General features: G+C 41.0%; 2 protein-coding genes and 1 long non-coding RNA gene across 5 annotated transcripts; 2 read left to right on the forward strand and 1 right to left on the reverse strand.

Moving 5' to 3' along the window:
* Positions 1-13417: 13417 nt before the first annotated feature.
* On the reverse strand, positions 13418-55265 carry c14h12orf43 (chromosome 14 C12orf43 homolog). 3 transcript variants are annotated; one of them, XM_073065432.1, is made up of 7 exons: positions 55144-55261; positions 52876-52890; positions 43646-43697; positions 42312-42410; positions 38650-38714; positions 34181-34271; positions 13418-14800 (listed from the first exon to the last, which is right to left on the reverse strand). In XM_073065432.1, the coding sequence occupies exons 1-7, from the start codon at positions 55241-55243 to the stop codon at positions 14380-14382; spliced, it is 843 nt and encodes a 280-aa protein (XP_072921533.1). In that variant the 5' UTR covers positions 55244-55261; the 3' UTR covers positions 13418-14379. The 3 variants fall into 3 exon arrangements, with proteins under 3 accessions (XP_072921533.1, XP_072921532.1, XP_072921534.1); XM_073065431.1 differs by having other exon boundaries at positions 34181-34283; XM_073065433.1 differs by lacking the exon at positions 52876-52890 and having other exon boundaries at positions 34181-34283; positions 55144-55265.
* Positions 55266-63643: 8378 nt separating this feature from the next.
* LOC140738270 (uncharacterized) lies at positions 63644-65943 on the forward strand. The gene is made up of 2 exons (XR_012101342.1): positions 63644-63744; positions 65523-65943. It is a non-coding gene; the product is annotated as an uncharacterized lncRNA (long non-coding RNA).
* Positions 65944-74732: 8789 nt separating this feature from the next.
* On the forward strand, positions 74733-84481 carry slc35e4 (solute carrier family 35 member E4). The gene is made up of 2 exons (XM_073065435.1): positions 74733-75882; positions 83803-84481. Exons 1-2 carry the CDS (start codon positions 75285-75287, stop codon positions 84237-84239), a joined length of 1035 nt encoding a protein of 344 aa, XP_072921536.1. The 5' UTR covers positions 74733-75284; the 3' UTR covers positions 84240-84481.
* The last annotated feature ends 20336 nt before the right edge of the window (positions 84482-104817 follow it).

Below are 104817 nucleotides of genomic sequence, written 5' to 3' on the forward strand. Positions count from 1 at the left end.
CAATGAATACTCCTGATTAGGTTCTTCCATCTTCCCTCATAAATAAGTGCTTCCCCATGTTGAAAAATCACAGGGAGAGGAAAAAAGTACAAAGTGGACTCGGTGTTCAAAGATCGGCTTAGAAGCACCATCAATGGAAGAGGTGTCCTTGAGATCAAAGCTGCCAACACAGGCAGTGAGTGAACCACTACTACCGTGTCCTCGGCGGTCTACGTACAGCAGAACTGACCACAGCAATCTTCAAAGAGGCAAAAATCCCGTGTTCATGCCAAGAACATCCTCCATATGTGAATGACACTAGAATGGTTAAACGAGAGAAACTTACAACAGATTTGGATGCAAAAAACTGGGCATTCACGAGGCACTGTGAAGAATCAGCAGCAGTAAAATACCCGGCTGCCATCTGTGATTTTATAGCCTTATCAGTTACTATCAAGACAGGGGAAGAATGCAAAACAGATGTTAGAAGTTGTGGGGGATGTATGGAAGAAATGCCTTTCCAGCCTGGTGAGGCTGCAGCACAAAAGGACTCAATTGCTAAACAACAAAATCAGCATGCAACAGAGCTGAGCAATCCTGCAACCAATTGAACAGATCAAACCTCAGACATCCTCTCGCCTCCAGTCCAAAAGGGAGGAGACGACTGTACAGCTGGTGGGAGGGGTCTGAACAAATTATGGCAGGGGCCTGTAGAAAGAACAGGCTGAAGCATTCCCGACCGCATTCAACCCAGACATCCCAAGTGGACGATCCATCGACTCCCTGCTAAGGCTCTAACATCCCAGAAGATATGCTTCAACCAATTCCATGATAAAGAATGGCTACAAGTACTGGATGTAGCTAAGTGCATGAAACCAGCTTGGATATTGTAGTGGAGACATTCACTCTAGCCAAGCTTATGAAATGCAATTACAACACTCACATCTAACCAACAACAGGGAAAATTGCCCACATACATACACCTTCACCAAAAAACAAGAAAATTCAGTCTGGTGGCTATCACCCCAGTTGAATGAATACAAATTATTAACAATAAGATGAGGTCATTAACTATAATCTGCTCAGTAATGAATAGTCTGGGTTTAGTCAGGACCACTCGGCTCCACCTCCCATTATAGCCCTAGTCCACGCCAAGCAAAAAGCTGAATGTCGGGAGTGAAGCCCTGGTAAAACTGAAGACAATAGCCATCAAGTGGAAGACACATCAACACAGGTGCACCGCAGGACTGTGTACTGAGCCCCCAGCTCTATTCACTTTGTACCTATGACTGAGAGGCGAAGTACTTCTCCTATGCCATATTTCAGTTTGCTGATGATACTACTGTTGTTGGCTGAATCCAAGGCGGTGACAAATTGGCATAAAGGAGGGAGATTGAAAGTCTGGTTGAATGGTACCACAACAACTTATCAGTCAATGCCAGTAAGGCCAAAGATTTAATTATTGACTGCAGGAGGAAGGAACCGGAGGACCATGAGCCAGTCCTCACTAGGAAATCAGAGGTGGAGAGGGTCAGTAACTTAAACTTCCTTAGCATTATCATTTCAGAGGATTTGTCCTGGGTGAAGAAAGTAAGAGCCATTACAAAGAAGGCACAACAAGGCCTCTACTTTCTTAGATGTTTCCGTAGATTCAGCATGTCATCTAAAACTCTGATAAGCACCTATAGGTGTGTAGTGGAGAGTACCCTGACTGGTTGCATCACAGCCTGGTATGGAAACACTAATGCCCAAGAATGTAATGGATACAGCACAGTCCATCACAGTCAATACCCTCCCACCACTGGGCAGACCTACAAGGAGCTACGCCACAAGAAAGCATCATCCATCATCAAGGACCCCCAATATTCAGGCTACGCTCCAGTCTTGCTGCTGCCATTGGGAAGGAGGTACAGGAGCCTTAAGTACACCACCACTAGGTTCAGGGACAGTTAGTACCCGATAACCATCAGGCTCCTGAACCAGTGTTCACTCACTTCAATGCCGAACTGATTCCACAAACCTATAGATTCACTTTCAAGGACTCTACAACTCATGTTCTCAGCATTATTTATTTACTTACCATTATTTTATATTTGCACAGATTGTCTTCTTTTGTGGATTGGTTGTTTGTCAGTCTTTGTGTGTGGTTCCTCATTAATTTTATTGTATTCCTTTGTTGTACTGTGAATACCTAGAAGAAAATGAATCTCAAGGTAATATATGGTGACATAAACACAGTTTGATAAAAGAAATCACCTTGAACTTTGACTAGTGTGACATCACACACAATGGTGAGCATCAGGTAGCTTACTCTGCTCCAATGAAATTAGTTTTAGTGTTTCTCAGGATTTGAGATTGCTTAGTCATTCTTCAGGACACCAATGTAGAGAAGAACAAAATGACCTAGATCCAATGCAGCAAAATAAAAAGCACAGTAAGCATAAAGAACACAATAAAACACAATAATTATAAATACATAAGATTATCTTCTATACATCAATATATTATATGTACATGAAGTGATGCTAGGTAGAGGAATATCTGTACCTAAGGTGATTCTGACAGGAAAAGATATAGTAGTAGTGGTGGGGTGGGTTATTGGATGGAGGCGTTGATCATCTTAGGGGAACTAACTTTTTTTTGAGTCTGATAGCCCTGGTGTAGTCTCCTCCCTGATGGGAATGGGACAAACAGCCCATGAACAGAGTGGATGGGATCCTTCATGTTATTGCTGTCCTTCTTCCGGCATCTTTCTGTGTATATGCCCTTGATGGTGGCTAGATTAGTGCTGGTAATACACTGGGCAGTTTTAACTCTCCATTGTAAAGCCCTCCTGCCTGCTGCAGTGTAGTTTCCATACCACACAATAATGTAGCAAGTTAGGATGCCCTCAACTGCACATCTGTCTGCATAGTGCAGCTCCTTTCAGCCTCCTCACAAAGTAGAGACATTAGTGAGCTTTCCTAACTGTGGAGGATGTGTTCTTGGACCATGAGAGGTTGTGCAAGATGCACACTCCCAGATGTTTGAAACTGCTCGCAGTTTCCACTGCTGTGCCGCCGATGTGAAGCAGTGTGTGAGTTGTCCTGAAGTCAGGGCAGTATCTAGGGCTCCAAACATTAGCTGCTTCATCAATAACTTTCTTTCCAACTCGTTCGTATTTGAGAATACTAATAGATGGATTTACACTTCCCTGCAGAACAAACAGCATTCCACATATTTAAAAATGAGAAAGCAAACTTGGCAAATTTATCCAAATGATTTGTTAAACTTCATCTGCAGAGGAAGGCAAAAATACACCAGTGTAGAAGTATCCATCAAGTGTTAAAGGACAGTGAATCTGCCCCGTCACCCACAGCAGCAGAGGGATCTTAAAAAAATGAATTAAATTAGTTCAGACAGCTACAATATATTTCCCCTGAGGAAATTTGTACAGAAGATAAAAGGAATGGGGGAAGGGGTCCTTCAAGCATGCTGTCAGAACTCTGTATCTAATTCATGCCACATGCGACCTTGGAACGTTTGATTTCCCAGTAGATGCCACTAAATGAAAATTTAGGAATACTATTTGTCACATCAGTACACAAACACACCAATACAAGCATTTCCAGATAGCTTTGAAACACAGTACAAGGTAATGCACAAGTCCTGATGATTTCAGCAAAATACTTTCAACATCAAGATGGAAATAAGTGGTTGTAATAAAACCACAGACAAGATCCATCAAACTGACGAACACCGGATCCTGGGTCAAGCTGCCGGTTACATATTGAAGTTTCTGATTTTAAGCGTTACTTATAAGGCTCTCACTTAAATAAGCATTTCAACATTTGTCTGCTCAGAAACAGACAACCACTCGAATTCACAAGAAGCTGCAGGTCCCAAAGCATTTTACATCCAGCCATATTTCAATGCCTTACTGTTGCAATCTAAAGTACATGGTCTAGAAAGAGTGGCAATTGTCAGATTTATTAGCTTTTCAGAATTTGGCTGAAAACTAAATATCAGAGAAAAAAAAAGCACTGGGGTGTTTGATAGTAAAATTACATGTATTCCTTGATCTACAAATATTTAACTTTGCACCATAATGCCACTGACTCTTTGGGATATAGGTCTACAGGTTACAAATAATTCCTTTGCTATAGTGACTAACGTGCCATTCTCCATCCATCAGAATATATTGTACTTAAATAACAATGCATTATGCCCAAACCTTTCAGTTTATAGAATTTTACATAAAAGATTTTCATGGAACAGACACCTTTTATAGATTGTAAGAGCGTAAAAGGAACATGGAACCTTTCAATTCAACTTAATGGCTGGAACTTTGAGTTTCAGGTCATAAACATGGCACATCCTTCAGCGTTTGGGCTGCTCTCCCAGGAGAGCAGTGGAAATGGAATCAGTACCAAAAAGGGCCATTGCAGCATTAAAGTTCAAAGTACATTTATTATCAAAGCATGTATTCATTATAGAACCTTGAGATTTGTCTCCTTACAGGCAGCCACAAAACAAAGGAACTCCAAAAGAATCCATTAAAAAAAGTCAAACACGCGATGCACAGAGAAAAAATATCATGCAAACAGCATTCTGACCTGAAGTGTTACGAAAGCCGCGAAGCCAGGCATCACTAGCTGCAGCAGGCCACAGCCTCAGTTCAACACATAACTGAGTAAATGTCACAGAGCACAAGCAGAACCAGTCCGTCCCTCATCTCTGGTCCCAAAACCCTCACTTTTCCAATCTGACCCAGTACTGTAATCATCCAAACATCGGGTTGTTCCTCGCTCTCGGACAGCTGTGGGGCCTAGACCTCGGCACCATGATTCACCCGTTCCCGACCTTTCCATCTAGGCCTGGCATTTAACTAAATCAGACATTTCCTCGCTCCCGCCTAGCCTCGCCTCTGCACACCTCTCCATTGTTAGCGGTGATCGTTATTAATATAGTGTTATTAATAAGGTGTTTAGTAGTTTTCTTTGCTTTGTATTTTGCCGCCGATAGTCGCTAGGCATCTCCAGCGCCATCTTAAACTGGAAGACTTGCTACTGACAGCTCTGCTGTGCAGAGAAACTAATGTAATTCCTTGCCCACTCGATTGCTGTATCAAGAACCTGCCACATATCCCTGTCCTCAGCTGGCTCTCCCTTTGCAACGAAACATCTACAGCTTGGCACGGAGAGGCCAGTTCGGGCAGGAGCTGTGGCTGCTCGGTGCTGGGAACTGGCAGCACCTGCCACATGTTTACATGGGAACTACAGTCTCTCACATCACTTCCTTTTGAACTTGATGGAAGCTACCACCTACATGGCTTTGGCTGCACCATTCCTCAATGGTAACAAGCTTTGGGCTTTATTTTTTACTGTGGTAACAAGCAGGTGCTACTCCTGGCCCAAGGGTGGCCTAATGGCTAGGAGGAAAGGAGCTCCTTACACCTCCTTTGGTAGAGACATGTCTCCACACTGCCACCCATTTCCTTTAGTAGAATCCCCAATCCCCATTGATCATCACCTTGAATGAATACAACTGAACTTTCATAGCAAAGTCTTCTTGACAGAATCATTTTCTTATCTGCCCAAGAAAAGGCCTTTATTCTAAAACTACACCCCAAGGTCTTAAGACTCCTCAACCTGGGGAATAAGTTCTCCACATCTAGTCTGATCTCATTCTTTTAACAAGAGAAAATCTGCAGATGCTGTAAATCTAAGCCACACACACAAAGTGCTGGAGGAACTCAGCAGGCCAGGCAGCATCCATAGAAAGGAGTAAACAATCAAAGTTTCAGGCCGAGACCCTTCATCAGGACTTGTTCTTTTAAACTCCTGAGAATATGGGCCATGCATTCTCAGTATGTAGAGTACTCCATTCCTGAAACCAGCTTAACGAATTACCGAACTTCCTCTGTGGCAAGTACATCTTTTCTTAGGTAATGTGACCCAAATCATACACAATACTCCAGATGCAGCCTCACTTGGGCCACATAGAAGTGATCATTTTATTCTATGGTTCAAATCTGCTCACAACAATGGGCATCATATTGCCTGCTGCACTTACTCATTGGCCTCCATAAAATGAGTGCAACACAGCATGGGTAGAGGCCCTTCTGCCCAATGAGCCTATACTGACCACTGTACCCACCCAGCTAAATGTAACATCCTGTGGTTTGGCCCATATACCTCTAAGCTCTGCCACTCCATGTACCCAAATACCTGCCTCAACCACTTCCTCTGGCAGCTCATAGCATATTCTCACTAACCTTTGCACAAAAAAAGTTGTCCGAGGTACCTTTTTTCTCAATGCTGAAATGGCTAACACAAGGGACATAGTTTAAGGTGCTTGGAAGTAGATACAAGGGGGATATCAGAGGTAAGTTTTTCACACAGAGAGTGGTGGGTGCATGGAATGCACTGCCAGCAATGGTGATAGAGGTGGATACAATAGGGTCTTTTAAGAGACTCTTAGATAGGTACAAGGAGCTTAGAGAAATAGAGGGCTATGTGGTACTGAAATTCTAGACTATTTCTAGAGTAGATCCTACTCTACATTGTGCTGTAGATTTCTATGACTACAGTCTCGCCTCATTTATTCAGATTTTGACCTTTTCTGCCATTTGATAATAGGCAAGAGTCTTAGCACCAGGCAGCTACGAGAGCTGGATGTTAGCAACACTAAATACTGGGACCACACCACTTCAAACCATATTTTTAACATGAATAATTTAATATGATTAAAATTCAAGGAACAGTTGTAACAAATGAGTAGTATTATTTGACAAGAATATAGCTACCAAAAATTGTCAGTATTTAACGGGGTTATATGTCAAATTGCTCTTCCAGAAGGCAAAAAAATTATCCCCAAGCCCCTGGACATGCTGAGTATTTTGACAATATAATGACACTTTCACTTCTGTTTTACTGTATTATATTCAAGTCCCAGCAAGCTCTTTATCACTTACGGTAGAAGAATGAAATGTGGATGGCAGCTGTCACTTGCGGAATCACAGCAAGAGCTTGTGTCTTCAGAAAAAGAGCACAGGTAAATTCAACGTCCTGGTTTAGTCACCATATCAACAAAGGCGATACACTGCTACATCAGAAGCTTGAACAGGTCCCTCAACTGGGTAAACCCACAAAAAAAATTACAGAAACCATTCTATCCAGGCAAAGGATAAATAAAGGATATTTCAAGCCAAACTATAAGGGGGGGGGGGGGGGTGTTGGAATGTACGTTTCAACACAAAGAAAATACTGGAGACACTCAGCAGGTCAGGCAGCATCGATGGAAATGAATAAACAGTCAACATTGCAGGTAGAGCCCCTTCACCAGCACTGGAAAGGAAGGGGGAAGAAGCCAGAATAAGGTGGGGGAGGGGAAGGAGTACCAACTAGAGGTGAGAGGTGAATCCAGGTGGATGGGGGAAGGGATAAAATAAGAAGCTGGGATATGAAAGGTGTAAAAGGTAAGTGCTGGAGAAAAAGGAACCTGGTAGGACAGGGGACCATAGAAAAGGAAGAAGGGACACCATGGGGAGGTGTTAGGTGAGGAGAAGTAGTAAGAGGGTGGCCAGAGTGAAGAAAAGAAGAAGTGGGAAGGGGAAAAGAGAAAAATTAGCGAAAGTTGGGGAAACCCATGTTGATGGAAAATGAGGTGTTCCTCCTCCAACCTCATCGTAGTGGCAGAGGAGGCATATAAGAATGGGAGTGCGGACTGGAATTAAAAAGGCTGGCCACTGGAAAATCCAGTACTTTGTGGATGGAGCATAGGTGCTCGACAAAGAGGTCCCCCAGTCTACACCAGGTCTCATCAGTCTAGAGGAAGTTGTATCAGGAGCAGTAGACAACCCCGACAGATGTGCACGTGAAGTATTGCCTCACCTGGAAGTACTGTTTGTGGCCCTGAATAGAGGTGAATATACAGCTGTAGCATTTCTTCTGCTTGCAGGGATAAGTGCTGGGGGGAGATTAGTGGGGAGGGTTGAATGGATAAGGGAAGCTCAAAGGGAGGGATCCCTGTGGAAAGTAGTGAGGTTGGTGGGGGGGAGAGGTAAAGATACTTTTGGTGGAAGGGTCCTGTTGGGCATGGCGGAAGTTGTGGAGAATAAGTGCTGGATATGGAGGGTCATGGTGTGGTATGTGAGGATGAGAGGAATTTTAAGGCAGTGGGAAGATGGGCTGAGGACACATTTGGGAAATGGAGGAGATACAGTTAAGGTAGCATCAATGGTGGAGGAAGGAAAACCATGTTCTTTGAAGGGCATCTCTGATGTCCTGGAAAGGAAAGCCTCATCCTTGGAACAGATGTGGCGAAGACAAAGGATCTGAGAAAAGGAAACAGCATTTTTTACAAGGTGCGTAGAGGTTAAGATAGCCAAAGGAGTCTGTAGGTTCATGAAAGTTATTGGTAGTAAATCAGTTTGACTCCAGAATTGGAGACGGAGATTGAGAAAGGGAAGAGAGGTGTCAGAAATGGACCATGCAACAGTGAGTTTAGGGATAGAGTGAGGGGGAGGATAAATGCATGGCTGAGGGATTGGAGCAGGGGGCAGGGTTTCAGATTTTTGGATCATTGGTACCTCTTTTGGGACAAGCGTGACCTGTACAAAAGGACATGTTGCACTTGAATCCAAGGGGGACCAATATCCTGGCAGGGAGGTTTGCTAAGGCTATAGGGGAGAGTTTAAACTAGAAATGCTGGGGTGTGCGAACGGAACTGAAGAGACGAAGGAAGCGGTAGTTAGCTCACAAATGTAGAAAGTTTGTGAGAGGGAGGATAGAGAAGGGATGCACTCAGACTGATGGTTTGAGATGTGTCTATTTTAATGCAAGAAGCATTATGAATAAAGCGGATGAGCTTAGAGCGTGGATTAGTACTTGGAGCTATGAAACTGTCCCCATTACAGAGACTTGGATGGCTCAGGGGCAGGAATGGATACTTAGACTGCCAAGTTTTAGATGTTTCAGAAAAGACAGGGAGGGAGGCAAAAGAGGTGGGGCATGGCACTGTTAATCAGAGGTAGTGTCACGGTTGCAGAAAAGGAGCAAGTCATGGAGGGATTGTCTACTGAGTTTCTGTGGGGGGAAGTTAGAAACAGGGAGGGGTCAATAACTCAACTGGGCGTTTTTTATAGACCACCCAATAGTAACAGGGACATCCAGGAGCAGATAGGGAGACAGATTCTGGAACAGCACAGTAATAACAGGGTTGTTGTGATGGGGGATTTTAATTTCCCTAATACTGATGGGCATCTCCCTAGAGCGAGGGGTTTAGATGGGGTGGAGTTTATTAAGTGTGTTCAGGAAGGTTTCCTGACACATAATGTAGATAAGCCTACATAGGAGGAGAGGCTGTACTTGATCTGGTACTGGGAAATGAACCTGGTCAGGTGTCAGGTCTCTCAGTAGGACAGCATTTTGGAGATAGTGATCACAATTATATCTCTTTTTACTATAACATTGGAGAGGGATACAACACACAAATTAGGAAAGTGTTTAATTGGAGTAAGGGGAAATATGAAGCTATCTGGCTGGAACTTGGAAGCATAAATTGAGAACAGATGTTCTCCGGGAAATGTACGGCAGAAATGTGGCAAATGTTCAGGGGATATTTGTGTGGTGTTCTGCCCAGGTACATTCCAATGAGACAGGGAAAGGATGGTAGAGTACAGGAACTGTAGTGTACAAAGGCAGTTGAAAAAAGAGTCAAGAAGAAAAGCTTACGAAGAGTTCAAAAAACTAGGTAATGAAAGAGATCTAGAAAATTATAAGGCTAGCAGGAAAGAGCTTAAGAATGAAATTAGGAGAGCCAGAAAGGGCTATGAAAAGGCCTTGGCAAGCAGGATTAAGGAAATCCCCAAGGCATTCTACAAGTATGTGAAGAGCAAGAGCATATGATGTGAGAGAATAGGATCAATCAAGTGTGCAGTGGAAAAGGGTATAAGGAACCACAGAAGGTACTTAATGAATACTTTGCTTCAGTATTCACTATAGAAAAGGACCTTGGTGATTGTTGGGATGACTTACAGCGAACTGAAAAACTTGAGCATGTAGATATTAAGAAAGAGGATGTGCTGGAACTTTTGGAAAGCATCAACTTGGATAAGTCACTGGGACTAGACAAGATATACCCCAGGCTACTGAGTCTTACTTCAGTGGTTGGTAAGCTGATAGAGAAGATCCTGAGTGGCAGGAGTCATGAACATTTGGAGAAGCATAACATGATTAGGAATAGTCAGCATGGCTATGTGAAAGGCAGGTCGTGCCTTATGAGCCTGATTGAAGTTTTTGAGGATGTGACTGAACATCTTGATGAATGTAGAGCAGTAGATGTAGTGTATATGGATTTCAACAAGGCATTTGATAAGGTATCTCATGCAAGGCTTATTGAGAAAGTAAGGAAGCATGGGATTCAAGGGGATATTGCTTTGTGGATCCAGAACTGGCTTGCACATAGAAGGCAAGGAGTGGTTGTAGAAGGGTCATATTCTGCACGGAGGAAGGTGACCAGTGATGTACCTCAGGGATCTGCTCTGGGACCCCTTCTTTTCGTCAGTTTTATAAATGATCTGGATGAGGAAGTCGGGGGTAGATAGTAAATTTACTGATGACACAAAGGTTGGGGGTGTTGTGGATAGTGTGGAGGGCTGCCAGACGTTACGGCAGGACATCAATAGGATGCAAATCTGGGCTGAGAAGTGGCACATGGAGTTCAACCCAGATAAGTGTGAGGTGGTTCATTGTGGTAGGTCAAATATAATGGCAGAGTAATGGTATGACTCTTGGCAGTGTAGAGGGATCTTGGGGTCTGAGTCCATAGGACACTCAAAGCTGCTGCGCAGGTTGACTGTGGTTAAGAAGGCATATGGTGTATTGGCCTTCATCAACCATGGGATTGAGTTCAAGAGCAGAGAGGCAATGAACCCTGGTCATACCCCACTTGGAATACTGTGCTCATTTCTGGTCACCTCTCTACAGGAAGGATGTGGAAACTATAGAAAGGATGTGGAAGAGATTTACAAGGATGTTGCCTGGATTGGCAAGCATGCAGTATGAGAATAGGTTGAGTGAACTTGGCCTTTTCTTCTTCGAGTGACAGAGGATGAGAGGTAACCTGATAGAGGTGTATAAGATGAGAGGCATTGATCGTATGGATAGTCAGAGGCTTTTTCCCAGGCCTGAAATGGCTAACACAAGAGGACAGAGTTTTAAGGTGCTTAGAAGTACGTACAGAAGGTATTGGGTGCATGGAATAGGTGGTGGAAGCGAATACAATAGGCTCTTTCAAGAGACACATGGATAGGTACATTGTGCTTAGAAAAATAGAGGGCTATGGATAACCCAGGTAATTTCTAAAGTAAATATGTTTGGAACAGCATTGTGGGCTGAAGGGTCTGTATTGTGCTGTAGTTTTTCCTATGGATTTAAGGATAGGGTGGAAGTTTGAGGCAAAGTTGATTAAATTGACGAGCTCAGCAATGGGTGCACGAAGCAGCACCAATGCAATCTCAATATAGCGCAGGAAGGGTTGGGGAGCATTACCAGCAGGTTTGGAACATGTACAGTTCTGTGTAGCCAACAAAAAGGAGGCATAGCTGGGCTCAATGTGGATGCCCAGAGTTACATCTGGAGTAATTGTTAAGTGCAAGGACTAGTTCCAGCAAACAGAGGGTGGTGGTGGTGGCGGTGGTGGGGACTGTTCAGGTTTGTTTTTGAGAGAAAAGAAAAGTTTTAAGGCCTTCTTGATGGGAGATAGAAGTGTATAGGGACTGGACAGCCATGGTGAAAATGAGATAATCAGAGTCAGGGAATTGAAAGTGGTTAAGGAGATCGTAAGCATGTGAAGTATCACTGATTTAGATGGGAAGGACTGAACCAAGTGGAATAGAGTCAAGGCATGTGGAAACAAGTTCAGCAAGGCAGGAGCAGGCAGAAACCAAGAGCCTACCCAGACAGTCAGGTTTGTATATCTTGGGTAGGTAGTAGAAACAAGCAGTGTGGATATAAGGGAAAAGAGAGGTTGGTGGCCGTGGAAGGAAGATCTCCAAAGTTGATGAGGCTCGTGGATGGTGTTGGAGATAATATCCTGAAGATCCCAAGTAGGGTCCTTTTCACGGAGAAAGAGTCTGAGAGTTGTCACCTGATGTCAGTAAGCTAGAGGTCAGTCCGCCATTTGTCTGAGGGTTTGGTGTGAGGATGGGAATGCAGGTTGCAATTAACTAAACTACATTCCAGTATGTTCAACCAAGACAAAAGTTATTTTCAATGGAACAAAAATATAGAGTTAATTTTACTTCGTGAGGTTACAAAAGTTTACAACTGACAGTATATATCCTCTTAAAGCTGTTCACATACCTCAAAGTTTTTTTTTTATAACCCCTACATGGCAACATTGATAAATATCTGTACAGGGAAGATCAGATGCAGGGAATGGGGTAAGATGGATCAGGTACAGGCAGAAAATATTTAGTTTTAATTTGACATCATGTTTGGTGCAGGCATGATGGATCGAAGTGCCTGTACAGTTCTATCAGACATAAATAATGAAATTTCTGTCACTACCCTTTGACAAAGATTTTCTCTCAATGAAAATAATTAATAGCTTCACTAAAATAGACCAAGTAAAATGATTTGAATGTCTTTAACCTAATTTTATCCCTAGAGAAATTTATGTACCAGGAATTTATCCAGGGGCTTTTTAATCTGAATTGCCAGAGAAATCCCAGCTCTAAACAAATGAATGTGTTAATGTCCTACTGTAATGGAAAGCATGATCAGCTAATTACACACACCAAAAACTCTAGCTGGTCTGGACAAGGGACCAGTTTGCCTTTTACTTCTTAAAAGAAAACATTTCTTAAGGTAGAAAGCAAAACAGCAAGTAATTTTGACACATCTCATGTTATGGCATAACAGGAAATAATCATCCAGTTAAGAACCTGCCTACTACAGTAGCTTCAGATAATTTGTCAACAATTAGATATTAAAAACCTACTATTTTATTAGCTGTAAACACTTGCAAGTTGGAAGCACCTATAAGGAGAGAAAAATGAAACATGAGGTCAGCCATCACTTTATTGAATGGCAAGACCTGACCAATAGCCTAATCTAGCTCTTATGCAAGTTCCTCTCATGTGCAGCTCATTCTTCACATTGGTATGTTCCATACAAGCCTCCTTCTGTCCCTCTGTATCACCAAACCTCCAAAGAGCAGGTCATTAGACAATACGAGGACTGAACTCTAATTTCTCTATTCCAAGGATTCATTTAGTTGTGAGAATGCAGAATACATATATTATCAGATGTTACTTTGTTGCTTGGTATATTACGTGTTCTGCCGTGCATGATGGTGCAGGAATGTATGGTGACATTTATGGGCTACCCAGCATGTCCATGGCTGTGTTGCTTCTTAACACAAATAACATATTTCACTGTACATTTAATAAATAAATCTAAATACATTTTATTTATTAAAATAAACAAAGGGGAAGCATCCACTTCTGACTGCTATCTACTGCACTTGGCTGAAATGGACTATCACTCAAGTTTAGCACGTACATAATTAGATACACATTTTATGTGGTTGCTGAACCTCATTCTCTGTCCTCACATGAAGATTTAAAGCCTGGCCAGAGCACTGGAAAGGAGAGGCGTCGAAAGCACAAATGTGACGAATGGCAGAGACTGTAGCATACTGATTCAAGCTATTTTTCATACAGCAACTTATCTTGGGAATCAGAGCAGTTGGGCAAAGCAGTTGAAGTTTTGTTTTTGCAATTTCCATGCTATCTGCACCACCTGATGTGTTGCTGCAAAGAAATTGATTTTTTTTTTAAAATAAATGCATTGTTTTATACCCATGATATATTGAGAAAGAAACCAGAACACTGGTAAAGTGGTGGTAAACAAACTAATTAAGAATTAACAGCAAGACAACAAAATTAAAATAGACAAAGTTTCTTTGAGTCAGTATTTAAATCACAAGTGTCAAAATAATTAAAAATGAAAGCAAAAAACTCGAGATTCAAAAATAAACCAAAATAGCTGCAGTTCAAATTTCAAACATAGATCAGACCAATTTGACACAGCAATGAATAAAGGAACCATTATCTTTTCAGGCAGATAATGGGAGATACATGGAACAACGAGCTCCAGAGTCACAGTTCTTTCAAGTGACATTTCATTATACACAATTCAATTGAATCAGTCCAAAAGATCTGCAATGAAAGACCTTTTCCCTAGGGCTAGATGGCAGGATGCAAAAAAGAAAAATCTTTGCTTTCTTTTCTCATTTGGAGATTCATATTATTTCAAAGTAATTAACCAAATAGTAGTTTCAAAAATATCACCTAGAGTGAGCACTGTCCTTTGAAATAAGTGAAGTCCCCTCAATGAACATGGAAAGCTGTCATAGCTGATCTGCCACCACAACTCTTTCTTTCTTATGAATTTTGGGTACAGGTTTGTCATTCTTTGGTTTCTTTCTTTTCTTCTTTCTTCTTTCAACATCAGCATCTTCTGCTTTTAAGTGGTGTCCTTGCCCCTTAAGAGTTTCATCAGGAAATTCAGTTTGTTTGTGTCCATTTTCTAGAATTTGCCACTTCTGTTTTGATTTTCTTTTTAAAACTTCTACCTCATCCCCTTTCCAATCGTTCCGACCTTCAACAGCCAGCTTTTTCTTTTTCTTTTTCTTTTCTTTGTGTTTGTCCCGAGTGGGGCCTTCATCACAATTTGTCTCTGGCTGATTACCAATGATGGAACTCTGCTGAAGCAAGTCGTTGCCCGAAACCACTGCTTCCTTCAGTCGCTCCAATTCACTGTCGGAGTCACTGCAATATTAACCAGACCATGATTAAATGACATCCTGTACACACTTAGTTGCAAGAGAAAGAAGATGAACACAGAAAATGTAAATGCCACGGGGGGGGGGGGGGGGAGGGGAACACATCAGGTCATGAGTTCTTCCTGGGGGGGGGGGGGGGGTGGCGGGCAAGGGGAAGGAGGATCAGGAACTTGTGGGGAATGGTATAATGGGTCTCTGAGACAAGAGAGGTCAGAGAATTCTCCGCTAAGGATTAGGGAGTTTAGTGGGCAGGTACAGACTAAAGCCTGTTAAGTCTTTGGCCAAATGGTTACAGAGAATATGGGATGCAGAGGTTATCCTATTTAACAAAGAGATGGATGCATTAAGAAGCCTACCATCCCAATATGCAATTAATAATGCCGAGAATACTGCTTGCTTCCTGAGCATATTTCATCATGAGTCGAGTAACAGCTACAGTTAAACTTGGGCATCCCACTCTTACTAAATGGAATTTAAAACCCCAACTGGAATAGAGCATAATAGAAGGGGGCATTAAAGTTCTAAGCCAATGAGCTCTTATCAGAGAATTATACTATAATAGTGGTAGCCCACCAGAGGACATTGAATTAACTTCTGGAATGATAGGACACATGGATATGTGTATATGGATTTTAGCAAGGCATTTGATAAGGTACCCCATGCAAGGCTTATTGAGAAAAGTAAGGAGGCTTGGGATCCAAGGAGACATTGCTTTGTGGATCCAGAACTGGCTTGTCCACAGAAGACAAACAGTCATTGTAGATGGGTCATATTCTGCATGGAGGTTGGTGACCAGTGGTGTGCCTCAGGAATCTGTTCTGGGACCCTTACTCTTCGTGATTTTTATAAATGACCTGGATGAGGAAGTAGAAGGATGGGTTAGTAAATTTGCTGATGACACCAAGGTTGGGGGTGTTGTGGATAGTGTGGAGGGCTGTCAGAGGTTACAACAGGATATTGATAGGATGCAAAACTGGACTGAGAAGTAGCAGATGGAGTTCAACCCAGAGAAGTGTGAAGTGGTTCATTTTGGTAGGTCAAATATGATGGTAGAATACAGTATTAATGGTAAGATTCTTGGCAGTGTGGAGGATCAGAGGGATCTTGAGGTCCAAGTCCATAGGACACTCAAAGCTGCTACACAGGTTGACTCTGTGGTTGAGAAGGCATACGGTGCATTGCCCTTCATCAACTGTGGGATTAAGTTTAAGAGCCTAGAGGTAACGTTGCAGCTATATAGGACCTTGGTCAGACCCTACTTGGGAGTACTATGCTTAATTCCGGTCACTTCACTATAGGAAGGATGTGGACACCACAGAAAGGGTGCAGAGATTTACAATGATGTTGCCTGGATAGGGGAGCATGCCTTATGAGAATAGATTGAGTGAACTCAGCCTTTTCTCCTTGGAGCGACGAAGGATGAGAGGTGACTTGATAGAGATATACAAGATAATGAAAGGCATTGATCGCGTGGATAGTCAGAGGCTTTTCCCCAGGGCTGAAATGGCTAGCACAAGAGGGTGTAGTTTTAAGGTGCTTGGAAGCAGGTACAGAGGATATGTCAGGGGTAATAAAAAAAAAATGCAGAGAGTGGTGAATGCGTGGAATGGGCTGCTGGCGGCAGTGGAGGCGGAAACAATAGGGTCTTTTAAGAGACTCCTGGATGGCTACATGGAACTTAGAAAAATAGAGGGCTATGGGTAAAGCCCAGGTAGTTGTAAGTGTAGTTGTTGTATTGTTCATGTAGCACCATGGTCCTGAAAAAGTGTCTCGTTTTTACTGTGTACTGTACCAGCAATTATGGTCAAAATGACAATAAAAAGTGACTTGACAGGGATATGTTCAGCATAGCTTTATGGGACAAAGGGCCCGTATTGTGCTGTATGCTTTCTAAATTTCTATGGTTACAGCAGCAGTTTTTCCAAATAAAAAAGGTAGTGCTGTCTTTAATAGCACCAGCTGCTGGTCATCCTACAAGTAGTGATTCAATTATTACAAGGTTTAGAGCAGTAATTCCCAACAGGAACAGTTATGTGTCCTAAGGGGGCATGAGGGGAATGGAAATTGAAGTCTTCAGGTGGAGGTGGGGTGGTAAGCAGCATGACACTAGACCGATCATTGAAGAAGTGCCTGCTCTACCAAAAAAAAAAGAATGAGGCACTGGAACACAGGAATAAACACAGCTCTCTAGATGGTGAGCCCTCATTGTCACAACACATCCGAAACTCAGCAATGTCAGCCAGCCTTCGCAATCAAACAGACATTAATTGGGGATGCATAAATTAGAAACTAGAGTGTTCAACAATTCCCCTTGACTCATGGCACGGAGCAAATTCATGCAATTTAACATTTGGGAACGCAAGTACACCGCTCTCAACTTTCTCCACAGATCTACGGAAAACAGGTTGTGCAACAATACAGTGCTGGCCAGAACCAAATGGTGAAATAAAGCCAGTGAACCTGCTGACCAAGGATTCCTCCTGAGGTGTTCAAAGCGACCGCAGCTTCATGCGTGTGGTCAAGAGACATCTTTGGGGATTATGAAACCTAACGTAATTGGTGAATTGCACTAACTGGAATAGCATAAAGGTAGCTTGTCGAACACCAGCTTTATCCTAACATTCAGATTCCTATCTGAATCCTTGTCATCATAATTTTGCTATTGTGATCGTCTTCATCTTCACCTCGCAATTCCTTTGCGTGTTATCTGCATTCGATCCGCGTCAACTAGTTGCCGTCATCGACATCCGATTAGCATTCCCAGTTCGTATTAATTTTTAAATTTAGCCCCATTAATGATGGATAAATATATACGGCATGATCTCTGTGAGCCTGAAGGTGGTGAAGCCTTACATTCTAATCCTGCTAAGAAAAAGAAACTATGAAAGTGTGTCAACACAATTTTACATAACTGAAGCATTGCTTTATTCCGTTCCCATCAGATCAGCGATGCCACGCATCTTATTTGTAATACCGTACTGTCTAATGAAGCCATGAAACCATTGAGATTGCAGTATCCTGAAAAGGCTACTTAGGATATTATTCAGTTCCAGAAAATAAAGCATTTGAAAAAACACTCGAGTCGTTTGCCTAGAAAGCTAAAAATTACCTTGACAGGGGTTCATTGCTTCTTATAACATTTCCAAAACGATAGCGAAGTGTGGAAAATCTCATAACTGGTGAAAGATTAATAATGTCTACTGTATCAGAAGTGCTCACCATTGTTCTTAAAATGGATACCAGTACTTTACAATCAATTCCTCTGAGTAGAAACTCTGTAGCTGGTCATATTGACAAAATGAGTGAAGGCACTGAGCTATGCAGTGACAAAAAAAATGTTTGGATACAACTGGATGAGTCAACTGTGCAAGACAACAAGGCATTGCTAACGGCACTTGTACGGTTTTCAAAAATGGAAAAGTTTAAGAGATTCTCTTTTGTAAAAAGAGAAAAACAATAATCAGAGAATCAATCTATGGCAAGCCCAAAATGTATATTGAGGATAAAAATATTGTGATTTGGAACATTGTTTCTGTGCAACAGATGGTGCTCCATCTGAAGGGCTGAATTTTTGCTTGGGAAGCAATATTGAACTTCTACGTGGAGACTGAACTTCTACCTAGCCAATCTGTATGACAAAATGAACATTCTAAATATGAAATTGCAGGGTGAGAATTTCAATTTAATCCAGGCAAAAAGTACAATGTCCATTTTTAATAGGAAAATAGCAAGTATACAAGCAAAACATAGGGTGAAGAATGTTCTCAAAGCTTCCCTGCATGGAAAGTATGGAACTCTCTCACTGACAGTGGTTTGCAAGAGTACTGCTTACACCTGCAGTCACTAAAAAAGAACTTTCAGAATCGATTCAAGGATTTGATTGATCTGGAAATTCCAGACTGGGTAATTAACCCATTTCTTTGCAAGATGGAAGAACAGGAAGAGAGCTTGGAAGAAATCCTGAACAATGAAGCAAAAAAAAAGCTTTTCAAAAAAATGTCAGCTTTTGTGTTATGTGGCTACACTGTCATACAAAGTTTCCTGGTCTTTGGGGAAGAGCCAAACTGCTCTTCATTGCATTTTCATCCTCCTACCTTGTTGAAAGAGGCTTCAGTGCAGTGAACCACATACTCAAAAACAAATGCTTGGACATTATTATGCATGGGTACTCAAGGTGTTTACTGTCACAACTTGAACCAGATATTTCAACTCTAACTAAAAACCATCAAGCTCAAGGATCACATTGTTCAGCGTACAGGTACTGCATAAGCCATGTTTAACAACAAAAAAAAATTTAAACAAGACCATTTCTCTTACGTTAGCATATGGTAGACATGTTTTTTTTTATTGTGGGAAGTGGGGATATTCAACTTATTCTGTTAAGAAATATTTTTAACATTACTCAAAGCTGGAATCTTGGTGGAGCAGGTGAATGGGGCTCCCACCACCACCCTCTATGCAATGTGTTGGAAGTACTGGCCAGGGAAGCAAGAGAAAGTCTAATGCTCAACAGAATCAGGGCGAGGGAGCTGGCTAGTACATTCATACCTCATTGTTGTAGGGAGAAGGTCATTCAATCTGCATTTCCTGTAGAGTGTGAATGAATTGAATGTGGAGAAATTGGAGGTATGGTCACATCCGCATGTACACATTTACTTAGCCTTTAAGAGACTCTGTATATGCTGGGCTTCTTTCTGCTCAGTTGTTCTCTGATAACAGTTAATCTCCCACAAACAAACAGCATGCTAAATTGTTGCCACTCCATACAAAGTTAAGAAAAGGAGTACAGCCTGGGCTTGGCATTTTATGTTCTAATCCAGGCATGGGCAAACTACAGCCCGGGGGCCATATGCGGCCCGTTAAGCTTTTTAATCCGGCCTGCAGAACTTGATGAAATTATATTAATAAACCTTGTTAACGTTTTTTTCCCCACAATTCTGGCATTTTCCCAATAGATGACGCACTCTATATACATTGACCTTTGTTGAGGTGCAGCGTATTATTCCACATTTGCGCTTTACTCTTTGACCTCTCACCCCTTCTGTAAAGATGAGTGGAGCTAAGAAAAGAAAAGTGGATAGAGAATGTTGGGTGTTTAATAAGGAGTGGACAACTAAATATCTTTTTACCGAACACCGATCAACTGCTGTATGCCTGATATGCCAAGAGACTGTGGCGGTTTTTAAAGAATATAATATCAGCCGTCACTTTGCCACAAAACATGCCAACTATGCTAGCAACCAGTCAACGAAAGAACGGGAAGCTAATGCTCAGAGGTTGGCAGCTAATTTACAGGCTCAACTAAATTTTTTTCACCGTCAAACTGCCATTCATGAGTCAAGTACCAAGGCGAGTTTTATGCTGACATTCAAATTAGCAAAGGCCAGCAAGCCTCTGTCTGAAGGCGAGTTTTTAAAAGAATGTATGGTGGAGACAGCAGGTGTATTGTGTCCGGAGAGCAAAGACAAATTTGAAAAAATCAGTTTATCACACAGGACAGTGACTCGCCGTGTGGAACTGATAGATGAAGATATAACCAGCGACTTAAATAAAAAGGCAGAGTCGTTCACGTTATATTCATTAGCACTGGATGAAAGCAACGATGTAAAAGACACTGCTCAGCTCCTCATTTTTATCCAAGGAATTAACAATACTTTTGAAATAATGGAGGAGTTTTTGACAATGGAGTCTCTGAAAGGAAAAACACGGGGAGAGGACTTGTATGACCGGGTGTCTGCTATCATCGAAAATATGAAGCTTCCTTGGAGTAAACTTATCAACGTCACCACAGATGGATCTCCTAATTTGACAGGGAAAAATGTCGGCCTGCTGAGGAGAATACAGAATAAAGTGAAAGATGAAAATCCTGACCAGGATGTTATTTTCCTTCACTGCATCATCCACCAGGAATCTCTATGTAAATCGGTATTACAGCTGAATCATGTTGTGAATCCTGTCATAAAACTTGTCAACTTTATACGTGCAAGGGGACTTCAGCACCGTCAGTTCACCACGTTCCTGGAGGAAACCGATGCGGATCACCAGGACCTACTTTATCACTCCCGTGTCCGCTGGTTAAGTTTGGGCAAAGTGTTTCAACGAGTATGGGAGCTCAAAGAGGAGATCGGTGCATTTTTGGAGTTACTGAGGAAGGCCGGCAAATTTCCTGAGCTGAGCAACAAGAGCTGGCTTTGTGACTTTGCGTTTGCTGTGGATATATTTTCACACATGAATGAACTGAACGTGAAGCTACAGGGGAAGGATCAGTTTGTGCTTGACATGTACACAAACGTGAAAGCCTTTAAATCCAAGCTGGCTTTTTTCTCCAGGCAAATTTTGAATAAGTTATTCACTCATTTTCCCACACTAGCCACGCTGGAAGAGGCCGGCGCAAATGTGAAAAAATACAGCGAGTCACTGGATGCGCTGCACAGAGAATTCTGCCGTCGCTTTTCTGATTTTGAAAAAATTGACAAGTCACTTCAGTTGGTGGCCTGTCCCGTCACAAGATCCTGAAACAGCACCAGAGGAGCTACAGCTGGAACTGATCGACCTTCAGTCTGACCCCGTCTTAAAAGAGAAGTTCAACTCTCTTAAACTGAATGACTTTTATGCTTCACTTGGTAAAGAGGTGTTTCCAAACCTCCGGAGGACGGCACAGAAGATGCTGGCGTTGTTTGGCTCGACCTATTTGTGTGAACAGGCGTTCAGCGTCATGAACATCAACAAAGCCAGCCACAGATCCAAGTTAACTGACCAACACCTCAGATCCATCCTGAGAATCGCCACAACAAAACTAAATCCAGACTTTGATGCGCTGGCTAAAAAGGGAGACCAACACCACTGTTCCCACTGAAATTAAAAATAAGTTTCTTCGTTGTGTTATGTAAAAAAATGCATTTGAAAATATTTTTTTCAATAAGCCTTACATGTTACATGTCATTTCTGTTAAGTGATGGACATGAGTAGTGCGCAGGTGCACGTACGTTCTCAAAATAAAAAATGCGCTCCAGATCAAATAACGCGCTCCGCATACTGGCGCGCTGTCACTGTTCTGTCCTTGTGCTGGTCGTTGTTGAGTTTTGGCACAGGGGACAATTGAATAAGAAGGAGCAGGACAAGTAGACCTGCATCTCCTACCGTTTTTGAAATAAAGACAGTCAGGAGGAGAGTGATGATGATAATATCTTGAAGGATAACAGAATTTTCAGTGCTTTAAAATAATAACTGTTACTATTAAAAAAAGCTGTATTTTATTCATTTAATTTTCAGTGTTTTAAAAGTCATTTCAATAAATAGCTAAATACCATGGGACTTCAAAGACAGATATTTTGTTGTAATGCATTTGTTCATTTTCAATTGAAATTAAAGCACATGTTTTCTACATATCCCATGATATTTTATTTTCTCTTATGAGGTTTATTACCAAAACACTCCGTCCATCTGCTCCTGGTCCGGTCCCCCTGTCAAATTTTAGAACCCTTTGTGGCCCACAAGTCAAAAAGTTTGCCCACCCCTGTTCTAATCAGTTACTTTATTTCTTGTGATTGTTTAGTCTGTGATATGTTTATTGTGTCTTAATCTGCTATTTTGTTACTTGTTTCCCCATGCAATTCGTTTTAGGGATAACTCACTTTTCATTCTGGCCATATGAAATTTGAGTTGATGGGGTAGAAATTTGGGCAACTTTATTCCGGATATGAAATGCCCACATTTCAGAGGGAATAAGTTTTTGGGGAGCAATTCTAGTAGTACTACTTTTGTGTTTTCTAAATATCCAGTAATTAATCAGAAGTAAGTGCATTTGTATCACCCTATATACAGAACAGTAAAGTGGTGAATGCTAACTTGTGGCGAGAGATACAGTCCTGGGGATGGCGTTTGAAGTTGTACACTGGACCACGGTTCAGATGGTTGAATTTGTATGAGTACTTCTTACCACATCACGGAAGGGATGCCACAGATATCAATCCTTTTGATAACGAAAAGACTGTTGGGGGAAATTAGCTGGTTTCTCATAATTCGGTATTCTATTTTGGGGAGCTGGGAGAGGATAGTCTATTCGAGCCTACCTCAACCCAGAGTAAGGTAACAGCCTTAAGGGGCTTAAAGCACTTGCTCCACTGAGGTTATTAAGGGCTGGTAATCCCCCCCCCCCCCCCCAGTACCGTTTGTTGAAATGGAAGGTACTGATTCTTAAAGTGATTTCCTCACCGAAGAGCATTAGTGCAAGTGGCATGTTGAGTACCAGTACTAGGTGAAAGGTGAATGGCAACTGTGAGCAGGAACAGTATCCTGGTGTCTATGCCAAATGGCATTGTGAAGCTGAGAACTTGTTAGATGCTGAATAGCACTTACTGGATATGAAATTTGTAAGCCTACCCATGTTTCCAGAATGGTGTAGTTGATAGGTGGTGCTGTACATATAACACCTCTATGCCTGCATGCTCACATTGCCATGCTGGTCACTAACAGCGCTATTACAAAAGGAAAGAAGGCTTTGAGTGATAGCCTTTCTCAGCATGATGCAGGCAGACTGTCCCGAGAACTGACTTCAATGACCTTAGATTACTTGCTCACAAAGGAAGGTGTCATTTATACCGTTATTGTTCAAGAACGCTGCACCTACATTCCTGACGGGTCAGGTAAAAAAAACACTCACCTGTTTGCTCACATCTCAGAGTTAGTGTAGCAGATTAAGTGGGGGGGGGGGGGAAAGAGGGAAGAGAAGCAGCTCATTGGCCATTATAGCCTTGGGTGGGGCTGGTGGCCTTTGGGGCACAAGGAGAAAGGTGGACTCGGGGTGACTGTTGGGATATACCTGATTACTTTATTGTCGCCAAACAATTGATACTAGAGTGTACAATCATCACAGCGATATTTAATTCTGTGCTTCGTGCTCCCTGTACAAATCAATAGTAAATATAATAAAAATGTAAATTATAAATCATAAATAAACAGAAAAGGGAAAGTAAGGTAGTGCAAGTCAGGTCCGGATATTTAGAAGGTACGATCCAGATCCGGGTCAGGATCTGTTCAGCAGTCTTATCACAGTTGGAAAGAAGCTGTTCCCAAATCTGGCTGTATAAGTCTTCTTTATAGTACTGGGTATTTTACTTTTTGCTTTATATGTAGCTTACTTGGGAGTTCATGAAAGTCATACTAGTCTGAAGGTTGGCTCAACACATTTGCAGCTTTCAAGGGGTGGAATGTCCTGTGGGGGGGGGGGGGGGGCATAGATTACTCCGATTGTCAAAAGTCGCTTCCATCGTGATTGGTTAGTTTAGAAACTGCAGGTGCTTTCCCCACTGAATAGCTGCCTGGTGTACAGTTTCAAATATTCTGGGTATATAGAGAGCACATGTGGAAGGTTCTATCTGACTGACAGTGAGCAATCCTGAGTTGTTGTGGAGGAGATGGGGAGAGACCGTTGCCACCTGGTAGAAGATGTCTGCAGTACTCCAGTAATTCACAGACCCATCCTGCTGGTCTTCCAATAGTCCGCTAGACCCTTAAAAATACCACCTGCAAATCTATTCTCACACAGAACTCCAAACCACCAACACAGCTGCTCTAGCCACTCATTCCCACTGAGGAAATTCCCATTCATACTGCCTCTGTAGCAGAGAGCTGCACAATTGACAGACAAATCACCCAATTCCCCTCACGCTCATTTCTGAAATTCTGCTACAAGGTTTGGGAAGATTAGCCCACTTCAAAAATCACTTAAAAACTCAAGTTATTTATTTTTGTAAAGTTGAAACCTCATGAGTGAGCTTGTTTGTAAGTAGGGCAATCCATAAGTTAGGCTTTGTAACCAGGAGGGGGCCTGTATATTTGCTTTAAGCAGAATCAATTCAAAAACTATTCACTCTAAGCACAATATAGTGTACAACAGCTACACAAGTGCACGCAATTAATGCCCTAAATAAACAAAGAATCCCAGTTATTTTCTCAATTACTTTTTGTTCTTTAAGAGTTGTCCCAAATAAGCAGTTGTTCTGATTAACCAATGGCCTATTTAACCAGAATCCACTGTATTTCAGAAAGCCACTTCCTTCTGCTTCTTCAAAACAGCATTGTTCAATTAGTGCGGTTACTTCAGCTGAGAAGCAACAGGAAGACTTTGTTTTGATCTGCACACATCAGCAGTTTAATGTACTATATCATTATTTCGATTGCAAGCACTATGCACAAAGACCCAGATAAATTTCAATCACGGTGCTATCACAAACACTCACACCTGGTTTGAATCTGTGATTTACTGTATCAGACTGGAAGCCATCATGCCACTGCCCTCAATGTAATTACATCATTAACATAGTTCTTACTCTGAAAACCTATACAGCATTTTCACTGTGAAAGCAAACATTGGTCAGAAACTAGAAATGGCAATGGTTGCAACTGCAGTGAATATTGCCACCTATGTGTGACGAACTCCCAATGCAGCTAGTTTCAGCGGATGCACAAAAAGCTTCTATGTCACTTCTAAAGCAGGAAACAAAAAGCCCCAAGCCACTTTATTGAAGCATTAATAAACAAAATGTACACCAAGACACAAATAGAAACTCTAGGACAATTGGAAAAAGCTAAAGGCAGCCCTGCTGAAGGATCTCGGCCCAAAACATCGACTGTACTCTTTTCCATAGATGCTGCCCAGACTGACAACAGGAACTGCAATTAAAATGTTTGGCCACCAGGAAGTTCCACTTCTGGCAGATTGAGCGGAAGTGTTTGATGAAGCAGCCCCCACCCCCAACTCAAAATGTATCTCAACAATGTAGAGGCCTCCACACTGGGTGCACCAGACTCAATAGACTATCTCAGCAGATTAGCAAAGTTTAGCAGGTGAAGTGTTGTCACACTTGGAAGAACTGTTTGGGTCTCTGAATTGAGGCGAGGGAGGAGCTTAAGTGCCAGGAGGGATATTAGTGGGGGAGGTACGAATGGACAAGATAATCACAGAAAGAGTGGTCACTGCTGAAAGCAGTGTTGTGGGGGGGGGGGGGAAAGAAGGGAAAAGTAAACACTTTAGTGGTAGGATACCTTTGGAAGTTGCGGAGGAAGATGTATTGGATGTGGAGGTTCATGGGGTGGGAGGAAAGTACAAGAGGAACTCCATCATTGTTAAGGCAGTGGGAAGATGGGTTGAGCATGGATGTTTGGCAAAGAGAGAGCAGCATCATAGTGGAGGAAGGGAAACCCCATTCTTTAAAACATCTGATGTCCTGGAAAGGAAAGACACATCCTGGGAGTAGATGCAGCTGAGGCAAAGAAACTGAGAAAAGGGAATGGTAGTTTTACAGGAGACAGGGCAGGAAGAGATAGAGTCAAGATAATCATTACAATCAGTAGATTTATCAAGGATGTTGGTTGACAGCATCTCCAGAGATAGAGACAGAGTGATTGAGAAAGTGGAGGGAAGTATTTGAAATAGACCAGGTGAATCTAAAGGCAGGGTGGAGGTTAGAGGCAAAGCTGATGAAACTGATGAACTCAGTATGGGTGCATAAAGCAGCAACAATGCAATCCACAACGTTACAGTGGAAGAGTTGGGAAGCATTACTGGGAAAGGCTTGGAACAGGAACTGTTCTATGCAGTCAGTGAGGTAGCCATGGGGACCTGCATAGCCAGGACCCATGTGGGTGCCCATGGCTACCTCTAGAGTCTGAAGAAAGTAGGAGCCAAAGTAAAAACTGTTAAGGTTCTATTACTGATGCTTCTGTAGCAAAGCAACATCTGTTTTAATTGCTATTGCTACCACTCAGTTCTTCGTTTCAAAACATTAAGCAAAACTGGGCACCAAACAGAATAACAGAACTTGATGTGCACAGTAAGGAGACATCACCTTACAGTGACAGATAAAACGTTCCAATTTTATTCCTTCTATCTGAACCTTCAGATTTACTGCCGTCTTTCATTCATCTACTGCCAAAACATTACATTGTTCATAGAATACTTATTAGGAATCTTTAGCGAAGCATATGGTAATGAAAATCCAACAGCAAATTAAAAAACTGATCAATTTTATAAATAGATATTTTGAATGAACTTAAAGTTACTGTTGACAAAAATAACATTATTTACATTTCCAGGAGCCTGTGGAGAACGCACAAGTCTAATTATTAGTAAGATCAACTCAAACAAGGAGATTATTCATGAGGCCACTCACTATTTGTTTTAATGAAAATGAAAATTTTTTTTTAGGATTTGGGAGTTATTCTTAAGGCCAGAATTTGTTGCCCATCTCCAATTTCCCCACAAGAGAGTAATAAGCTGCATTCTTGGACTTCTGCAATTTTTCTGGTCAAAGTTCTACCTCAGTGTAATAGAGTATGGAGTTTCAGGATTGAGATTGAGTGATGACCAAGGTTTGGCAACATATTACCATAATCGCTGTGTTATTATTAACCCTAGGATTTCACAAAAGGTTGCTAGGGGTTCTGAGAGAGATTGTGATTTTAAAAACTGTTTTTTTGAACTTTGCGCAACACACAATGCTAGCACTCAGTGGTGGGCATTGATCGAACAGCCCTGTTAGCAATTATGTTAGAGGTCTTCCAACCCAGTAAGGTAGTGCACGGTAGAACCATGTTCATTTGACTGAGTTCATTCTCAATTTTGAAATGAGAAATAGAGGAGGCCATTGATAATTGATTAGCTCTATATTGCACGGAGGGGAGGATGAAGAGCTGACCAGGAGATTGAAGTATTTCTGAGCATTGAATGGACTCTCCCAGCTTGGGCTGTGATGTCAGCCTCTCCCTCCTGAATCATTTCCCTAATTTCCCCTTACACACTTCCAACTGGCTAATGGGAGTAAACAAACTGAACAAGCGCAGTAGAAAATTGGAGGGAAATTTTCATTCTAAAGGAATTTTTACATGCCGCGATTCAGCTGCTGGCCTGCCGCTTTGCTGTTGTTGTAAATGTTGCAAAAATGAATTGTATTGGTCGGAAGTAACTTGTGTTAAGTTTTCGTAATTTTTGTGGTTTTCTCATTTAGTTACACATTTATTGTGGCACTCTTTTTTATATTTTATTAACTCGTGTTTCACAGAAATGTCTGACGGTCCAATCTTCTGAGTCATTTCACTGCACTAGTACAACAACAGACAAAAAAAGTCTTTACAATAAAAGCTACTTATCAATGGGTTTTACATGGACTGGTGATCCAAGTTGTCCTATCCAATGTGCTAAACAGCTTACAAATGCAGTAATAGTTCCAGCAAAATTGAAAAGACACTTAACTACAAATCACAGCCATATGACACGTAAAATTGCTGATTATTTTAAATGACCTTTGGAATCTCAAAACAAACAGAGTGAAGCTTTTGTTAATGAAGTCACAGTCAGTAAAAAGATTCAGGAAGCAAGTTATTTAGTGGCTGAACTTATTATCCAGAACAGGAAAAGTCACAGTGGAGAGAATTTAATAATGCTAGTATATAAAATTATAGTGGGTAAAATGTAGGACAAGAAATTGAAAAGTTTTCACTCTCAAAAGTACAATAAGTTAATGTATTGATGACACATGACATGATGCTGAAGAGGTTTTGTGAGATAAACTAAAAACCAACAGCTTCTCTATCCAGGGTGATAGGTCGACATTTATTGATAAAATCATTTACGTTGAAGCATTTGTGAGATTTGTAGATTTTAGTGAAATTCAAGAAGTCCTTTTCTGTTGCAAAGAGCTGCCCAAAACATGCAAAGGCCAAGATATATTTAATGTTTTGTCTTCATATCTGGAAACAAAAGGTCCGTTTTGGAGGAACTGCATTGCTTTGGCTTATGGCATTCAGTAACTTTACTATTCAACATTCTCAATAAAATTTCACGGTGTAAATAGCATTTGTTAAAATCAATTTACAACCTTCATTTACACATTTATCTACCAGCTTACCTTTAGAAAAACTAAATCCATTTTGGCTTAAGCCAGTTACTTAACAGAAAATTTATTACACTTGCCTTACAAGTTTTTAGAATTTATGAAAGAGAAAGAGAAAAAGATTAAGTTTAAGAAAGATAAGCTAAGCTTAACTACCTTTTTTCAAGAAAGATTGGCTAAAATTCCATTCTTTACTCAAAAGAGCATTGACAATTATTTTTGGATTACAGGTATTCCTCGAGTTACGAACATCCGATTTACGGACAACTCATACTTACAAACCGAGGAAGGAGAACACCGTCCGCCATTTTAAGTCAGATTGCGACGCCGTCCGCCATTTTAAGTCGGATCATGATGCTGTGTTGAGTGTGTAACTTTGTATTTGGCTTAAATTTTTCTTAGCAAGGTTCACCCTGACTCCACCCCCTTTTCCGGTCCACTGGTGACGCAGTGAGATCAGCGCCGGGCTCGAGAACCCCTCCACACTGCCACCTCCAGTTTAAATTCCCACGTGGAATATTGTGGAAGATCAAATACCCAAACCCAGCACAGCCCCCACTTGTCACTTTAGGACCCGGGGAATTCAGTGCGGTGGTCCTTAGGACTCAGTGGAGCTCGGGACCCGCTGCCCACCATGTTTCTGTTCCATTGACGGGAAGTGATCACGATTGAAAATAAAGTGGAAATAAAGTGTTAGGAAAGAGGTGAAAAGTCGTCATTTATTGGAAAAGCATTAGGCTACAGTTGGTCAACGATCAGAACAATTTTAAAGGATAAAGCGAGAATAATGGAGCATGTGAAAGGCCCTGCCCCGATGAAAGCTACAATTATTACTAAGCAACGCAGTGGTTTAATTATTGGAATACATACGTTTCTTAAGTGTTTTATATGCATAGAAAGGTAAAATATATACTATATACTAAGACAAACGTTTGACTAACTGACAATAACTAATACCTAATGTACCGTAGATTCCGGATTTTAAGCCGCTACTTTTTTCCCACATTTTGAACAGCTTTGAACACTGCGGCCTTTACTACGGTGCGGCTAATACATGGTTTTTTTTCATGCCGCCTCGTAAACATTTTGCCTCGTAACAGTAGACCAATAAAATTGATGAGTAGTTCACAGAGGTCCAATGAAATTGTACGATAAATCAAGCGCACTTTCACAATTAAATTATTGTAAATCAGTCATTTGTACTCACCCTCATCAACATGGAAAACACTCGAAGAAAAGCATTGTGCTGCCTTTATGGCAGTTATTTAGTTTATAATATTTTCGCTTAGTAATTCATTTGTTAGTATGTTTTCTGTACTACAGCCCGGAATGCTAGACGTCACATCCGGTTTCGCCGCGTCTTGTGCGAAATACCGGTTTGCGATTATCGGGAAGGTGGGGGCGAGCGGCATTAGACCCGATCGAAAACGCTGCTTTTAAGTTAAAGGCGATCAATAACTTTTCCTGGTAGGCTGCAGTATATATATTTTTACCAGTCGCTAGGAGATATTGGAATGTTGTTCGTGCACTGTTCAATAAAAAAGTATACGCAACGTAATTTGTGTGTTACCGATACGTATGTATATTTAAAAGTAGCCGTATTACAGGCACGGTTCGAAAAAAAGCATTTGCAATATGTATTTGTTTGTTACCATATGGATTTAATTAAAAGTTAAAAAATCCTCACGTGTAATATCTTTCTGTGTAAATATCTCATATTACAACGTGGGACTCCTGTGGCCTAAAATCCGGTGCAGCCTGTACAAGTACAAAATTGATTTTCTTTCTAAAATTACAGCCAGCGGCTTTTAATCCGGTGCGCTCTGTAGTGCGAAATCTACGGTACTTGTTCCGGCTTACGTACAAATCCAACTTAAAGATGAACTCAGGAACGGAACTCGACCGTAACCCGGGGACTGCCTCTATTGTATCTACAACTTACTGATCATGCTAATGTATCATGAGCAGCAGATATAATAATTTATTTATTTTTTTAAAAACACAGGGGTTCCCTGAGACCTGAACATTATTTCAAGGGTTCCTCCAGGGCAAGAAGGTTGAGAAAGGCTGATCTAGAGTAATCATACTTCCACCTTACACAAAAAACCTTTGAAGCAATGAAGAAGCCATTATACAAGACATACCCCTCAGTACTCAAGTGTAGTCACTGCAAAGTCTCTGCTACTACTACTGAGCTTCAGTGCATCCCTTAGCACATAGTCCTGCACCTTGGAATGTGCCAGCCAGCAGAATTTGCTTGCAGTCATTTCCTAACTCTGGAAGGCCAACACTGTCCAGATACCCCACCTAAAAGGACACCATCCTCTGACAATAAAAAAATCTAGAGCGAAACCCTGCAAAATATGGACCATTTCCTATATCTTGGGAACCCCTTCACAACAACAATGCCTATCAATGACGAAATTCACCTAGTGCATCAGACAAGCTTTCTGCCACACAAACGTGTGGTGCAAGATATCAAACACAGAACTTTTGGTCTACCAGGCACTTATGATTCCTACCCTCCTGTAAGCGTCTGAGAAATAAATATCATACAACAAGCACCTCAGCGCAATGGAGAGATACCACCAATTCTGTTATCACAATATTCTGCAAATCCACCAGCAGGTTAAGGGAGCCACAGCCAGCATCCGCCCAAGGTCAGCATCTCTGGCATCAAAGCCCCAATTACAATTCAGTTACTGCCAATGTGTAGACCGTAATATTCACATGCTCCACATCAGATTTTCAAAATGGACACTCTTCAAGGCTCTGTTAGAGCAAGAGATTGTCAGCTAGACAGGAAAAATATCCATGGATGTTCTCAAAGCCATCTTGCAGAAGGATATAGCCCCACTGACTCATGGTAATACCTAACCCATGGCCACACAAAAATGGAGGAGGAACATTTAGAACACAAGAGACTCAGCAGATATTGGAAATCCGGCATTTTGTGCTATTCTGGAAGAACTCATCAGGCAGCATCTATGGATGAGAATAATGTCAACATGCCAGGTCAACACCCTTCATTAGGGATAGTTAGACACAAGATAAAAAGAGTAGGATTAGGCTTTTTGACCCATCAAGCCTGCTCCACTTAGTATACCACTGAGAACCTGTGTGCTGCTGAACAGGCAGAAGCCCATTGTAAATGGCGGAAGGAACACATCACCTCCTAAACCAAACTATCAAGAGCTTCCTGCTACACAACTGGAGAGCCTGACATTCTGATATTAGCATAGTCAGTTACCATCGCATTCCACAGAAATGGAATAAAAGCAAGTTGACGGACTGCCTGAGAAAATTACTTTGAGATTGCCTTTCAAAATAGACCCTGGGTAAGTCCACTCAGAGCCATGCTGACTGATAACTGATAGAAGCACTGGAAAAAGCTCAGAGGTACATAAGCAAGAAGGTCCCAACTGGTTAACTTGGCAGAGGTGAGGACTGCTGAAAGCCAAGTCTGTATTAGCATACACATCTCATTAAGTTATTGTTTTTCTGTAGTATGATGGGAACTTATTAAAAAGGATATACTGTCAATCAGTATGCAAAGGCACATAATTATGAAAGTAAACATTACAGGATCAAAATCTTTGCTGTTAAGCCACTTCTTCCTTTCAAGTCACAATGATGCATTTGCACATTACACCTCAATTATAATTATGATTTAACCGAATTGATTTTAATTATTCTCACAGGGTAACTTCAAGCTAACATGCTGCTCTTATTATCTGTCACTTTGTGCAGGATTGAATGTGGACCATATATTTACAAAGTGACTGATTCTCCTGATGTATTAATGTGCTGCTTGGATTTATCTACCTTGCTTCACAAGTATTAATGAAACCTCCAGAGGTTTCACAGTGCTTAGTTTACGCTTTAGGACACAATCTTACACAGGAAAAAAAATACTTAAGCAAACATGCTATGAAAACAAGATTCTCATACAATTTTAATTCACTCCACAAGGTCCTATTTGCTAATATACTTGTAACGGTCAGCATTTCACCCTGGCTTTAAAAAATTTTAATATGTATTTTTCATGAAAAAGTCAGGTTTGGAAAGCTGAATCCGAAAGATGAAGTGGTTGCTGTGTGAAGGAAAAGGTTTTAATCATTTAGTGTCTACACTATTAATCATATGCAGACATAGGAGACCACCAATACTAGAATCTGGAGCCAAAAAAAAAGCTGTTAAGAGGATCTCAGCTAGCATCTTACAGGAAATGGTCAGGTGATATTTTGGGTTAAGACCCTTCATCTGCACAGAGTAGAAGGGAGACAGCCAGTAGAAAGCGGTGAGGGAGAGATGTGGGGAAAGTACTGGCAAAAACAGGTGGATCCAGGTGAGGTGCTGATTGATTACTGGAGTCAGGAAGGTGAGCAAAGGATGGAAATGGTGACCGGGACCAAGAGGGGATAGGGAAGGCAGAGGACTGTTGATGATAAAAGCTGATGGCCAAGGAGTGTGGAGCATGAAACTAAGGATGGATGGAACAGTGGGTGGGGAGAATTGGTGGGTGATGGGAGTCTGAAAGAAGTGGTGTGCCAGATGACCTGGGAAGATCAAAAGGAGAAAGAATGGAACAGAGGAAGAGCAGGTTTCCTGAAATAGGAGAATTCAATATGTTCATGCCATCAGACTGTACACTACCTAGCTGGAATGAGTTGAGAATTACGTGTACTGAGAAGAAAGCTTTTTTAAAAAAATATATTGAGTTCTAACCAATTAAAACGGAAGCAAATGCGGAAACAGATGGAATGACCTTAATTGTGCCACTGGCTGATACGACACAATTCAAATACACATACTGAATTAATCTATATATAGATCAAGCCACCAATTTTAGCTTTTTACAATGAAGAGAAAAATGGTATCCCAGCTCCATAGGCTGCCCACCTGGGTGCAGTACACACTATATTGCCCCCTAGTATTGTCACTAGAATCGATGCAATATAATGTTATTCTTCAATTTAATAGGTCATTATTGGCAGAACAAATGCTTCATTCTAGCAAAAGCATTGTTAATCATGTTCTTTAGCAGCATTCCTACTTCAAGAATTAAACAAATCAAAGTTAACACCCATCTCCACAATCAAAACTGACATTTAAACAGCAACAAAGGAGCAATTCTTCAACCTGAAGTCATGTGGAAACAGTTCCTTCAGTTCAGTGTCCATACCCAATAATCCATTTTCTAAATGTTTGTCTTGAATTTCAATTATAATTCAAGACCCTCTCCCCCTCTGCATTCCCCAAAGGTCTTGAGAAACTTGAATATATGTCAGTGGCCCAACTAAGTATCTCAAACTCCTGTTTAAATGACTTTGCAATGAATCCTTTCATTTATATCTTTGTCAGAAAGGAGTATTAATCATGCACACCTAATATCTAGCATGAATATTCCATCTTATTAATTTATTTGCCAGGTAACCAATATTATATTCAGTTTAAAAAATATGAAGTATTACCTTGAACTAGGTGGGGGCTTCCACTTAACTGGAGATGAGGGTTTGAATTTCTTGCGCTCCTCAGGTACAGATGTGGAAAACAATCGAAAACCTGAGAAACATTCTTAAAATGAAATGCTTCAAATTATATAGGATCACTGAGTCATAGAAAAATACATCACAGTAACAAGCCCTCTGGTCCATCTATCCTACGTCAAACCATTTAAACTGCCTGCACCCATTGACCTAGTGGGACTGTAACCCTCCATACCCCTACCATTCATGCACTTACCCAGATTTCTCTTAAACATTGAGTTCGAGCTTGCATGCACTACTTGCACTGGCAGCTCGTTCTACACTCCTGACCTTCTAAGTGGTTTCCCCTCATGTTCCCCTTAAAACTTCTAGCTCTATCAAATCTGCCCTCAATCTTTTATGTTCCAAGGAAAAAGTCCTAACCCTATTCAATCTTTCTTCATAACTCAGGTCCTCCAGTCCTGGCAACATCCTTGTAAATTTTCTCTGTACTCCTTCAACCTTATTTACATCTTCTGTAGGTAGGTGACCAAAAGAGCACACACAATACTCCAAATAAGGCCTCACCGGCATCTTACACAAAGTCAACATAACATCCCAACTCCTGTACTCAATAAATTGATTCATGAAGGCCAATAGCTTTCTTTATGACACCACTTCAGTGAATCATGGACCTGTATCCCCAGATCCCTTTGTTCTACCGCACTCCTCAGTGCCCTGCCGTTCACTGTGCAAGCCTACCCTAGTTGGTCCTACCAAAGTGCAACACCTCACACTTATCTACATTAAATTCCATCTGGCATTTTTCAGCTGGTCCGGTTCCAGCTGCAAGCTCTGATAGCCTTCCTTGCTGTCAACTATACCCCTAATCGTGGTGTCACAGCAAACTTGCTGATCCCAATAATCACATTATCATCCAGATCACTGATCACAAAGATCATCGATCTCCGAGGCACTCCACTAGTCACAGACCTCCAGTCAGAGGCATATCAAAATCTACAATCACTCTCTGGCTTCTCCCACAAAGCAAATGTCTAATCCAATTTACTTCATCTTGAATGCCAAGCAACTGAACCTTCTCGACCAATGTCCCATGTAGGACCTTGTCAAACGCCTTGTTAAAGTCCATATAGACAACATCCACTGCCTCGCCTTCAACTTTCCTGGTAACTTCCTTGAAAAACCCCAAGACTGGTTAGACACAACCTACCACAAACAAAGCCATGCTGACTATCCTTAATCAGTCCATGTCTATCCAATTACTCATATCCAGTCCCTTAAAATACCTTCAAATGTCAGGCTCACCTGCCTTTACTTTCCTGGCTTATTTTTAAGAGCATTTCTTAAACAGCAGAATAACATTAGCCATCCTCCAATCTTCCGGTACATCAGCTATCACAAAGGATGATTTAAATATCTTTGCTAGGGCCCCTTCAATTTCTGCACTTGCTTCCCACTGGGCCTGAGAGAACACCTCATCAGCGCTGGGGATTTGTCCACCTTAATTTGCTTCAAAACAGCAAACAGCTCCTCCTCTGTATTCTGAATGGGGTCCATGAAGTCAACGCTGCTTTGTATAGACTGAGCCTGCCTTCCAAGTAAACACAGATACAAAAAAAAAATCACCCCATCTCTTTTGGCTCCACACATGGATTACCATTCTGATCTTCCAGAGGGCCAATTTTATCCTTCGCAATTCTTTTGTTCGTAACATCTTTGTAGAATCCCTTAGGATGTTCCTTCACCTTGTCTGCTAGGGCAACTTAGTGCCTTCTTTTAGCCCTCCTGATTTCCTTAATTGTTCCCTTGCATTTCATATACTCCATACGTATTTCGTTTGTTCCAAACTGCCTATACCTACTACACACCTTTTTTCTTAAACAGGGTTCCACAAACCTATTATCTCTACCTTTTATTCTGACAGGTGTATACAAGCTTTCTACACTCAAAATTTCACTTTCGAAGGCTTCCCACTTACCAAGTACATCTTTGCCAGAAAACAGCCTGTCCTAATCCACACAGGATGGTATCCTTGGTAATACCATCTAAATTGGCCTTTCTGCAATTTAGAATCTCAACCCGTGGACCAGAACCATCTTTTTGCATGTTTACTTTGAAACTAATGGCATTTTGGTTACTAGATGCAAAGTGTCCCCTATACAAACTTCTGTCACCTGCCCCAATGGCAGATCAAGCATCTCACACTCTCTTGTAGTAGGGACTTCTACATACTGATTCAGGAAACTTTCCTGAATTTGGCAAACTCTATCCCATCGAGTCCTTTTACAGTATGGGAGTCCCAGTCATATGAGAAAAGTTAAACTCATCCAAGATGACAACCACATTTCTTGCAGCAGTTTGCTGTCTACAGATTTGTTCCTCCAAATCCCTCGGCTCATTGGGCGTTCTGTAATATAGCCCCATTAACATGGATATACGTTTCTTATTCCCTAGTTCCAGCCATAATGCCTCATTAGATGAGTTCGCCAGTTTGTCCTGACTGAGTACTGCAGTGACTTTTCCTCAACTAGTAACACCACTCTTCCTTTAATCCCTTCCACTCTGTTGCGCCCAAGTCAATGGAACCCGTTGAGCTGCCAGTTCTGCCCCTCCTCCAACCAAGACTCACTACTGACTACAATATCGTAATTCCATGTGTTGATCCAAGTCCTGGGCTCACCTGCCTTTCCCACACTACTTCTTGCATTGAAATATAATGCAGCTCAGAATATTAAAATCACACCATGAGCAACCTTTTGATTCCTGACTTTGTCCGAGGCCTTAACATCATCTGTCTCCACCATCTGTTCTGGCACTCCAGCTCCCGTCACCCTGCAAATCTAGTTTAACCCCCCTCCCCCATACAGCACTCGCAAACCTTCCTACTAGGATTAGTCCCCTTCCAGTTCAGGTGCAAACCGTCCCTTCTGTACAGGTTCCACCTTCCCTGAAAGAGCTCAAATGATCCAAAAATCTGACGCCCTCTCTCCAACACCTAGCCATGTGTTCAACTGTACTATCATCCCATTTCTGGCTTCACTAATGGGTAGTAATCCTGAGAATACAACACTGGAGGTCCTGACCTTTATTTTAGCACCTACCTCCCTGAACTGCCCATGCAGAGCTTCTTCACTCTTCCTACCCACGTCACTGGTACCTAAATGGACCGCGATCTCTGGCTGTTCACCCTCCCACTTAAGAATGTGAGGACTTGATCAGAGATGTCCTTGACCCTGACACCCAGGAGGCAACACACCATCTGGAAACCTCATTCTCATCCACAGAACCCCTTTTCTGCTGCTGTAAGTAACAAATCCTTTATCGCCACAGCTCACCTCTTCTCCCACTTCCCTTTTATGTTACAGTGTCAGACTCGGTGGCTGAGAACTGACCGCTGTACTTTCCTCTGCTAGGTCATAACACACCCACCCCTCACCACCCAAGACAGTAAATATAACAAATAAAATAATCCTAAAAGAATTGATCCAACCTTGAAAAGGATGCCCATTTATTCTACCTTCATTCTTTTCTAAAAATTCATTGCCGAGATACTGGCATTGCTTGCAAAATCAGCAGTCGTTCCTAAACCCTAATTGCCCTTGAGGAGGTGGTGGTGAGCCATCCCCTTGAACTGCTGGTTTAAAATTGAAGGTGCTTCTAAACTTAGACCTAGCAATAGACTTTCAAGTCAATGTGGTGTGCCACTTGGAAGAAAACCCAAACATGGTGGTGTACTGTCTTTATCTTTCTTGCTATCCCAGGTCACAGATTTGGCAGACACTGTCAAAGTAACCCAGTGAATAACTTTTTTTTTGTATATGGCATACACTGACGTCACTGTGTGCCATGGGTAGAAGGAATAAATGCTTCGCGTGGTTTATTGGGAGCCAACCAAGCAGATACCTGTATTGTGGATGCTGTTGATCTTCTCAAGTTGCTGGTGTTATATTTTTGCAAGCAAACAGAATATTCCATCAGGCTTCTGAATTGTAAATTGTGGAAAAAGGTCTCAAGATGTCAGGATGCATCATGTCCTGCAGATGTACATTCTCTGACCTATTCTTGTGGCTATGGCATTTCATTAGCAGAGCATTGATGGTGTGGGACCTGACAGTGGTAATGCCATTGAACATTAAGGCTCAGCAGTTGAGTTCACTTGCTGGAAGTGGTTATGGCTGATAATGACCACTTATCAACTCATCCTCGTCACACCTGGTCAAAGGGATGGAATTGTTGGACAAAATAAAAGTAGCTATCTGCTAAATTCTACCTGCACACAGATTTTTAAAAATATTTCTTCACACTGAAATACACTTCTAATAACATTTCCAGATTTAAAACTGATGTACAAGAAATGTGCATATTTAAGACAGGTTTATGATGGAATGAAAAGTTATATTAACAGAAGGCTTTTAGTCCAGAAAAACAAACTGATAATTGCAATGCTCAATTACCTTCATCATCACCAGTTTCTGCTTGCTGCTTAAGAAAGGGTCCAGAATTGTTGACAGTAATGATGCTGAAAAGTAGAAAAGACATTGAATAGAATTGAGTTGTACCTTGATATTGGTATGCAGAACTACCTTCCCTGATTTCACAGTGATAAACCAACCTACACTGGTACATGAAGATTTAAGTGAAAACTAGACTGCAAATAAGTAGACCATGAGTGATTTAGCAGCAGAATTATTGACAAATCTTATTTCTTTCAACCTTAAAAGAAAACTAATACATAGTTAGTAGACCAAGTTCTGCACATTCCTTGGGCTTTTAACCTGGCACATATGGTATCCTCACACAAAATGAATTGGAACAGTACCACTTATAAAGACATCTTAACTTTATTCCACAACCTAATCCCCAATTCCCAAATATTATTTTAATCAAGAAAAAGAATCTGGATTCTATACAAAACTAATTTGATTTGTATTCACTTTTGCTCCTAGTCCTTCTTAGCTAGAAGTAATACTTGATTTTAATAGAGTACATTTGACACAGCAAAATGTCCCAAGGCATTTCAGTGCACAATGAGACAAAAATTAACAGCCAGGAAAAAGAGTGCAAAAGATTCTCAGCAAGGTAATTCATTTATTTTATTATTTTTTAAAGTGTGCCTTAAGGGAGGAAAGACTGATGCAATGTGCTAGGGAGAAGATTACAGATATCAGATGATTGCCAATGAGACTTCATGCCTAGATATAGTCGACGACAATAATGTGAAAAGAGTTGAAATATTTACAGAACTTAGAGGAATGCAAAGTTCCCATTGGATCAAGGAGAAAGGGAAATTACAAAAACCTGGAAAGGAAATTGAGCATAACTAGAATTTTTCTATTTGCTTTGAAGACAATACGAAATAAAGTGCAAAATAAACTCTTGCTTGTTCTAAGAGATTGACACTATCAAACTCAACCTGGCCAAAGAGCGAAGTGGAGTGTTTATCACCAAGGACCCTACATCTGAGGGCCTGGTAGCACCCCAGAATGGTGCTGGGTCCATCTGAGATGAACTGCTATTAGCAAGCTGAACTATTGGGTGGGGGGGGGGGGGGAGAGAGAGGCTTTAGTCCATTCCCCTCAGTGGAGGCACAAGGAGCTGGATGCGGCAGCTTTTGAACAAAAGAGGATAACTACTCACCTATTGAGATGTTCCCATAACCAATGATCTCATTTTAAGGACTATTTATCTTGTTATTTCATGCTCTTGTAATATATTGCTATTTATTTACATTTGCACAACTTGTTGTCTTCTATGCTCTTGCTCTTTCCATTGATCCTGCTTACAGTTGCTATTCTATAGGATTGCTGAGTATGCCCAGAGGAAAAAGAATCTCAGGGTTGTACGTGGTAACATGTATGAACTGAACTTTGAAGAGGAGCTGGTCCTGGACCCTGGGGTACAACAGTAGGAGTGGGAACCCACCAGCAATTTGTTGCACTGCGAAGGTCAGTGGAGAATGTACCCATGGAGGAAAAGGTTAGGTTTGAGAGCTGGGTGGGATCTGTTATCAATCAATTCTGCCGTAGACCTCATTGCCGGGAGTGGGTCATAAAGAGTTAATGATGGTCTCTGCAGTCTCAGTGAGGGCACTGCTTCAGAGTAATGGAAGAATAATGGGTCCAGCAGTGAGTGAGGAATTGTTTAGGTTAATGGAACAAGACACAACCAAAGAAAGGATGTTGAATGGTGTAATGATAGGTGCACCTCCACAGAAAGGTAGAAAGTGGCAGTAAAAAAAAAAAACAACAGGATTTTCTCTTTTATTAACCTAGAGTCAATGTTATTGTATCCTATGATACAGCAACAAAAAGACTAGAAATTTAGAGCAAGAAGTTTTAAAGGGAATCCATGAGGCAAGTTCTTCACAGGGAGTGCTTTATATCTGGAAAATACTATCAGAGGAGATGAAGTTATATCGAGAGGCATTTAACTAGGCAAATCAAAGGATATGGTTCTAATGCAGGCAGATGCCATTAGTGCAAATGGGCATAAAGGTCAGCATGTATATAGTGGGCTACAGGTCCTGTTTCTGTGATTTATGACTCAACTTTAAAGTTACTTTAAAATAATGATTTCTGCTAATTTATGTTGCTACTGAAGTACCAATTTTCACCACTAGATGCTCAAGTGAGCTAGCAAATGTTTACAGCACAATTGCAATCAGATGTTGAGACTATGTTTTACAGGGTTTCTTCAATCATGCAACAGAGACCACGCTGATCATTTCCAAAACTGGGACACGAAAAGGACATTTCTGATTGGTTTCCGCTAATCTTCCAAAGAAAATCAGGTTAAGTATCATAACAGCAACCTCTCACTCAATGTCAGCAAGACCGAGGAACTGATTATAGTCTTCAGGAAAGGGAAACCAGAGGTCAATGAACCAGTTCTCATCGGAGGATCTGAGGCAGAAAGCTTTAGCAACTTTAAATTCCTCGGTGTTACTATTTCAGAGGATCTGTCCTGGACCCAGCACACAAGTGCAATTAGATAGATAGATAGATAGATAGATACTTTATTCATCCCCATGGGGAAATTCAACATTTTTTCCAATGTCCCATACACTTGTTTTAGCAAAACTAATTATGAAGAAAGCATGTCAGCACCCCTACTTCGTTAGGAGTTTGTAGAGATTTGGCATGACATCTAAATTTTGACAAACTTCTATAGATCTGTAGTGGAGAGTACATTGACTGGCTGCATCAAACCTTGTATGGAAACATCAATGCCTATGAATGGAAAATTTTACAAAAGTAGTGGATTTGGCCCAGTACGTCACAGGTAAAGCAGCCCCCCACCCCATCATTGAGCACATCTACATGAAATGCTGTCATAGGGAAGCAGCATCCATCAGAGATCCCCATCACCCGTCATGCTCTCTTCTCACTGTTACCATCAAGTAGAAGGTACAAGAGCATCAGGACGTGAACCATCAGGTTCAAGAACAGTTACTACCCCTCAACCATCGGGCTCTTGAATAAAAAAGGGGATAACTACACTCAACATCACTTGCCCCATCATCGAAATGTTCCCAGAACCTAGAGTCGCACTTTCAAGGACCATCTCATTACCTCATGTTCTCATTATTTATTTATATTTGAATTTTGTTGTCTTCTGCATTCTGGTTGACCTTTCATCAATCCTGTTAATAGTTACTATTCTAGATTTATTGAGTATGCCCACAAGAACAGCATTGAAACTCTAGTTGTTCACTGACACTATGCAGGCCTGGTCCTGTCATTCACCTATCTAACACTTGACTTGTGAAATAGACACTTATTCCAAACAATGTTTGGGAGAAGACTACCAGAAGGAGAGGAAAAGCCTCAAGGATGTGCTCAAACTTTTGTTAAAAATTGCAACAGACTCCTAGGAACCTCTGCATATAACTGCTCAAAATCAGAGATGCATCCTCTAGAACAGTATTGAGAACATTAAGGCCATACATTTAGAGCACATAGAAGAATATTTGATGTATTTTGCCAAACTTGTTTATAGATTTAAAATAAAGTGTTTTCACTCTAGACCACAGTAGACACTGGGAATGCAAAGATCAGACACACAGCAGCTACATACATTAAGAACTAGACGCAAAATTATTCATTTTGTTTCCTACCCATCTAGAAAGATGCCCAGCCTTTTAGCAACGTGATTTCTGAATTCTGGTGTTGTCTGCAGCTCATTTGCATTGTGCTGCTGGTTATCGAGACTTTGCCTATGGGGAGAACAAATTAAATGAACATTTTACCACAGGGAGAGGGAAAAAAAAAAAAATCAGTTTTTTCCTGAAGGACACTTGTAATTCTGAAGTCACAACAAGGTTCTGACTGCAAAACAAACAAAAACGCAATTCCAAATCTGTTATTAACAGTGCATTTGTCTACGTCCATTTTTTAACAATTAGTTTCACACAGAAAAGCCCAATTGCACACCATATAATTATGACATTTTAATAACCAGGTAATTTACACTAAACTTTGACCAAACAGCATTATCAGGCAAAAATCAACTCAGGACACTGGAGCAGATATTAGGAAAGGTGACAGTTATGTTAAGTGATAAAATCTGAAATCTCAGGAGAAGCTCCAGAACTCAAAGCATACATTGCTGAAACCACATCTTGAGTAAGTCTTTGTGGACCATGCAGTGACAGCTCTCCTTCAATGTTATTAGTTTTATAGATGCATTTCAAGAAATATTAAGTGATATAAACGGTGGGGCAGAGATAAGTTTCTACCAAAGGAGGTGCAAGGTGCTCCTTCCCTCTGCTAGACTACAAGTCACTCTTGGGCAAGGTGTAGCACCTACTTAACCCCCGATCAGCCACAGGAACAGGTAATGGATGGTCGTATGGCCAGCTGATGCATATCACAAGTTCTGGATATCCAACCACTGATGCCAGGCAGACAATCTATGACGAGTATTGTTAATGGCTGGAGTCACCTGTCTTGTAAGGACACTGCCCAGAAGGCAGCAATGTCAAGCCACTTCTGTAGAAAAATTTACCAAGAACAATCATGGTCAAGAACCATGATCGCCTCATCATATGACATGGCACATGATGATGATGATGATAATAATAATAATAAAGAAGAAGCAATGTAAAGTCTCTGTCCCTGATGCTGCCTTTGATACAGGAGAATTTCTCAGAGCAACCAGGAATCAAAAATAATTAATAGCCTTGCCATTGTTACCCAAATACCAGGAACGTTCATTAGAAAACCAAAAGGCTCCCATAAACCTAATATAGTTCTTTGGAAGTAACAAAGATTTCTCCTTGTCATGCAAACATTAAATAAATACAGCTCTTGAAATATTTTTTAATGTTTTGTTATCACAAAAATAAACATAACTCTTGCAGCGTCAAGATCAAAATTCCCACATATTCTGACTTTTGAATGGAAAATAACATTACCAAATATAGACAAAGCTTGTGCGTATATACTGTACCTGCGACTTGGTTTTGTTGATGCCGAAGTGCTCTTATCTTCACTGGTCTCCGCTAGTAAAGGAAAATATTAAGGACAACTATTATGATTTATGAATAAGAAGCTAATCCATTTTAAAGAATCCATAATGTTTTTGGGATCAAGACTAAATATTGAAGTGCAACTATTGACAGCGAAGTGATTGAAACTAAAATATCTCATGGTTTAAAAAGGGACTGAGGAGTTACCCAAACCTGAAGTCTGCAGATGGTACACAGATTAGGAGTGGTATTTAATGAAGTGGGCTGTCCAAGAATACAGTAGAACACTGATGAACTAAAATAACTAGGCAGAACACTGGCATAAAGAATTTAATTCAGATGGTTGTGAGATAATGTACTTTGGTCAGACATTTAGAATAAATAGCAGGACTTCAGGAGGTTTAATTTAGAGAGAATTCATGGGATGCAAGTTCACAGCTCCCTGAAAGTGGCAGCACAGGTGGACAGACATTTGGCATGTTTGCTTTTGTAGGCTGGAACACTGAAAATAAGGGCTGGGATGTCATGAAGCAGTTGTACAAAACACTGATTGGACTACATTTGAGCAATGTGTATAGTTGTGGTCACCATCGTACAGTATGTGCTAGCAACAGAGATTGCAGGGGGTATTCACTAGGATGCTGCCTGGAATGGAGAATAATAGTTTATAAGGAGAGATTGGATAGGCTGGGTGAATCTCACTAGAACATAGCAAGATGAGGAGAAACCTTAAGAAGTTTAAGTTTGTCAGAATCCTTTTCCCTAGAGCAGAGTACAGAACCAGAGGCCACAAGCTTTAGGGAGCGCGAAGTGCAGAATCAAATAACGCTGTGATGATTATACGCTCTAGTATCAATTGTTTGGTGACAATAAAGTAAAGTTTAAATTGAGAGGTGAGAACTTTAAGGAAGAATCAAGGGGTGTGTTTTTTCCACACAGAGCAATTATCCCAATGATGTTATTGCCATCCCAAATCTTCATCATCCTAAGCAGTCATCGGCCAGAGATTCCCAGGAGTCAGTGGAGATGTTGTATTTCTTCAGGGGAAGCTGTCAGCACATCCTTGAATCCTTACCTCCGCATCTGCCTGGTAATCTCTTTCCATAATAGAACGTGGAACTGAGTCCATTTAAAGAACCGGGCCTTGGGCATGTACTGGCCCACAGTAGTCCAGTGAGTGTAACTAAAGACATTCAGTATTGGGCTATTAGCCTGGAAGACAACAACTTTGCTTTACTTATCTCTCCCATGAATTAGAATGATTTTGTAGAAAAAGCAGGCAGGATTTTTTCCAGCATCAAGATAAATACTGTAGGAAATCCAGGTTTCAAGAGCACATAGAGGGCAGGTAGCATAGCTGACAAGTAGATCACAATTTTTGTGCCCAGGTCTGAAGAATCAGAATCAAGTTTAACATTTCTGGCATAGGTCGTGAAATTTGTCTTTGCAGCAACAGCACAATGTAATACATGATAATATAGAGAAATAAACATAGAATTTTGAGTGTTTTAGGTGACATACAAAATCTCTTCAAACTTCTAATGAAACAGATTTGCTGTCTTGCCTTCTTTATAGCTGCATTGGTATGTTGGGGCCAGGTTAGATCCTCAGAAATATTAACACCAAAGAACTTGAAATTGCTTACTCTCTCCACTTTTGATCTATCTATGAAAACTGGTGTGTGTTCCCTCATCTTACCCTTTCTAAAGTCCACAATCAGCTCTTTGGTCATGCTGATGTTGAGTGCAAGGTTGTTGCTGTGACACCATTCAACTAGTTGGTATATCTCACTCCTGTATGCCCTGTCGTCACCATCTGAGATTTTAATATTCATATATTCTTCAAACATATATGTCAAGCTGCTTGGCATTCAACAATCATGCCTTAAAAACTTGTCCACTAAGCTCCAGGACCTGGGCCACATTCTTTGGGACACTCCTCTGTTTTCATGGATGGTTGTGAAGAAAAAGCATTCCAGAATGTCTACTGTATACATTTCTCTGACATTAAATGTATCTTTGAAACAGTATCTGCCTTTGCAACTGGATCTTTGCCTTCCTTATTGGAATGGATAGGTAACAGTATCTCCTCCTCACTAACCATCATCACAGGGCTGGGTGCTTATTTTTATTTTTAAATAGCAATACACATGGAGTAGGACCTCCTGGCCCTTTGAGCAGCACTGCTCTTGCAAACTCCAACAAACCCAATTAGCCCTAACCTAATCATGGGACAATTTATAATGACCAATTGACATACCCAGTACTACCGGTATATGCCTTTGGACTGTGGGAGGACACCAGAGCACTGGGGGGAAAACCCACACATTCCACGGGGACATTAGCCGTGCGCCACTCTTCACACCCAGAACTATGGTTAAGTACAGCTCCAATACCATTTGCAAATTCAGAGAAGACATCACCATTGTTGGCCAAGTAATGGGTGGAGTTGAGTCTGCACAAAGAAGAGATATGACACCAGGTTGAGTTGTGCCACAACACTAAACCAATAAATAATTCATTGACCAGAAAAGTCAGGAGACTGTATGTCCAATTTTGGTGGTGGGTCTGTGGTAAAGTTAACAGCTTCAAATTTCTGGGCATTAACATCTTGGATGACTTGTCCTGGGTCCATCAGGTTTATTCAATCATAAAGGGCACCAACACTTCAGCTTCCTCAGAGCTTAAGGAAATTTGTCATTTAGCTAAACATACCATAGTGCATCTGAAAATGGTTATCAGTAAGCATCCTGACAGGCTGCATCTCGGCCTGGCAAAGCAATTACAGTGCAAGAGAATAGTGGATACAGCCCGGTCCATCCCAGGCACAGCTCTTCTCTATTGACAGGATGTGCTGTCTCAAGAAGGTATCATTTACTGCCAAGGATCCCCAGGATCCAAGCTATGCTTTCTCATTGCTACCATCCGGCAGGAGGTACAGAAGTCCAAAACTCACATTTGATCAAGTTCAAGACAACTACTTTCCTACAGATCAAGTTTGCAAACCTGATCCTACCCCAGCAACAGAACACTAAGGACTACCTCTTGCATTATCATAAAGTTGCTTCAGAATGTACAAAACAAACCAGTGTTTTACTTCACTGCTTTATATAATTTTATGTTTTGTTGTCAAAAGTCTACATGCCTGCGGTGCTGCTCTGAAAAGTTTTTCATTGCACGAGTACCACACCATGCCTGTTCATATGACAATAAATTCAATTTGACTTGAATCAACAAAGGCTGTTTTGGTGCATTAAAGTTGGATTTCATTAATGTTTGCCTTTTCCAACAGCACCTCCCAAGATATGGAAACTGGACATTTCTATGACCCTTTTACTGAAGAGCAATGTGATGCAGCAGAACAAGGTGACAGAGTACCTCGCCCATCTGAATGATGAATGCATGGTTCATCCTCTCCCATACTTCTGTAAAAGTGTCTGCTATAAAGTGCAGTTCAGCTTTAAATCTGCAAACACAAGCATCAATTGCATACTGCCACTTGGCAGTAAAGGTTTGGACAACCTTAGGTACAGTTTATACAAGATGAAGAACTGCCCATCAGTTCTGAAGAACAAATCTGGCACTGTGGAAAATTTGTTGAAGGTGAGATGTAACATTGCAAGAAGAGTGAAAAAATATTGGTGCAGTAAAACAACTTCATTTGACACCAAATTCACAGAGAATGGTTATATTAGTTGGTTAATAGATAGATAGATACTTTATTCATCCCCATGGGGAAATTCAACATTTTTTCCAATGTCCCATACACTTATTGTAGCAAAACTAATTACATACAATACTTAACTCAGTAAAAATATGATATGCATCTAAAATCACCTGTTGTCATGGAGCAAGCACAAGATAAAGACAATTCTATGAACAGGCAAACTTGAAGGATAATCAATAGCCCCACCAACTGATGGAATCAAAGACATTGGCACTGACAACCATGTATTTATAGTGGTTAGTTCTGCAGCCTACATTCTACTATTGGATTGTTTTTTGATGAAAATGACATGCCATCAGCCTCTTGATGGAAAGTACCCACAATGGTTCAGAGGGCAGCTCTTTGGTAATTATGTGGAGGTGACTGAGGCAGAGCCCCACTATGAGTTTCCCCGTGATAGGCAAGAGGGAGATTCTGCACTCATTACCACGATCAAACTTGTTCCCTTTCTTGAAGATGGTGATTGCTGCAACATCTCTGACCTCCCTCACGTATCCATCTTCCCAGACATAGGGATTTATGCTTTTAATATTAATGCTTTCTCTAAACACTATCTTCTCAATTCCATTAATTATTTCCAATCACAAGAGATAGCAGAATTAGGCCATTCAGCAGACGTCTGCTCTTCATTCCCTTATGGCAAATTTATTATCTTTCAACCCCATTCTCCCGTTTTCTCTCTGTAACTTTTGACAACCTTACTAATCAAGAAGTTAACAACCTCCAATTTAAATATACCCAATGACTTTGCCTCCACAGCCACAAGTGGTATTGAATTCCACAGATTCACTAACCTTTGGCTAAAGAAGTTCCTCATCTGTTCTAAAGGGATGTCTTTTTATTCTAAGGCTGCGTCCTCTAGTCCTAGACCTCCCTCCACCACTATAGGAAACACCCAGTGTACGTTCACTGTATACAGTCAGCCCTCCTTATCCGCGGGTTCCGCATGCAGAGATTCAACCAACCGCGGATCGGGAAAACCCAGAAGTTCTCTCTCCAGCACTTGTTTGAGCATTGCTCGCCTCGCGTACAAACTTCTTTTCCTTGTCATTATTCCCTAAACAATATAGTATAACAACTATTTACACAGCATTTACATTGTATTAAATATTATAGGTAATCTAGAGATGATTTAAAGTATACGGGAGGATGTGCATAGATTATGTGCAAATACTAAGCCATTTTATATAAGAACCTTGAGCATCCACGTTTTTTGGTATCCGCGGGGAGTCCCAGAACCGATCCCCCATGGATAAGGAGGGCCAACTGTATAACTTTTCAATATTCTACAGGTTTCAATAAGATCCTTCATCATTCTTCTAAACTCCAGTGAGTACAGCCCTGAGCCATCAAATGCTCCTCATATGTTAACCCTTTCATTCCCAGGATCATTCTCATGAACCTTTTTCTGGCCCCTCTCCAATGCCAGTACATCTTTTCTTAGACAAGGGGCACAAAACTGCTCACAATACTCCAAATGTGATCTGACCAATGCCTAATAAAGCTTCAGCATTACATCATTCCTTTTGTATTCTAGTCTGCTTGAAATTAATGCTAACATTGAGTTGGTAGCAAGGAAGGCAAACACAGTCTGCAAGTTAACCTTTAAGGAATCCTGCACTAGGACTTCAAAGTCCCTTCACACCTGATTCTTTGCTCATTCCCCCAATCTGTCCAAGTTCTTCTGCAGACTCCCTGCTTCCTCAACATTGTCTGCCCTTCTGCAAACTTGGCCACAAAACCAATTTAATCATCCAAATCATTGGCTTATAGCATGAAAATAAGCAGTCCCAACAATGACCCCTTCAGAACACTAGTCACAGACAGCCAAACAGAAACGACCCCCTTTATTCTGACTCTTTGCCTTCTGCTAGCCAATCTTTCCTGTAATAACCATGGGCTTTCATCTTGTTTAGCAGCCTCATGTGCAGCACCTCGTCAAAGGCCTTCTGAATATCCACTGACTCTCCATCTATCCTGCCTGTTGTTTCCCCCAAGAATTCCAATAGATTTGTCAAAGCAAGATTGCCTCTTAAAGAATCCATGCTGATTTTGGCCTATTTTATCATGTTTCCCCAAGTACTCCAGAACCTCATCCTTGATTACAGAGTCCAACATCTTCCCAATTACTGAAGTCAGGCCAACTGACCTACAATTTCTTTTCTTTTGCATCCCTCCCTTCCTAAACAGGATCGTGACATTACAATTTTCCAGACTAGAACCTAGTGATTCTTGAAAGATCACTTCTACTGCTTCCATTACCTCTTCAGCTATCTCCTTCAGAACACTGGGGTGTAATCCATCTGGACCAGGTGACTATCTACCTTCAGACGCTCCAGCTTCCCAAGCACCACCTCCTTAGTAATAGCAGCTGCATTCACTTCTGTTCCCCTGACACTCTCAAATTTCTGGCATACTGCTGGTGTCTTCCACAGTGAAAACTGATGCAAAGCACTTACTCAGGTCATCTGCCATTTCTCTGATCCCCATTACTACCTCTCCAACAAAATGATATCCACTCTTGTCTTAAATCATAATTTTCACAGGAATGTTAACCATTATTTTTGACTACAAAGACTAATACTAAATAACTTTTAGGCTTTTCAATTTCTTATTCTATTTATAAGACTAACCCAGCTATTTTAATGCACCAGTATTGCATTTCATTACCATTTTTCATTTCCAAATAGTGCTAATATTGATATATCGCAGAACATTTTTCTGTGTACCCATCTGTTCTTAATACACTTTCTAATGTTCTTACATAGGGTTTTCCACAATTTCAATACAGAAAAATGGTGACAACCAGATTGAGATCACCATGTTAAATATTACTGTATTACAACTACCAAAGACTTTTTTATAATATTTTTATTCAGAAAAAAACAAGATTTACAGAGTGCAACTCATAGATACATCTCAACATAACTTGTGTACATTCATATATTGTGATAAAATTGATCAAAATGTTATAGCATAACACATAAAGGTATACCACTCTGTAATCAAAAATTTAAAGATAGGTCATACATCATAAAAGAAATTTTTTTATAGAAAAAAAGTCAACCCCCTACCAACTACCAAAGAAAAAAGCTGATGGATGATAATAGATAAATTAGAAAAGAAAACATATTCACTTAAGAAGAGAAGATAAAAATATACATAAAAGTCTGTTCACTGTTAAACTTTATAAATTGGAAAAGTAATTTAGGAAAGGTCCCCAGATATCATAAAAAGATTGTTTCGAATTTAAGACTGAGCAGCGGATCTTTTCTAAATTCAAATAAGACATAATATCACATAGCCATTGAAGATGTGTAGGAGGGGTAGACTCCTTCCATTTAAGCAAGATTGCTCTCCTTGCTAAAAGAGAGGTAAAATCTAAAACTTGTAGGTTAGAAGTATTTAAAGTTATATCTTCATCTGGAATAATACCAAACAAGGCAGTAAGGGGATTTGGGTCAAATTGGACCCTAAAAAGTTGTGAGAAGGTATGGAATACTTCCCGCCAAAACTTCTCAATTTTAGGGCAAAACCAAAACATACGAATTAAAGAGGAATCAGCAGAGTTGCATTTATTACAAAGTGGAGAAACATTCGGATAAAAACTGGACAGCTTCTGTTTAGAAATGTAAGCTCTATGAACCACTTTAAATTGTAGAAGAGAATGACGAGCACAGAAAGATGATTTATTAACCCGTTTAAGAATTTTATTCCATCTATCATCAGAAATCTGACAATTTAGGTCATCCTCCCAAGCTTTTTTGTTTTATCTAAAAAGACTTGTCTAGATTCAATCAACAAGTTATAGATACCAATAATAGAACCATTAACAAAAGGTTTTAAATTTAAAAGATTGTCCAGTAAATTTTTATCAGGACCCATAGGAAAAGTAGTTAATTGGAAACGTAAGAAATCTCTAATTTGAAGGTATGTGTAAAAATGTGTTTTTGGGAGTGCAAATTTAGTTGACAATTGGTCAAATGAAGCAAGAGATCCTGAGATAAACAGGTCCCAAAAACACTTAATACCTAGTTCATCCCAATCCTTAAAGACTTTGTCAGTCATGGAAGGGATAAAAAAATAATTAAGGAGAATGGGACATGATAATGAAAAATTTGCTCAACCAAAAAATTTCCTAAATTGAGACCAAATTCTTAAAGTTTGCTTAACAATTATGTTATCTGTTATTTTATTTGCTGAAAAAGAAGAATATGATCCAAGAAGAGAGATAATAGAGGATTGATTGATTTATTTATTTATAAAACAGAATTAACTTCTAAGGAGACCCATGATGGGCGATCTTTACAATAAATATAATAAGACCAGAAAATAATATTCCTTATATTGGCAGCCCAATAGTAAAATCTAAAATTGGGTAGGGCTAATCCACCCATCTCTTTATTTCTTTGTAGGTAAACTTTAAACGAGCATGCTTGTTAAGATGTTAAAATTGAATCTAAAGAATCAAAGTAGGTCTTAGGATTAAAAATAGGTAAGGCCTGAAAAAGATAAAAAAAATTTAGAAAGAATCTTCATTTTAATTGAATTAATTCTGCCAATTAGAGATAAAGAAAGAGAAGACCATTTAGAAAGCGTCTTTTTCACATAATTCAATAAGGTGTTTAAGTTTTCTTGAATAAATTCTTGAAGTTTTTAGTAATTGTTACACCTAGATATGTAAATTAACTTGTAACAACTTGGAACGGAAATTTGGCATTTGATGACATTAGGTCATTTAAAGGAAATCACTCACTTTTATGTAAGTTCAGCTTATACCCTGAAAAAGAACTAAACTGGGAAATTAAAGAAAGAACAGAAGGTAAAGAAGTTTCAGTGTTAGAGATTAAAAAGTAAAATATCATCAGCGTATAATGAAATTTTAATGAGTCATACCTTCCCTTAGTATACCAGAAATGTCCTTAGATTCTCGAAATGCTATTGCTAAGGGTTCTATAGCTAAAGCAAAAAGTAAAGGACTAAGAGGGCAACCTTGTCTAGTTCCCCGCTGTAATTTAAAGGGTTTAGAAATTTGAGAGTTAGTAATAACCTGAGCAGTAGGAGACAATTAAATTAATTTAACCCAATGAATAAAATTAGGCCTAAATTTAAACTTTTCATGCACCTGTGCTTCTGGCTTTACGATTACCTGTTTACTCTGTACCAAATAGAAGTTGGTGTTTTAACTTATCATTATTATCTGATAAAAATTTTCTAAAGTTTTTGGAAAACCATATTACTTTTTTCTTTAAAGAAAATTTTAAAGGAGATACTGCTGGTACTATAGTCTGGGATACTTGTAAAGCATATATTCGTGGAGAAATTATCTTACTCTACCTATATAAAGAAAAAAGCTGACAAAAAAAGGTCTGACCTAGCCGCGATATTAAAAGATCTTGATCAAAAGTATGCCCTATCTCCAGATCAAACTGGATATAATAAGCGTATTGAAATCCAATCCAAGTATAATCTTCTGCTGACTTACCCAATTGAACGACAGCTGTTGAGAGATAAAACTCAATTTTACATTCACGGGGATAGAACAGGTAGTTTATTAGCCAATCGCTTAAAATCTTTTACAGTTAATCGTCAAATCACAGAAATTTTTTTAAAGTTAATGGTACTAAGATATCCGACCATTCTGAAATTAACAACATATTTAAAGATAGATAGATAGATACTTTATTCATCCCCATGGGGAAATTCAACCTTTTTTTTCCCAATGTCCCATACACTTGTTGTAGCAAAAACTAATTACATACAATACTTAACTCAGTAAAATATGATATGCATCTAAATCACTAACTCAAAAAGCATTAATAATAGCTTTAAAAAAAAGTTCTTAAGTCCTGGTGGTTGAATTGTAAAGCCTAATGGCATTGGGGAGTATTGACCTCTTCATCCTGTCTGAGGAGCATTGCATCGATAGTAACCTGTCGCTGAAACTGCTTCTCTGTCTCTGGATGGTGCTATGTAGAGGATGTTCAGGGTTTTCCATAATTGACCGTAGCCATGCAGAAAAGACATTTACCTTGTTATATCAGTCTAACTCTTTAGATGATACCTATATGAATGCTTTTTTCAGTAATATCAACATTCCTACATTGTCTGTTGATCGCCTAACACAGTTAAATCAGCCTATTTCCAATGAAGAAGTGGCTGAGGCTATACGTGCTTTACATTCTGGTAAGACCCCAGGACCTGATGGCTTTCCTGGGGAGTTTTATAAAACTTTCACTACGTTACTTACACCTTATTTATCCTCTGTTTTATCAGAGTCCTTTAAATCAGGTAAACTCCCTCAATCTTTTTATTAAGCTTTTATTTCTCTTATTCTTAAAAAAAAATCCAGCTGCATGTTCTTCATACAGACCGATCTCTTTATTAAATGTTGATGCAAAAATCTTACCCAAAATCTTAGCTCGGAGACTTGAAAATATTTTACCATCTATTATATCACATGACCAGACAGGATTTATTAAAAATCGTTACTCACATTTTAATATACGTCGGTTATTGAATGTGATATATTGACCATCCAAAAAAAATCAGAGTGTATATTATCCTTAGATGCGGAAAAAGCCTTTGATAGGACTGAGTAGAATTATCTTTTTAAGACCAAAGACTTGAAAAAACCCTACGACTGATGGGGATGTGGTATAATGGAAAGGTTTTTTTTTTGAGGACCAAGTGCTGTTGAATTTTAAAATGGAGGAGGGATTGGCACAATCCTAGAAGGGGGAAATGCTACTTACATGACATATTAGTGGACCAAGAAAGATTACTTGGACAATGGCAATCTAATTGATTAGAGCTACAGACACCAGTTTTCACAGGGATGATAAATGTTTGTAAGTAAATGATCCTAGCGAGAATGGATGCAGGAATAGGCTTTAAATTATCTTTGTGTACTTTAGAGCCTGTAACAAGTCAGGCCACATTGTGATGAATGACATGCTTCCATTAGGGATCCGTTAACTGCTCAAGACGCAAATAATATTTGCTTCCCTTGAGTTCCCATTTTAGATTTTGTTGAACCATTAATTTTACAAGGTACATTTTTCAAATATACTTCCTGATCTTTCATGGTAACTAATATTTCTATGGACAATAGCTGTTCAATATACGAACCAACCATATAACTTAAAAGGTCTGACAGCATCCAGAACCGAAAGCAAAAAAACTCTTGTTAAATTTTTTTTTTGCAACTGAGAGGTATCAGAATTTGAAACTCACGAGAGCAAGACTGAAAGTGATCATGAGTAACATGAAAAGTCTCAAATATGAATCAGTGTATTAAAATCTAAAAATATTTTACGCATTTTACAGTATGTAGAATTCGCAGGCACTACCAGAACTTACTACCAACTCCTACTATCGCTGTACTAATGAGGTACAGTTAAACACACCGATGTATTTAAAATCACATATAACCCAGGTCAGGAAAGCATGACAAGGTTTCCTACTCCAAAGGACGTTAGGGAACTTAGTTTTTTTGTGACAATTCGACAGCTTCGAGATAAGTGCGTGTGTCATTAAAAAATTAAATGGCAAATCACTCAGAAGAAAGAAGCAAAGGGTATGCACCCTTAATGAACGCCTAGAAACTATGCAATTCATTTTAAGGTACTTTAAACTGGATTTAAAACGAACTCTAGAGATGCACACTTATTAAAGAGATTGCAAAGTAAACCAAGATAGAATTGGAATAAATCCAATCTTAGCTGGAAATTCGCTAAGAGATCTGCAGTACCTGTCGCCGTCCGAGCATCGACACTCCAAGCTGCTTCTCTGAAACGGGACAGTTCCTCCGAGCCATCTGAGTCGGAACTGCCCGTTTCCATGGCCGCCATTTCAATATCCCCGCTCACGCGGAGCCTGACGTCGATCGCCACCCTCCCGGTGCAGCCCTATGGGAGTTGTAGTTCTAAAGGCTCCGACTTCCCGGAACCAGAACCGAACTGATGTCCAACGAAACTACAAAACCCACAATACTCAACGGCAAATCGGAGACAGGCGAGTTCGCGTTACGTTGTACGTTATTTACCCCAAACACAACGGATCCAGCCTAACGATAGCATCCCAATTACAGCTGATGCGCTGTACGAGGAGGCTGAAGACCTTTTGGAGTAAGTACCTCCAGGAATAACCTTTAGGGGAAGCCTGGGCTTATTGACAATTTTTGGTTAGTTAATGTTTAAACAATGCATTACATAGACAGAATAAGGAGTCAGTACAATGAAACTGGTTTAATTGGTCAGAGTCATGGACAAGCATTTTCAAAATGATAAATGAAGATTAGGGTGACAAAAAATATACAGGATTAATTGATGATTTGGGATATTGCCGTGGTATACTAAATTAAATCAAGATCTGGTACCTCAAAGTTCAAGGTAAATTTATTAACAAAGTACATATATGTCATCATACTGTATACAGTCCTGAGAGATTCATTTTCTTGTGGGCATACACAATAAGTTCAAATAGAACAATAACCATAATAGAACCAATGGCAGACCGCACCAGCTTGGCAACAAACTATGCAAATACAAAACAAAAGTAATAATGCATTTTAAAAGCGATAAATATCAAGAACATGAACTGAAGAATCCTTGAAAGTGAGTTCATAGGTTGTGGGAACATTTCAGTGATGGGGTAAATTTACAGAAACTAGTATCTACCATCAACACAGAGAGTGAAAGACTTGGACTAACTTTAAACAAAAAGAAAACTGAAGTAATTGTAATATCAAAGAAACCTGATATTCCAAACTGTCGGATTGTATTGGGAAATGAAATCCTGAAACAAGTTCACAACTTCAAGTACCTTGGATCATGGGTAACATCTGATGGCAAATGCGAAACAGACATAAAAGGAAGAATAGCAATGGCAAGAACAGCATTTACAGAAATGAGAAACATCCTAACGCACAAGAAAATAGCAATTGACATCCGCCTTAGAACTCCCAGCTGCTACATTCTTCCTAAATTGATGTATGGCTGCAAGTCACGGACCATCACAAATGCAATGGAAAGAAGAATCAATGCAGCAGAGATGTGGTATCTCAGAAGAATGCTATGCATATTATATACAGACAGGATAACCAACGAAGAAGTTTACAGAGAACGAAAACAAAACGTACGTTACTTAAAACAATCAGAAAACAGCAATCAAAATTCTTTGGACACATCTTGCGAAGAGAGACATTAGAATATTTAGTTACAACTGGAAAGCTGGAAGGAAAAAGAAGCAGAGGCAGGCAGAGAGTGAAAATGACAGATGGATTAACATCATGGTTAGAAACAGGGGAGGCAACAACTACAATTCGGAGGGTCAGGGACCGTGATGGATGGAGAGACATGATCACCCACGTGGAATGGCAAGGCACCTGAACGATGATGAAGTGAAGTTGAGTGAAGTTATACCCCCTTTGGCTCAAGAGCTTGATGGTTGAGGGATAATAATAGTGGTATCATCAGCAAACTTGAATATGGCATTAGAGCTGTGCTTAGCCACGCAGTCATAAGTGTAAAGTGAGTAGAGCAGGGGGCTAAGCACACAGTCTTGTGGTGCACCTGTGCTGATGGAAGAAATGTTGCTAATTTGAACTGAATGAGGTCTGCAAGTGAGAAAATCGAGGGTCCAATTACACAAGGACATATCGAGGCCAAGGTCGTGAAGCTTATTGATTAGTTTTGATGGTACTGAATGCCAAGCTGTAGTCGATAAAGAACATCCTGATGTGTGCATCCTTGCTGTCTGGATGTTCTAGGGTTGAGTGAAGAGCCAATGAGATGGCATCTGCTGTGGACCTGTTGCACCAGTAGGCAAATTGGAGCAGATCCAAGTTGCTTCTCAGGCAGGAGGTGATGTGTTTCATCACCAGCTTCTCAAAATACTTCATCACTGTGGATGTGAGTGCTGTTGGATGACAGTCATTGAGGTAGGTTACCACACTTCTTAAGCACCAGTATAATTGAAGCCACTTTAAGTAGGTGGGTACCTAGACTGCTGAAGTGAGAGGTTTAGGATCTCAGTGAACACTCCAGCCAGTTGATCAACACAGGTCTTTTAGTATGTGGCCAAGTACCCTGACTCTTCCAGATGCTTTTCTTGGGTTCACTCTCAGAAAATATCTAAATTATTTAAAAATATATCTTAGAGTATTTAAATAAATTTTAAATAGTAGCCTTTCAACCTGCACACATTATTTAGAGGTACAGCGCAGAACAGGCACTTCCAGCCCTTTGATCTGTGTCACCCGGCAACCCACCTAATAAACCCTAGCCTAATGGCTGGATAATTTACAATGACTAATAATCTATATTGGACTGTGACAAGAAACCGGAGCACCCGCCAGAAATCCATGCGCACACGGGAAGGAATGTACAAACTTTCTTACGGAGGAGACCAGAATTGAATGCTAAACTCAGATGCCCCAAGCTGTAATGACATTGTACTAACCACTACTCTACCGTGGTGCCCTCGCCCCTGCCAAAGTTGTTCAGCACTGAGATATTCTCCTCTCTCTAGCTGAATGATCTTGCATTCTTTTTCACCCTCCCCAATTTTGTAATTATCTGCTACAGATTTGTTCTTTCTTTCATTTTCTATAACCTTATGCTCCCTTTTATACAAATTATACACTGTTTTTCCAATACCATTTCATTTGGATATGCATGGATTCCTTCATCTAAGTCATTCATACATATTAGTAACATAAACTTCGTCGAGCACATCCCGTCAAAAGCAGAAATTTCTGGTAATCAAGCATTTTAATTCTGCTTGCCATTTCTGTTCCAACATGTCGGTCCATGGCCACCTCATGTGCTATGATGAGGTCATCCTTAGGACAGAGGAGCAACACCATGTTTTCCATCTGGGTAGCCTCCAACCTCAGACAGACATACTTTATTGATCCCGAGGGAAATTGGGTTTTGTTACAGTCGCACCAACCAAGAATAGTGTAGAAATATAGCAATATAAAACCATAAATAATTAAATAATAGTAAGTAAAATATTCCAAGTGGAAATAAGTCCAGGACCAGCCTATTGGCTCAGGGTGTCTGACACTCTGAGGGAGGAGTTGTAAAGTTTGATGGCCACAGGCAGGAATGACTTCCTATGTGTTACATCTCGGTGGAATGAGTCTCTGGCTGAATGTACTCCTGTGCCTAACCAGTACATTATGAAGTGGATGATGGCACAAATATCAATTTCTCCTTCTGGTAAAACAATGTTTCCCTTCCCCTCCCCTCTTCCTCTATTCCTCTCTCTGACCTCTTACTTCTTAGCTGCCTATCATCTACCCCTGGTGCCTCCCCCCTTCCCTTTCTCCTGTGGCCCACTCTCTTCTTCTATCACATTCCTTCTTCTCCAGCCTTTTATCTTTCCTACTTCACCTATCACCATCAAGCTATTCTACTCCCCTCCCACCTCCTTTTTATTCTGGTGTCTCTCCCTTTCCTTTCCAGTCCTGAAAAAGGATCTTGGTCCAAAACATTAGCTATGTGTTCATTCCATTGGTTGCTGCCTGCCCTGCTGAGTTCTTCCAGCATTTTGTGTGTGTTGCTTTGGATTTCCAGCATTTGCAGAATTTCTTGTGTTACTAACATAAATTGTTGTCCCTGCAATAAAATAGATGAACAATTAATAGTTATAAATAAAATTGTTTAATAAAACATCAGACTAAAAAACATAATGGTCATCTGAACTATTTTATAAAAAATACAAATCATCATTTAAAGAAACAAGATTTTTATATGTTTGTGTACATAGAAAATAGAGTTTCTTATGGCATTTGATAAGATGTGCAGTACAGAAACAGATAATTTGGGTCAACTGACCTGTGTTCTATATGTTTTACTTGACCATTCTATTGTTTGATCTTCATCCGGCCACCGTTTCCTCGAAGCTGCTTGGTTACGTGGCCACGCGGTAAGTGAAAAGCTCCTGCACACATAGCCTTTATTGCCATGCAGCTGGAATTGTCTATAATTTCAGGCTGTGTAAAAACATTTCCTGCTCAGAGCAATGGTTGATCGGTGCAGTTGTAAAAAAAAAATCAGAGGGATCATTGTGAGCCAACATATCATTATCTAACACTCTTTCATTTCTTCTATTATGATTATCTCATTTACTTTTAAACTGCTTCGCCTTAGGTACATCCATTTCTTGTAGATCCCTCCCCACAACATCCCACCACCACAGTGAAGACTTCTGCCATGTCCTTCTTATTCCTTTCAGCTCCATCGCCAGTCTCTCTTCAGTCCAGTTAGAGACTGCCCTCTCAGTACTGCTCTTTCCCTTCCCAAGTCTTGTACTTAAGAGTGTCTGCAAGTTGTGTTCAAGTTCGCTGACAAACCAGAGCCAGAGAGACTTCCTGCAGATGTGGAAATCTGGGATCATCTCGATTTCCTGAACTCCCACATATCACAGTCCCAAAAGATTCCCTGAGCTGTCAAAATTAGTCTTTCCTCTCACTTATTAGTTTATTGATAGCTTATATTAACACTAGATTGTTTGTGAAAGGACAATAAATTTGCTGTTAGCCCTTACAGTTTAACCACTTTCAGAGCTTCTCCACTATGATTTCCCTTTCACAGATTACCATACTTAGTCATATATCTGGTGATATCACTCTTTCCAATTAACTACAACTAACTTAACAAATAATAAGGTGCATTCACGACACAAGTTTAAAAAGTAAACAGTATAATACTACTGGTGCTTTGTAAGTGGTGAGACCTAGGTGGTGGGTGGTGGCAGGGAGCTCAGTAGTCTCATGGTTTGGGGAAAGTAGCTTTTTCCCATCATAATAATCCTTGTCTTAATGCTGTGGTACCTCTCGCCTGATGGTAGGGTGTCAAAAAGATTGTTGGATGGATGGGATGAATCATTGACAATGCTAAGGGCCCTACGGATGCAGTACTTCTGGTAAATATCTTGGATTGGTGAGGAGTGACCCCGATGATCCTTTCAGCAGGTCTCACAATCCTTTGAAGGGTGTTGGGGTTAGATGCCTTGTAATTCTGGTACCAGATGGTGATGCACCTTGTTAGGACACTCAATGATGCTCCTGTAAAATATCATTAGAATAAGAGGGTGGGGGAAACCAGTTTCCTCAGGAAGTGGAGATGCTGCTCTGCTTTCTTGACTAAAGAGGTGGAGTTGAAGGATCAGGTGAGATTGTTCATCATGTGCACTCCCAGAAACTTGGTGCTCCTAACTGTCTCCACGGAGGAACCATTTATGTGCAGTGAGGATTGGTCAGTCTGTTTTACCAACAATAGTGGTGTAATCTGAGAATTTACATAGATTGTGGCATCATTAGTAGTGATCTTTCAAGAATCACTAGATTCAGGAATGGTTCTGGATGACTGGAAAATTGACAATGTCACTCCACTCTTTAAGAAGGGAAGGAGGCAAAATAAAGGAAGTTATAGGCCAGTTAGTCTGACTTAAGTGGTTGGGAAGATGTTAGAGGCGCATGATAAAATAGGCTGAAGTCAGCATGGTTTCTCTACGGGGAAACCATGCCTGACAATTTATTGCAATTCCTTGAGGAAATTACAGGCAAGATATGCAAAGGAGATTCATTGGATTGTTGTTTACTTGGATTTTCAGAAAGCGTTTGACAAGGTGCCGCACACAAGACTGGTAAACATGATTTTTTTAAAAAGCCTATGGTATCACAGAAAAGATGTCAACGTGGGTAGAAGACTAGCAGAGGGCTGAGTGGGAATAAAGGGGACATTTTCTAGTTGACTGCCAGTGATTACTGGTATTCCACAGGGTCAGTGTTCGGAACACTTCTTTTCATGTTATCTGTCAATGATTTGCATGATGGAATTGATGACTTGTGGCCAGGTTTGCAGATGATACAAAGATGGGTGGAGCGGTAGGTATGCTGAGAAAGCAGGGAGTCTGCAGAAGGACTTGGATAGATTAGGAGAATGGTCAAGAAGGTGGCAGATGGAATACAGTGTACAGAATTGTACGGTCATGTGCTTTGGTAGAAGGAATAAAGACATAGACTTTTCTAAATGGGAGCAATAATTTTAGAAATCAGAGGTGCAAAGGGATTTGGGAATCTTCATGCAGGATTCCCTAAAGGTTAGTCAGTGGTAAGGAAGGCAAATGCAACGTTAGCTTTGATTTCTAGAGCACTAGAATATAAAAGCAAGGATGTAATGTTGAGGCTTCATAAGGATTGGTCAGATCGTACTTGGAGTATAGTGAGCAGCTTTGGGCTCCTTATTTAAGAAAGCATGTGGTGGCATCGGAGAGGGTCCAGAGTAGGTTCACAGAAATAATCCTGGGAATGAAAAGGTGAATGTATAAGGAGCATTTGATGGCTCTGGGCCCAATCTGGCTAGAGTTTAGAAGAACTGGGGGGGAGGGGGCGGGGAAGAGAATCTCATTGAAACCTGTTGAATATTGAAAGCCCTAAGTACAGTGGTAGAGTGGACTTGGATGGAATGCTTCCTATAGTGGGGGGTGTCTAGCACCACTGGGCACAGCCTCAGAGTACAAGGATGTTCCTTAAGAACAGAAATGAGAAGGAATTTCTGTAGTCAGATGGTGGTGAATCTGTGGAATAGATTGCCACAGAGAGCTATGGAGGACAAGTTATTTGGTATATTTAAAGTGAAGGCTCATAGGTTCTTGATTATTAAGGCCATCAAAAGTTACAGGGAGAAGGCAGTGGAATTGTATTGAGAAGGATAATTAACCATGACGGAATGATGAGCAGACTTGCAGCCTGAATAACCTAATTCTGCTCCTATGTCTTATGATGTTTGAGCTGTGCTTGGCTAAACAGTCATGAGTGTAGAGAGTAGAGCATGCATTCTTGAGATGTGCCTATGTTGATAGCAAGCTGTGAAAGCCACCTATTCACTTGTTTCTCCAAAGTGATACTGCTTTAAATGTCTTCAATGTTCTCCATTCAGCTTCGAGGGCTATGGTCCAGTGCAGGTTGATTGGAGTAGGCTGTTTAAATGGTTCAGCACAGACTGGACAGGCCAAAGGGCCTGTTTCTGTGCTGTACTACTTTTCTAAAACTCTGTGACCTTGTGCTTTCACCTTGACCAACTATTTTCCCTAATCCTGCTCAGTCTGGTAAACTCTGTGTTCGGTGACTCCTGGCCACCAGTCCTTCTGCCACTGATGATTGCTTACCTCAGTGTCACTTGGTATTCCCTCACTGGTCACTACTGTAGCTTTCCCTATCTCTCTGTCACCCTGTGTAGGTAGATGTCCATGATAAAATTCAGCATCACTAGCTGAAACTTTGGCTGTCTAGGCAAAAGAGTTACTTGAAGATCAAAACACCAAAAGCAGCATAGTGCTGTTGGCTTAGAGGATAGGAGTGCTCTAGATCATTTGGTCTGCTTCTGAGACATACATATTCACAGCAAAGTACTAGAGAGGTACAACCTGCAGAAAAATTCTTCAAATTCACCCATGGATTCTCCCAAGACAACATCTTCTAGTAAGACGGTGGCGTGCTTAGATGCACTGGCTTTTTTTCTAAACATTTTTTACAATCACAAGACCCCGCTGTACAATAAGAATTTACAGTACTGCTGACTACACAATCAGCGAGTTGCTTATTGGCGGAGAAACTGAGGAAGCTGGACTTAATGAGGATCGTGCTGCTGCTGCCTACATCAGAGAGGCTTTGGAGTGGGTGCACGAAGGAGGCGTGCAGTCTAACAGTAAGTGATTGCCTTGGTTGCTTTCCTTGTGATGGCAGTACCCTGTTGGACATTGGTGGTCTGGAATGCTGCAAGGATGCTTCATTGGTTTGTTGATGAATGGTGGGGGCAGAGAGTGGAGCAGCTTCATGGCCTCAGTCGTGCTAAGGACTAGGCCTCAGGCCATGGTGTTGCCTGCCTGCAGCCGCCCAGGAGAGAGGCTTCGGAGTCAGTGCGGGAGGCAGTGTGGCTCAGCGTCCATGTGGGAGTCGGTGCTGTCTTCTGGTGGTCACTCACCAGAATGTGTTGTATTCGACTGCAGACTACTGCAATGTTCATGAGCTCAGGGACTTGGACTAATTTTCGGTGTGTGACTATTTTACTGCAGTCTTATATGTGTCTTGTGCTGAGAATGACTATTGGTACTGTGATTTGCACCTTGGCCCTGGAGTAATGCTGTTTTGTTTCAAAGATTCAAAACGCATTTATTATCAAATTATACAACCTTGAGATTTGAGATTTGTTTACTTACAAAGTAAGTAAACCCAAAGTTCCCAAAGCAAGGAACCCAAGAGAACCCGATTTTAAAAAAAGACCAACCCCCACAAAGAAAGAGAAAACAAATACAGTAAAACAAATCATGCAAACAATAGGTGAGTAACAACAACAACGTCATTCCCCTCGAACCAAACTGAGTCCTTAGATCCAAATCTGCAGAGTCGGCCCAAAGCCTCAGTATTCAGTACATCATATTAGCAGGGCAAATTGCCACAGAGTTTGCAGACACAAAGCACAGCAGCCGGGTGCAGTCTCACAGCTCTCTCCCAGACCATCTGGGCCATCATTTAAATTGACCCGGCTTCAATTAGGACCTGGGCTGTGCCCACAATGAAACATTCCAGGCACGACGAATCATTTGTGATTTCATCGTGACAAAATAATTTCTTTGCTGTGTTACAGATTCAAGCAACAATAAATATATGAGTTAGGCAGGGGTTTTTATGACAAATAACATGTTTATTAAACACTGAAAACAAACCCCCCAAAAGTAAACAAATCACTAACGTAACCGGAAATCAGCTGCTGTGCAGCAGCTTAAACAGTTCTTAAAGTGATGTTGCAAAAACAGTTCTTCAAAGTAGTATTGCCAAAAGTTCAAAATGCTCACAGTCCATTTAAGGGAGAGACTTTTTAAGACGATTTAAGTTCTCTTTCATGTCGTGTTGTTTCGGTTCCCAAGATCGAACTTTTTCCCACGAAGAATTTACGAAACGAAACGGCTTAAAGGCACTGACCTTTCCTTTACAGAACTATTCCCAATCCTTTCTGCTATTTCGCAGGGATTAACACGAGAACAGTCAATGAATTCCTTCCGAATAAGGATCAAACAAGGTCGAACCTGTTCCACCGTCGAAATCAATTCTCCTCGATCTTTAACTCCCGAACTCCGATCTTCACTCTCCACTGATTCTCAACTAGCAGTATTATAAAGAAACTGCTGGCAAATACCTTTTAAACTTTAGGCATTAGATAAAACTTCATCTTTCAACTAAACTGCGTCATAACATTAAATCACGCAGTGGCATGAAGTCAACATGGCAAATCCAGCCATGAACTGCCCCTCCTCACAGGGAGGGGTCCTCCTTTTATACCCTGTAAAAAAAAACCTGTCACATGACCTCTGGTGGGAAAATGACATCACTCCACCATCACAAGACCATTACCTCAAGTCCAGTATAGCTTCAATCCCAGTCACGTGACAAGGGTACCACTGTCACGTGTCACGAGTACGTAACAGCTGAAGAAGCCATTCTAGACCTCTCTAAATCAGCTTGGTGCCCAGAGTGAACCAACCTCAGCCAACTCTCGACACTCTGCCTTTCCTGTCTATCCGGGCCAGCAATAAGGTTCCTTCGGCTCTATTCATGGGTGTTCATGTATAATTGAATAGCAATTAAAGTAGAACTTGAACATCCCTGACCTATAACTGCCCAAGTTGTGAAAGAATATTCAGGGTGGCACCAAGAGTTCTGGGTGCCTTCACAAACATACCGAATCCTAGAGTATAGAGGAACTCATTATTTCCACAAATACAATTCTGAATGTCCAATTAGGCACCTCCTGCTTCGTTCAAGCTCCATAGTAGCCTCCACAGCCAACTCAAAACTTACTGAACTGGCGTGGAAGTTTTTCTACCTTGATTTGCTAGGGACTACCAAAGTACATGGGAATGGGGAGAGTTTAGTTATCCCTTTAAACTATGAACCTAGAATATCTCAGAGGATCTAAGAGGATCTTGGGCCCAATACCTTATTATAAAATCCATGGCTCTGTTTCATTAGGAGTTTGACAAGATTTGGTATGTCGCCAAAGACTTTTGAAAATTTCTACAGATGTATAGTGGAGTGTATTTTGATTGCTTACATTTCAGTCTGATATGGAGCCTCCAATGCACAGAATCGCAAGACGTGGCAGGTTTGTAAGCTCAGCCAGTTGCATCATAGGCATGCCCTCCATCAAGGAACATCTTCAAGAGGTGGTGCTTGAAGAAGGTGCATCCATTATTAAAAACCCTCACCACTTGGGACATCCCATCTTCACATTGCTACCACTGGGGAGAAGATACAGGAACCTGAAGACCCACGCGCACAATCTCAGTGACATCATCTTGTCCTCTGCCATCAGATTTATTAATTCCTTATTATTTGTCTTTTGCACTATTTATTCTCTGTAACTTATTGTGATTTTATAGTAATCTATATGTCATGGTGTACTGTTGCTTTTGGGGAAAAAAACCTAATTTTGTAACAAGTTGTACGTCCCTGATAATAAACCTGATTCTGAATTGTGAATGCAGTGTACCTGTCATGATTAGCAAGTTTGCTCATGATACTAAATTAAGGGGGATTGGGGGTCTTGTTGATAGTGAAGCAGATTATAGTGAATTGCAAAGAGATCTCCAACAATTAGGGAAATAGACCATTATATGGCAAATGTATTTCAACTTAGATAAATGCATTTTGGGTAAAACTTAGACAGTGAGCAACACGGCATTGACAAATGTTGTGGAACAGAGGGACTGGGGGTATAAATGCATAGTTTACTAAATGCAGCTACACAACAAGACGGTGGTGAAGAAAGCATTTAGCATGCTGGCCTTATCAGTAAGGGCATCAAGTTTAGGAGCAGGGACATTATGCTGCATTTATAAGTCATTGGTAAGGTCGCACTTGGAGTATTTCATACAGTTTTGGTACCTGGTTGTAAGAAAAACATTGTCAAGCTGCAGAAGATGCAAAGAGATTTATGAAGATGCTGCCTGGACTGAAAGGCCCAAGTTATAGTGAGAGGTAGGCCATGCTCTATTTTTAATTCCTGGAGTGCAGGAAAATGAGGGATGTAATCTCAAAGAACTTTTTAAAATCCTGAGGGATATGAATAAGAGGATGGTCTTGGTTTTCTCTCACCCCAGGTTTAAGAGTCTAATATTGGAGAATACAGATAAGAAGGGAAAGCTTTAAATAAGACACAAGGAGCATCTTCTTTTAGAGAGAGAGAGAGAGAGAGAGAGAGTAGGGAGTACCTGGAATGAGCTGCCAGAGTAAGTGATCAAGGAAGGCACAGTTGCAATACTAACGAGGCATAGGTACATGGAGGAGAGGGGTTTGGGAGGTTATGGGCTGAACACAGGCAATTGCGACATGCAGGGAGGATGCTGTGGTCAGCATGGACTAGATGGGCTGCAGGGCTTGTTTCCATCCTGCATCCTATGGCTCTATAACTGCTCCATGAAATTAAAACTGAACAATGATGCAGTCTTATATACTTGACTTTTGTCAACCTCTCTCAATGTTTTTTTTTAACAAAACTGATCAATCTTACATGAAATTTAACTATTGACATAGTATCAGTTTGCATTTGTGGAACAGAATTCCAAATTTCTGCTTGCTACTAGATGTTTCCTAGTTTCAAGTCTTAACTCTCATTTATATACTCTAATTCCCCACTTCTGAGTCAGTGAAAATGATTTCACCTCTGCAGTTTCAGCACTATTAGGAAAGCTTCAATCAAATTGTGCAACCTACTAAACTTATTGGAATACAACCCAAATTGGTATAAACTGCCCTTGTAAATTAACCCTTGGAGTTTTGATATCATTTTAATAAATTTGCGCTTCAACCCTTCAGGGTTAATACGTTCCTCTCAGTAAAGAAAAGCCAAAACAAAATTGAAGATACTGGGAATTTAAATCATAGAACCGAACTGCACTGGAACTGGTCTTTCAGCTCATGATGCTGCGTTGAACTAATTAAACTAGCAATTAAATGCCATCTAAACTAATCCCTTCTGCCTCCTTCCATTCTCCATACATTCACATGCCTATCTTTGAGCCTCTTGAATGCCTCTATTGTATTTGCCTACACCACCATCCCTGGCAGTGCATTCCAAGCACCCACCTCTCTGTGTGAATATAAAAAGAACTTGCTTCACACATCTCTTTTGAACTTGCCTTCTCTCACCGTAAATGACTTACTTAATGCCTTAGACATTTCCATCCTGGGAAAAAGATACTGGCTGTCTACTAGGTGTCTGATAATTTTATAAATCTCAGTCAGTTCTCCCTTCAGCCTTTGCTTCACTACAGTTAACAACCCTAGTTTGTCCAGCCTCTTCTTACAGGACATGCATCCTCTTAAACCTTCATATCCTTTCTATAATGGTGCAAGCAGAACTGAATACAATACTCAGATGTGGCCTAACTAGAGCTTTATAAAGCTGCAATATAACTTCTCAACTCTTGAACTCAGCGCCTTAACTAATTAAGGCAGATATGCCATATGCCTTCTTTACTACCCTATCAATCTGTGCAGTCACTTTCAAGGAGCTCCTGACTTGGACCCTAAAGTCCCTCTCTGTTAAAACTATTAAGGTTTTTGCTATTAACAGTGTACTATCCCTTCTCATTACACCTCCCAAAGTGCAACACCTCAAAAATTTGGCTGGATTAAACTCCACCTGCCATTTCTCTGCCCATATATGTAACTAATCTATATCTGTCTGTATCCTTTGGAAATCTACACTATCCACAACTCCACCAGTCTCTGTATCGTTTGTGAATTTAACCTACCTCTCTACATTTTCATGTAGGGCACATAAGGTCCCAGTATGGATCCCTGCAGAACACCACTAGGCACAGACCTCCAGCCAGAGTAGGTCCCATTATCCACTATCCTCTTGTCTTTTTAATGCACAATGCAATGCTGAATCCAAATAGCCATGGATTCCATGCATCTTAATCCTTTGGTTGAGCCTCCCATGAGGGACTTTGTCAAGCACCTTACTAAAATCCATATTGACAACATCCTCAGCTCTACCTTCATCAATCACTCATGAAAAACTCAATTAAGTTAGTATGACACGACTTGTCCTGCACAAAGTCATGCCAACTCTCCCTAATTAGGCCATGGAGCCATGGCTTTCCAAATGCTCATGAATCCTAAATTTTCTAATATGAAATTAAAGAAAGAAAATGCTGGAAGGAAAGGTAGGCAATGTCTTTGAAAAGTGAAACAGTCAATGCTTCAGATCTAGGCCCCTTCATCAGAACTGAGAAAACATGAGGAAATCTGCAGATGCTGGAAATTCAAACAACAACACACACAAAATGCTGGTGGAACACAGCAGGCCAGGCAGCATCTATAGGGAGAAGCGCTGTCGACGTTTCGGGCCGAGACCCTTCGTCAGGACTAACCGAAAGGAAAGATAGTAAGAGATTTGAAAGTAGTGGGGGGAGGGGGAAATGCGAAATGATAGGAGAAGACCGGAGGGGGTGGGATGAAGCTAAGAGCTGGAAAGGTGATTGGTGAAAGTGATACAGAGCTGGAGAAGGGAAAGGATCATGGGACGGGAGGTCTCAGGAGAAAGAAAGGAGTGGGGGAGCACCAGAGGGAAATGGAGAACAGACAAACAACTAAATATGTCAGGGATGGGTTAAGAAGGGGAGGAGGGGCATTAACGGAAGTTAGAGAAGTCAATGTTCATGCCATCAGGTTGGAGGCTACCCAGCCGGTATATAAGGTGTTGTTCCTCCAACCTGAGTTTGGATTCATTTTGACAATAGAGGAGGCCATGAATAGACATATCAGAATGGGAATGGGATGTGGAATTAAAATGTGTGGCCACTGGGAGATCCTGCTTATTCTAGCGGACTGAGCGTAGGTGTTTAGCGAAACGGTCTCTCAGTCTGCGTTGGGTCTCACCAATATAGAAAAGGCCACACCGGGAGCACCGGACGCAGTATACCACACCAGCCGACTCACAGGTGAAGTGTCGCCTCACCTGGAAGGACTGTCTGGGGCCCTGAATGGTGGTGAGGGAGGAAGTGTAAGGGCAGGTGTAGCACTTGTTCCGTTTACAAGGATAAGTGCCAGGAGGGAGATCGGTGGGAAGGGATGGGTGGGACGAGTGGACAAGGGACCATCTCGGTGGGGAATGGAGGTATATAGGGACTGGATGTCCATGGTGAAAATAAGACGGGGCCAGGGAACTTAAAATCATTGAAAAAATTCAAAGCATGAGAAGTGTCACGAACATAGGTGGGAAGAGATTGAACAAGGGGGGATAAGACAGTGTCAAGGTATGCAGAGATGAGTTCAGTGGGGTAGGAGCAAGCTGAGACAATAGGTCTACCTGGACAGGCAGACCACCGAGATGGTCTCGAAGCTCTTCGCTTTTTTTTGGATTCCAGACCTAACCAATTCCCCTCTACCACCACTCTCCTCCGTCTAGCGGAATTAGTTCTTACTCTCAATAATTTCTCCTTTGGCTCCTCCCAATTCCTCCAAACTAAGGGTGTAGCCATGGGCACCCGTATGGGTCCCAGTTATGCCTGCCTTTTTGTTGGCTTTGTGGAACAGTCCATGTTCCAAGTCTATACCGCTATCCATCCCCCTCTTTTCCTTCGCTACATCGACGACTGCATTGGCGCTGCCTCCTGCACGTATGCTGAGCTCGTCAACTTCATTAACTTTGCCTCCAACTTTCACCCTGCCCTCAAATTTACCTGGTCCATTTCCGACACCTCCCTCCCCTTTCATGATCTTTCTGTCTCCATCTCTGGAGACGGCCTATCTACTGATATCTACTATAAGCCTACAGACTCTCACAGCTACCTGGACTATTCCTCTTCCCACCCTGTCTCTTGCAAAAAGGCTATCCCCTTCTCACAATTCCTCCGTCTCCGCCGCATCTGCTCTCAGGATGAGGCTTTTCATTCCAGGACGAAGGAGATGTCTTCCTTTTTTAAACAAAGGGGCTTCCCTTCGTCCACCATCAACTCTGCTCTCAAACACATCTTTCCCATTTCCCGCACATCTGCCCTCACCCCATCCACCTGCTACCCCACTCGGGATAGGGTTCCCCTTGTCCTCACCTACCACCCCACCAGCCTTCAGGTCCAACATATAATTCTCTGTAACTTCCGCCATCTCCAATGGGATCCCACTACCAAACACATTTTTCCCTCCCCCCCCCCCCCCCCACTTTCTGCTTTTCGCAGGGATCGCTCCCTACACGACTCCCTTGTCCATTCGTCCCCCCCATCCCTTCCCACCAATCTCCCTCCTGGCACTTATCCTTGTAAGCAGACCAAGTGCTACACTTGCCCTTACACTTCCTTCCTCACCACCATTCAGGGCCCCAGACAGTCCTTCCAGGTGAGGCGACACTTCACCTGTGTGTCGGCTGGTGTGATATACTGTGTCCGGTGCTCTCGGTGTGGCCTTTTATATATTGGTAAGACCCGACGCAGACTGGGAGACCATCTCGCTGAACACCTAAGCTCAGTCCGCCAGAAAAAGCAGGATCTCCCAGTGGCCACACATTTTAATTCCACGTCCCATTCCCATTCTGATATGTCTATCCATGGCTTCTCTACTGTCAAAATGAATCCAAACTCAGGTTGGAGGAACAACACCTTATATACTGGCTGGGTAGCCTCCAACCTGATGGCATGAACATTGACTTCTCTAACTTCCGTTAATGCCCCTCCTCCCCTTCTTACCCCATCCCTGACATATTTAGTTGTTTGCCTGTTCTCCATCTCCCTCTGGTGCTCCCCCCCTCCTTTCTTTCTCCTGAGGCCTCCCATCCCATGATCCTTTCCTTTCTCCAGCTCTGTATCACTTTCACCAATCACCTTTCCAGCTCTTAGCTTCATCCCACCCCCTCCGGTCTTCTCCTATCATTTCGCATTTCCCCCTTCCCCCGCTACTTTCCAATCTCTTACTAACTTTCCTTTCGGTTAGTTCTGACGAAGGGTCTCGGCCCGAAACGTAGACAGTGCTTCTCCCTATAGATGCTGCCTGGCCTGCTGTGTTCCACCAGCATTTTGTGTGTGTTGTTGTGAGAACTGAGAAAAGTGTTTTTATACCACTCAGTTCTTCATCAGCACTTTGTTGGCCAGAAAGAATGACAATCTTCAAATCAATGAATTCAAATGAATCAAGGACAGTGGAAGCAGTCTTTGTTCTTGCCGTGTGCTTGGGGGATGGAGACTGCCATTTTGTGAAGACACTCGATTCTCCATTTTGTGAGCTTGACATGCTGGACTTGATTAGTGCTTTAAAGAAGACACAACAACCAGGCAATCTGCTGGACTGGAGGTCATTTCCAAATAAGGAGTTGTTTGTGAGGTTGTGGTGAACTACATATACCTGTTTGGACACGCACCCCCCCCCCCCCCCCCCGCTGACTGTTCCTGTGGCTCCTCCCACTGACCATGGCTCCTCCCACGGACCCTGATATAAAGGCGATTGGGGACACCACCCCGGCCTCAGTCTCCAGGATGCAGTGTGGTGGTCAATTTCTTTCTTCCAGCCAATAAAGGCCTATATCTTGCCTCACGTCTCCAAGAGTTATTGATGGTGCATCAATTTTATTGGCTGGAAGTTTTAAAACATGGAAAGCATTTTACGTCCGGAAACATGTGAGGAGCAATAAATACTCCCCGCTGGTCGAGGGGGTTCACCTTCTACATGCGAACCCCCAGTATGCCTACGTGGTCTTTCCTGATGGGCGGGAGGACACGGTCTCCGTCCGCGACCTGGCGCCCGCAGGAGCAGCAGACCACTACCCCGAACACTCCACAGTAACTATGAACCCTGTACCCGAGGTGACACCGCGCACACTGAGCCCTACACAGACTCCTCACGACACTCCTATACTGGGTGTCTCGCACGCGCATATACCAGGCGCCTCACACATGCATGAGGGATCACTGACGCCTAGTGGGCTGACACCTCCAGTCAGGCCGGAACCAGCACAACCACCGTCTCCGGTGCAATCACCACTGGCACCTTTGCAATCTCAGCTGGTGCTACATAGATCGCAGTGACAGATTCGACCACCTGATAGACTTAACCTGTAAATATACTTGTAAGAAACTTCGCCCCATGGGGACTCTCTTTTAAAACAAAGTGGGGGGGGTGAATGTGGTGAACTACATATACCCGTCTGGACACGCCCCCCCCCGCTGACTGCTCCTGTGGCTCCTTCCACTGACCATGGCTCCTCCCACGGACCCTGGTATAAAGGCGATTGGGAACACAGCCCCGGTCTCAGTCTCCAGGATGCAGTGTGGTGGTCAATTGCTGCTTGTTCTTTCTTCCAGCCAATAAAAGCCTATATCTCGCCTCACGTCTCCGAGAGTTATTGATGGTGCATCAGAGGTGTTCTTTGGTTGGCTATAGCATGCAGACTTTTGAATACCTGAGGTAATTCGAGCTCATTGCTGACTGAGAACAAAGAGCCATGAGTCAGCAGCTGTCCCTTGTGTGGACAATAGATGGATGCTGCTTTGGACCAGAGCCAATGACCAGGTGTTAAAGGCCAGACACATGACCTGCGGCCAATGACACGGGAATGCGACATTTGAATTGATAAGCAATGGATATAAAAGTGGATGCTTTGTGTGCGCCGGTGGCAGTAACTTCGAAGAATAACCATCGCAGATACAAGCGAGAAGAACCCTGCGTGAAGCACGTGGAGAGTGAGTCGGGACCACGAGGAACAAGGAGCGCCTGGCCAGCGTAAATTCCTCCGCCTGGGTAATACCTTTGCTATTCTTTGACTATCCAGGAGAGTCAGGGGTACTTAGCAGGTGTGCGCACAAGGTATTTAGTGTATGAATTCACGTATTTGTTAGTTTGAACAATAAAGGTAATTGTCAGTAAATACAAATCTCTCTGTGCCTCACTCAGAATCGTTGGAAGAGGTAGAAGCGGTATCTCTCTCTCTCGCTCTCTCTCTTTTCCAACAACTTAAAGTTACATATCTCGAGCTTCCAACCTCTCCCAGTAATAATCATCATTCCACTTTTCAATTATTACTGTACACTATTCCTGATACTTTATTGAAATGTATACCTGGATCCCCAATTCTCATCGGATTCCATTGGTTTGAAAGTATTTTGTTCCTCTCATATCTGCTTTATTAAAATCCATTTTGCTCTTTTTGCCTCTTAATCAAGTAAAATTGATTTGTGGTGTAATGTTTTCACCTTACAAAAAGAGCTGCAGACCTAAAAATGAATCATTTTGCTCACTGCTCAGATGATATCTAACAATCTGGGTGTCTGTAGTGCTGTGATCCACTGTCTCACAGTTCCAGAGATCCAGGTTTTAATCTTGACCTTGTGTGCTATCTGTGTGGAGTTTGCATCTCCTCACTGTGACTGCATGAGTTTTCTCTGGGTGGTCTGCTTTTCCCCCCACATCCAAAAGACACGAGGACTGTTAGGTTAAATGGCTTCTAAGTTACCCCTAGTGTGTAGGTGAGTGGTAGAAGTTTGATGGTAATGTGGGTAGGATTTAGAACATAGAACAGTGCAGCCCTTCTGCCCACAAAGTTGTGGCAACCTTTTAACCTACTCTAAGGTCAATCTACCACTTCCCTCCCTCATAACTGGCCATTTTTTTATTCATCCATATACTTATCTATGAATCTTTTAAATGTCCCTAATGTATCTGCCTCTACCACTGCCCATGGCAGGGCATTCCTCATACCCACCACTTTGTATAAAATAAATCCCATCTGTATCACCTCCCTAATCTTTCTTCCCAATCACCTTAAAATTATGCCTGTTTGTATTAGCCATTTAATAAAACTTGTGATTAATATATGATTGGAGTAAATCTTATATAATGTTACATTAATATAGGATTAGTCAATGGTCAGTTCAGACAGTGGGTCAAGGGTCCTGGATCTGTCCTATACCTGCCTTTAATTTCATAAGCTTGAACCTTAGATAACAGATCTCTGATTTTTAAAAATCCACATACTGTAGTCATTAACATCCTGATTAATTTCCCATCTGACTCGGGTACTTTGTTATTCTAGTCTGAGTTTCCTCGGGTTAATTTCTTTTTGGGAAAAACATTACGCTTAAAATTTTGATGATGACAGAATTGAACTGTTGCTGTACGCTGCCTAGCGATAGGCGTCCTTATGTACCGTAACATTTGACTATGTAAGTGGGGAGGAAGTAAATAGGATTGTAAATATCACGTGAGAGGATACAATGCGCTGCAAGCCAAGGCTCGCGTTTTGCATGCGCATTAATTACAATATTTCACCGTCATAAATTTGAGGGCGATGCGTTACTGTCGTCATTCTGAAACAAGAATAAATGTACTGTTATTTTTCGCGGTTAATTTAGTAAAGAATGATTGCTTGCATGGCGTTTTGAGTTTTATTTTAGAAACCACCCGGGGACGAGAGCAATATCATCAAACTAAATTTGGAAAAGTGACGTTTGAATTGTGATCCTGCAGAGCTCTGCCCTCGCACTACTTCATTGGACTAGACAGGGCTGCAAGCGTTTCGGAGACGGCGCACATGAGCGAAGCACAGTGATTCATCGGAAACACCAACAGCATCCAGTTACAGCAAGGCGTGGTGAATTCAGAAATTGCTGCTCTCCCACCTTTCAAAATAATTTATGCTTTTCCATTGCCTATTCGCAGAAAGAAAGTAATGTTCAATGGGCAGTGATCTACCAGCAAGGACCAAGCTGCTGAAATGGACAGGACTTCTGGCAAGAGATACAGACCATCCCGCGTTTAGTTTCCACCCTGAACAACGCCGGCGAGCGTTAGAGGACACGGGGGGGAATTAACCCGAAGATGGAGTTACCATGACAACTACTGATGTTTTCCCGGAGTTCCCTCCACCAATATCTGATAAAGCAACCAGAGAGACCCTAAAGAAGAGGCAGATGCTACACACGTTCGCTGCGGTCGTCGTGCTTTTGGCCACGGGAACTACCATAACCAGCCTCAACAAATGCATCTTCGCCGTGTATAATTTTCGTTACCCACTCTTGTTGTCGGCTCTTCACATGCTCACGGCGATTGTTATAGACTATGTTTTGATCCGAATGGGATTCGTAAATCTGAAAATTAAAGAAATCAGCCGCCTTCCTACTGCTGCTAAAGTCAAGGTGTTTCTACTGAGTCTTACGTTCTGTGCCACCATTGCTTTTGGGAACATGGGATTAAATTGCGTGCAGGTCTCCTTTGCTCAAGTGATCTCCACCACCACCCCTCTCTTTACCATTGCTATCTCAAAGCTCTTCTTGGGAAAGCACCATCACATTCTTAAGTACACTGCCATGATGCCCATCTGTCTTGGAGCTTCATTCAGTCTACTTGGCGAGGTACAATTTGATCACAAAGGATGCTTCTACATTTTTGCTGCCACCATGCTGAGAGGAGTAAAATCCATCCAACAAAGTGAGTTGGGTTTCTCAATGATTTTATTAGTAATACTATAATTAAGCCGGGTAAGGTGGGCGGGTGCTTGTTGTTATGACAGACGGAGTGTTGATTTAAGTCCGTTGCCCTGAGAAGAATGTTGAAATAAGGTGATGTAGGCCAATGAGGACTGAATGGTGGCACCAGAAAATAATTTAGCTTTAAATTGGTAACAACAAATAAACACAGTGGGGTTAGAACGAGAGCATGAAGAACTTCTGTCAATCCAATTGTGACACAGTGATTGCAGAACAATAGTCACATGAGTCACAGGAATGAGGTGTCAGCATAAGAAAAGTTACCTGTAATACAAACAGAAAATACTAGAAATACTCAATTAAACAACATCAGTTGGGAGAGAAATGGGTTAGAGTTCTGACAACATATTTATTTCTGTCCCCACACATGCCCCTTGACCTGCTAATTCTCCAGTATTTACTATTTTCAAATTCTAGCTTTTTTTTTGCTTTTTGATTTTTGGTGATATATTAGTCACAAGAGATCCTGCAAATTCTGAAAATCCAGAGCAACACACACAAAATGCTGGTGGAACTCAGTTATCATTGAAGGAGAGGAATAAACAATTAATATTTTGGGTCAAGATCCTTCATCTAGTTTGTTTCTCTACTGTCCTATCTGGCAAAGTATTGACATTCTTGTTGCTGTTGGTTGAAGGTTAGGGTTGCTGTATATTGTTAAATATCAGTTTAGACCCACAACTTCCAACTCCATTATTTTTCCATATTATAATCATTGAAATTTACTCTGTTGATATGAACACAGCTGCTATTCAGGTGAACAAAGGAGCAGTATCAGCAATTCAGAGATTATGTCCAAATACCTATGTGGTAATTGGAAATTTTAAATTTAGTTTTAAACAAACAACAACAATGTAAGAGACCACTTGAACATTTTTGTGTAATAAGCCTAAGTGATTCAACAATAGCCTTCATGAAACTTGACACTTTTATTCAATTTGAGTCAAATACAACACCATCATGAGATTGGCTATTAACACTCCTCCTGGAGTGACCCTGAAATTAATTTTGGAGACTTAGTGGAGGAAAACTGCTAATGAGCATAAAAGTTCTAAAAATTAATTTTAAAGGAAATTTATCCAAACCTCGGTATTAAGTGGCATGGGAGTTCTGGATCTCCTGAAATTTATCTCTGACATATTCAAAGAATCTCCTACAGGAAAAAAACATTGAATCGCAGAAAATACATTGAATATGAGGGTTAAATGAAAGGCATATTTGCTTTCTAATTGGCATGATGTTGTCTTATGATGATGGACTTGTGCGTGTACTCAGAGAGGTTTTGACGAGTGTGTCATGCAATGAAAATAACCAAGGGTCTGGGGAGCCTTGATCATGGCAGGCAAGGCCTGTGATCAGCATTGGGCCCAGGGCCCTTAAGATTCTGATTTCCATTTAACTTGTGTACATGAATGCCAGTGCTGAAAGATATAAATAAAGTCCCTAGTAACTTTGTGATGAAAGCTCCTGAAATGTACTCATAAGAGCTGAAATCATTAATTCTGCCCTTGTATTTGCTGCTTAATATCTATTAAATGTACTATAATGTGGCATTACAATAATGACAGGATATGAATATGGCAATGTTGACTTATTTCCCCCTGTTTCTCTCAAAATTACTAACAGATTCTGAAAAAGCTATCTGCAGGGGCTGGCTTTCTTCTGTAACCCCTTACTGAGCTGATGGTTCTTCACCTGCATGTCAGTTGTTTGATTGTTGTTAAAGAGACTCAGTTCCTGTTCTAACCCAATACCTGAATGTTGCAATATGATAGAAGGGATCATTGGATTAAAATCAAAAGCAAGAATTATTCAGTTTAGAGATGTTTTATAATATTTAAATTACATGCTGAAGCTGTAAGACTATTAGGTCATTACTTCAGAGTAATATTGTCATACCAGTAAAAGCAATCTAATATATTTAAGAGAATGAAAAATCAAACAGTTATCATCCTTTGGTCCAGCAAATATGTCATTCGGAAGAAAAGTCCACCTCAGATTAGATATTAATTATAAAATTTTCTACTACTTTGTCTTTTATATCCATTGTATGAACATGTTTGTGACATTTGAGGAATGTAGTCTGTATTGGAGGAATAAAACACAGATCTATCATAAAATTGTTAGGCAATTTAAGGTATTAACAGAGCTGTAGTGGAACGTGTATCAAACTTCACATTCTTTGGTGTCCACATTTCTGATGATCTCACCTGGTCCCTGAACTCCTCCATCCTGATCAAAAAGGCACATCGGCACCTTTATTTCCTGAGGAGCATCAAGAAAGCTCACCTCTGTCCCAGGATACTGATGGACTTTTACCACTTTGAGAGCATACTCACCAACTGCATCTCAGTGTGGTATTGCAATTGTCCCGTATTGGGCTGCAAAGCACTCCTGTGGGTGGTGAAAACTGTCCAGTGGATTATTGGCACCCAATTGCCCACCATTGAGAACATCTACCATAAACACTGCCTGGGCAGGGCGAAAAGCATTATCAAGGATTCATCTCACCCTAACTATGGACTTTTTACTCCCATCCAGTAGGCGCTACAGGAGCCTCCGCTCCCGCATCAGCAGTCTCAGAAAGAGCTTCTTCCCTGAGGCTGTCACCCTGCTGAACCTCACATTACAGCACTAAACAGTATTGCATCCATATTGTACTGTCTCAGTACTTTTATATTTGTATGCTGTAGCACTTTTTATTCGCAGTTATTTTGCAAATAACATTATTCTTTTGCACTTCTGGTTAGATGCTAATTGCATTTCATTGGCTTTGTATCTATACTTGGCACAATGACAATAAAGTTGAATCTAATCTATTCTAGATTTATTGTATAAAGAAACAAGGAGAACATCTTATAGTATTCTGCTATGTTCAACTTATAAAACTTAAACTTTCTCCATCATTGGTTCTCTACTTTGACAAAAATAAAACTGTAAGAGACACTAGTTTTTCACTCTACAGGAGCTGCTGTTGGTGCTGTCAGGAAGGGTTGCAGGAAAATCAACCTTTTGCTGAGGGATAAGTAAAGTGGGACAGGAATTATTAAAGACAACGACTTGAGTGACCTTTGAGCATTTAAGATATACGAAGTTATCATAGAAATGGAATAGGAACTCATTCTAACTTAATCTGAGATCATTTTAGGTGAGTATGTTGCTGGGGAGAATTGAAATTAGAGAATGGCATTTGTGTAATTTGACTTGAATACAAAATATAAAGAAAAATAGAAAATTACTGGATGAAGAAAACTAACGGACAAACTGAATGGTTGCTTTGTAGTTATGGGCGCCAGAGGTTCATGTAGTCTGATTTTATAAATAGTGAGATTTTTTTCTTTACCGTAAACTTTAATCTGATATAGAGCCACATACTTTTATAACACATCTTGCTGAACTACACTGGAGGGTACCAGAGTTCTTGATTCCATTCAGATAAAGAGTACATATGTTATTTATCTACAGCTGTTAATAATTCCATAGAAACTTTTACCAGTGTGAAATATTAATGACTTAAAATAATTCCATTGTTAATCTCATTAACTATGAGACATAGGAGCAGAATTGGGCCATATTGCCCTTCGAGTCTGATCCGCCATTCAATCATGGCTGATTTATTTTTTCCTCATTCCCTATTCTCCTGCGTTCTGCCCATTACCTTTGACATCCTTACTAATCAAGAACCTAACACAGTCAGCTTTAAATATACCCAATGAGTTGGCCTCGAGGGTTACCTGTGGCAGTGAATTCCACAGGTTCACATCCTCTGACTAAAGAAATTACTGCTTGTTGCACTTTTAAAAGGATATTCTTTTATTCTGAGGCTGTGCCCTCTGCTCCTAGACTCTCCCATTATTGGAAATAATCCTCTCCTCTGTCCAGACCTTTCGATATTTGGTGGTTTCAGTAAAATACCCCCCTCCTCCAACCCTTGTCTTTCTAAATTCCAGCGAGTATAGGCTAGAACCATCAAATGCTCCTCATACATTAACTTTTCATCCCTGGGATTATTCTCATAAGCCTGCTCTGAACTCTCTGCAATGCCAACACACCCTTCCTTAGATAAGCGGTTCAAAACTACTCACAATACTCCAAATATGGTCTGATCAATGGCTTATAAATCTTCAGCATTGCATTCTTCCTTATGGTCCTCTCAAAATGAATGCTAACAGTGCTCTTGCCTTCTTTACTGCTGACTCAACCTCCGATTTAACCTTTAGGGAATCCTGTGCTAGTACTTACAGTCCCTTTGCACCTCCAATATTAGAATTCTGGCCCCATTTAGAAAATAGTCAATGCCTTTATTCTTTCTACTGAAGTGCATTAGCATACACTTCCCTACATTGTATCCATCAGCCATCGTATCCATTCTCCCAACCCGTCCAAGTTGTTATGAAGATACTCTGCTTCCTCAACATCACTTGCCCCTTTACTTACCTTTGTATTATCTATAAACTTGGGCACAAAGCCATTAATTAATGTCATCCAGATTATTAACTTATAACATGTAAAGTAGTGAACCAAACATGGGCCCCTGCAAAACACCAATAGTCAAAGGCAGCCAACTGGAAAAGGCCCCCTTTATTCCCACTCTTTGCCTTCTGCCAGTCAGCCAATCTTACGTAAATACTGGTACCTTTCCTGTAATACCATGGGCTCCTATCTTGTTTAGCAGCCTCATGTGCATCAAGTAAATTATATCTTTTAACTCTCCCTGTTACTTCCTCAAAGAATTCCAACAGACCTGTCAGCAAGATCTTCCCTGACTTCAGCCTCTTTTATCATGCGTTTCCAAGCACACTAATACCTCACCCATAAAAAAGAATTCTAAAATCTTACCAACCACTGAAGTCAGGCTAACCTGCCTATGATTTTGTCTTTTGCACCCCTCTTTTCTTAAAGAGTGTAATGACATTTGCAATTTTCCGTTCTTGACTAGTGATTCTTGACAGGTTAATACTAATGCCACTACAATCCCCTCAACTTCCTCTTTCAGAACCCTGGGGCATAGTCCATCTGACTTTTTTACCTTCAGAACTTTCAACTTTCCGAACACTCTCTCCTTAATAGAAGTGACTACACTCACTGCTACCCCCTGACTCTTGAATTTCTGGCATGTCACTAGTATATTCCACAGTGAAAACTGATGCAAAATACTTAGTTGGCGCACCATTTCTTAGTTCCCCATTACGACATCTCCAGTGCCATCTTTCAGTAGTCCAATGTCCAATCTTGCTTCCCTTTTACTCTTTATGTATCTGAAAAACTTTTGATATCCTCTTTTATATTATTTGCTAGGTTGCCTGCATATTTCATCTTTTCTTCCCTTATTGCTTTTTAATTGCCTTCTATTGGTTTTAAAAGCGTCCTAATCCTTTTGTTTCCTGGAATGTTGTATATCCTCTCTTCTGCTGCCTTTGATTTCCCTTGTCAACCACAGTTGCCTCATCGTTTCTTTACAATGCTTCTTTCTTCTTAGGAACAAATAACCCTGTGTCGCCTGAATTATTCTCAGTCACCCTATTATCCTTATTCATTGGTCAGAGGATAAAAGGAATACTTTAATAGAAATAGGGTTAATTGGACTTAATTTAGTTGCAGTAAAAGTAAGGTATGGTTTCAACAATAATCTTGAGGTTACTATTCCTGACATTTGGATCCATTGAATCCATTGAATCCATCTATTAAGCAACACTTGGCATTCAATAAAAATTTTACATTAAATGAATGTCACTTTCATTTATCTCCCTTCAAAGCAAGGGAGTTTGAGCGGCTTTGTGTAACATGTATCTCATTATCAGTATTATCAGCTTATCGCACATGTAATTGCTTTAATAGTGCAAACGCAACAGTTTCTGGAAACTGGAAGTTTTAAGTTTAAGAATTGAAAGCAAGTTTATTGTCAAAGTACATCTATGTTACCATACATTACCCTGAGATTCATTTTCTTGCAGACATTCACAGTAGAACAAAGAAATTCAATAGAATCAATGAAAAATTACATGCAAAGATTGACGAACCAATGTGCAAAAGAAGACAAATTGTGCCAACACAAAAAAACTATAATAAATAAATGATACTAAGTGCAAATTGTCCAACAACTTGGAGCAATCTACAATTCACAGTGTATTTCTTTCCCACTACAGATTAGTGAATTATTTATATGCTAGTGGTAGCATGCACATTATTCTTGCCATTATTTTCCCAACAAATTCTGGATTGTGGTAAAATATATAGCAAAACGTAGTTATCTTCTAAAAGATGGAGAGTAACATATTGGAAATGTTAAAAAAGTACAGTAATATTGCCTAGTTCTGACGAAGGGTCTCGGCCTGAAACGTCGACAGTGCTTCTCCTTATAGATGCTGCCTGGCCTGCTGTGTTCCACCAGCATTTTGTGATTTTGTGTGTGTTGTTTGAATTTCTAGCATCTGCAGATTTCCTCGTATTTGCTCAGTAATATTGCCCCTGATTTTGAAATACTGTGACCACTGCTATATCAGTCCATTTCTCCTCAGAACAGAATGTTGATAGTTAACACCGTGAAGATCTGGGTGGACATACTGAGTCTGCAGTGACTACTTGGTTATATATTTCTTCCTTGACCCGTTTAACATGTGTTAGACCCTGGGCTTCTGCAGTTTTACCAGCCTGTGCATAGACTATTATTCTGTGTTATCTGAAGGTCACTTTCCCCAAGGCAATACTGAAACTGATGCAGAGATTTGATATGGAGCAGATATATTTAGAGCACACTCATTTGCACGTTCTTTAAAACAAATCACTTTTTATTTTCATAAGTGCAGATGATCACCTGAGAGCAATGTCATTTATTTAAAAAATTATTACATGGATGCCACTAATACCTTGGAGAGATTGCCAGTGAATTGAACTCAGCATCTTTGATTGAAAGAGATTATCCAGAGATCATTCTTCATCAGGCATAAAGCAACATTTAGGTAAAGTAGTAATCTAAACTTCCATTGTAAATAATTGCTGTTGCTGTGTAACAGTTATCTTTCAGACCAATAGCCTTCCATAATTTCTCCATTTCCTCAGACTAATGAAGAACAGGGAGAGTAGCTGTTATAAACTGAGCCCCAAATTCAGTTGGTAACAGTTAACCAACATAACCTCAGCCTATTTCCAAAACATTCTTTCCAAAGGCTGCTTTTTAAATTGTTGAGTCAGTTTCATCACTGGTGAATATTATTCAGGATGATTCACAGTTTGGAGACAGTATTTTTTTTAAAAAGAGTTTTGTATAAAGTTATATTGTTGGTGTTTTGGGTAGGATCCCAGCCTCTATATAACTGCACAATGCAGTGTTATGTTTATAGTATTGAATAAAATATTTCATAGTTGTGCTGCAAAGTTAGGTGTGTTGAGTATGGAGACAATGACTTTTCCATGTACATTTTATATAGTTTGTGGAAACATGCGACTGAGTAACATCTAATATGTTGCATTGGTTACTATGGAAATATTACTTAATGAAAAACCACTGTTGGATTTAAGTTGTTTAAATTGGAATCTCTTCATCTTTTGGAATCACACTTTTGAAACTGTTCAAATGCATTTGAAATGAGATTGAAAGTTGGTTTAATAGTAGAGTTCTGAAAATGCTACAAAAGTTAGTTTTAAATAACACTTATAACTGTCTTTTTTTGCCGGTTCCTCTGTTTCTTTCGTTCTGCCTGTATTTATTTCTAACTCCTAATTCTATTCCTCACCTTAGTTTTGCCCATGCCTCTATATGTAGTATTCTAATGCTTTCATGTAATATTCTTTTTATGTTTTCAATCATTTATTCAAAACAAAGCCTAATATTACAGTACTCATTGCCATCTTTCTTTTTAAGGTATTCTGCTTCAGGAAGAAAAGATCAACTCCATCATTCTGCTCTACTTGATGTCCATACCAAGCTTCTGTATTCTTATTTCAGCTGCGTTTCTGCTGGAAAGCGGCACTGTATGGGAGCCGTCCATTAAGTATGACAACAGACTTTGGATTTTTATTCTTCTTAGCTGCCTGGGCTCTGTACTGTACAACTTGGCAAGCTTCTGTGTCACCACACTTACCTCTGCTGTCACTCTGCATGTTGTGGGAAATCTCAACATGGTTGGAAACCTCGTCATTTCACAGGTCCTCTTTGGCAGCGAGATGACTGTGTTAAGCTACGCTGGTATCGGGCTTACACTAACGGGAGCACTGATGTATCAGAACTCGGACTTAATAGCGGACTATTTAAATTCAAGAAGCAAACATCAAGAGCAAGAGCGTTTAAAAACTGACTGAAAGAAAGCCTTGTATATAGGCACGGAATAATACATTCATAATTCAATAGGATTAAATTGTGCCAAACTGCAGGCAGACAAAATGCTAAAGATATTAAAGTAAAGCACATTGCCTTATTTAAGAATGGTTTACTCAATATTTTGTTCTCTTTAATTGTATGATAAGTCTGTGACTGGAATTGTATTTATTTCATCCTATAGGTTCCAGAACAGGTTATTAAATAGCTCAGTTTTTATTGTAAAGATTTTTCGTGTTATTGGGAAAAACTAACAATATTATATTGCACATTGCACACAAATTTTAAATTGCTCTTCTGCTTCTTTCTAGCTTTAAGCTGTCAGAATTTCTGATCAACAGGAAAGGCAGATAAAACAGTGCCCTATTTCATATCCAATAAAAACATCATTTTACAGCTGCTGGCTTTGGATAAGAATGAAGCCATAGCAGGATAGTTGTTAACAGCTGACCAGTGAGTCTTGATACACTTTACCAAGCCAACCTGCCATAGTTGTGAGGTGTGCCATCAGAATTTGCACTCAAAAGTTCTCTAAGGACATCACTTCAGAACAGAGATAAGGATGAATTTCTTTAGCCAGAGGATGATGAATTCATCACCACAGACGACTGTAAAGGCCAAGTCATTGGGTATTTTTCAAGTGGAGGTTGATAACTTCTTGATTATTAAGGGTGTCATAAGTTACGGGGCGAAGTCAAGAGAATGGAGATGAGAGAAGTAATGAATCAGCCATGACTAAATGGAAGAGCAGACTCAATGGACCAAATGGCCTAATTCTGCTCCTACGTTGTATGGATTCTTCAGCAGCACTTCTCAGACTTCCACTCTTTACCCTATTAAACACGAAGACTGCTCTAAGTACATCTTTACATCTGTGTCTTGCACCATCATGACCTGAGAATAAGTGGTCAAAACCCCTTAAAGTCGTGATGCAGCAGGTAGTGCTGCTGCCTCATGGCTCTTTTGGCCAAGATTAGCTCTTGACCACCAGTGTGGTCTGTGTAAGGTTTGCATCTTCTCCCTGTGACTGTGTAGTTTCCTCCAGATGCTCCAGTTTCCTCCTAGTTCTGAAGATGTGCAGGCTGCTGGGCTGATGGCATGAGAATCAATGGGGACACCTGAGCATGTGAGAGAGAATGGTAGCAGAGAAATAGATAGATAGATACTTTATTCATCCCCATGGGGAAATTCAACATTTTTTCCAATGTCCCATACACTTATTGTAGCAAAACTAATTACATACAATACTTAACTCAATAAAAATATGATATGCATCTAAAATCACCCTCTCAAAAAGCATTAATAATAGCTTTTAAAAAGTTCTTAAGTAGTTTACTTAAATACATTGAGTCCTAACCCCGGCACTTTAACATATCTTACTCCTGGCGGTTGAATTGTAAAGCCGAATGGCATTGGGGAGTATTGATCTCTTCATCCTGTCTGAGGAGCATTGCATCGATAGCAACCTGTCGCTGAAACTGCTTCTCTGTCTCTGGATGGTGCTATGTAGAGGATGTTCAGGGTTTTCCATAATTGACCGTAGCCTACTCAGCGCCCTTCGCTCTGCTACCGATGTTATACTCTCCAGTACTTTGCCCACGACAGAGCCCGCCTTCCTTACCAGCTTATTAAGACGTGAGGCGTCCCTCTTCTTAATGCTGCCTCCCCAACACGCCACCACAAAGAAGAGGGCGCTCTCCACAACTGACCTATAGAACATCTTCAGCATCTCACTACAAACATTGAATGACGCCAACCTTCTAAGGAAGTACAGTCGACTCTGTGCCTTCCTGCACAAGGCATCTGTGTTGGCAGTCCAGTCTAGCTTCTCGTCTAACTGTACTCCCAGATACTTGTAGGTCTTAACCTGCTCCACACATTCTCCATTAATGATCACTGGCTCCATATGAGGCCTAGATCTCCTAAAGTCCACCACCATCTCCTTGGTCTTGGTGATATTGAGATGCAGGTAGTTTGAGTTGCACCATATCACAAAGTCCTGTATCAGTTTCCTATACTCTTCCTCCTGTCCATTCCTGACACACCCCACTATGGCCGTGTCATCAGCGAACTTCTGCACATGGCAGGACTCCGAGTTATATTGGAAGTCTGATGTGTACAGGGTGAACAGGACCGGAGAGAGCACGGTCCCCTGCGGTGCTCCTGTGCTGCTGACCACCGTGTCAGACCTACAGTCTCCCAACCGCACATACTGAGGTCTATCTGTCAAGTAGTCCACTATCCAATCCACCATGTGAGAGTCTACTCCCATCTCCGTTAGTTTGTGCCTTAAGATCTTGGGCTGGATGGTGTTAAAGGCACTAGAGTGGAATGAGAATGAGAAATAAGTGTGGAATGGGATTGTTGTAGAAACTGGCATACATTCAAAGGGACAAATGGCCTCCTATCGTATAAGGAATTTGAACTCCATTCAGGGAGTTATTTTAAAACATGGGCTGCAGAAATTGAAGAAGCCACATCCCCATTAACTACATGAGTGTAAGTAGGAATAGAGAATAAACAATGCCCTTGAATCCCTAATGTATTAAATAGAGTCAAGTCCTAATACCAAGTGGGAAAACAAGATCAAACCTTAAAGTCTTGTTCTATGTAATCTGTTCAAAGTATGTAATGACTCAGAAGTGGAGTACAACCACAGAATCCCAGCTGATCTCATTGAAGAGCTTAATAAAACTGGATAGATGAGAATTCATCAAAGTGAACTTGCAATCTAGCACTGACATTTTGTTCTGCTATTTCACTAAAACAAGTACTTACTATACTTACATGGATATATTGCATTGTTAATTGGCTCACATTTCAGATTCTGATGTGTCCTGTTTAAACCAACATTATGAACAAGACTGATTAATAGCCTTAAACAATGGACATATAATTGGCAAAGTAAGTGCAATATGGATAAATGATACAAAGCATAACAAGGTGACGTATTACTTGGAAGGTACAAGTCTACCTGGTATTGATTCTATTTCTTATTGTCCAGGTTCACAAGGCCATTCAAAAATGGTGAAGTTTTTGAATTTATTTCCAAAGGTAAATTAAGAAAGTTCTGCTAAATCAACTTGGTTACATCTTGTGCCACAAACACACCTGGTTGCCATATTACAAAACGTTTAGAGGAATTAGAGTGGGTCCAGAGAAGATTTACAATGTTAACAACAGAAATGCTGGAATATGCACATCAAGAAAGGATGAACAGACTGGCTTTATTTTTGGCTGAGAAGAGAAATCTGAGTTGTGACGCAATGAAGGTCTCTTAAAATTATAAAGTACTTCAATATATTGGTGCAGAGAATTCTTCAACAGCGAAAAGAATATAACTCAACATCATACAAAATGTTGGAGGAAATCAGCAGGAAAGTTCCTCCAGCATTTCGTATGTGTTGCTCTGAATTTCCAGCATCTGCAGAATCCCTTATGTTTATAACTTGAAATCATGAGTATAATTATCACTAAAAGGTCCAATCAGCAACTCAGAAGAAGCTTATTTTCCCTGAGCAGTGAAAGTGTAGATCTCATCATTACAGAGAGTAGTTAAGTAAATGTTGTAGATGTTTTTAAGAAGAGGTTGGACAATGATATAAGCAGAACTGAATAGCATGCCACAGTGTTACATCTAGATGAGTAAAAGATGGAGAAGGTTTGATTGGAACATAAAGATCGACTTGAACCCATTAGCCTGAAGTCTTACATCTGATATTAAACTGTGCTTTCACCATGAATGGCAGTTTTGCTTAACTGAGGATAAATCCAGATAGTTTTAAAAGAATCTGTTAAAATATACAGGTGCCTGCTATAAACATCTTGTTACTAAATTGTGGATTGATAGAGTTAACCATCAATGTCAAATAATTGCAATCCCTAATGTACAATTTAATATATTGTATAGTTAATTTTAAGAGTCAAATTCAAACTAATATGATAATAATCTTTGCAAAGTACTCGGTGGAGTGAGACTTGAAACCATATTGCTCAGAACCAAGAGTGTAACCAAATGATCTTGTCAAATACGGCAGTGCTCATAGAATATTCAAAAATAATCAACCAAAGTAAACATAAAAACAAAATATTCATAAAACAGAATTGTGACCATTTTTGGAGAATCAATGAAAATCAAGTTGTCAAAATCTGCTAATGAATAATGGGTCCTATTCCTATCAACTGAAATTTACAAATTATCTATTCTGTCAAAGTTGCAAATGGTTTTCAGTAACCTGTTAACTACTATTGTTCAGTACTTAGTCAAACCTTACGATTTCTCAACTATTAGATGCCACTACAACCACTCTCCTCCCATGTCTGCATGGTTTTCTTAGATTTGATTTAAGATCCTAGTTTTGCTTTGAAGCACATCCCTTAATGACAGCAACATAACTCAATGCCCAGGATAAAGGTCCACCTCTCACCAAAGGCACCTTTACAACTACGTAGTTTATCAGTAAACTCATTTTGAAATGTTGGGGAATTGAAGGCTATGTGGAATTAGCACAGGTGAAGCCTGGGACAGATCCGCCATGATCTTATTGAATGGTAGATAGGCCTGAGGAGCCAGGTGACTTTATCCTGCATTCATTTTCTTGTGGGATTGTGTTTTTCCTCATCACACAAAACAGGTTCCAAAAGTGCCTCTTTCCTACTTGATTTCTCAATATTCCATGAATTCCTCTCCCTCCTTATAATAAATTTTATTCACGCAAGTGAGTTAAAGTTTTCTTTGATTATTGCATTGTTTCTGTTACATAGCCCTCTAATTCCTTAATTCATCGCACACTCTGTGTTTTAACTGTTATTTGGAGATCTGTAATTCACACCTGCTGATGAGTGTTCTGCCCTTTGTTGTATCTCAGCTCAACCTGAATTGATTGTACTTCTCATGTTCCATCAAGCTAAGATCATTTCTCAGAACTGCACTGATCTCCCTTATAGGGTGCCATGGTAACATTGCGGTTAACACAACACTATTACAGCTCAGGGCATCCGAGTTTTGGAGTTCAATTCTAACATCTGTAAAGAGTCTGTACATTCACCCCATGGAATGCATGAGTTTTCTCTGGGTGCTCCGGTTTCCTCTCACAGTCCAAAGATGTACTGGTTAGTAGGTTAATTGGTCATTGTAAATTGTCCCATGATCTGGAACTGGCTTGCCCACAGAAGGCAAAGAGTGGTTGTAGATGGGTCATATTTTGCATGGAGATCAGTGACCAGTGGTGTGCCTCAGGGATCTGTTCTTGGACCCCTTCTTTTCATGATTTTTATAAGTGACCTGGATGAGGAAGTGGAGGGATGGGTTAGGAAATTTGCTGAAGACACAAAGGTTGGGGGTGTTGTGGATAGTGTGGAGGGCTGTCAGAGGTTACAGTGGGACATCGATAGGATCCAAAACTGGGCTGAGAAGTGGCAGATGAAGTTTAATCCAGATAAGTGTGAGGTGGTTCATTTTGGTAGGTCAAATATGATGGCAGAATATAGTATTAATAGCAAGACTCTTGGCAGTGTGGAGGATCAGAGTGATCTTGGCGTCCGGGTCTATAGGATTCAAAGCTGCTACACAGGTCGACTGTGGTTAGGAAGGCATATGGTGTACTGGCCTTCATCAACCATGGGATTGAGTTCAAGAGCCGAAAGGTAATGTTACAGACCCCACTTGGAGTACTGTGCTCATTTCTGGTCAGCTCACTACAGGAACGATGTGGTAACTATAGAAAGGGTGCAAAAGAGATTTACAAGGATGTTGCCTGGATTGGGGAGCATGCATTATGAAAATAGATTGAGTGAACGTGGCCTTTTCTTGGAGTGACGGAGGATGAGAGGTGACCTGATAGAGGTGTATAAGATAATGAGAGGCATTGATGTGTGGCTAGTCAGAGGCTTTTTCCCAGGGCTGAAATGGCTAACACAAGAGGGCACAGTTTTAAGGTGCTTGGAAGTAGATACAGAGGAGATGTCACGGGTAAGTTTTTTATACAGAGAGTGGTGAGTGTGTGGAATGGGCTGCGTGATGGAGGCAGATACAATAGGGTTTTTCAAGAGACTCTTGGATAGGTACATGTAGCTTAGAAAATAGAGGGCTATGGGTAATCCTAGGTAATTTTTAAAGCATACCATTGTGGGCCGAAGGACCTATATTGTGCTGTAGGTTTTCTATGTTTCTTTGATTAGTGTAGGGTTAAATTGGTGGTTGCTGGGTGGCCTGGCTTGAATCAGAATCAGGTTTATTATCACAGGCATGTGTCGTGAAATTTGTTAACAGCGGTGGTTCAATGCAATACATAATATTGAAGAAAAATAAAATAAAATAATAATAAATTAATAAGTAAATCAATTATCAATTACAGTATACATATATTGAAAACATTAAAATCATGCAAAAACAAATAATATATATTAAAGAAGAGAGGTAGTGTCCAAGGGTTCAATGTCTATTTAGGAATCGGATGGCAGAGGGGAAGAAGCTGTTCTTGAAACGCTGAGTGTGTGTCTTCAGGCTTCTGTACCTCCTACCTGATGGTAACAATGAGAAAAGGGTACACCCTGAATGTTGGAGTACCTTAATAATGGACACTGCCTTTCTGAGACACCACTCCTTGAAGATGTCCTGCGTACTTTGTAGGCTAGTACCCAAGATGGAGCCGCCTAACTTTACAACCCTCTGCAACCTCTTTCAGTCCTCCTGTGCAGTAGCCCCCCCCCACACCCCATACCAGACAGTGATGCAGCCTGTCAGAATGCTCTCCACAGTACACCTATAAGAAGTTTTTGAGTGTATTTGTTGACATACCAAATCTCTTCAAATTCCTAATAAAGTATAGTTGCTGTCTTGCCTTCTTTATAACTGCATTGATATATTGGGACTGTTCCGTTCTGCATGTCAATAAATAAATAATAGTGGTACACACTTTTCTATCTTAAACATAGAAAATACCCAGAAATATTTAATTACAGTCATGGTAACCAGGAAGCCATATTATGGCAATAGATAACAGATTTACCCATTCAATTCTTTTTGCCCTATTAACACATTTACATTATTTTGAATTTTGCATTCATTACAGTGTCTATGATTATTAATATAACAGAATGCATATCTTCCAAATATTCTTTAAAAGCTATTAAAGGATGAAAAGATTGGAGCACATATTATTTAGCAAATAAATTATTTTTATTCTTTGAACTAAAATAAGGATTAATATCTTTACAAAAATATCCCTTTGAAAATGTCCACAAAATCATCTTGCCAGATTGCAAATCCTACAGGATTATTTAAATTCTTTCAAAATGCCAAATCAGATTTGTTTCTTCTTAGAACTGAAATATAAATTCAGGAATAAAGCTTTGTCTTAATTACCAAATGTACTTCACCCTCAAATTTGTTTTATGGAGCTTTGACTAGCACGTGATAGGGATAGAATCAGCACACAAATTTGGCAAAAGCTTGCTCCAAAGAGTCACTAGTTTAATTCATAGCACATACAGTACTTTATATCAGTATGACCTGTCCCAAGTGGTTAGAATTTGGAAATTTCCAAATGGGTGGTTCTTGAAGTGACCACCTATTAACGTTTAGGAATAGAAACAATAAACACTGCAAACACAGCTAGTCAGGCAGCATCTGCCGAAAGATGAACATGGTTAACGACCTGCTGAGTACCTCCAGCAGTTTTCTGTTTCCTTCTATATTTCCAGCAGCTTTCTGCATTGATGTTACTGTTTTGATAAATTATGGTCTATTGTACTTACACTGTTCCCAAATTTTCTTGGTTTCTGTTGGAATATGTTGATACGTAGTAATGGCTAGTTCACTTTTGATTCAGCCTGCAGCCTGGATTCACCGCACCTCCTTACGCCTGCTCTCCCCTACGCCTACTGGCATGGCTCCAATTGTACGGGAGCTCCAGATCCCTCGACTGGGTGGGGGGATAGAGTAAGGCAAAGAGCAATTCGTGTACATCTTGTCAACACACTTCCTGCTGATATATACCCAGCACATCTGTCACAGAAATTATCATCATACCTTTGTGTCTTGAATATTATCAAATGCTCCTTCATTCTATGCTTCATCATCCTGAGGATATCTAAACCTTAGGCTAAGTCCTATTAAAGCATCACCCAGTTTTCACATATACATTTTGTATGATTTTTCAGATCCCTCTGTAACCCCTCTCCATCTGCATCCCCATTCTTCCCCACCCTTGCCCCCCTCTGCAATCTCTAGTTGGAAAACCCTGTGCACTCTTCCAAGTTTGGTCTCACCAGCAACCCTGATTTCCATGTGCCTACTATTGGCAGCCATGCCTTCAAACTTCCAAAGGAATAAACTCTGGAAATCACTCTCTAAACCTCGCTGTCTCTCTTTCATCCTTTGAAATCTCTTAAAAACCCAGTTTCTTCTTATTCTGACACACCCTTTATGCCTAGTTGTTAAATTTTGTCTGATTATACTTCTGTGAAACACTTCGGGAGATTTTTCGGCAATAGAAGAATTATACAAAAGTAAATTCTTGCTACCCATTATTGGTCTTGGACAGCCTTCTATTTGTATACCCCATCCCTTGTACACAGGTTAAAAGTTCAGCACAATTTGAAGAGGATGTAGTGTTATAATGTTCTATGTACTGTATATTCTATCACACCCTATGTACACTGACTGATACACTCTTTGCATGTGATGCAAAGCAGAAGCCCAGTATTAATAACCAACTCACAAAGTACCCAGTTTCCTTCCCCATTAGTCATTTCCTGTCCCTTCTGTGGAAGAGAAAAGAGTTTCCATATTGGCCTCAGCACTTACCTTAGAACTGACCTAACCAGAATGGAAACAAGTCATCCTCAATCCTAAGGGACTGAGAAGAATTCACTGCCCATATGAAAGTTAATACTGAATCCACTTTCACCCTTACATCCAGGCAATGTATTCCAACTAAAATGGATCTCTTTGTTAACCTCACTCCACCCCAGTTCTTCTTATCAACTTACCTGGAACTACTGCCAAGTAGGGCCACACAAAAGAAAAAAGAGGAAAGAAAGCTAAAGCTGAAAGATTAAAGTTTCAATTATGAAACATAGGAACCTGGTTAAGGACCCTCACCATCCAGGATATACCCTCTTCTCATTACGTTGCATCAGTCTTCACTGTGGAAGACACTAGCAGTACACTGGAAGTTCCTGGTCTCAGGGGGCATGAAGAGTGTGAAGTTACCATAACTACAGAGAAGATTCTTGGGAAACTAAAAGGTCTGAAGGCAAATAAATCACCTGGACCAGATAGTGTACACCCCAGGGTTCTGAAAGAGGTGGCTGAAGAGAATGGTTCCGGAAGACTGGAAAATTGCAAATGTCACTCCACTCTTCAAGAAGAGAGAGAGGCAGAAGAAAGGAAACTATGCACTAGTTAGTCTGACTTCAGTGGTTGCAAAGCTTGTTGGAGTCAATTATTAAGGATGAGGTCTCAGGGTACTTGGAGGCACATGATAAAATAGGCCATAGTCAGCATGATTTCTGCAAGGGTAAACCCTGCCTGACAAATCTGTTGGAATTCTTTGAAGAAATAACAAGCAAGATAGACAAAGGAAAGTCCGTTGATGTTGTGTACTTTGATTTTCAGAAGCCCTTTGACAAGGTGCCACACATAAGGCTGATTAACAAACTACGAGCCCGTGGTATTACAGGAAAGATTCTAGCATGGATAAAGCAGTGGCTGATTGGCAGTAGACAAAGAGTGTGAATAAAGGGAGCCTTTTCTGACTAGCAGCCTTTTCTGCTGCAGACTAGCGGTGTTCCTCAGGGTCTGTGTCGGGACTGATGCTTCTTACATTATATGTCAATGATTTGGATGATGGAATTGACGGCTTTGTTGCAAAGTTTGCAGATGATATGAAGATAGCTGGAGGGGTAGATAGTGTAGAGGATGTAGAGAGGCTATGGAAGGACAGACAGATTAGGAGAATGGGCAAAGAAAGGGCAGATAGAATACAGTGGTGGGAAGTGTATGGTCATGCACTTTGGTAGAAGAAACAAAAGGGTTTGTCTATTTTCTAAATGGAGAGAAAATACAAAAAATTGAGATGCAAAGGGACTTGGGAGTCCTTATGCAAGATTCCCTGAAGGCTAATTCGTAGTTTGAGTCTGTGGTGAGGAAGGCAAATGTAATGTCACATTCACTTCAAGAAGACTAGAATATAAAAGCAAGGGTGTAATTTTGAAACTTTATAAAGAACTGGTGAGGCCTCACTTGGAGTACTGTGAGCAGGTCTGGGCCCCTTATCTTAGAAAGGATGTGCTGAAACTGGAAAGATTTCAAAGGAGGTTCACGAAAATGATCCCAGGATTGAATGGCTTGTCATTTGAAAAGTTTCTGATGGTTTTGGACCTGTATTCACTAGAATTCAGAAGATTGAGGTGGGATTTCATTGAAACCTGTCAATTGGTGCAAGGCCTTGATAGAGTGAATGTGGAGAGGATATTTCCTATGATGGGAGAGGCTAAGACCAGAGGAATAGAGGGATGTTCTTTTATACTGGAGATTATGAGGAATTTTTTTAGCTAGAAGGTGGTGAATCTGTGGAATTCTTTCCTCAGGCAGCTGTGGAGAACAAGCCTTTTAAGGCCAAGGTTGATAGATTCTTGATTGATCAGGGTCTGAAAGGATAGGGGGAGAAGGTAGAAGACTGGGGCTGAGAGGAAAAATGGATTAACCATGATGAAATGGTGGAACAGACTCAATGGGCCAAATGGCCTAATTCTGCTCCTATATCTTATGGTTTTATGGCCTTACTACCATCAAGGAGGAGGTACATGAGCCTGAAGCTCCACACTCAACATTTTAGGAACAGCTTCTCCCCCTCTGCCATTGATTTCTGTAAGTTCCATGAACGCCACCTGACTACTTTCTGAGGAAGTGTCTTGGCCCAAGAAGTCGCCTGTTTCTTTCTCTCCATAGAAGCTGCCTGGCCTGCTGAGTTCCTTCAGTACTTTTGTGTGTTCCTCTGGATTTCCAGCATCTACAGAATCTCTTGTGTTTGTTACTAACTCACTATACCTCCTTTGCACAATTTCTTATTTTTTACTGTATAATTTTTATGTCCTGTACTGTACAGCTGCCACAAAACAAAACATTAACTCAGTGATAATAAACTGGATTCTGATACTGATTCTAGGGTGGTGCAGGGAAGCATTGCAGTGACTCAGGTTTAGTCCTGACCTTGGGTGCCATCTGTGAGTTTATGGTCTTTCTCTGAATGCTCCAGTTCCACACACATTTCCAAATTGTATGGATCGGTAGGTTAATTGGCCATTGTAAATTGCTCCTATGTTGGTGGTAGAGCCTGGGGAGGGGGTTATTAATGAGAATGTGGAGAGAACAAAGAACAAAATAACAAAGAATGGAGGATTAGTGTAAATGTGTGGTTGATGGTGGGTGTCCATTCCTGATCATCTGCCTTGATCCAATGGCAGTTAACCCTACCTGACCCTTCTGTACTCCTCACTGTCAATGGAACCCTAGTTAAAACATAGCTAATGATACTTGCCTAGTGACCCTGAAAGTAAGGCCTTGGAACAGTGTGCCTAAAGTTGACCATGACTCTGAGCAAGCGATTGACATGTTGAAGGGTTTGGCCAATCTGAATCACCCTTCAGCAATCGTCAGCCTGTCTCCACAATGGAAGTCCAAAAAGCAAATAACTGGAGGAACTCACTGGCTTAAGCAGCAGATGGATGGTTGATGCTTTGAGTCGAGTCTCTTTATCAGAATGATGGTGGTGTGCTGCACTCTACAGAGCACTGGACAGACCAAGGTCTAAACCCATCGGAACCATGAACCAGAGAAGACTAAGCTATAGAAAGATTATAACTTGAAAGGGAATCATTTGTCCCAATGGGTGTTGCCAGCTTTTTGTAGGAACTATACAATTGATCCCATTCCATTGCCTTTTCTCTACAGCACTCCAATTTTATTTTCCTTCCAAATATTTATCCAGTTCCTCTTTGAAAGCTACCATTTTGGCTACAACTGGGGTATTGTGTCAAATTCTGAGCATTGCATCTTTAGGAAAGATGTTAAGACTTGGAAGAGGTTGCAGGGGAGATTTATTAAAATGATTCCGTGGATGATGAACTTTAGTTACGTGGATAGATTGGAGAAACTGGAACAGAGGAGATTGCAAGTGGATCAGATAAAGTACATAAAATTATGAAGGATCTCCACAGAGCAGACAGTAAGAAAATTGTTTACATTTACAAGGAGGATAATACACATTGTTTTATTAAGGTTTATCATGTTGTCCTTGCTCTGTACTCTGTGCTTCTATTTATAAAGCCAGGGGTGTGTTTTTTTTTAACTACTTTCTTTACCTGTCCAGCCACTTTCAAAGTCTATCAAAGACTGGGGGTTCCTTTAATATTTCCTTTAGGGTATTCATTCCTATAGGGTGTCAAAGGTTACAGGGAGAAGGCAGCAGAACGGGGTTGAGGGGAATAATAAATCAGCCAATAGTGGAGCAGATTCAGTGCGCCGAATGAACTATGTCTTATTTTGCAAGTCCCTGCAAGTTGGCTGGAGAGGATGAAGGCCCAATGTCTGCGAGTCCCAGTCCACTGGAGGCCGAAGTCGGCCCGTCCTGGAGTTGGAGGACTGTGTATGTTTGTGGATGGTTGCAAGGGACGAATGGGGCTTGTTTTTTTGTTGTTTTGTTGCTTGTGCTCTGTTTTGGTGTGTTCTGTGTTGTTCTGTAAGCATTGTAAGCATGCTATCCAGTTCCTCCGGAATATGTGGCGACATTTGCGGGTGTCCAAGCACATCTGTGAGTGTGTCGGCTGTTAATACAAACTACACATTTTGCTCCAGCATTTTGTGTGTGTTGCTTGGATTTCCAGCATCTGCAGATTTTCTCCTGTTTGTGATTCTATGCATTTCACTGTGCATGTGATAAGTAAATCTGACTCTGGAATCTAAACTTTGTTCAGTATTAGAGATATCAGAGTTGGAACTATAAAAAGCTAATGTACTCTTCTTTCACCTTCAGTCTTACCTTGACAGAAAAAGTAGTCTCTTTGCATCACTTACAGTGAATTCCAATTAAACGTGTTTTGACAACCTCTATTTGACACTGGCCTCCAATTTGTATATGTCACTGTTCAACTCCATGCTATTAAATTTGAAAAATTGCAAGGTCAGTTTGTGCTGAATTAGCTCTCAGCCAAGGCATCAGTAAAGCTCTAAAATTAGACTCTTTGGAATCCTAGCCAGAGAACAGAGCAATAGTCAGCCGGGGATCTTCATTACAAGTATACCATTAAAAAGCAAGCATGTCAGAAAGCATACAAGTGTTGGGAGAAGGAAATTTATCTAGCATTAAAATATCAATCTATGTTTCTTTAATGTCACTTTAAAAAGCTCTAAAAATATTGAGTTGTTATGCAATATTGTTGTCAGGCTCTCACATAGTTTGATGCAACCTCATCAGCCAGCTCTGAAGGACACACAAGTAAAGAAACAGCACCAACACTCTTCTAGCTACTGGATAGTGCTGCTTACTTCTCCACACAGATGATTTCTGAGGGCAAGGATGTTGTCCTATATTTTCTGACAGGTCCCTGGGGATTCTGGTGAATCACATCAAGAGGGATGTTCTCTTTTCAAGGGGGACACTGAAGGGCTTCTGCAAACAGTGCTGGCAGGAATTTGCTGGGTGCAGTCTCTTTTGGGATGCAACATTTCCTAACCAACTAATCAAATCCTTAGAAAGAGGTGACATAGGACTAGAAGATGTAGTATCCTTGTGGGTAAAGTTAAGACATTGAAAGTATAAAAAGATCCTGATGGGCTTACATACAGGCCTCTGAAACACAGCAAGGAAATGAGATACAAATTGCAAATGAAAATAGAAAAGGCATGTCAAAAGAACAACTTTACCATAGGCATGGGGCATTTCAATATGCAGGTGGGTTGGGAAAATTGGGTTGGTGCTGGATCCCAAAAAAGAGAATTTGTAGAATGTCTACAAGATGACTTTGTAGAGCAGCTTGTTGTTGAGTCCAATAATGGAAAGGCTATTCTGGATTGAGTATTGTGTAATGGACCAGATCCGATGAGAGATCTTAAGGCAAAGGAACCCTTAGAAGGCAGTGATCATAGTACGATAGAATTCACCTTGCAATTTGAGAGGGAGAAGCTAAAGTCAGAAATATTACTATTGCAGTGGAGTAAAGGGATCTACAGAGGCGTGAGAGAGGAACTGGCTGGAAGGAGAATGATGGCAGAGCAACAATGGCCGGAGTTTCTGGGAGCAATATGGAAGGAGATGGATGGATACAACTCAAAGACGAAGAAGGCAGGATGATACAACCATGACTACCAAGGGAAGTCAAAGCTAACTTAAGAAAAAGAGCAGACGTATAATGGAGTAAAACTAGTAGGAAGTTAAAGGATCGGGAAACTTTAAAAAACCAACAGAAGTCAACTAAAAAGCCATAAGGGAGAAACAATGAAATATGAAGGTAAGCTAACTAATAGGATCAAAGAGGATACAAAAAGATTTTTCAGATATATAGAATAAAAGAGAGGAGAGAGTAGATATTGTACTACTAGAAAATGATGCTGGAGAGGTAGCAATGGAGGAAAAGGTAATGGTAAACGAACTGAGTATGTATTTTGTATCACTGTGGAAGACAGTAGCAGTATGCTGGAAGTTCGAGAATGGCAGGGGACAGTAGCAGAATGCTGGAAGTTGCTATGACTAGGGAGAAGGTGCTTGGGAAACTGAAATGTCTGTAGGTAGATAAGTCACCTGAACTTAATGGACTACAACCCTCGAATCTGAAAGAGGTAGCTGAAGAGATTGTGGAGGCATGAGTAATGATCTTTCTAGAATCACTGGATTCTAGAATGGTTCCGGAAGACTGGAAAATTGCAAATGTCACTCCACTCTTCAAGAAGAGAGGAAGGCAGAAGAAAGGAAACTATAGACCAGTTAGTCTAACCTCAGTGGTTGGGAAGATGTTGGAGTCAATTGTTATGGATGTGGTTTTGGGATATTAGAGGAACATGATAAAATAAACCATCAAAATAGTTTCCTTAAGGGAAAATGATGAAATTCTTTGAGGAAACAACAAGCAGCATAGGCAAAGGAGAATTGGTTGATGTTGTGTACTTTGATTTTCAGAAGGCCTTTGACAAGGTGCCGCACATGAGGTTGCCTAACAAGATAAGAATCCATGGTATTACAGGAAAGATACTAGCATAGATTGAGCATTGGCTGATTGGCAGTAGGCAAAGAGTGGGAATTAAGGGGTCCTTTTCTGATTGGTTGCCAGTGTCTAATGGTGTTCTGCAGGGATCAGTGTTGGGACTTCTTTTTATGTTATATGTCAATGTTGGATGACACAATTGATGGATTTGTGGCCAAGTTTGTGGATGATACATAGATAGGTGGAGGGACAGGTAGTGTTGAGGAAGCAGGGAGGCTGCAGAAAGACTTAGACAGATTTAAATGAATGGGCAAAGAAGTGGCAGATGGAGTATAGTGTCAGGAAGTGTATTGTCATGCACTTTGGTAGAAGGAAAAAAACCCAATAAAACTATAAACTATTTTATAAATGAGGAGAAAATTCAAAAATCCAAGATGCAAGGGGACTTGGGATTCCTTGGGCAGGATTCCCTAAATGTTAATTTGAAGGCTGAGTCAGTGGTGAAGAAGACAAATGCAATGTTAGTATTCATTTTGAGAGGACCAGAATGTGAAAAACAAGGATGTAATACTGAGGGTTTATAATGCACTGGTGAGGCCTCATCAAGTATTCTGAGCAATTTTGGTCACCTTGCTTACAAAAGGATGTGCGAACTTTGAAGACAATTCAGAAGAGGTTCACGAGAATGATTCTGAGAATGAAAGGCTTATTGTGTGAGGAGTGATTGATAGCTCTAGTTTTGTACTTACTGGAGTTTAGAAGAATGAGGGTGGATCTCATTGAAACTTATCAAATGTTGAAAGGCCGAGACAGAGTGGACATAGACAGAATGTTTCCATTGGTGGGGGAATTTAGGGCCAGAGGATATAGCCCCAGGATAGAGGAATGTCCAATTGCAGATGAGGGGGATTTTCTGTAGCCAAAGGGTAGTGAATCTGTGGAATTCATTGCCACAGGTGGCTATGGAGGCCAAGTCATTGGGTATATTTAAGGCAGAGCTTGATAGGTTCTTGATTAGTGAAGGCATAAGTGGTTTCGGGGAGATGTCAGGAGAATGGGGTTCAGAGGGAAATTGGTCAGCCATGATGAAATAGGGAGCAGACTCGATAGGCCAAATTGGCAAATTCTGCTCCTATGTCTCATGGTCTTATTTCATCCAGCCTCCACTGAAGGGGATGAATAATCTGTCCACTCATTAAGGAAGGCAAAAAGGCCACAAATTCTCCAAGCAATCCGCAGTTTCTGATTGTGAATGAAACCTCCCCATATTCCATCTATGATCAGCTAAGATGAAGGACACTCGAAGCAGCAGATAATGATGATGTCTTCTAGCCCTAGTGACACAGATTCAATCCTGATCTCTGATGCTGTCAGCACCAGTAACTCAAGTTCAGTCTTGACCTCTCTACAAGTTCTTCCCACAAGGTTTCCCCTCTGCAACTGCTCTGCTTTCTTCCCATGTCTAAAAGACATGCAAGTTGGTAGGTTAATTGGTTAACTCTAGGATAAGTGAGTAGGAGAACAAGGCTGGTTCTATATCAAGTAGGATGAAAACAGAAAACTCTGGGGACTTCATGGTCATGTGGCAGAGTGCGTGTTACAGGGAATATGACTGACGGGAATGTTCCATCAGTGACTTAGTCTCGATGGGCTAAATGACATCCTTCTACATCATAGGAAAATCTGGGATCTCAGCACAGATGAGCCTGGCTCATTGGAGCCTGGCTTTGAAAGGATAGAATGAGCATCCTGCAGTGGTGGCAAAGTTCACCAGGTCGGAAGACAGCTTCAGGTGGTGGACACTGTGATGGTTTTCCAGCACCAGCCCATGAAGATCGTTAGGATGGAGCCAGAGGGAGAAGGTCATACTGTTTGCTAAATGTTGGTGTCTGATGGAAAAGCCCTTGATCTGAGGCAATGTGAACAAGAACACAATGCGTAGGATGAATCTGACGTTGAGCAACTAGATAGGTTCCATCATCTCACCACTGGCAGGGAGGATGAAAACAGAAAACTCTGGAAACACTTAGGAGCTCAGGCCACCTCTGCAGGAAAAGAAACAGTTAATGTTTCAGGTCAGAACAGGGAAAAAGAAAATAATCCTGTTAAGCTGCAGTAGTCATGCGATCATAAGACATAGGAGCAGAATAAAGCCACTTGACCTCTCGACTCTGCTCCTCCCCTTGAATCATGTCTGATTTTTCTTTTCAACCCCATTCTCCCAACTTGCTCATGTAACCCTTAACCCTCTTACCAATCAGGAACCTACCAACCTTTGCCTTCAATACAGCCATGACATGGCCATCACAATCCTCTGAGGCAATGAATTTCATAGATTTACCAGCTTCTTGCTGAGGAAATTCCTCCTCATTACAGTTTTATAGGGATGTCCCTTTATTCCAAGGCTGTGCTTTCAGATCCAAGGCTCTCCTCCTAATTGAAATATTCCCTCCATGGGGGAGGAGGCCTGGATGGTGGTGAAGGAGAAGGATAGGCTATGGTCCCTGTCATGGAGACGGGGCCTGTCTCTGACAGAGTAAACTTGGTGAGATCAAGTGGATCTAGTCAGAGAGTTGCGTTGGGAGATAAACTGTTTACACCTCTTTAAAACTGCGATGAGGAGGAATTTCTTCAGCCAGAGGATGTCGAGTAAGTGAATGGGAGTAGTTAAAGAGTAAGAACATAGACAGGCAAATGTACAGATGTTAAATGCCAAGTAGGGAAACTTGTCTGATAGGGCAGGTTGGTGTTTGGTGTGTACTTCACTCCCTGTGAGAAAATAAGGGAAAAAGGGCACAGAGACAAATGAACTGAGCCTATGTCATAGATGGATGATACACACAGACAGAACAATCAGATTACTGTATGTACAGTTGTAGAATTCAGTCACTAAGTCCAGAAGGGTGCAATATGCTCACAAGGAACATGAGGTGCTGTTTCCTTCAAGTTTGCATTGGACCTCATTTTAACAGTGCAGAAAGTCACATATTGATAGGTCGGGGTGGGAGCAGGATGGAGAATTCAAGTGGAAGTAATGAGAAGCTCAGTGTCACTCTGCAGACTGCAAGCTGGATGTAGGTCAGGCGGATCTGAAGATGCACAGTCTACAGCAAATGTTGATCTTCAAGGACCAATGAATGTCTAGGATTGGCATCTCAGGTGTACAGAAACACTCTTGAGTTTGAGAGATTCAGTTTAGATTTATTTATCACAAGCACATTGAAACATGCATGCCCACAATGTTTGGCAGAACAACACAGAACACAACGAAACAGGACATACCAGGCAACAAAGCAACAACAGCAAAACAAGCCCCTTTCCTCCCTCCATCCCACCCAAACACACCGTCCTCTAACCCCAGGACTGGCAGTCTTCTTCAGCCTCCAGTGGACCCATGGATTCATAGACACTGGGACTCAGCTTCCTCAGTGGACTTGCAGAGATTCACAGATCCAGGCTCCGGCCATCTGTCCTAGGCTACTGGACTTCCAATTGACCTATGGGCTTCAATCTTGACCGATTGACCTTCAGGCTTCGCTTTCAGTATCAACTCAGGACTAGCAGATGACGATGAATGGGGATCCTGGATGATGGCCTGAACACATCTTGAACACCATACTCACCAATGACAGGACCCTGAAAACTAGGCCTCAAACTCTGATCTCACCAATACCGGGACCCCAAGTGTCCTTGCTGGTTTGTGGGCTTAATGTCTGAACACACCATTGCCGCTGGTCTTTGAACGTAGAATGGGAGCTTCGACTCTGGTCTGTCTTCTAATTCCCCCACAACCCTATCCCTAAACCCAAACATGACCCCAATTCTTCTCTCTGTCCGCAAAACCAGCCCAATGAACCAGAGATCACAGAGGTTAAGAAAATGTGGGGATTGATGAAATCTAAACCATCTTCATATGAGGAGGAGAAGATGGCGGTGCGACGCAGCCCGTGCGGCCTCTCTGGAGATTAATATCTGTTACTTGTTAAGTAGGGGATCCGTGCACAATCCTGATTTGATGGAGACAGATGTGAGAGCGTGGAGGAACATCTGGAGAAACTTCTGAATGCCCACTACACTGCCGCTGCTACTGTGCGGTCCGGAATCTCCGGAGGAGAAGGCCTCCGAGACCTCGGCTTTGCTTGTTTCGGCGGCCGGGACGAGGTCGAAGGCGCTCGGCAGAGGATGGCGCTCGGGAGGCTGTATCGGAGGGGCTGGTCGGAGGCTCGTAGTTTTCGGACGGACTCAGAGTCTGCTGTGGTCGGGTGCTTCCAATGCATCAGTTGTCAGTGCCTGGAAGTTATGGCAGGGAAAGTTTCTCCCTTTTTTGCTGCCTGAGATCGGGGACTACTGGAGTCGATCGGGACTTGAGACTTTTTAAAAAACCGTGCCCATGGTCTGCTTTTATCAAACTATGGTATTGCTTTGCACTGCTGTAACTGTGTTATAATTATGTGGTTTTGTCAGTGTGAGTCTTTGGTTTGTCCTGTTTTTTTTGGTGATATCACTCTGGAGGAACATTGTATCATTTCTTAATACATGCGTGCATTTCTAAATGACAATAAACAAGGACTGAGTGTCCTCATAATCTTAAAAAAAAGTATCAGGTATATGTTCACAACCAAGAGAAAATCTGCAGATGCTGGAAATCCCAGACAGACACCTCCCTCTCTCACTCTCTCTCTCTCTCTCTCTCTCTCTCACTCTCTCGCTCTCTCTCTCTCTCTCTCACCTCTCTCTCTCTCTCTCTCTCTCTCTCTCTCTCTCTCTCTCTCTCTCTCTCTCTCTCTCTCTCTCTCTCTCTCTCTCTCTCCTCTCTCTCTCTCTCTCTCTCTCTCTCTCTCTCTCTCTCTCTCTCTCTCTCTCTCTCTCTCTCTCTCTCTCTCTCTCTCTCTCTCTCTCTCTCTCTCTCTCTCTCTCTCTCTCCCTCTCTCCCTCTCTCCCTCTCTCCCTCTCTCCCTCTCTCCCTCTCTCCCTCTCTCCCTCTCTCCCTCTCTCCCTCTCTCCCTCTCTCTCTCTCTCTCTCCCTCTCTCCCTCTCTCCCTCTCTCCCTCCCCCTCCCCCTCTCCCCCCCTCTCTCTCTCTCTCTCCCTCTCTCTCCCTCTCCCTCTCTTCCTCCCTGGAGGAACTCAGCAGGCCAGCCAGCATCTATGGAATAAGAGTAAACTGTCAAGGTTTTGGCCAAGACCTTCATCTGCCTGTCCTGCTGAGATCCTCCAGCATTTTGTGGATGTATGGTTATGTGTATGTTGAGTTAATGCTTGATATTTGATAACTTATGGTGGAAGTTGTTTTTAACATAGGCTTGCTATAATTTTTAGGGGAAAATTGTATTTGCACCCTGAAAACACCAGGACCATT

Source organism: Hemitrygon akajei, chromosome 14, assembly GCF_048418815.1.
Source record: "Hemitrygon akajei chromosome 14, sHemAka1.3, whole genome shotgun sequence".
Taxonomy (NCBI): domain Eukaryota; kingdom Metazoa; phylum Chordata; class Chondrichthyes; order Myliobatiformes; family Dasyatidae; genus Hemitrygon; species Hemitrygon akajei.

Bases quoted from the DNA above. Each gene is read 5' to 3' on its own strand.
- c14h12orf43 (XM_073065431.1), bottom strand. From the start codon at position 55,243: ATGGCGGCCATGGAAACGGGCAGTTCCGACTCAGATGGCTCGGAGGAA. The intron at 34,284-38,649 runs GTAATTGAGCAT...TTTCATTTTAAG, and splicing joins AGAAACTGGTGATGATGAAG to AATGTTTCTCAGGTTTTCGA. The intron at 14,801-34,180 runs GTAATACTTCAT...TTAATATTGCAG, and splicing joins AAGCCCCCACCTAGTTCAAG to TGACTCCGACAGTGAATTGG.
- slc35e4 (XM_073065435.1), top strand. From the start codon at position 75,285: ATGACAACTACTGATGTTTTCCCGGAGTTCCCTCCACCAATATCTGAT. The intron at 75,883-83,802 runs GTGAGTTGGGTT...TTTCTTTTTAAG, and splicing joins AGTAAAATCCATCCAACAAA to GTATTCTGCTTCAGGAAGAA.